General features: G+C 33.1%; 1 protein-coding gene across 1 annotated transcript; it reads right to left on the bottom strand.

Annotated features, from left to right (window-relative positions):
- Positions 1 to 74,586: 74,586 nt before the first annotated feature.
- Positions 74,587 to 78,488, bottom strand: LOC139893934 (cytochrome P450 734A1). The gene is made up of 4 exons (XM_071877137.1): positions 77,994 to 78,488; positions 76,052 to 76,302; positions 75,629 to 75,977; positions 74,587 to 75,216 (listed from the first exon to the last, which is right to left on the bottom strand). Exons 1-4 carry the CDS (start codon positions 78,486 to 78,488, stop codon positions 74,797 to 74,799), a joined length of 1,515 nt encoding a protein of 504 aa, XP_071733238.1. The 3' UTR covers positions 74,587 to 74,796.
- Between the last annotated feature and the right edge of the window lie 65,691 nt (positions 78,489 to 144,179).

The following is a 144,179-nucleotide window of genomic DNA, read 5'->3' as shown; positions in this document are numbered from 1 at the left end:
TTCGGTTCCTCCTCTTCCGGTTCCTCTTCGGGAATTTGTGAATCTTCCCAAAATATATTCGACTCTTCATTATTATTAGGTGAATCAATGAGATTTGTACTAGAGGTAGACATCTATCACACAATATCAAACACGTTAAGAGATTAATATATCACATAATATTTACATATTAATAATATATAGTTTCCAACAAAAAAAATGTTAAGCAATCGTTTTTGAAGAAAAACACGGTCGAAGTCCAGACTCACTAATGCATCCTAACAAACTCGGTAAGACACACTAATGCAATTTTCTGGTTCTCTAAGACCAACGCTCGGATACCAACTGAAATGTCCCGTTCATATTGATTATAAACGTTCCATATTAATTGATTTCGTCGCGAGGTTTTGACCTCTATATGAGACGTTTTTCAAAGACTGCATTCATTCTTAAAAACAACCATAACCTTTATTTTATCTATAAAGGTTTAAAAAGCATTACGTAGATTATCAAATAATGATAATCTAAAATATACCGTTTACACACGACCATTACATAATGGTTTACAATAAGAATATATTACATCAAAAATAAGTTTCTTGAATGTAGTTTTTACATAATATCATACAAGCATGGACTCCAAATCTTGTCCTTATTTTAGTATGCAACAGCGGAAGCTCTTAATAATCACCTGAGAATAAACATGCTTAAAACGTCAACAAAATGTTGGTGAGTTATAGGTTTAACCTATATATTATCAAATCATAATAATAGACCACAAGATTTCATATTTCAATATACATCCCATACATAGAGATAAAAATCATTCATATGGTGAACACCTGGTAACCGATATTAACAAGATGCATATAAGAATATCCCCTATCATTCCGGGAAATTCTTCGGACATGATAAAAATGAATTCGAAGTACTAAAGCATCCGATACTTTGGATGGGGTTCGTTAGGCCTAATAGATCTATCTTTAGGATTCGCGTCAATTAGTAGATCGATTTACTAATTCTTAGGCTACCAAGTAAAAGGGGCATATTCGGCTTCGATCATTCACCCATATAATGTAGTTTCATTTACTTGTGTCTATTTCGTAAAACATTTATAAAACTGCATGTATTCTCATCCCAAAATATTAGATTTTAAAAGTTGGTCTATAACTCACTTTCACAGATTTTTACTTCGTTGGGAAGTAAGACTTGGCCACTGGTCGATTCACGAACCTATAACAAATATGTACATATATATCAAAGTATGTACAAAATATATTTACAACATTTTTAATACGTTTTACTGTTTTAAATTTATTAAGTCAGCTGTCCTCGTTAGTAACCTACAACTAGTTGTCCACAATTAGATGTACAGAAATAAATCGATATATATTATCTTGAATCAATCCATGACCCAGTGTATACACGTCTCAGGCTAGATCACAACTCAAAGTATATATATTTTTGGAATCAACCTCAACCCTGTATAGCTAACTCCAACATTACTGCATATAGAGTGTCTATGGTTGTTTCAAATAATATATATACATGGGTCGATATGATATGTCAAAACATTCGTGTCTATGGTATCCCAAGATTACATTAGAATACATGTATAATACAATATAAGTTAGCTAGGATATGATTTGTATAGAATTGTTACAATATTTCCCGTAGCTACAACAATCAAAAAATATCCAATCTTGTTTTACCCATAACTTCTTCGTTTTAAATCCGATTTGAGTGAATCAAATTGCTATGGTTTCATATTGAACTCTATTTTATGAATCTAAACATAAAAAGTATAAGTTTATAGTCAGAAAAATAAGTTACAAGTCGTTTTTGTAAAGGTAGTCATTTCAGTCGAAAGAACGACGTCTAGATGACCATTTTGGAAAACATACTTCCACTTTGAGTTTAACCATGATTTTTATGTTCATAATAAAAATCATTTTCCCAGAAGAACAACTTTTAAATCAAAATTTATCATAGTTTTTAATTAACTAACACAAAACAGCCCGCGGTGTTACTACGACGGCGTATATCCGGTTTTACGGTGTTTTTCGTGTTTTCCGGTTTTAAATAATTAAGTTAGCATATCATATAGATATAGAACATGTGTTTAGTTGATTTTAAAAGTCAAGTTATAAGGATTAACTTTTGTTTGCGAACAAGTTTAGAATTAACTAAACTATGTTCTAGTGATTACATGTTCACATCTTCGAATAAGATAGTTTTATATGTATGAATCGAATGATGTTATGAACATCATTACTACCTCAAGTTTAGTCGGTAAACCTAATGGAAGTGACAAGAAATGATCTAGCTTCAAAGGATCTTGGATGGCTTGAAAGTTCTTGAAGTAGAATCATGTCACGAAAACAAGTTCAAGTAAGACTATCACTCGAATTAAGATAGTTATAGTTATAGGAATTGAATCAAAGTTTGTATATGAGTATTACCTTGATTTAGAATGATATCTTACTGTAAGAAACAAGGATTTCTTGAGGTTGGATGATCACTTTACAAGATTGGAAGTGAGCTAGTAAACTTGGAAGTATTCTTGATTTTATGAAACTAGAACTTGTAGAATTTATGAAGAACACTTAGAACTTGAAGATGGAACTTTAGAGAGATCAATTAGATAAAGAAAATTGAAGAATGAAATTATTTGTAGGTGTTTTTGGTCGTTGGTATATGGATTAGATATAAAGGATATGTAATTTTGTTTTCATGTAAATAAGTCATGAATGGTTACTAATATTTTTGTAATTTTATGAGATATTTCATGCTAGTTGCCAAATGATGGTTCCCAAATGTGTTAGGTGACTTACATAGGCTGCTAAGAGCTGATCATTGGAGTGTATATACCAATAGTACATACATCTAAAAGCTGTGTATTGTACGAGTACGAATACGGGTGCATACGAGTAGAATTGTTGATGAAAATGAACAAGGATGTAATTGTAAGCATTTTTGTTAAGTAGAAGAATTTTGATAAGTGTCTTGAAGTCTTTCAAAAGTGTATGAATACATATTAAAACACTACATGTATATACATTTTAACTGAGTCGTTAAGTCATCGTTAGTCGTTACATGTAAATGTTGTTTTGAAACCTTTAGGTTAACGATCTTGTTAAATGTTGTTAACCCATTGTTTATTATATCTAAAGAGATGTTAAATTTTTACATTATCATGATATTATGATATATTAATATATCTTAGTATGATATATATACAGTTAAATGTTGTTACAACGATAATCGTTACATATATGTCTCGTTTCGAAATTCTTAAGTTAGTAGTCTTGTTTTACATATGTAGTTCATTGTTAATATACATAATGACATGTTTACTTATCATTTATCATGATTAAACATAGTGTAACAATATCTTAATATGATTCATATGTAATTAGTAAGACGTTGTTATAACGATAATCGTTATATATATCGTTTCGAGTTTCTTAATTCAATAAACACAATTTTATGTATATAACTCATTGTTAAAATACCTAATGAGATACTTACTTATCATAATATCATGTTAATTATATATATAATCATATATATGTCATCATATAGTTTTTACAAGTTTTAACGTTTGTGAATCACCGGTCAACTTGGGTGGTCAATTGTCTATATGAAACCTATTTCAATTTATCAAGTCTTAACAAGTTTGATTGCTTAACATGTTGGAAATACTTAATCATGTAAATATCAATTTCATTTAATATATATAAACATGGAAAAGTTCGGGTCACTACGGTAAACTCCCTTTAAAAGGTGTAGGAGTTGCTAGTTTAGTAATTAACTCCCCCACGGTGACTTCGCCAGTTCATACAAGTAGGTTGTCCTATTGAACTCAGATCTTGGGATCTCCAGTCAACTGAGTTAGGTTTTCCTTCATATAAACTTAGCCTTTCAGGAGCTTCAGTTCCATTCCCACGCACGACTTATACACTAACTCTCTGCTTAAGCCTTTTGTCAGCGGATCCGCAATATTGTCCTTTGACTTCACATAGTCAATAGTGATAATTCCTGTAGAGATTAGTTGTCGTACTGTATTATGTTTATGTCGTATATGTCTATTTTTACCATTATACATTGTGCTATGAGCTCTACCAATCGCCGATTGGCTATCACAACGTATACTTATGGCCGACACCGGCTTAGTCCATCTGGGTATATCTTCAATGAATTGACGTAGCCATTCTACCTCTTCACCAGCTTTGTCTAAAGTGATGAATTCTGATTCCATCGTGGATCTAGCAATAACCGTTTGTTTAGACGATTTCCACGATATAGCAACACCTTCAAGTGTGAATACGTACCCACTTGTTGCTCTGGAATCATTTGTATCTGATATCCAGTTTTCATCACAGTGTCCTTCAATCACTGCCGGATATCTGTTATAATGCAGCCCGTACTCTCGAGTATATCTTAAGTACCAAAGTAACTTAGTTATACACTTCCAGTAAGTCGTTCATGGATTACTCATGTATCTACTTAGCTTGCTTACAACATATGCTAAGTCTGGTCGAATACGTACAACTCATTAGATACATTAGGCTGCCAATAATTCTTGAGTACTCTAACTGGTTAATAGGTTCTCCTCTGTTCTTAGCTAGATGTTGACTTGGGTTAATGGGAGTTCTAGCTATATTAGAGTTATTAGCATTGAACTTCTCATGAATCTTATCCACATAATGGGTTTGACTTAGAATAAGTCTGCTTTCGGTCCGTGTGATTTTTACTCCCAATATCACATCCGCTAAACACATGTCCTTCATGTCAAACTTTGATTTCAACAAATCTTTTGTAGATTTAATCATCTTCTCATTACTACCAGCAATGAGCATATCATCTACATATAGACAAAGGATAACATATCTACTTGGTGTGTCTTTCACATACACACACTTGTCACATTTATTTATCTTAAATCCTGAATCAAGCATGACATTATCAAACTTCTTGTGCCATTGTTTAGTAGCTTGTTTTAATCCATAAAAAGATTTAACAAGTTTACACACTTTCCTTTCTTGTCCATGCGCTACAAACCCTTCGGGTTGTTCCATATAAATCTCTTCTTCTATATTTCCATTTAGGAAAGCGGTTTTCACATCCATTTGATGTACTTCCAAGTTTCTAATGGCGGTAATGGCAAGTACCAACCTGATTGATGTTATTCGCGTTACCGGCAAATATGTATCAAAGTAATCTAGACCTTCTCGTTGTCTATAACCTTTGATCACCAACCTTGCCTTGTACTTATCAATGGTACCATCTGGCGTTAACTTCTTCTTGAAGATCCATCGATAACCTAATCGCTTGCATCCCGGAGGAAGATCCACTAAATCCCAAGTATGGTTTTGTAAAATAGTATCTATTTCACTTTTAATGGCCTCCTTCCATTGAGGTCCTTCAGAGGAAGACACCGCTTCACGGTAAGTTGTAGGTTCATTTTCAACCATGTAAGTATGAAAATCAGGACCGAACGATTTTTTTGTCCTTACTCTTTCGCTTGGTCTCAGCTTAAGCTTTTCTTCCTCAGATTCTACTAGTTCCTCTTGAACTCTCTCATGAGGTGTCTCATTTTCAACACCTTCATCATCTATTCTAGACGAACTTCCACGTTCATTTGTAATGTACGAAAATACATTTTCAAAGAACGAAGCATTTCTCGATTCCATGATTGAACTTTTGTGTATATCTAAAATCTTGGTTTCATGCACAAGGAACCGATAAGCCGTACTATGTTCAGCATATCCAATAAATATGCAGTCAACAGTCTTTGACCCTTTTTTGTGCCTTAGGTAGTGGAACAGATACCTTTGCTAGACACCCCCACAATTTGAGGTACTCATATGATGATTTTCTTGTCCACCATAACTCGTATGGGGTTTCATCCCTTTTCTTTTGGGGTATCTTATTTAAAAGATAGTTTGCCAATAGAATGGCATCCCCTCACATTGACTGGTTACACCAGAACTCACCAACATGGCATTCACCATTTCTTTCAAGGTTCTATTCTTTCGTTCAGCAGTGCCATTTGATTGGGGTGAGTAAGGTGCAGTGAATTCATATCTAATGCCATTTTGCGCACAAAATTAAGCAAAAGGTTCAACATATTCACCACCTCTATCACTGCGGACAACCTTGATTTTCCGTTCAAGTTGATTCTCAACTTCATTTTTATAAGCAATAAATTTCTCAATTGCTTCATTTTTACTTTTTAATAAGTAAACGTAACAGTACTTCGTGCTATCATCGATAAAAGTAATGAAGTACTTGTTACCGTTCCTTGTTGGAATGGATTTCAAATCACACATATCAGTGTGGATCATATCAAGGGGTTCGGTTATTCGTTCAATAGATTTAAACGATGATCTTGTTAACTTGGCTTCAACACTTTTTTTACATTTATAGTTTGAGTCAATGTGTAATGTTGGTATGCAATTCAATATAATTAAGCGACTAATAGAATTAAAATTAACATGACCTAGTCTACCATGCCACACATTAAAAGATTCAAGCAAATAAATAGAACTAGTACTTGTTTTATTAGCTTCACTGTTAATAACCATTGCATTTAGCTTAAACATGCCATTAAGGGCATAACCCTTACCAACGTAAACACCACTTTTGGTCAACATGACATTATCAGACTCAAAAACTAGTCTAAAGCCAAACTTATTCAATAACCACCCAGACACAAGATTCTTACGAATCTCAGGAACATACAACACATTAGTCAAAGTAAGTTCCTTTCCAGAGGTTATCTTCTGTAGTGACCCGAACTTTTTCATATTTATATATATTAAATGAAATTGATATTTACATGATTAAATGTTTCCAACATGTTAAGCAATCAAACTTGTTAAGACATTGATTTATTGAAATGAGTTTATGTAGTCAATTGATCACCCAAATTGTCCGGCGATTCACGAACATTAAATCTTGTAAAAACGACATGATATATATATATATATATATATATATATATATATATATATATATATATATATATATATATATATATATATATATATATATATATATGATATTATGATGAATAAGTATCTCACCAAGTACATTAACAATGAGTTATATACATAAAATAAAAGTAGTGAATTAAGAAACGCGAAACGATATATATAACGACTATCGTTATAACAACGTCTTACTAAATACATATGTATCATGTTAAGATATTAATACACTATGTTTAACATGATAAAATGATAATTACATATATCATTAAGTGTATTAATAATAAACTACACGAGTAAGATGAGACTACTAACCTAAGAATTTCGAAACAATATATATATATATATATATATGTGTAACGATTATCGTTGTAATAGTATTTTATACATATATATATGATATTAAGATATATTAATAAACCATGTTAACATGTTAATATAACAATTTGACATCTTATTTAAATGTACATTTAACAAGATCGTTAACTTAAAGGTTCTGAAACAACACTTACATGTAACGACTAACGATGACTTAACGACTCAGTTAAATGTTTATACATATAGTGTATTAAGATGTATCAATACACTTTTGAGAGACTTCTTGACAAATATCAAAGTACTTCTATTTAACAAAAATGCTTATAATTACATTCTCGTTCATTTTCATCAACAATTCTACTCGTATGCAACCGTATTTATACTTGTACAATACACAGCTTCTAGATGTATTTACTATTGGTATATACTATATACCAATAGAAAAACATCAAAATCAGACTCCTAATCAGCTAATTTTGTTCTCTAGCATGGATGATTGATCAAGTTGGCCATTAGAGATAATAATTGCACTAAATAACAAATCACATTTTGCATATATACATACATGCAAAAACGTGATTTTGCATATACACATACATCATTCCATTTCAAGTTTACTTACTCTATAATTGCACTCTATAATCACCTACTCAAGAGCATTCAAACTTCTAGCAAAAAAACCTTCATCTTGATCATAAACTACATCAAGAAACAATTTTCAAACACCATAGAAAGAATCACTCAAGAACACATCAAGTTAATCATTCGATTTCATGAAGATTTCTTTCTAGTTTTTAATCCATTCCAAGAACACTTCCAAGATCAAGAAACCTTTATTTTTCTCAGTAAGTTATCATTCTAAATCAAGGTAAAATCCATATTCAAACTTTCATTCAATTTCTATAACTATAACTATCTTAATTCGAGTGATAATCTTACTTGAACTTGTTTTCGTGTCATGATTCTACTCCAAGAACTTTCAAGCCATCCAAGAATCCTTTGATGCTAAATAAATTTTTGTCACTTCCAGTAGGTTTACCTACTAAACTTGAGGTAGTAATGATGTTCATAGAATCATTCGATTCATATATATATATATATATAAAACTATCTTATTCGAAGATTATAACATGTAATCACTAGAACATAGTTTAGTTAATTCTAAACTTGTTTGCAAACAAAGTTAATCCTTCTAACTTAAATTTTAAAATCAACTAAACACATGTTCTATATCTATATGATATGCTAACTTAATGATTTAAAACCTGAAAACACGAAGAACACCGTAAAACAGGACATACGCCGTCGTAGTAACACCGCGGGCTGTTTTGGGTTAGATAATTTCAAAACTATGATAAACTTTGATTTAAAAGTTGTCATTCTGGGAAAATGATTTTTCTTATGAACATGAAACTATATCCAAAAATCATGGTTAAACTCAAAGTGGAAGTATGTTTTTCAAAATGGTCATCAAGACGTCGTTCTTTCGACTGAAATGACTACCTCATACAAAAATGACTTGTAACCTGTATTTCTGACTATAAATTTATACTTTTTCTGTTTAGTTTCATAAATTTCAGTTCATTATGAAACCATAGCAACTTGAATCACTCAAAACGGATTTGAAATGAAGAAATGACGGGTAAAACAAAATTGGATAAATTTGCTAGTTTTAGTTACGAAAATTTTGTAACAAATCTAGATTAACCATAACTTAACTAACTTATATTGTATTATACACGTACTCTAACATATTATGTAACCTTGATAGACCATAGACACGTATATAATGTTTTGACATATCATATCGACCCATCTATATATATTATTTGGAACAACCATAGACACTCTATATGCAGTAATGCTCGAGTTAGCTATACAGGGTTGAGGTTGATTCTAAAATAATATATATACTCTGAGTTGTGATCTAGCCCGAGACTTGTATACACTTGATCGTGGATTGATTCGAGATAATATATATTGATTTATTTCTGTACATCTAACTGTGGACAACTAGTTGTAGATTACTAACGTTGGACCGCTAACTTAACAAACTTAAATCATTAAAACGTAATAAAAAATGTTGTGAATATATTTCGATCATACTTTGATATATATGTATATATTTTATAGGTTCGTGAATCGATCCGTGGCCAAGTCTTAAATTCCGACGAAGTAAAAATCTGTGAAAGTGAGTTATAGTCCCATTTTTAAAATCTAATATTTTTGGTATGGGAATACATGCATTTTTATAAATGTTTTAAAAAATAGATACAAGTGTGCGAAACTACATTCTATGGTTGGATTATTAAACCGAATATTGCCCTTCAAGTCTGGTAACCTAAGAATTAGGGAAATGGCCCATAATTGACGCGAATTCTAAGGATAGGTCTATTGGGCCTAACAACCCCCATTCAGGTTATGGATGGCTTTAGTACTTCGAGATTATTATACAGACGAGAGGTTCTGTTTGGAGATATTCTATGCATTAAGTTAATGTCGGTTACCAGGTGTTCAACATATGAATGATTTTTATCTATATGCAGTTTGCGAAATTCCTGATATGAGATGCATTATAAAACTGAAATCTTGTGGTCTATTATTATGATTGATAAATATATATGTTAAACCTATAACTCACAAATATTTTTGTTGACGTTTTAAGCATGTTTATTCTCATGTGATTGTTAAGAACTTCCGCTGTTGCATACTAAATTAAGGACAAGATTTGGAGTCCATGCTTGTATGATATTGTCTAAAAACTACATTCGAAAGTTTACTTTGTTGTAATATAATATTTATTGTAAACCATTATGTAATGGTCATGTGTAAGCGTGATATTTTAGATTATCATTACTTGATAATCTAGGTTATGTCCTTTAAACCTTTGTTGATAAAATAAAGGTTATGGTTTGTTTTAAAAACGAATGCAATCTTTGAAAAACGTCTCATATAGAGGTCAAAACCTCGCAACGAAATCAACTAATATGAAACGTTTATAATCAATATGAACGGGACATTTCATCTTCAGGATCACATTTCCTTCACCCTTGATATCAGCTGTAGCAGAGTTTCCCATATACAGCTTATCCCCACTAGTAACCTCTTTGAAAGTGTTAAAAAGGCTCTTATCAGCACACACATGATGGGTAGCTCCAGTATCAACCCACCACTCTCTGGTATTAGAACCAACCAGAGTAACCTTGAAAATCATAATAGTGAGGTCAGAAACCATAGCAACCAGGTTGTCAGCATCATCAACCATGTTAGCTTGCCGGGTAGTCTCTTTCTTTGGCTTCTTAAACTCATCAGCATGATGACCCGGCTGGTTATAATTAAAGCATTTGTCAAAGAAACATTTCTTCTTGGAAACACCATCTTTAGGTCCAAGCTTGAACCATTTCCCTTTGTTACTTTTCTCAGTCTTTCCTTTACTTTTGCTACTTTTTGAGGAGTGACCATGTTCAACAATATTAACCTTTGCCGAACTAGGGGTAATGCTCTTTTTAAGAGCAACACCTCAAGGTCTTCAACAGTCATCTCCTTTCCCTTATGTTTCAAGAAATTCTTGAAATCAAGCCAGCTTGGTGGTAACTTCTCAATTATTGCTGCAACTTGGAAACTCTCACTGATTACCATTTTTTCAGCATGTATGTCATGAATAATGACCTGCAATTCTTGGACTTGACTCATAACAGTCTTTGAGTTAACCATCTTAAAATTCAAGAATTTAGCTACTACCCATTTCTTGGTACCAACATCTTCAGTCTTGTACTTTTTCTCCAAAGACTCCCATAATTCTTTGGCAGTCTCTGTTGTGCAGTACACATTATAGAGAGAATTCTCTAAACCATTCAAGACATAATTATGGCACAGATAATCTGAATGTTTCCACACCTCAACCGTGCTCACAGTTTGAGTATCCCCTTCAACAAGTTGGGGAGCGGTTTCAGTTAAGACCCTCGCAAGGTTCAACGTGGTCAGATAAAAATGCATCTTTTTCTGCCAACGTTTAAAGTTCACACCATTGAACTTTTCAGATTTCTTAGCATGAGAAACAACCGCATTCGGTAGCGGTGCAATAGTTCCACCATTATTTGGGGTAGCATCCGACTGAGACATTCTGAAAAAGAAGGAAAGCAACATTAGTGAACTTAATTAAAGTTCGTTAACCAAACTTGTAAATATCATATCTCATTATAGAATGACATTAAAAATCTACAAAATATGAATATAAGGTTTAATGCGTATGATCGTGACCAAACTAACAATAAGTGACACAATAGAAAAAGATGCACTGAAAGTCGCCTGCGACTTTTATTTTCACGATAATAATGATAAACAAAACTATCTTTCCAACAAACCAAAAACCCCAAATATAAAGAGTCTATCAACTAGCTAGAAAATAGCAACAACTAGATAAACACAATTTAGATAAACATAAAAATAGTCTTCAGCCATATCTTGCTTTCCACTTCTTTCCTTTGCAGGCCACAACATCCAAGTCCACCAAGTAGTCTGCCCAAATCGTGGGCCTATATGCCTGCAGGCCCAATAGTTTTTCTGACCCATCTGCATCATCCCCTCCCCCTTCAGGAAGACTCGACCTCGAGTCTATATCACCATCAGGCTCGCCAAAGTACGGAGACAAATCGGAAACATTAAAAGTGGCGGACACATTATAGTGACCCGGGAGCTCGATCTTGTAAGCATTATCATTGATCCGTTCCAACACACGAAAAGGCCCGTCAGCTCGGGGTTTCAACTTACCATAACGACCCACAGGAAAATGTTCTTTACGCAAATGAATCCAAACGAGATCACCAACTTCATAAACCACCTGTTTCCGACGCAGATTAGCACGAGATCGGTAATTCTGATTTTGACGCATGATTCGGCCACGCACCTGCTGATGTAACTGCTGCATTAATTCAGCATGGTCATGACCCTCAGTGGAAGCATTTTCAGGGGCAGGCCGTGGTAACAGATCAATAGGAGTAAGCGAGTTGCGGCCATAAACAACTTCAAACGGGGTTTTGCCTGTGGTGCGATTAACAGAGTTATTAAAGGCAAATTCCGCTTGTGCCAAAGTAACATCCCATTGCCTAGGATGGTCCCCAACTAAACTCCTTAAAAGATTTCCAAGACTACGATTAACAACTTCGGTCTGTCCATCAGATTGCGGGTGATGTGAGCTACTAAAATGCAATTTCGAACCAACACGTGCCCACAAAGTGCGCCAAAAATGGCTAATGAACTTGACATCTCGATCGGACGTAAGTGTCTTTGGGACACCATGTAAACGCACAATCTCAGAGAAAAATAACCAAGCCACTTGGCTTGCATCAAATGTCTTAGTGCACGGGATAAAGTGCGCCATTTTGGAAAATCGATCCACCACAACCATCACTGAGTCTTTATGACGTTGTGTCCGAGGGAGTCCTAAAACAAAATCGAGACTCACATCTTCCCATGGTCTCTCGGGCACTGATAAGGGCATATATAAACCGGCGTTGTTACTATGAGTTTTAGCCACATGATAAACTCGACACCGAGAAACCACACGATGAATATCATGTTCCAAGCGCGGCCAAAAGAAGTGACTTTTAATCAAGTTCAATGTTTTATTTAATCCAAAGTGCCCTGCCAATCCCCCTTCATGACTTTCCACCACAATTGCATCCCGTAAAGAACTGACTGGAATACATAACTTTGCACCTCGAAAAAGAAAACCATCATGCACAAAGTAATTTTCCGAAGGGCTGGCCAGACATTTTTGCCAAATATTTTTAAAGTCTGGATCATCCTGATATAAAGCACGCCACGTATCGAACCCAATGACACGAGTACGAACAGTAGTAAGTAGCGTATGTCGTCTACTTAAGGCATCGGCAACCTGATTCTGAGTACCCGCTTTGTGTTTAATAACAAAATTATACGCCTGTAGTGTTTCAACCCAACGTGCGTGTCTCGGACTCAGTTTATGTTGTCCATGAAGGTACTTTAGTGACTCATGATCAGAGAATAACACAAATTCAGCGGGTAATAAATAATGTCGCCAATTTTCTAAACAACGAACAATGGCATAGAACTCACGATCGTAGGTAGAGTACCTACGTCACACATCGTTTATCTTTTCGCTGAAATATGCAACAGGTTTACGGTTTTGACTAAGTACGCCCCCAATCCCTACCCCGGATGCGTCACATTCAACCTGAAATACATCGTTAAAGTTGGGTAAAACTAGAACAGGGGCTTGAGTTACCTTAAGTTTTAACTCATTGAAAGCATTGGTTGCCGACTCAGACCATTCAAACTTTCCTCCTTTAATACATTCAGTGACCGGCGCGATGATGGTGCTAAAGTTGAGGATAAACCGCTGGTAAAAAGAAGCGAGTCCATGAAAACTTCGTACCTCGTTTAAATTGGAGGGAGTCGGCCACTGCATAATTGCGTCAATTTTTGAGGGATCCATGCGAATACCAGAAGCTGAGATAATGTATCCCAGGAATGTAATTTCCGATGACAAAAAATGGCACTTATCTCCATTGGCGTATAACTGTTGCGCGCGTAGAACAGAGAACACATGACGAAGATGATCCAGTTGTTCTTCCAATGATGAACTATACACGAGAATATCATCGAAATAGACGACTACAAATCGACCAATAAAGTCTTTAAAAATATGGTTCATCAAACGCATAAATGTACTCGGAGCATTTGACAATCCAAAGGGCATCACCATCCATTCGTACAGTCCATCACGGGTCTTAAATGCAGTCTTCCACTCGTCACCCGGGCGCATCCGAATTTGATGATACCCACTTCGTAAATCAACCTTGGAGAAGACTGTAGCCCCGTATAATTGATCAAGTAGGTCGTCAAAATGAGGGATGGGAAAACGGTATTTGATAGTGATTCGGTTAACTGCACGACTATCAATACACATTCGGAAGGACCCATCATGTTTAGGTACCAACAACGCAGGGACAGCACAAGGGCTCATGCTCTCTCGGATGAGTCCTTTTTCCAACAGCTCAGTAACTTGTCTTTGTAGCTCTTCAAATTCAGTAGGGTTCATTCGGTATGCAGGTTTGTTGGGTATAGTGGATCCCGGTATGAAATCGATACAATGTTGGATGTCCCTCATCATGGGTAAACCATGTGGAATGGAGCTAGGAAATATGTCCGAAAATTCTTGTAACAGGGGCTGCATTCACGCGGAATGTCGGTAACAATGCTATTCTCCTCTGCCACAATTAAAGCAAATATAATCGGACTCTCCGAAGCTGCTGTTAGGAATTCAGTGCGACTAAGAAAAAGGGTTGGTTCATTTACTGGTGTATGTCGAGTATCTAGTGGTGCCAACACAATATTAACCCCATCTTTTTGAAAGGTGTAAGTATTTTTGTACCCGTCATGTTTGGTACGTCTATCGAATTGCCACGGTCGCCCCAACAAAATGTGATACGCATCCATCGGGATCACCTCACACCACACTTCGTCGTTTTACTTTTTGCCTATTGAAAACTGGACTAAACAACGCTTGCTAACAGTAATGTGGTTCCCTTTACGTAACCAAGTGAGTTTATATGGTTCTGGATGTTCAACGGCTTTCAACCCAAGTTTAGCAACCATCTCGGTTGAGACGACATTTTCACAACTACCGCCATCTATAATCATAGTACACACCTTGCCCTTTTCCGTGACTTTAGTACGAAAAATATTATTGCGAAGCCAGGAGCATTCATCATGCGAGTCAACGATAGTGGTATTGAGTGCTTGACGAACAACTAAAGCTTCTCCCTTATCGGGGTAAATGTATTCGTTATTTTCCTCCTGACCATGCTCGTTATCCTCATGTTCACCATCAGTATCATATTGAGGTGTGTCGTCTTCCCAAATGGTAACAGCCCGCTGATTTGGACAATCACAAGAGTAATGTCCAATACCTTGACACTTAAAGCATCGAATACCTCAAGTGTTGCTGGTTTGGGTTACAGGTTTTGGTGGTGTTTCAGATTTTTGTCGATCAGGGGTGGTAGGATTGGGTTTCGGGTTAACTATGCTTCTGTTGAAAGGCATCTTAGTCTTCCCTTTTTGTTGTTTCTCTACTTTAAGTGCAAGCTTACAAACATCTTCGTAAGTCAGGTAATGTTGGAGGTGTACAACATTAGCGATCTCGGGGTTGAGGTTACCCAAAAATCTCGCCACAACCTGCTCATCCTCTTCATTGGCACCACACCTCATTCTCAGCTTGTCGAATTCATGGATGAACTCTTCAACACTTAATGAATGTTGTTGTAAGTTATGGTAGTCAAGATAGGCTTGTTGGCGATAATTATCAGGTAAGAATTTCCTCCATAACAATCGTTTCATTTTGTCCCACGTTTCAACCTTTGATTTACGTTCAGCAACTCGGTTTTTCTTAACATGATCCCACCAAATTGAGGCATGTTTTCGTAGCTTGATCGCTACTAGTTTAAATTTCAAGTGTTCTGGGATTTCTTTAACGTCGAATATTCTCTCCACCGTACTTATCCAATCCAGGAAGTCATCTGGTTGCATCGTCCCTGCAAACTTGGGTATCTCAACTTTCATACCTAGGTTCCGTAAAGGATCATCTCGAAAGTCCCTTCGAGAACCCTCTGGTCGATAAGCGAAGGGATTATAATCCCACTGATCTTCTGTCCCTTCAGAATCATAAGAATAACGAGGTTGATTTTGGTTAAGTTCCAACTCGGCAATACGCCAGTTTAAACATTCTATTTCTGCGTCACGTGGATCACCATCGCTGCCACGTCCGGCGTATCTGCGATAGTCACTCTCGTTGCCTTGATCGGCGGTTCGACGATAGTCTCCTCTGTGAGGTTGATCACCACGATACATCGTTTGGTCAAAGCCTGTACTATGGATACCAAATAATGCGTATGATCGTGACCAAACTAACAATAAGTGACACAATAGAAAAAGATGCACTGAAAGTCGCCTGCGACTTTTATTTTCACGATAATAATGATAAACAAAACTGTCTTTCCAACAAACCAAAAACCCCAAATATAAAGAGTCTATCAACTAGCTAGAAAATAGCAACAACTAGATAAACACAAATTAGATAAACGTAAAAATAGTCTTCAGCCATATCTTGCTTTCCACTTCTTTCCTTTGCAGGCCACAACATCCAAGTCCACCAAGTAGTCTGCCCAAATCGTGGGCCTATAAGCCTGTAGGCCCAATAGTTTTTCTGACCCATCTGCATCAAGGTTATACGTGTAATATCGAACAAGTTTAAAGATAGTAAATACAAGCAATCAATTAACCAATTTAATTGTCAAGAAAATTATCTTAAGCAGTAGAACATCAATGCATCAATAACAAACGAATGCAAACAAAATATCAATTACAACATAAAGAAAAAGGCCCTACCATTATTTTGAACAAATAAATAAAAATATTTAATTTGGTGAAAACTAAAAAGGATCCAAAGTCAGTGGATATAAATTCTCTACGAATAATGCATAAAATCCATAAAGGAATATAATATACATATGCATATGCATCACTAATATGCCAGTACACATATCCACTAAATCTAATTCAATTATGTGGACCCCACTGTTATTTCATTCCTAATTTTCAAACAAAAACAAGTAGTATATCCTTTAATTATGGTGCAAGCCACGCATACTCAACTCAAGTTGAGGGACCTACCACATAGAAAATAAAGATTCCTATGGCTACTTTCATTCTAGCTTTTGTTAAATATAGACATTCCATTCAGAATATAGAAAAATTACACAATTCAATATAAAAATCAGAGTTGCCTAATTGACCAATACACACAGGGGTCTTGTTCAAAATTTCAAGGCGAACATAACAGCAGAAACCGGCGGCTAACGGTGGTGGCCGATGGTTATTGACAGCAGCCGACAGTAGTGAACGGCGATCGGCAATGGTGAGATTATAAGCATATTAGTCATAAGCAAATAAACAAAAGATCTACTATTGAAGTTCCAAAAGTAGATGCATACACATATTCAACTCTACAAGCCTAATGGGTTGTTTTAAACCTCACTTCAACAACAAATAGGCAAGTTACATTACCCGTTTCAATTCAATATGTATATATCTATTTACCAGGTTAATACCAAGTCAGTTTCGCAGAGAATCTGTTTAAGTTTGTATGAGAAATATACATACGAAACTGAAAATTACAAGTAACATAAAACCATGCTATGTAATCACAAATAGAAAACATGAATATTGATATGCAATATATAAGGATAAACATAAGCGTAAAATGATCAAACCGAATTAAAGGGTTGAACCGGGCTTGTGTTTGACACAATTCCCTTAAACAGATTCGACGTCTGTCCCCAGGGTACACCGATTCAAATCAGCGTGTACTGCCGGACTAGAGCACTTGCCTGAAAAAGAGACCGGAAGCGGGGTGACCGAAGTTGTAGGAGAAGAAGTTGAATGTAAGAGGGTTACGATTTTTGTTTGTGTGTTAGTTGATGCCTATTTACTCAATACCAAACTTTGGTATTTATCGTGCAAACAATGTGACGACCCGGAAATTTCCGAACAAATTTAAACTTTAATCTTTATATTATTCCGACACGATAAGCAAAGTTTGCATAGTTAAATCTCAAACATTTTAAAACTATGTTCATACGTTCATTTAACCTCGACCAAATTACGACGATTCATGAACCATTATATGAACGAACATGATTATATATGTATATGTGTATATATTATAACTTGAAAATATTAACAAAGTATTAGACATATAATACTTTATATAAACGTATTTGTTTCAAAATACATTCTAATAATTATCAATGGAATTAAAAGATGATATCAAATGATTGATTTATCAGATACATTGAATTATGATTACGAGTCCCTATTGAGAGGTCCACTTTGATTTAGGAAACCTTTCCTTTTTAACGATATTCGGAATAAATGGTAAAGTGATCTTCGATTAAGGACAAAGTGTCAAGTAGCGAGAGCAAGTAGATTGGTGGAAATTTCTGTTAAATTCCAATACATGCCTTACAATAATTGCCTCGTGACTGTTGATAAGATAAATTAATTAACCTTCATATTAGGTATTGTGAAAGTGAAATTAGGGAATATAGGTAAATTAGAAAATAGATATTGACAAGTTAAATAGATCGACATTTTACATTAAGATGATTCCTTACGTTTGATTTTTCCTTTAGACTTAATCCTGTGAGTCATGATTAAAATGGAAATTAAAACCTTGAAACCTGATATGATTCATATATGATTTTACTTTCTTAAACGGAAACGTCTTTTCGATATAATAGACTCTTATTATTAAAAACGTCTTATGACATAACAACTTCTACTATTATAACCTTTGTTATAAAATGATTTTTGAATATAAAATATTTTGATTATTAAAATGTTTTATGAATGTATGTATATAAATGAACTATATCAATTTTTAAACTTTAAAATATAAATGTTAAGAAATAGTAATTCTTAATATTTAAACGATTTCTAAATATATAAGTTTGGAATGACATTAGTTTTGAAAAACTATATTATGTAAGTAGTTCAAATTTATATTTCAAAATGAAAATATAAATATATATAATTTAGTCATAAAACGTCCTGATTTAAAATAATATATTTTGATAAACAACGAGTCACTGATTTATAGAAGCAAATGATCACAACGCTCAATTTTATAAGTTACATTTTTTTATAAGGTAATTTATTGATGAGTAAGTCAAATTATTAATAAGGGTACACGTCGCGTACCGTAAAAGGCTAGATTTATAAACGTACGAAAGTGATTCGAAAAATCGAAAGTGGTACATGAGTCGAGTGACAACGTACGAGTCATTTGAATAAAAATTACATTTTTACTACGCACGTAAATATAATATAATATTTAATTAATTCTAAAGATTAAATATAATATATATTAAATAATATAAAAATTTACTTATCATGTGTAATATAAGTAAAACGGTGTCGGCAATGGAGATTGGTGGATATTGAGCCACCCATTGTGGTCATGCAGTCGCATGATAAAAACAAGGAGCCCCCATGCGATTGCATGGGGGGTTAGGTGAGGCCACATTATTTTAAAAGCCGAACGTTTTTCAGTTTCCATTCATTTCATCTATCTATCTCTCGGCACACATACATATATATATATATATATTATATTATATATTATTATTATTATTATTATTAATATTATTAATATTATTATTATTATTATTATTATTATTATTATTAGTATTAATATTATACATAAAATACTACGACTAGGGTACGTAGGAGCGATTTCAAAACGGATTTTTCGAGTAGGATAGGGCTAAGGAAATTATGGGTTATAACTATGGAAGTGATGGGTATGGTTCATGGGTATGCTCGTGAGGTCAATTTAGTGTTTATCGTCTCCGTTGCGTCTATGTACTTTTCCTGCAATATTGAATCTCAATATTGATACGTAAGCACTTATAATTTAATTCTTACATAATAATAGTGTCTCCCTAACTAGTGCTCGAGTATTTAAGAGTATGCATGCTTGTACTTTTGATATTGCCCTTAGATAGGTTATGTTGAATCTTAAATTAGTTACCTATGCGGTTGAGATAAGGTATACGATATGCATGTCGTTGGAAAGCTAGCGAAAAATTAAGAACTTTTCATTTAGATATCGAATGGTTTCGATGAACGGATTAGATGTTATCGCCAATTGAATTTTTGTAAAAATGATTATTATTATCGTCGTTATTATCGTCGTTCAAGTTATTATTATTATTATTATTATTATTATTATTATTATTATTATTATTATTATTATTATTATTATCAATAAAAAGTATTATCATAAAAAAATTGTTATCTTTACTATTGTTATTATCGTTAAAGTTATAATTAGTATTATTATTATTATTATTTTTATCATTAAAAATAGTTATTAGTATTAATATTATCATAACATTTATTATTAGTATTATTATAATTAAAACTAATATTAGTAACACTTAACTATTATGATTACTAATATTATCATTAAAATAAACACGATATAAAAGACGATTTAAAAACTATTAAGAGAATCGATTAGGAAATAATGAGTATGGGTATCACGATGAAATTAAAAATATTGTAAGATATTGATTTAGATAAAAATTATCGTTTTTCATTATTTTTATCACTATTATTATTAAAAGTAGTATTAATATTAAAAATATCATTTTTACGAAAGTTATTATTTTTAAGAGGAATATCATTGTTAATCAAAAATTTTATTATTATTATTATCGTTTTATCATAATATCATTTTTGGTAAATATAAAAATTAATATTTTTATTAATAAGATAATAATAATTATTATTACAAAATAATACAACTTTTACTTATTATTATTATCAACGTTATTATATCAATAAATATGTAACACAAATAATATAATTACCTTAATAAAAACCTATCATAATATTTTATAATATTAAATGAATTTTATAAATTTTATTACTTAAGATATATAAAGGTATATTTCTATATAAAATTTTATTTATCAACAAATGAATCATATTATTTTACTCTAATAAAATATTTTAAAAATATAAAACGACGATATGCAAACTATATAATAATCATGTATAAATTTTGGAAATAATCTTTGAGTCAAATTGACTTTTATTGACTATTGCATATTAGTCTCGAGCATTAGGATTGTGGTACACTATGACCTGACTTAAATTGTTAGACAAATTTTGACCAACATATATATATATATATATATATATATATATATATATATATATATATATATATATATATATATGTGTATGTATGTATATATATATATGTATATATGTATATATATATATATATATATATGTATGTATATATATATATATATATATATATATATATATATATATATATATATATATATAATTAATATAGGTTCGTGAATCCGAGGCCAACCTTGCATTTATTCAATGACGTTAAATGTATTTTTACTACGAAATACAGTATGGTGAGTTTCATTTTCCTTTTTACCCTTTATATTTTTGGGCTGAGAATACATGCGCAATTTTTATAAATGTTTTATGAAATAGACACAAGTAATTGAAACTACATTATATGGGTGAATGATCGAAGCCGAATATGCCCCTTTTGCTTGGTAACCTAAGAATTAGTAAACCGATCTACTAATTGACGCGAATCCTAAAGATAGATCTATTGGGCCTAATGAACCCCATCCATGGTTGCGAATGCTTTAGTACTTCGATGTTGTTTTATCATGTCCGAAGGATTTTCCGGAATGATAGGGGATATTCTTATATGCATCTTGTTAATGTCGGTTACTAGGTGTTCACCATATGAATGATATTTTTGTCTCTATGCATGGGACGTATATTTATGAGAACTGGAAATGAAATTCTTGTGGTCTATTAAAATGATGAAAATGAATGATTATGATAAACTAATGAACTCACCAACCTTTTGGTTGACACTTTATAGCATGTTTATTCTCAGGTGTTAAAAAAATCTTCCGACGTGCATTTGCTCATTTTAAAGATATTACTTAGAGTCAATTATGGCATATTTCAAAAGACGTTGCATTCAAGTCGTTGAGTTCAATAGAGATTATTATTAAGTAAATGACAGATTAGGTCATTTATAGTTGGATATTATGAAATGGTATGCATGTCTTTCAATTTTTCGATGTAAAGAGAGTTTATCTTTTAAAAACAAATGCAATGTCTGAAAAATGTATCATATAGAGGTCAAATACATCGCGATGTAATCAACTATTTAGAATCGTTTATAATGTATATGAACGGGTCCTTTCAGTTAGTATCAGAGTGGTGGTCTTAGCGAACAAGGTCTGCATTAGTGTGTCTAATTGATTAGTTGTTAGGATGCATTAGTGAGTCTGGACTTCGACCGTGTCTACATGTCAAAAGTTTTGCTTATCATGTCTAGCCGAAAATCATCTGCTTATCACCCTTAAAAAAAATAATTCCTGCTTAGTCTAGACACATCTTGCTGCATTGATTGCATGAATAGTGTATAGATAAAAATTCATATCTTAGCGTATCTGCTAAATCATATCTCATCGTATCTATTACTGTAAACGTTGCCTGATATATTTCGTAAATTCCTCCGTAATTTATGAAATCTTTTGTTCTATATATATGGATATTCTATGTAATTAGAATACCATCCGTTAGCCAAAATCATTTCATATCGAAAAACCCTTTATCCAATCGTACGAAATGGAATTTGTCATCAGTACAAGTCACTCAGATTCCGAAATGGAATCTCACTCAAGCTCCGAAAGCAGTGTGACAGGAATGGACCAACCAATCAGTCATCACCTATTCTGGATGAATTGGGGATGGGTTCGTAGCCTCCTCAATCATTGGAGACAAGAAGAAGGCGATCCTTTCCATCCACCACATTGCCCTCTTGGCGAAGAACCTGAAGCACTTACCGACGAACCTGTTCGAGACACCATTTTCTCTCTCATTTCCAGAGTATCTCGTCACGATTATATATTACATCAAATTTTAGATTTTATTTATCCGCTCGTCCGAACCGACAATCACCCCGGTGTAATAGAAGAAGTCAACGAGCTTCGCGCTCGGGTAGTGGCTTTGGAGAACATGGTGCAAAGGTTACAAACACCAGCAACAGCGTCAGCAGCATAACCAGTACCACGATCATTGATGTTATGCGAGGTGTATACGAAATAGTTTATATTTTACTAGGAAAAACTATTAAATACGATACAATTTTACACAAGATATTTATTTATTTATAGAATGGATATACTTAAACCTTGCTACAACACTTATAGGCAGTGTACCTAATCGTACAGTAGTGTAGTTTTTAGTAAGTCCGGTTCGTTCCACAGGGAAATCTTTAAACAAAGCGTAACGCTATATTAGTTTACTTTTATAAAAATACAAACATATATATAAGTAATATTATTATTATAAAGGGGGGTTTTTACCGTTTAATGACCGGTTTGTCGATTTTAAAACTTTAGTCGCAGTTAAAACCTAATGTAAAATATTAAATAAATAAAAGACTTAATTTAAAGCGTAAAGTAAATAACGATAATGAAATTGCGAATAATAAAAGTGCGATAAAATAAACTTGCGATAATTAAAAAGTACGATAATTAAAAATGCAATTAAATATAATAACAATAAAAAATGCGATAATTAGAAGTGCAATTAAATATAAAATAAAGGAAATTAAATATGAAATAAAAGAATTATGCTTATTTAAACTTCCGTAATCATAATGTTTGACGTGTTGATTTTAGTTTTATGCCCATGGGTTAATTGTCCTTTGTCCTGGATTATTTAATCTGTCCTTCTGGTTTTTGTCCATAACAGTCCATCAGTCATAAATATAAAGTGCGAGTGTCCTCGTCAAATTATTATTATACCCGAAGTTAAATATTCCAACTAATTGGGGATTCGAATTGTAACAAGGTTTTAATACTTTGTTTAATGAATACACCAGGTTATCGATTGCGTGTAAACCAAGGTTTTACTACTTTGTTAACAATTACACCAATTACCCTTGAATGTAATTTCACCCCTGTTTTAATTATTCTAGTGGCTATTATTCCATTCCCGTGTCCGGTTAAATGAACGATTATTCGTACATATAAATACCCCGCCCATCGTGTCCGATCGAGTGTATATGGTAATTTATAAGGACGCCCAATTGTAAATCTTTATATTAACATTAACAAACTATCATTTAGTTAAACAAATATAAAGCCCATTAATAGCCCATAGTCTAATTTCCACAAGTGTCGTTCTTTTGTCCAAACCCCAATTATGGTACAAAGCCCAATTACCCAATTTTAGTGATTAGCCCAACATCATGATTACTTCGGATTAAATAAGCATAATAATAACTTAGCTACGAGACATTAATATAAAAAGGTTGAACATAACTTACAATGATTAAAAATAGCGTAGCGTTACACGGACAGAATTTCGACTTACACCCTTACAACATTCGCTAACATACCCTTATATTAGAATTAAAATTAAAATTAAAATTAAAATTAAAATTAAAATATAAATTATATATATATATTTTACGTATATATGAGAGAAGAGAGAAAAAGATTATCTTTTGCGATCAGAATTCGGTTGGCTTTATAGGGATTTTCGAAATTTGGGGCTCCGCGACTCGCGGCAAAATCCTCTTCAAACTCCGCGAGTCGCGGAGAATGAATTTACAGCTCACACCCTTGGAGTCTTTCTCTGCCGACGGTTTATAATATATATATAATATATATATAATTAATATAATTAATTATATATTATATTATATTTATATACATAGTTAACTTGTAATTTTTAGTCCGTTGCGTCGAGCGTTAAGAGTTGACTCTGGTCCCGGTTCCGGATTTTTGAACGTCCTTGCGTACAATTTTATATTTTGTACTTTGCGTTTTGAATCTTGTACTCTTGTAATTTCGAGACGTTTCTTATCAATAATTGGAACCTTTTTGATTGTCTTTTGTACTTTTGAGCTTTTTGGTCGTTTGCGTCTTCAATTCGTCGAATCTGTCTTTTGTCTTCACCTTTTATTATTTAAACGAATATCACTTGTAAATAGAACAATTGCAACTAAAAGCTTGTCTTTCTTGAGGAATAATGCTATGAAATATATGTTCGTTTTTAGCATTATCAAATATTCCCACACTTGAGCGTTGCTTGTCCTCAAGCAATATCGTCTTGAAATACTAGAATCACTTCTTTATTCTTCACACTTTGTACATCAGTGATTTCTATACGGCGGTATAAACAATGGTAGTAACGATATGGTTTACAGTCCCACATGACTATAAAAATTTAGATCCATTAAGGAAATTGGATCTTTATGAAAACATTTGATCTTTTGAAAATTAAATCTAGTTTTTACCCTAGATAAGTTTTCCGGGATAACCCTTTACCGGTGTTTGCAAAATATTTTTGTGGGTTTGGTGGGTTTCAGATTTGAAAATTTTAGCTCAAAACTTATGGTTTTGTGTCACCCACTTGCTAACCTTGTATTTGGAAAGCAACACGTCCAGTTTACTTGTCCCGTATATTACCTTTCGGTAAACTACCGTCCGGTTGTAAAGGAAAGCGTTGAACAAGCAACTGTTAAGGCAATGTCCCCTGACATGCTTTTAATTATGGTCTGTAACGTGTCGGACGCAATTACTATCCTTGGTAGGAGCAATAGTAAAGCTCACCCTCATAATTTTTCGGTATGGCACAAGGTCCTGTCTTTGACCATGCTATGCAACCACCGTTCTTACGGTTGACACTCGATTTAGTTCAGGTGACCTAATGAATTCCAGGTGAATTCCTAGGATTTTACGTTCAATGGTAATGAACGCATTGAAAATAGGGTTTTCAGAAAACAAATCGGTTTGTAATTTTGATCAAAATATTTTCTCATTTAAGCTCGAGTTTAGATATCATCGAATTCCATGAGTTTGTAATTCTCAATCTTTAAGGTCAATCTCTAGGATTGAGTAATATCAGTCTTAAAAGCTGATTTTTAATCTTTAAGGAGATTATCCTTTCTGGGGATCTGATTCATTAGTCTTATCCAGCTAATTTGCATGGTGCCCCCCATTGTACGAGATAAATCCTTCTCATGGTTAGGATAAATCTGACCACTTGGCGACCCTGTTTAATGCTGAGGTCCGTGGATTTCCAACCGATTTTAGTGATGACTTTTCTAGATTTTTCGTCAACCTACAGCTGGTCTGGACGACAACTTCATGACCTAAATCAAGAAGCGCGTGTCTTTTTCGGAAGACTTTACTTCCTTTTAATGATGGAATTGATTCATCGTGTAGATCCATCTCTTCTTTTCTTTCATCGGGTAAAACAGTTTAGTTTAGTCCAAAGCAAAAGTATTTTCAGTTATTTGTTACATATATATGTGACATATGTTTAAAATAACTTGGTAAATTTTCCCACACTTGGCTTTTTATTTTTCTTTTTATCGTCCTCTATTCCATTTTAAATGAATTTTGACATTTTAGTTTGTTTCTTAATTTATGTCCTTTCCGAGGTAACAATAATTTCGGTGTTAAAACCTAGTTTTATCGTTCATAAATATGTATAAACATGATTTTGAGTTCATTTAATTGAAAATTTTTAAAAATTTTACTAGAATTGGGTGGTTAGTATATAAGACTAGGGCTGTTCTTTTTTATCAGAGAGCACTAGATTCTAATACAACTACTGCTTTACTAGTATTTTTAATGGTAACCAAGTGTATAAAGTAAAAAATTTTAAAATCCGAAAGAATTTAACCCCTTCCCACACTTAAGATCTTGCAATGCCCTCATTTGCAAGAAATCAGTAACAATTTAAATTATTGAGGGTGATTTGTGTGAAAATAATTAAATTTTACCAAAGTTTCCAAATATATTGGCGTTTGTTTGCTGAATGATAAATGGTGCACATCATTTGTTCATTCCGTCTTGTTGTTATTTCACATATATTTTGCATCTTGTCGTCAAAATTAGTTGCTTTTGCTGAACTTAATGCCAGTCTTTGAAAATGCGTTGTGTTACCCTGTTGTGTACATAAGATAAACTGCAAACATATATACATATTTTTGAAGTTTGGTATATTACCCCACATTCAAAAATTATTAAAATCTAAGAATAAAAGTTAGACAATTATAAAAATGATTACAATATTAACAAAAGTATTAAACGTATCAATAATTACAATTTACAAAATAAAAAAAAATAATAAGTAAACTAAGGATGATATTGGTACCAATAGGGGTTCCAGGCATAACCATAGGTGCTATAGAATGCTTCGGCAGGGTCATATGTAGGATATGGTGGCTGCATCTCTATAGACCAAGGAGGGAAGATGGGTTTCGGTGTAGGAATATAGTTTCTACCTATATGTTGGCAATGAGCTATGATTTGGTTCTGATGAACTTGCCAATCTTCAAATGCTCTCTGTCTAGCATTTTCGTATTCCTGAGAAGCTATAAACCTATGCATTTCTTGCATCTCATTCCCCCCTCCTACATTACCTTGCTGCTGGTTTCTCTCCACCTGTGGATGTCTACCGTGGTATCGTACTGCGGCGTTATTTCGCCTCTTCAAAACTTTCGTACCATGGTATACATTTAAACCTATAGTATCGCGGGGTTCCAGTTCTTCTACTAATAATCCCCCCCGACTTATATCCACACCGAGATATTCACCAATCAAAGTAATAAAAATACCACCTCCTATTATGCTATGTGGTCGCATCCCCCGAACCATAGCTGATAAATAATAACCCACACAATATGGTATACTTACAGCGCTTTGTGGGTCTCGAATACACATATGGTAAAACAAATCCTGTTCATTTACTTTTTCCTTGTTTTTACCCCTTTGTGTAATCGAATTAGCTAAAAACCTATGTATCACTCTTAATTCGGCTCTATCTATATCCAAATAAGAGTAATTTCCCCCTTTGAAACGGTGATGGCTTGTCATTTGACTCCACACACCGTGTGTATCAAAATTTTCATCTATCTTTCTACCGTTTAGTATCAATCCTCTACAATCGGCAGACGCTAACTCCTCAGGCGTATATATACGTAAAGCCTGAGCCATGTCCAGTAAAGACATGTGGCGCATCGAACCGCCTAACAAAAATCTAATAAAAGAATGATCGGTTAAACTAGCTACCCGATCATTCAACTCTATACTACATAACAATTCTTCACACCATACTTTATATACAGGTCTACGTATGGTGAATAAATGTACCCAGTCATTAAAAGAAGAATTACCATACCTCTGTACAAGTAATTCCCTAATTGGCCCGGCCAATTCTACAGCTTCTAAGGGTCCCCATTCTATGACCCTCGGTACCTCAACAACCTTGGAATGAAGAGTATGCAAACCCCGTTGATATTTTGGATAATCTATCCAAAGTCTGTCAAATCTCAGGTTCGGGTGCAACTCTTCCAAGTGCATATCAGAAAAGGTCATGACTGGATGAGGTATATCCTGCTTGTAGTAGTTATCCACCTCCTGTTGTTCCAAATTCTCAGCAGGAGCATTGCGGGCTTGGGATGAAGATTCACCCCTTTCATTCTGCAAAACACATCAAACACAATTTTTGTGCATCCAAATATGCATTAGTGTCAGCAAAATCATCAATCAAAATAATTACAATGATATTATCAATTTATATCAAACTTAAGCTCATTTTCACATTTTTATCAAATCTACACTTTTTCAAATAAGCATATACGAAAATGTTCGCCAAGTTCATAAACATTCAACTCAAATAACATGTCAAAATAATCATTACTAGCAATTAAACAAGTCTCAAATGGCATTATCTTTCAAAAATCAAGTTCATGAATTTTAGACTTGAAAAAGTCCACTTTAATTCTCAAAATCATGTTTAGGCTCAAAGTTTAGATCATTTAACTACCTAAACATGTTACACTACTTAATTTAGCAACAATTCATGACAAAAATCGGCCATAACCTGTTTATATCAAAAAGCCCCAAATTTGCTCAAGAACACAAACCCTAGATTATTCAAAATTTGAAGTTTAAGGCTTCTAATCATGTTAAACAGCATCAATCTAGGTTATACAAGCATAATACATAAACAATTTAAGTCTAATTACACTAAAAAGCATCAAAATCAATTTGGGGAAAAAAATAGCTCAAGAACACTAAATTTCGGATTAAATGGTGTTTAGGTGTAGAAATTTACCCTTTTTTTGAGTAATTCTTAGATAGCATCCTTCTCAACATGATTTTAGCAAAAGATTTGGTGATTAACGGTTAAAAATTGTGATTTTGGGGTGTATTTTTCGGGTTTTTCGGGTGCAGTTTTTCGCAGTTATTTTTGAGTTGGGGGTTGGACTGATCAGTTTGCAGCTCTTTATTTTTTTTCTGATTTCCGACCCCTCCGCGAGTCGCGGCGAAATGCACTTCAAACTCCGCGACTCGCGGAGTTTGTTTTTTTTTTTTTTTTTTTTATAATCATTAACTTTTGAAAACAATTAAGAAATTAATTTTAAAATTTTGTTTCCCTCATTATTTAGGACGAGGTCGTTTCGGATCGATGTCCTAGTCCGTCTCTCGACAAAATTTTAAAATTTGTCTTTTTGTAGCGATTGTTTTAAAAGCTAAGATTTTTGGGTTTTTTAATGTTTTTGACATACTTTAAATCAATAAGATTAAAAATAATTATAATAAAAGTTCTCGTCCCTCCCTTGGGTAAAGCAATTTCGGTTCAAAGACCTAGTCTTCAACTTACGACGAATTTTAAAAATCATATTCTTAACTTAATGAGATAAAGTAAATTTTTGTTTTTAAATTCACACAACTTAAATATGAAATTCAAAATTAATATTAAAAATTCACACCAAACTTAAAATGCATAAAATTAAAAATTTATATTTTAAAAATTAAAAATTCACACCAAATTTAAAATTTAAAATGCATAAAATTAAAAATTCATATTTTCAAAAAAAATTCACACCAATCTTAATTTAAAAATTCATATTATAAATTCACACCAAACTTATATTAATTTTTCAAATATTTACAATTTTAAATATATTGTTTTTACAAAGTTTACAATATTAATTTAAGATTTAAATATTAATTTTAAAAAAAAACATGGTAAAAATAAAATTAAAAATCTTTTTGGCTTTTTATCCCACTTTAATCAATCAAATATTATCAAAAATATACGCCCCTCTTTTCGGTAAAGTAATTTCGGTTCCAAGACCTAATTTAACTCATGACGAATTTTTGAAATATTTTGGGTTGATTGTTTAAAGATATTTATACCTTAAGAATAAACGTTAAATTTCGCAGTGATGCAATAAATTTTTGAATGATATCAATAATTTCGGTCGCCAAACCTAATTTTATTTAATACCAATTTAATACTTTTTAGTGAACAAATTAGCGTTTATTATCAAAAGGTTAAAAATAAAAATAAAAACTGTACAGACATACCTGTGAAATAGATTTCTTAGTTATATGATCTATCCCATTCATAAGATAGTCGGTTTAATTGGTTTTCCATGGCTACATAGGCGTTACCTCGAGCATTCAGTGTCTTTTCTTCTAAACATATGAACGGTCCGTCTCTGCATAAAGTAACAAATTCGGTATTTGAATAGGTTTGATTATTTGAACATTTACCTCCATGTGACCATTTTCCGCATTTGTGACATCTTTCTAGTTGTCGTGCTCTTCTTTTCGCTGCGGATTTTGATTTTCCTTTACCAAATTGTAACTTATTATCTTCGCATCTGGATTCTTTTCTAACTCCGTCCATTCTTTCTCTGATTACTGATACTATTTCACTTGGTAGTATGTCATTATTTCGTTTAGTGATCAAAGCGTGTAGCATTAGACCATGGTTTAGTTCACAGGCAGTCTTCATTTCGTAAAAACCTAAAAAAAATAAAAATTCAGAATGGGGGGGAGAAGACTAGTTCTTTAGGGTCTGCTAGGGAAAGACCATTCGGGTTCCATTTTCGAGAACTACACGAAAACAGACAATCTAACTCTAACAGAAATACATATTATCCTTTAAAGACTTGATTCTCCCCACACTTAATTAGCTGTGGTGTCGAAATTGTGATTAACTTCGTTGTCGACTTCCATCGGACCATGTATGTAATGTTTAACTCTGTGACCATTAACTTTAAATTCAATCCCATTTGAATTTATTAATTCTATCGTTCCGTATGGGAAAACTCTTTTGACTATGAATGGTCCAGACCATCTTGATTTCAATTTTCCAGGAAATAGCTTGAATCGTGAATTGAAAAGAAGAACTATGTCTCCTTCTTTAAATTCTTTTGAACTTCTGATTCTTTTATCATGCCATTTCTTCGTTCTTTCTTTATAGATTAACGAATTTTCGTATGCTTCATGTCTTAATTCTTCTAATTCGTTTAGTTGACTTAATCGTAGACGTCCGGCTTCATGTAAATCAAGATTACATGTCTTCAAAGCCCAAAATGCTTTGTGTTCAATTTCTACTGGAAGATGACATGCTTTTCCATAAACAAGTCTAAAAGGTGTGGTTCCAATTGGAGTTTTGTAGGCTGTTCTAAAAGCCCAGAGTGCATCCTCCAATTTAATGGACCATTCCTTCGGATTTGATCCTACGGTTTTCTCTAGAATACGTTTTAAAGCTCGGTTGGTATTTTCAACTTGTCCACTTGTTTGTGGATGATATGCGGTGGAGATTTTATGAGTTACTCCATATCTTTTAAGAACTTTCTCAAGTTGATTATTACAGAAATGAGTACCCCGATCACTTATTAAAGCTTTCGGTGTTCCAAACCTTGCAAAAAGACGTTTTAAAAAGTTGACTACAACTCGTGCATCATTAGTTGGGAGAGCTTGTGCTTCCGCCCATTCAGATACATAATCAATGGCTACGAGTATATATAGATTATTATGAGATTTTGGAAATGGACCCATAAAGTCAATACCCCAAATGTCAAATACTTCACATACTTGGATGACATTTTGTGGCATTTCATCACGTTGACTTATTTTTCCGGCCCTTTGACATGCATCACAGGATTTGCAAAGAAGGTGTGCGTCTTTGTAAATTGTAGGCCAATAGAATCCAGCTTCATAAACTTTTCTTGCTGTTAGTTGAGGCCCATAATGCCCTCCTGTTGGTCCTGTGTGACAATGGTTTAAAATTTTACTAGCTTCATCTCCAAATACACATCGGCGTATTATTCCATCGGGACAACTTTTAAACAGATGTGGATCTTCCCAAAAATAGTGTTTTATATCACTGAAGAATTTCTTTCGTCTTTGGTACGATAATCCTTTTTCAAGGAATCCACAAACTAAGTAGTTTGCATAGTCTGCAAACCATGGGATTTCTTTATAATCTATTTTCAATAGATATTCATCAGGAAAGTTGTCTTGTATGGCTGATTCATTTAGAACTTCTAAATTAGGATTTTCAAGACGAGAAAGATGATCAGCGGCGAGATTTTCTGCTCCTATTTTATCTCGGATTTCAATATCAAACTCTTGTAAGAGTAAGATCCAACGGATTAATCTTGGTTTAGCATCTTGTTTTGAAAATAGGTATCTAAGAGCAGAATGGTCGGTATAGACCACCGTTTTTGCTAGAACGAGATATGATCGAAATTTGTCAAAAGCAAAGACAATAGCAAGGAGTTCTTTTTCAGTAGTTGTATAGTTCGTTTGTGCTCCTTGTAATGTCTTACTAGCATAATATATAGGTTGAAATCGTTTTTCAATCCTTTGTCCTAAAACGGCTCCCATTGCAAAATCACTTGCATCGCACATTAGTTCAAATGGTAGATTCCAATTTGGTGTTATCATGATCGGCGCATTAGTGAGTTTCTCTTTAAGAATATTAAAAGATTTGATACACTCATCTGAAAAGATGAATGGAGCATCCTTTTCTAGGAGTTTATTCATAGGAGTGGCAATTTTAGAAAAATCTTTTATGAAACGTCGGTAAAAACCGGCATGCCCTAGAAAACTCCTAACTCCTCTAACATTGGTGGGATGTGGAAGTTTAGCAATTACATCTACTTTAGCTCTATCCACTTCAATTCCTTCTTTTGAAATTTTATGTCCAAGAACGATGCCTTCTTTAACCTTGAAATGGCATTTCTCCCAATTAAGTACTAGATTTAATTTTTCGCATCTAATTAGCATTCGTTCCAGATTAACTAGACATGATTTAAATGTATCACCGAAGACTGAAAAGTCATCCATGAATACTTCCATGCATTCTTCTATCATGTCGTGAAAAATCGCCATCATACACCTTTGAAAGGTTGCAGGGGCGTTACAAAGTCCAAATGGCATGCGTTTGTAAGCAAAAGTACCATAAGGGCACGTGAATGTGGTTTCCTCTTGGTCCTCGGGTGCTATTGGAATTTGAAAATATCCGGAAAATCCATCTAGAAAACAATAGTAACTATTTCCGGCTAATCTTTCCAACATTTGATCTATGAAAGGTAAGGGAAAGTGATCTTTTCTGGTGGCGTCATTTAATTTTCTATAATCAATACATACACGCCATCCTGTTACAGTCCTAGTAGGAATAAGCTCATTTTTTTCATTTGTAATGACAGTCATGCCACCCTTCTTAGGCACGCATTGAACTGGGCTTACCCATGGACTATCAGAAATTGGATATATCAAACCTGCATCTAGCAGTTTAATAATCTATTTCTTAACTACATCTTGCATATTAGGATTTAGTCTTCGTTGGCGTTGCACATACGTTTTATGACCTTCTTCCATAAGGATTTTATGTGTGCAATACGAAGGACTTATTCCTTTAATATCATGAATCTTCCATGCAATGGCTGGTTTATGAGCTTTCAACACAGAAATGAGTTGTGATTTCTCATTTTTAGTAAGAGAAGACGATATTATTACAGGTAATTCAGATTCACCATGTAAATAAGCGTATTCCAAATGGTTTGGAAGTGGCTTTAACTCTAATTTCGGAGGTTCTTCTATCGATGATTTATATCGATATCTGTCTTCTTCTTTTAGCATTTGAATTTCTTCTGTTGTTGGTTCATATCCATTAGCTATAAGTGTAGCTAACATTTCAGCTTCATCAATTGGTTCATTACCTTCTCCTAAAGAACATTCTCCTGTTCCTTGTAATTCTGGAAATTCTTCTAATAATTCTGCATGTGCATCTATAGTTTGAATATAATAACATGTATCATCTGCAGATTGTGGTTGTTGCATTGCTCTATCAACTGAAAAGGTAACACTCTCATCCTCTATACTTAGGGTCAGTTTCTTACCGAACACGTCTATCATTGCTTTAGCCGTGTTTAAGAATGGTCTCCCTAATATGAGAGGAACTTGAGAATCTTCTTCCATGTCCAGAACAACAAAATCTACTGGAAATACTAAAGTACCAACTTTAACTAGCATGTTCTCCATTATCCCTCTAGGATATTTTATTGATCTATCGGCTAGTTGTATGCTTATTCTGGTTGGTTTCAATTCTCCAAGGTCTAGTTTAGCGTATAGTGAATACGGCATTAGATTTATACTAGCACCTAAGTCTGCCAATGCTTCTATTGAACTAAGACTACCCAGAAAACATGGAATTGTGAAACTTCCTGGATCAGATAATTTTTCTGGTATCTTATTCAACAGCACTGCTGAACAATTAGCATTCATAGTAACAGCCGAGAGTTCTTCCATTTTCTTTCTATTTGAGATTAGATCTTTCAAGAATTTAGCATATCTTGGCATTCCTGAAATCACATCAATGAAAGGAAGATTTACATTTATCTGTTTAAACATATCCAAGAATTTGGATTGCTCGGCTTCAAGTTTTTCTTTCTTCATTTTACTCGGGTAAGGAAGTGGTGGTTGGTATGGTTTAACATAAGGTTTATCCTTAACTGTGTTATCTTCATTAACTTTTTCAACTACCGGTTCTTTTTCCTTATCTTGATCAGGTTGTGGTTCTTGTGGAGTAGGAATAGTTTCATCAGAAGTTACAGGTATTTCAGGTGGTTTAAGTGTTGTACCACTTCTTGTGGTAATAGCTTTAGCTGTTTCATTCCTGGGGTTAGCATTTGTATCACTAGGTAGACTTCCCGGTTTTCTTTCACCTATTAACCTTGCTAGGTTACTTACTTCTTGTTCCAGATTTTGAATAGAAGCTTGTTGATTTCTAAATGCTTGAGCATTTTGTTCATTTGTTTGTTTTTGAGATGTGAAAAACTGTGTTTGAGTTTCAACTAGCTTCGTCATCATATCTTCTAAATTTGGTTTTTTATCATCGGTTTGTTGTGGTGGTTTGTTTTAAAAATTCGGTCTTTGGTGATTATAAGTATTATTGGATACTTGTTGATTGCTAGGACCTTGTTGGTTGTTGTATGGAATATTTCGGTTATAATTCTGGTTTTGATTGTAAATCGGTCTTGGCGGTTGATAATTATTCTGATAATTATTTCCAGGCCTTTGGTTTATGTATGAAATATTCTCTCTTTGTTCCATTGTTAATTCAATACTGAGACAATCTTTTGTCAAATGTGGTCCTCCACACTGCTCACAACTAATTCGTATTGAGTGAATATCCTTAGTCATCTTTTCCATTCGTCTCTCCACAGCATCTATCTTTGCGGAAATGGAATCTAAGTCATGACTAGAATCGGCTCTAGCTGCTTTAGACGATCTAACGATATCTTTTTCTTGGTGCCACTCATGTGAGTGGGAAGCAGTATTATCAATAATTTTGTAAGCATCAGTTTTGGTTTTCTTCATAATAGAACCACCAGTTGCTATATCTATGTCTTTTCTTGTAGTGATGTCGCATCCTTGGTAGAATATTTGTACTATTTGACAGGTGTCTAAACCATGTTGCGGACATCCTCTTAACAACTTTCCATATCTTGTCCACGCCTCATATAGAGTTTCATTTGGTTTCTGTGTGAACGTAACAATTTCTGCTTGAAGTCTTACGGCTTTAGATGCAGGAAAGAATTGTTTAAGAAATTTGTCAACTAAAACATCCCATGTATCAATCGCCCCTTCAGGTAATGATTCCAACCAATCTTTGGCTTCTCCCTTTAAAGTCCAGGGAAATAACATGAGATATATCTGTTCATCCTCCACTTCTCGGATTTTAAATAGTGTGCAGATCCTATTAAAGGTACGTAGATGTTCATTTGGATCTTCCTTCGGCGCACCACTAAATTGGCATTGATTAGTCACCATGTGTAAAATTTGTCCTTTGATTTCATAATCTGGCGCATTAATGTCTGGATGAGTAATTGCGTGACCTTGGCCAGTGCGTTTAGCTCTCATTCGGTCTTCCATACTTAAAGGTTCCAGATTCTCCATAATTGAATTTGTTGAATCGGTATCACTAGATGATTCTGATTTAATGGTTCGTTCCTCAACAATCTCTGTTTGAATGATTGGTGGCTCCGGAGGAAAGTTTAATGGTTCAGGATCTACGAACCGTTCCTGAATATTCTCCGGATTCTCAATTGTGAGGTCGGGTTCAAAAAATGGATTATCGGAAATTTGAACTGAAGTACTTGGTCGACTGGATGATGATTCTAAAGAAAAATCAACGGCGGTTATATTTGCTAAATGTCTTGATCTAGTTACAGGTGGTGAACGTACAAAAGGTGGTGAACGTCTTGCTCGGTGCATTCACTGAATATCCTATTAGTTTTAAAAAAGAAAAATTATAATAAGTTATCCAATTAATAGACTTTTCTGATTTTGCCCACGTTTCGAATAGCCAAAAGATGCAGCAGATGGGCAGGATTCGTTTGGTCTCAATATAATTGAGGACTGTTTGGCTCCAATAACCCGGTCCACGTACAAATCCAACTATTACTACGAACCAGAAAATTTTGATGTCTATCAATTTAACCACTTAAAATAAATTTTCGTAATTTTAAGAAATTTAGATAAGAAGTAGAATAAAAATCTATGTCCTAAAAACTAGAATAGCGAGAAATAAGAGAGAAAAAGAGTTCGTCGAAAAAGGTCGAAAAACGAAAAATGGTTGAAAAATAAAAGGTGACGGAAAAATAAAAGAAACTTATCAAAACTTAAAAATACTTAACTAACCTAACCTTATTACTACAACTAACTTAAAATTATAATCGCAAATTGAAATTACTAATTGGAATGATAATTGATACATAGTAAAAGGTGTCTAAAAATATTAAAGCTTACAGGAAAAACTAAATCCCAAATGGAAATAACTTAAAAAGAAGCTAAAACTTAAAAAGGCGTCGCAAAATTCTAAAGCACCTAAATTTTAGTCTAAAGAAAAAGCACTTAAGGAATTCTACGGCAAAGCCTAAAAATCTAGGAGTAAAAATCACTATAGCAAAAACTAAGTTTAAAATTAAATATGAGCTAAAAATACAAATATTACGCTAAAAAGTACAATTTTTATAAAAATATTATTTTTATATTTTTTATTTAATAAAACTACTAATTTTACAATTTAATAAAACTAATTTAACTAAAGTATATAAATTAAATAAAACTTAAATAAAGTTAATTATAATAATAATAATAATTAGGGTTAATAATAATAATAATTAATAATAATCCGTAATTAATGCTGAATTAGGGCTTCCTGTTCGCGTGTCAGAAAGTCTCCGCGAGTCGCGGTAATTAATGCTTCAAACCCCGCGAGTCGCGGGGTTCAGAATTTCAGATCTGGAGCAGTTTGAAATTTTTACGCGTTTTTTTTTTATTTTTTTTTATTTTCTGTTTTCTGTTTTTTTCTATAAATAAAAGATATTTAATAAAATTTATATTATTATAAACTAAAATAAAGATAAAGAAACTTATAAAACTTAAATATTTAACAAAATCTTAAAAATACTTATATTTTTGTTTTTCTTTTTATATTTTTGAATAATTAAAACGTATTTTTATAAAAACGAATTTTAAAAAAAGTTAACTAAAAATCTTTTTTTTTTTTTATATTAGCGTTGCGCTTCCGGCGTTTAAGAGTGTCCCCGGCAGCGGCGCCAAAAATACTTGATGTTATGCGAGGTGTATACGAAATAGTTTATATTTTACTAGGAAAAACTATTAAATACGATACAATTTTACACAAGATATTTATTTATTTATAGAATGGATATACTTAAACCTTGCTACAACACTTATAGGCAGTGTACCTAATCGTACAGTAGTGTAGTTTTTAGTAAGTCCGGTTCGTTCCACAGGGAAATCTTTAAACAAAGCGTAACGCTATATTAGTTTACTTTTATAAAAATACAAACATATATATAAGTAATATTATTATTATAAAGGGGGGTTTTTACCGTTTAATGACCGGTTTGTCGATTTTAAAACTTTAGTCGCAGTTAAAACCTAATGTAAAATATTAAATAAATAAAAGACTTAATTTAAAGCGTAAAGTAAATAACGATAATGAAATTGCGAATAATAAAAGTGCGATAAAATAAACTTGCGATAATTAAAAAGTACGATAATTAAAAATGCAATTAAATATAATAACAATAAAAAATGCGATAATTAGAAGTGCAATTAAATATAAAATAAAGGAAATTAAATATGAAATAAAAGAATTATGCTTATTTAAACTTCCGTAATCATAATGTTTGACGTGTTGATTTTAGTTTTATGCCCATGGGTTAATTGTCCTTTGTCCTGGATTATTTAATCTGTCCTTCTGGTTTTTGTCCATAACAGTCCATCAGTCATAAATATAAAGTGCGAGTGTCCTCGTCAAATTATTATTATACCCGAAGTTAAATATTCCAACTAATTGGGGATTCGAATTGTAACAAGGTTTTAATACTTTGTTTAATGAATACACCAGGTTATCGACTGCGTGTAAACCAAGGTTTTACTATATTGTTAACAATTACACCAATTACCCTTGAATGTAATTTCACCCCTGTTTTAATTATTCTAGTGGCTATTATTCCATTCCCGTGTCCGGTTAAATGAACGATTATTCGTACATATAAATACCCCGCCCATCGTGTCCGATCGAGTGTATATGGTAATTTATAAGGACGCCCAATTGTAAATATTTATATTAACATTAACAAACTATCATTTAGTTAAACAAATATAAAGCCCATTAATAGCCCATAGTCTAATTTCCACAAGTGTCGTTCTTTTGTCCAAACCCCAATTATGGTACAAAGCCCAATTACCCAATTTTAGTGATTAGCCCAACATCATGATTACTTCGGATTAAATAAGCATAATAATAACTTAGCTACGAGACATTAATATAAAAAGGTTGAACATAACTTACAATGCTTAAAAATAGCGTAGCGTTACACGGACAGAATTTCGACTTACACCCTTACAACATTCGCTAACATACCCTTATTATTAGAATTAAAATTAAAATTAAAATATAAATTATATATATATATATTTTACGTATATATGAGAGAAGAGAGAAAAAGATTTTCTTTTGCGATCAGAATTCGGTTGGCTTTATAGGGATTTTCGAAATTTGGGGCTCCGCGACTCGCGGCAAAATCCTCTTCAAACTCCGCGAGTCGCGGAGAATGCATTTACAGCTCACACCCTTGGAGTCTTTCTCTGCCGACGGTTTATAATATATATATAATATATATATAATTAATATAATTAATTATATATTATATTATATTTATATACATAGTTAACTTGTAATTTTTAGTCCGTTGCGTCGAGCGTTAAGAGTTGACTCTGGTCCCGGTTCCGGATTTTCGAACGTCCTTGCGTACAATTTTATATTTTGTACTTTGCGTTTTGAATCTTGTACTCTTGTAATTTCGAGACGTTTCTTATCAATAATTGGAACCTTTTTGATTGTCTTTTGTACTTTTGAGCTTTTTGGTCATTTGCGTCTTCAATTCGTCGAATCTGTCTTTTGTCTTCACCTTTTATTATTTAAACGAATATCACTTGTAAATAGAACAATTGCAACTAAAAGCTTGTCTTTCTTGAGGAATAATGCTATGAAATATATGTTCGTTTTTAGCATTATCAATCATCAACGCCAATAGTACCATTACCAACCCCAACCAAAACCGCGTCGTAAACCTCAACTTCACAATCTGTCCCACGAGCATCAACGTCATACGCACCATAGATACCAAGGAGTACTAACAACAATAACTGATGAAGTATTAATTCATAACTTCATTAGAGAAACATTCTGCGGCGATTATATAATCTCTAAAGTCTTAGAGATTATCTAATCTAGCCCTAACCATAAATCAGTTAAGTGAACCAAAATGATAGAAGGAAGGGTAGAAACCCTGACAAAAATGGTGTGTGATTAACAAGCTAAACTTGTTTTACCAACAGCATCAACAGTACCGTCAGTGTCACCAGCATCGTCAGTACAGTCAACATCAGAATCAACAACACCTATAACATCATAAACTCCGCCAGTTCAAGAATCACTGTTGATAGTGCTCCAAATGAACTTATATTTTGTAGCAATATCCTCCCAATATGTAAATTATTTAGTTGTAATTGTCTTATTTTAAGTTGTAATCGTTTATACTAAATAAGTGCGAAGACAAAAGGCAAAAACGAAGATTTGAAGATGCAAACGTCCAAAATGCTCAAATGTACAAGATACAATCTAAGTGGTTCAATTTATTGATAAGAAACGTCTAAAAATGACAAGAGTACAAGTTGCGGAACGCAAAGTACAAGATATTAAATTATACGAAAGGACGTTCGAAAATTCGGAACCGGGACCTGAGCCAACTATCAACGCGCGACGCAACGGGCCTAAAATTACAAGTCAACTATGCACAAGAATATAATATAATATTTAAATAATTATATAAATTATTTATATATTATATATATATATATAATAAATATGTCGACAAAGCTAGGATCCAAAATTTGGTGAGCTGGATTCAGTAACTCCGCACTCGCGGAGCTGTGAAGGCTTAAACCTCCACACTCGTGGAGCATCCAAAATCAGAAATGTCCTATAAATGCAACGAGCTTCTGCCGAGTTAAAAACACAAAAAAATAAATAATACTCCCTTTGTAATAATAATAATAATATATATATATATATATATATATATATATATATATATATATATAGTATAGGTTAGTTTTATATTAGTTAGTTTGGGTTATGTTAAGGTTATTTTACGGGTTTTTGAAGTCGAAATTCTGTCCGTGTAACACTACGCGATAAATAATCAATGTAAGTTATGTTCTCCTTTTTAAAATTAATGTCTTGTAACTAAGTTATTATTATGCTTATTTGAGCCGAAGTAATCGTGATGTTTGACTAAAAATATTAAAATTGGGTAATTGGGCTTTGTACCATAATTGGGGTTTGGACAAAAGAACGACACTTGTGGAAATTAGACTATGGGCTATTAATGGGCTTTATATTTGTTTAACTAAATGATAGTTTGTTAATTTTAATATAAAGATTTACAATTGGACGTACCTATAAATAACCATATACACTCGATCGGACACGATGGGCGGGATATTTATATGTATGAATAATTGTTCATTTAACCGGACACGGGAATGGATTAATAGTCTATGAAATTATTAAAACAAGGGTGAAATTATGTACAAGGACACTTGGCATAATTGATAACAAAGTATTAAAACCTGGGATTACACGCAGTCGATATCCTAGTGTAATTATTAAACAAAGTATTAAGACCTTGTTACAGTTTAAGTCCCCAATTAGTTGGAATATTTAACTTCGGGTATAAGGATAATTTGACGAGGACACTCGCACTTTATATTTATGACTGATGGACTGTTATGGACAAAAACCAGACAGACATATTAAATAATCCAGGACAAAGAACAATTAACCCATGAGAATAAACTAAAATCAACACGTCAAACATCATGATTACGGAAGTTTAAATAAGCATAATTCTTTTATTTCATATATAATTCCTTTATTTTCATATTTAATTGCACTTTTAATTATCGTACTCTTTAATTATCGCAAGTTTATTTTATCGCACTTTTATTTATTGCAATTTCATTATCGTTATTTACTTTACGCTTTAAATTAAGTCTTTTATTTATTTAATATTTTACATTAGGTTTTATCTGCGACTAAAGTTTTAAAATCGACAAACCGGTCATTAAACGGTAAAAACCCCCTTTTATAATAATAATATTACTTATATATATATTTGTATTTTTATAATTTAAACTAATATAGCGTTAAGCTTTGTTTAAAAGATTTCCCTGTGGAACGAACCGGACTTACTAAAAACTACACTACTGTATGATTAGGTATATTGCCTATAAGTGTTGTAGCAAGGTTTAGGTATATCCCATTTGTAAATAAATAATTAAAACTTGTGTAGTATTTTGTCGTATTTCGCATTAAAAATATTGTACTATTTCGTACCCCCAAGCTGCACACATCAAGTTTTTGGCACCGCTGCCGGGGAAGTTAAACGCCGAAAGCGCAACGCTAAAAATAAAAATAAAAATAAAAAAGTTTTTATAAAAGTTTTTGTTAAGTTCTTTTTATAAAAATATAAGTTTTAAAAATAATAAAAATATAAAAATACAAAAAGAAAAAAAAATAATATATTTATATTTTTAAGAGTTTATAATATTTATAAAGTAAATAAGTATTTTTATTTTAGTTTTAAAATTAAATATTTATTTAAGTTATATTTATATTTTTTATAATTTATAAAACAGAAAAACAGAAAAAGTAAAAAAATAAAAAAAAAATCTGAACCTGCATAAAAATCGAACCTTTCTCAGCTGAAACTGAACCCTCCGTGACTCGCGGAGCTTTTGAACTGGGACTAACCGCACTCGCGGAGGTCCTCTGACAGGTCAAACATAGTATGCATTAATTTCAGTTTAGGGTTTTATTAATAATAATAATTATTATTAACCCTAATTAGGTTTTAAATATTTAATTAATTTGTTTTAAGTTTTAATTAATTTGTTTATTTAGTTTAATCAGTTTTATTAATTTACAAAATTAATACTTTTATAAAATAAATAATATAAAAATAATATTTTTATAAAAATTATAATTTTATAAACTTTAAGTTTATTTTTATATTTTGTATCTTTTTATTTGTTTTAGCATAATTTTAATTTTTTTTTATCGTTCGTACTTAGTTTTAAATATAGTATTTGCCATAATTATTTTTATTTCTAGATATTTAGGCTTTGTCATAAAATCCCTTAAGTGCTTTTTCTTTAGACTAAGATCTAGGTGCTTTAGAATTTTGCGACGCCGTTTTTAGTTTTTAGTTCCTTTTTAAGTTATTGCCATTTGGGATATAGTATTTCTTTTAAGCTTTAATATTTTAAGACGCAACTTTTAATTCTTAGTTTTTAGTTTTTTTTTTTAAGTTTCGACGCGCTACTTTCTAATTTTTATTTTTCGACGCCTATTATTTTTCGACCTTTTATTTTTCAACGTTTTTCGACGCGCTTTTTTTTTTCTTATATCTCGACACTATAGTTTTTAGGACATAGAATATTTCTATTTCTTCTCTAAAATTTCTTTAAATTTCAACGAAAAATTATTTTAAATGGTTAAATTGATAGACATCCAAATTTTCTGCTTCGTAGTAATAGTTGGATTTGTTAGTGGCTGAGTTGTGAGCTTCCGATTTAAAGGGTTCTGGCTCCCTGCTGCATCTATTGGCTATTCAAAACGTGGGTAAAAGCAGAAAAGTCTATTAATTTGATAACTTATATAATTTTTATTTTTATAACTAATAGGATAATTAAGTAAATGCACCACATTGTAGCTAAAATTTGGTAATAAGCGCATTATGGAAAATCTCGAGAATATTTTGGAAACTCTTTATGGCATCCGAAATCAATTTAATCAATACTCTCAAACGGGTATTGATAAAAATTCGTTCGATCAATCTTGGATCACGAATGACGAAACAATAACTGGTTGTGAAATCTGTGGAGATTATCATTCAACATGGGAATGTTATTATTATGTTCCTATGGAAAATTACGCACCCATGGAACCTGAATGGAATGATTATGAAGAATACAATTCAAATTGGGATTATTCCCAAGAATATATCCAAACTCAACAACCAGAGGACGAGGAAAATTATGTGTCTGAAAATTCTTTAGATTATATGAAAATCAAACTCGAAGAACTTGATGCTCAAAATGAACAAATGAGAGAGTTTGTAAATAGGCAAGCAGAAACTCTATCAGATTACACACCTGTTGATCTAAGGAGTCGTGTGCAAGAAAATCTCATATCATCGAATTTTGATGAATTCGAGAGCTCCGAAATCACCAACTATCCCGATGATACTTTTTATTCAGCTTTACCAATTTCACAACATATCGACACATTAGCCTCTACCGACGAAATCATCGATCCATCAATGGATGAAGAAGAAGTAAGGATGACAAATTGGTACTCTTGGGAAAACGATAACGTTGAAAATTTTACCCCCGAGACCAAAGTGGTGGAACCGATACGGACCGTTAATGAAGAAGAATTTGCTTCAATCCAGCCACAACCTTTCAACTCAATATTCTCAATAGACGAGTCATCTACCGAAGATGAACTACGAGCTGTAATAGATAACGACACCTCGGATTTCACCCAATTGGGTAATAGAGGTTAAACCTTTAATCCCGAGAATAAAAGGAAGGAAATGTTAGGAATTGTCCACCCTATAATATGTATGTCGGTGTATATCGATCCATTTGACCAAGAACCAGAAAAGAGACATATCCATTTACTAAAAGCTACACTTAAAAAAGAATTAAGTAGTGACGATCGGGTGATTCTAAACTTTAAACTCATTGATATATTATACACCACCCGAGATGTAAATAACTGGCTCACTATTTTAATTCGTGGAACTTATTCTACCGACTTCAAATGTCGTCAGCTAAGTGTGGGGAAGTCTAACTCCACTTAACGTTAAATTAGGGGTTCGGGTTAGTGCATAACTCGTTAATAAAAATGCATGATGAGTTAGGGTAAAAGACGTATTTTCAAATATTAGATAACAGTTCATAAAAGCAACCGTTTTTGAAGAAAAACATGTGTGATAAAACAAGAAGGAATGAACGATGAGGCGCGCCATCTATCATTCGACGAGCTTTGTAATTACAAACTGGGTATTTTTAATCACTTTTCTACACTTATCACCCTCATGAATTTATAATTATAGTCTGATTTCATGCAAATGAGGGCATTGCATGATCTCAAGTGTGGGGAAGAGTTATAAATTCTCTCGGGTTTGCACTTGATTTATTTTCTAAATTTTATGAAAATTTTAAAAAAATTTCAACTAAATGAATTCAAAATCATGTTTATACATATTTATGAACGATGAAAACTAGGTGTTAATACCGAAATTATCGTTACCTCGGAAAGGATATAAATTGAGAAACAACTAAAACGCTTGAATTTATTTATTAAGATATAAAAATACGCATAAAAAAAAGCCAAGTGTGGGGAGAAAGTACCAAGTTATTCAATTAAAAACTATCTATCACATGTTTCTGTAATGTTATTGCAGGTGCTTTTGTTTTGGACTAAATTAACTGTTTTACCAGATTTATTGTAATAATTTTGAAAGAATAGATGGATCTACACAATGAATCAATTCCATCATTTAAAGGAAGTAAAGTCTTCCGAAAAAGAAACGCGCTTCTTAATTTAGGTTAAGAAGTTGTCGTCCAGGCCAGCTGTAGGTTGATGAAAAATCTAGAAAAGTCATCTCTAAAATCAGCAGGAAATCCACGGACCTCAGCATCAAACAGGATCGCCATGTGGTCAGACTTATCCTAACCATGAGAGGATCTGTCTCGTAAAATGGGGAGGGCGCCGTGCAAATTAGCTTGATAAGACTAATAAATCAGACCCCCAGAAAGGATAATCTCCTTAAAGATTAAAAATCAGCTTTTAAGCCTGATATTACTCAATCCTTGAGATTGATCTTAAAGATTGAGAATTCAAACTCATAGAATTCAATGATATTTAAAATCGAGCTTGAACGAGAAAATATTTTGATCAAATTACAAACCAATTTATTTTCTGAAAACCTATTTTCAATGCGTTCATTACCATTGAACGTAAAATTCTAGGAATTCACCTGGAATTCATTAGGTCACTTGAACCAAATCGGGTGTCAACCGTAAGAACGGTAGTTGCATAGCATGGTCGGAGACAGGACCTTGTGCCAGACCGAAAAATTATAGGATGATCTTTACTATTACTCCTACAAAGGATAGTAATAGTATCCGACACAGTTTTGGACCATAATCAAATGCATGTCATTAGCATTGCCTTAACAGTTTCTTGTTCATCGCTTTCCTTTACAACCGGACGGTAGTTTACCGAAAGGTAATATACGGGACAAGTAAACTGGACGTGTTGCTTTCCTAATACAAGGTTAGCAAGTGGGTAACACAAAACCGCAAATGTTGAGCTAAAATTTTCAAATCTGAAACCCACAAAACCCACAAAAATATTTTGCAACACCGGTGAAGGGTTATTCCGGAAAACTTATCTAGGGTAAAAGCTAGATTGAATTTTCAAATGATCAAATGTTTTCATAAAGATTTAATTTCCTTAATGGATCTAAATTTTTATAGTCATGTAGGACTGTAAACCACATTGTTACTATCATTGTTTATACCACTGTATCAAAATCACTGATGTATAAAGTGTGTGAATAAAAAAAGTGATTCGAGTGAAGTGTGATTTTAATTTCAAGTTATGTATTGCTTGAGGACAAGCAACATTCAAGTGTGGAGATATTTGATAGTGCTCCAAATGAACATATATTTTGTAGCAATATCCTCCCAATATGTAAATTATTTAGTTGTAATTGTCTTATTTTAAGTTGTAATCGTTTATATTAAATAAGTGCGAAGACAAAAGGCAAAAACAAAGATTTGAAGATGCAAACGTCCAAAATGCTCAAATGTACAAGATACAATCCAAGTGGTTCAATTTATTGATAAGAAACGTCTAAAAATGACAAGAGTGTGAGTTGCGAAACGCAAAGTACAAGATATTAAATTATACGAAAGGACGTTCGAAAATCCGGAACCGGGACTTGAGCCAACTATCAACGCACGACGCAACGGGCCTAAAATTACAAGTCAACTATGCACAAGAATATAATATAATATTTAAATAATTATATAAATTATTTATATATTATATATATAATAGATATGTCGACAAAGCTAGGATCCAAAATTTGGTGAGCTGGATTCAGTAACTCCGCACTCGCGGAGCTGTGAAGGCTTAAACCTCCGCACTCGCGGAGCATCCAAAATCAGAAATGTCTTATAAATGCAACGAGCTTCTGCCGAGTTAAAAACACAAAAAAATAAATAATACTCCCTTTGTAATAATAATAATAATATATATATATATATATATATATATATATATATATATATATATATATATATATATATATATATATATATATATATATATATATATATAATATAGGTTAGTTTTATATTAGTTAGTTTGGGTTATGTTAAGGTTATTTTACGGGTTTTTGAAGTCGAAATTCTGTCCGTGTAACACTACGCTATAAATAATCAATGTAAGTTATGTTCTCCTTTTTAAAATTAATGTCTCGTAACTAAGTTATTATTATGCTTATTTGAGCTGAAGTAATCGTGATGTTTGACTAAAAATATTAAAATTGGGTAATTGGGCTTTGTACCATAATTGGGGTTTGGACAAAAGAACGACACTTGTGGAAATTAGACTATGGGCTATTAATGGGCTTTATATTTGTTTAACTAAATGATAGTTTATTAATTTTAATATAAAGATTTACAATTGGACGTACCTATAAATAACCATATACACTCGATCTGACACGATGAGCGGGATATTTATATGTACGAATAATCGTTCATTTAACCGGACACGGGAATGGATTAATAGTCTATGAAATTATTAAAACAGGGGTGAAATTATGTACAAGGACACTTGGCATAATTGATAACAAAGTATTAAAACCTTGGATTACACGCAGTCGATATCCTGGTGTAATTATTAAACAAAGTATTAAGACCTTGTTACAGTTTAAGTCCCCAATTAGTTGGAATATTTAACTTCGGGTATAAGGATAATTTGACGAGGACACTCACACTTTATATTTATGACTGATGGACTGTTATGGACAAAAACCAGACGGACATATTAAATAATCCAGGACAAAGAACAATTAACCCATGGGAATAAACTAAAATCAACACGTCAAACATCATGATTACGGAAGTTTAAATAAACATAATTCTTTTATTTCATATATAATTCCTTTATTTTCATATTTAATTGCACTTTTAATTATCGTACTCTTTAATTATCGCAAGTTTATTTTATTGCACTTTTATTTATTGCAATTTCATTATCGTTATTTACTTTACGCTTTAAATTGAGTCTTTTATTTATTTAATATTTTACATTAGGTTTTAACTGCGACTAAAGTTTTAAAATCGACAAACCGGTCATTAAACGGTAAAAACCCCCTTTTATAATAATAATATTACTTATATATATATTTGTATTTTTATAATTTAAACAAATATAGCGTTAAGCTTTGTTTAAAAGATTTCCTTGTGGAACGAACCGGACTTACTAAAAACTACACTACTGTACGATTAGGTACACTGCCTATAAGTGTTGTAGCAAGGTTTAGGTATATCCCATTTGTAAATAAATAATTAAAACTTGTGTAGTATTTCGTCATATTTCGCTTTAAAAATATTGTACTATTTCATACCCCCAAGCTGCACACATCAACTGTGGACATCATTACGAATCAATAACGCGTATATTGTATCAGCGAGTTATGAAGAATTAACTCATTCCCTCTGAAGAAATTATATGTATATTATATATATATATATATATATATATATATATATATATATATATATATATTTTGAAATAAAGATAAATCTTTTCGTGCTAAGCTATTGTGTGTGAATCTTAACTACTCGATTAATTCAATATACAAATATGCAATAATGTACGTCCTTCGCCCGCAACTTAACCATCGTTAACTACAATCTCTGTCTCAATTCAACAGATTCCAATTCATAATAAATCAAGTATATATACTTAGTTTTACACTTTCATCATCGATGTAACCGAAACTTTTCAGATACCATCATTCGTACTTTGCGAAGTTCACAAGAATTTAACAAAAACCAACATCACGCCTCAACAAATAACGAAGTATTGATTCATAATTTCAATATTATTGAAGAAATACTTATGTAATCTCTAAAGCCTTCAAGGGATTATTCAATTTTAGTTCTAACTGTAAATCGAATGAGTTTAATTTAGTATTAACTCATTAAAATCTATGTTACATCTGAAGAGAATATATACATATATATTTTCATAAAGTCTGTAATAAAAAATTTTTTACAAAATATTAATTGTGAATTTTTTTTAACGGGTAGGTAATACCCGATATATATATATATATATATATATATATATATATATATATATATATATATATATATATATTCACAATTAATATGTTACATTCTTCGAATCTGATTAAGCAAATTATTAACTATACTTCCTACTTTCACAATAATATACATTCTTTCATAGAAATCAAAACAACCATACTTATTCAAACTCAGTTACATATTCTGATTTTGAAACCTCAGAATTCAATTCGAGATATAACCGGTACCATCACTTTTAGATTCCTACATCTTTCAAAGATATACTTTGACTTCAAAACTGTGTTAGAACATCAAATGTATATTAACGATTACAATCTGTGTTCAAACCCTTCGAAAATTTCTGAAGACACTTCAAATAAAGAGCAATCGAGATAATGATCTAACCACAAATTATCCACAGTTATGTACTTAAAAAGCTCTCGAAACCAAAGTCATAATTCAACACATATCTGTGTCAGATCTTTTGGCATTTATTAGCAAAAATAACCTTGCGATTTCTTTTCAATGTAGCCAGTTTTGTCACAGTTCCAACAAGTCAACCTCGATTTTTCAGTCAAAACAATTTGCCCTTTCACCATCGTTACCGGGGAATCGTTTATGTTTCACCACATTAGCAGCAAACTTACCTACAACTTCATTGATCTTTAAGCCTCTCCGAAAAATCGCTGTACCTATTCATTTGAAATATCCGCATCTTGTAACAAGAATTTTCATGCCAATTACTGGGAATCAGCAATTAGTATTTTGAAATATCACAGCATGTCTACGCCAACAGTTATATGTGTACATATAACATCTATCTTCTGGACTTACATACTTCGAATGTGAAGTTTCTGAAAAACATCCTAAAATGCGAACTAGTTCTCCGAGAGTGGAAAAATGCTGATGAAGAAGCAAAAACTGTAAACGACTTGACAGTAAAAAGTTTGATGACAAAGATTAATGTATTAGCGAAGTTCAGAGAAAGAGAAGTTTTGGAACTGAAAAACGGATTGAGCAAAGTATGAAGGAGGCTGTAGACAAATCACAAAGACTGAACCTACCTTCAAAGAATCCAAATGATTCAGTACCTGCTGAAGTCATTAACGAATACCTTGCTCCTGACTATAAATCCCTGCAAACAATACCCTTCATCATTCTCTAATATTAGAAATTCTAAGATATCATCATATCTTTCATTATAAATATCCTCCATATTTCTGAAAATATTTCCATAACTATTCTTATCTGAAATCTTTAATCTCATCGTGCTATCTATATTACATCATAAAAGAAATTATTTTAGTTTCTAAATTCTGAAACTTTCAAGTTTAAAATAGGAATATTTTTGAAATAATGTTGGGAACTGAAGCATGAGTTAGTATAATATAATGACACTTGATCAACGTGATTATATTACTGAAATTCATGCTGAGTTTCTAAATGGAACGTGATGATTCACATATCATAACGTCATCATGTGCCATGTTACACGACTCTTATATTCTATTTAACCTCTAAAATATCAAGAAAATATTTCTTGATGATTCGGTCTTTTCCGAGGTATTCTAGTAATTTGACAAGTCAAGATCGTGCCATTACAGTTCCCTTCCTAGAACATTAACAATGTTTATTCCGAAATTTATATGCGAATTCTGGACCATTACAAGCGGTGCTTAATCGCAAGAAGAAGAAACGAAAGGACAAAACTCCGAAATAGAAATTGGGGTATAAATCGCAGCAAATAAAAGAGAGCATTAACTGGGGATGACAATGATTATAGAAGACAGAAGCAGGAACTTTGAAATATAAAGGAAGATATAAAGCCCAACAACAACCCAGAAATTACAAACCATATATATCGATGCATATAGCAATATAAAGACACGGGAGAACTAGAAATACTATAAACCCAAGAGTATAGTAGAAGTAAATAGATTCTTCCGGCGGTAGATGAAAAAGAAGAATGACAGATATGAAGGTGAGGAATATATCGAGAATCAGCACTGAATGGAGCATATTAACGAATACTTTAAAATATGAGTTGAGGGAGAAAGACTAAAAGGTGTGAGTTGTAAGGAAACGAAGGAGGTAGATTTATAGTAAAATATCTGACAGAGAAATCAAGATGGATTATCGCATTAATTCGAAGAGGATCATAATTTCCTTAACCGCCGAAGAATCAAATCCAATATAGATTACAAAGATTTCCTTTAAATTCGGAGATCAATTGTGATGACATCAAAAGATACGACGAATCACTATAATCTTATTTCATTCATTTACAATAACTTCACTCATACGCTTCAAGAAATTGAATTATTTATTCATATTTCTTAATCATGATAAAATCCTAACTATCAACTTATATTTGTCATAATAACGTTCTTATTGTTATCCATGACGACCTCTATCAAATTTCGGGGACGAAATTTCTTTAACGGGTAGGTACTGTGATGACCCGGAAATTTCCGAACAAATTTAAACTTTAATCTTTATATTATTCTGACACGATAAGCAAAGTTTGCTAAGTTAAATCTCAAACATTTTAAAACTATGTTCATACGTTCATTTAACCTCGACCAAATTACGATGATTCACGAACCATTATATGAACGAACATGATTATATATGTATATGTGTATATATTATAACTTGAAAACATTAACAAAGTATTCGACGTATAATACTTTATATAAACGTATTTGTTTCAAAATACATTCTAATAGTTATCAATGGAATTAAAAGATGATATCAAATGATTGATTTATCAGATACATTGAATTATGATTACGAGTCCCTATTGAGAGGTCCACTTTGATTTAGGAAACCTTTCCTTTTTAACGATATTCGGAATAAATGGTAAAGTGATCTTCGAGTAAGGACAAAGTGTCAAGTAGCGAGAGCAAGTCAGATTGGTGGAAATTTCTGTTAAATTCCAATACATGCCTTACAATAATTGCCTCGTGACTGTTGATAAGATAAATTAATTAACCTTCATATTAGGTATTCTGAAAGTGAAATTAGGGAATATAGGTAAATTAGAAAATAGATATTGACAAGTTAAATAGATCGACATTTTACATTAAGATGATTCCTTACGTTTGATTTTTCCTTTAGACTTAATCCTTTGAGTCATGATTAAAATGGAAATTAAAACCTTGAAACCTGATATGATTCATATATGATTTTACTTTCTTAAACGGAAACGTCTTTTCGATATAATAGACTCTTATTATTAAAAACGTCTTATGACATAACAACTTCTACTATTATAACCTTTGTTATAAAATGATTTTTGAATATAAAATATTTTGATTATTAAAATGTTTTATGAATGTTTGTATATAAATGAACTATATCAATTTTTAAACTTTAAAATATAAATGTTAAGAAATAGTAATTCTTAATATTTAAACGATTTCTAAATATATAAGTTTGGAATGACATTAGTTTTGAAAAACTATATTATGTAAATAGTTCAAATTTATATTTCAAAATGAAAATATAAATATATATAATTTAGTCATAAAACGTCCTGATTTAAAATAATATATTTTGATAAACAACGAGTCACTGATTTATAGAAGCAAATGACCACAACGCTCAATTTTATAAGTTACATTTTTTTATAAGGTAATTTATTGATGAGTAAGTCAAATTATTAATAAGGGTACACGTCGCGTAACGTAAAAGGCTAGTTTTCTAAACGTACGAAAGTGCGTTCGAACAACCGAAAGTGGTACATGAGTCGAGTGACAATGTACGAGTCATTTGAACAAAAATTACATTTTTACTACGCACGTAAATATAATATAATATTTAATTAATTCTAAAGATTAAATATAATATATATTAAATAATATAAAATTTTACTTATCATGTGTAATATAAGTAAAACGGTGTCGGCAATGGAGATTGGTGGATATTGAGCCACCCATTGTGGTCATGTGGTCGCATGATAAAAACAAGGAGCCCCCATGCGATCGCATGGGGGGTTAGGTGAGGCCACATTGTTTTAAAAGCCGAACGTTTTTCAGTTTCCATTCATTTCATTTATCTATCTCTCTACACACATACATATATATATATATATATATATATATATATATATATATATATATATATATATATATATATATATATATATATATATATATATTATATTATATTATTATTATTATTATTATTATTATTATTAATATTATTAATATAATTATTATTATTATTATTATTATTATTATTATTATTATTATTAATATTATACATAAAATACTACGACTAGGGTACGTAGGAGCGATTTCAAAACGGATTTTTCGAGTAGGATAGGGTTAAGGAAATTATTGGTTATAACTATGGAAGTGATGAGTATGGTTCATGGGTATGCTCGTGAGGTCAATTTAGTGTTTATCGTCTCCGTTGCGTCTATGTACTTTTCCTGCAATATTAAATCTCAATATTGATACGTAAGCACTTATAATTTAATTCTTACATAATAATAGTGTCTCCCTGACTAGTGCTCGAGTATTTAAGAGTATGCATGCTTGTACTTTTGATATTGCCCTTAGATAGGTTATGTTGAATCTTAAATTAGTTACCTATGCGGTTGAGATAAGGTATAAGATATGCATGTCGTTGGAAAGCTAGCGAAAAATTAAGAACTTTTCATTTAGATATCGAATGGTTTTGATGAACGGATTAGATGTTATCGCCAATTGAATTTTTGTAAAAATGATTATTATTATCTTCGTTATTATCGTCGTTCAAGTTATTATTATTATTATTATTATTATTATTATTATTATTATTATTATTATTATTATTATTATTATTATTATTATTATTATTATTATTATTATCAATAAAAAGTATTATCATAGAAAAATTGTTATCTTTACTATTGTTATTATCGTTAAAGTTATAATTAGTATTATTATTATTATTTTTATCATTAAAAATAGTTATTAGTATTAATATTATCATAACATTTATTATTATTAGTATTATTTTAATTAAAACTAATATTAGTAACACTTAACTATTATGATTACTAATATTATCATTAAAATAAACACGATATAAAAGACGATTTAAAAACTATTAAGAGAATCGATTACGAAATAATGAGTATGGGTATCACGATGAAATTAAAAATATTGTAAGATATTGATTTAGATAAAAATTATCGTTTTTCATTATTTTTATCACTATTATTATTAAAAGTAGTATTAATATTAAAAATATCATTTTTAAGAAAGTTATTATTTTTAAGAGGAATATCATTGTTAATCAAAAATTTTATTATTATTATTATCGTTTTATCATAATATCATTTTTGGTAAATATAAAAATTAATATTTTTATTAATAAGATAATAATAATTATTATTACAAAATAATACAATTTTTACTTATTATTATTATCAACGTTATTATATCAAATAAATATGTTACACAAATAATATAATTACCTTAATAAAAACCTATCATAATATTTTATAATATTAAATGAATTTTATAAATTTTATTACTTAAGATATATAAAGGTATATTTCTATATAAAATTTTATTTATTAACAAATGAATCATATTATTTTACTCTAATAAAATATTTTAAAAATATTTAAAAATATAAAACGACGATATGCAAACTATATAATAATCATGTATAAATTTTGGAAATCATTTTTGAGTCAAATTGACTTTTATTGACTATTGCATATTAGTCTCGAGCATTAGGATTGCGGTACACTATGACCTGACTTAAATTGTTAAACAAATTTTGACCAACATATATATATATATATATATATATATATATATATATATATATATATATATATATATATATATATATATATATATATATATATATATATATATATATATATATATATATATATATATATATATATAATATAGGTTCGTGAATCCGAGGCCAACCTTGCATTTATTCAATGACGTTAAATGTATTTTTACTACGAAATACAGTATGGTGAGTTTCATTTGCCTTTTTACCCTTTATATTTTTGGGCTGAGAATACATGCGCAATTTTTATAAATTTTTTACGAAATAGACACAAGTAATTGAAACTACATTATATGGGTGAATGATCGAAGCCGAATATGCCCCTTTTGCTTGGTAACCTAAGAATTAGTAAACCGATCTACTAATTGACGCGAATCCTAAAGATAGATCTATTGGGCCTAACGAACCCCATCCATGGTTGCGGATGCTTTAGTACTTCGATGTTGTTTTAGCATGTCCGAAGGATTTCCCAGAATGATAGGTGTGACGACCAGGAAATTTCAGACCAAATTTAAACTTAATCTTTATATGTTACTGACACGATAAGCAAAGTCTGTAATGTCAAGTCTCAAAATTTTTGAACAATTTACATGGATTCATTTAACCTGTGACTATTCTCGACGATTCACGAACAATTATGTGTAAATAAATATGTAATTATATATATACATATATAAATATAAGTGTACATATTAAGTTGAATTAATAAAATAAAAAATAATCATTTGGAATTGAAAATGTAAAGCAATATACAAAATAATTAAGATTAAAATTTATTTATGATTTAAATGAATTCTTAATTTTTTTTATTATCATTTTTATAATATTATTACTATTATTTAGTTATTTTTAGAATTATTATTAATTATTAATATAATTTTTAAATTTACTATTAATATTTATTAAAAATAAAAACCATGAACTAGTACAATCTGTTTCACGTATCCATCAACACTGTATTTGATTTTTGATTCTGTCTCCAGTTTGTTACAAGTCATTCTCAGTCACAATCCAAAACAGATATCTTGTGCTATATATTGTACACTGCATTAGTGATTGAATCAAACCAAAAATTTTAGAAAAAAAAACTCGTACTCTCTGTTCTTCATCTTTTTAGCCAAATTTTGATTTAGTATTAATTTTCAAAATCCTTAAATGCAGAAGTGTTAGAATTCATCTAACTAAACTATCTGTAAGTTTTCAATCCTCAATTCTTTCTATTAATTTCTAATTTGGGAGTCAAAGTTTTGGTTTTCAAAGTCAACTAAGTGTTCTTGAATCAAATTCGAGTTTGTTTTGATATCTCCAGTTAATTTGATGATCCATAAAGATTATAGGAATGATTTGCAACACAATTCATGTTGTAATCATAACCTATAACACTCTTAATCTAAAAATCAATTTTTGAGTTCTTGAGTTCTTCACAGTGATATACACTAACGTGAATTTGAAACAAATTTCAAAAACTAAAAATGCAGAGTTGTTAGGAATCATTTACTTAAACTTCCTGCAAAATCTCAAGTTCCAATTCTTAATAACGAATTCGAATTTGCGAGTCAAAGTTATTTTGTCAAAAGTTAACTAATTTGTTCATCGAGAAATTAGAGCTTATTTTGATGTTTCTGTTGAAATTGACGATTCACAAAGTTTTTAGGAATGATTTGAAACATATTTCATGTTGTAAAGATTGTCCAAAACGAACTCAAAATTGAAAACATTAATTTTTTTATTTTTTTTAAGTGTTACGAGCTTCAGCAGTATGTTTTTTTCAACTTTTTCTGAATTTTTCTAATCACAAGAACACTTTTATTTTTTTTGTTTCATGTTGTTTACAAGTCATAAATGAAAAACCGTTTGATTGTTGTTAAGTTTTTGCCCCAGTTTGATGTTAGACATGGTGAAGAAGATGATGAACATGGCACTAAGAAGTACTAGATAAGTAAGTTGGGTTGTAATATAAATCAGAAAAACTTGAATGGAAGAATGGTTACTGTGTTTGCGGGTGAGCGAAAGGTCTCGAGTACAAATCCGGTTTGGGGTATATTTTTTTAGAAAAGCTTTTTGAAGGTTCGTGAATCCAAAGCCAACCCTGCATTGTTCAGTTTCGTCGTATGAATATTTTTACTACAAAATATTGGATAGTGAGTTTCATTTGCTCCCTTTTTAATTGCTTTTGCAATATATATTTTGGGCTGAGAATACATGCAATATTTTATAAATGCTTTACGAAATAGAGACAAGTGATTAAAAATGATATTCTGCGGATTGATGTGCTAGGTAATTTAGTTACATGTTATAAGAGCATGTAAGCGCGAATCCCAAAGATAGATCTATCGGGCTTAACACCCCCATCCTGTAGGCTGCACTAGACATAAGAGCTAGTGGGCGGATGTTTAGTACTTCGAGGATTATTTATACACTTGCGAGTGTACGTATCCATCTTTGCGAAGATGACTTATTATATTATTGTTAAGGTTGGTTACTGAGGCCTCAACATAAGCAGAACGGTTTTATACACTTACGAGTGTACATATATTTATAAATGAAAATCTTGTGGTCTATTAAAATATTGGAAATGATTGTTTATGATAAACTAATGAACTCACCAACCTTTTGGTTGATACTTGAAAGCATGTTTATTCTCAGGTATGAAAGAAATCTTCCGCTGTGCATTTGCTCATATTAGAGATATTACTTGGAGTCATTCATGACATATTTCAAAAGACGTTGCATTCGAGTCGTCGAGTTCATCAAGAATATTACTAAGTCAATTATAGTTGGATATATTATGAAATGGTATGCATGCCTTCAACTGTCGATGTAATGAAAGTTTGTCTTTTAAAAACGAATGCAATATTTGTAAAGTGTATCATATAGAGGTCAAGTACCTCGCGATGTAACCAAATGTAATGGATTCGTCCAGATGGATTAGGACGGGTCATGAAAGTTGGTATCAGAGCGGTGGTCTTAGCGAACCAGATCTTGCATTAATGTGTCTAACTGATAGTTATTTAGATGCATTAGTGGGTCTGGGCTTCGACCGTGTCTACATGTCAAAAGTTTTACTTATCATTTCATGTCGAAAATTATTTGCTTATCATCCTTAAAATCTAGACACGTCTTACTGCCTCTATTGCATAGATAGTGTATAGATAAATTCATATCTTAGCGTATCTGTTATTGTTACCTTTGCCTGACAGCTTCCGTAGATTCCTCCGTAACTTATGGGATTTTAGTATTATATATGCATATATAAATTATGTATTACAGGGTACTAATCTACATCCTATAATCTATTTCTTATCGAAAATCCTTCATCTGATCGTACGAGATGAATCTCTCAACTAGTTCAAGTCTCTCAGATTCCAATAGCTATCCCGATAGTTATTCCGACAGCTATTCCGGCATGGATATTAACCTAAGCTCCGAAAGCAGTGTAAATGAAATGAATCAACCAAACTAGTCATCTTCAACTGGTGATGGGTTCGTAGTCGACTTAACCAATGGAGACAAGAAGAAAGTGATCCTTTCCACCCACCAACCTGCACACTTGGCGAAGAACCTGAAGCACTTACCGGCGAACCTATTCGAAACACCATTTTTAACCTCATCTCCAGGGTAGCTCGTCACGATTACCTTCTATCTAAAATTCTAAACCTTATTCATCTGCTCGTTCCGACCGACAATCATCCCGGAGTAATAAGAAGAAGTCAACGAGCTTCGCGCTCGAGTAGTAGCTTTGGAAAATATGGTGCAAAACCTACCAGCTTCAGCAATAGCACCGACACCAACAGTACCACCAACAACCCAAGTTTCAATATCACACGCCTCAACATCTCATTCTGAACCACGAGTATAATCATTATTCTATTTATCGTTCTATCTACTTTATCTTCGTCCTACGAATCGTTCTACATCATTTATCTTCGTTCTACATGACGATTATATAATCTCTAAAGTTTTAGAGATTATGTATTCTAATTCTAACATTTAATCAAATGAGTTTAGTATTATATTGACTCAGTAAATCCATGATTACACTGAAGAAAATATATATGTATATATATTTTCATAAAGATTGTGATTAAAAATTCTTTGTACAAACTGTTAATGGTGAAAATATTTTAACGGGTAGGTAATACCCGAGGAATATTTAGATTTCACATTAATAAGTTACACTGTACATTCTTCGAATCTGATTCAACGGTCATTTACTATCCTACTTACATCCACATATATACGTATCCGTTCACCGCAGAATAATCATTTTCATTCAATTTCATATTTGGATATTGACTTATCAGAATCCAACAAGTGGCATAATGAAGAAAACATTGGACAAAATAAAATTTGTTAGAAACAAACAATTTAACTATGAGAAGAATTTTGTTAAGAATCCACGCTAACTGTTCCTAGCTAACTGTTCCTAGCTAACCGGTTACATTTTATTTATCGCAATTTAATTATCGCAATTTACATTATCGCAATTTACATTCTCGCAATTTTATTTATCGTCATTTAATTTCTGTTATTTACTTTACGCATTTTAAATAACGGGACACGTATACAAAGTTTTGACATATCATATCGACGCATGTATATATATTATTTGGAATAACCATAGACACTCTATATGCTGTAATGCTTGAGTTCGCTATACAGGGTTAAGGTTGATTTTACAATAATATATATACTTTGAGTTGTGATCAAGTCTGAGACATGTACACGGGTCACGATACGTATTATTTAATTCGAATATTATATATTAAACTATATATGAATTATTGAATTGCTAACTATGGACTATCAACTGACGACCGACATTGGACAATTAAAATGAATTAAAATATTGATTATAACATATGAAACTAAACAATTCTTCAAGTTTGCTACTTGATTTCATCTTAAACCTCATTTGTATCTTGACGATTACAATCTGCGTTCAAACCTTTCATGATTCTTGAAACCTCTCAATTAAGAAACAATCGAGAAGATGAACCAACCTCACTTCATCTACGGAAGGAAAGATTTATGCATATAGTTATGCACCTGAAAGACTCTCAGAACCTGAGTAAACGTTTAACACGTATCTGTGCTAGCTCCTTTGGCGTTGCTATTACCGAAATTAACATTTCAATTCTTTTTCACAATAGTCAGTTTTGTCATAGCTCCAGCAAGTCAACTTCAATTTTTCGTTCGAATCAACCTTATTATAACCTTGATATATACGATTGTCCGTTTCATCATCGTTTCCGGAGAACCGTTTATATTCCACCACATTAGCAGTAAACTTACCAGCAACTTCATTACTCATTGGCTTAAGTCTCTCCGAAGAACCATTATATTTGTTCGTTAAAACCTATTCATATACTCATCCACATCTTATAACGAGAATTACCACATCAATTACCGGGAATTAGCAATCAGTGTTTTGAAATCTAGCAGCATGTCTACATCAACGGTTATATGTATACATATAACCTTTATCTTTTAGAATTATGACCATCCATTCTGAAATTCTGAGAAGCACCCAGTCTGCGAATTAATACTCTAAATTTTGAAAAGTTGAATGAAGCAACAAAAACTGTAAACGACCTCAATAGCCAAAAGTTGATGATAAAGAATTGTATGTTGGCAAAGCTCAGAAAAAGTTTGAAACTGAAAAACTGATTGAGCAAACTACGAAGGAGTCTCTGAACAAAACACAAGGACTAAACTTGTATATTAAGAATCCTAATGATTTTGTTTCTGATGAAATCTTTAGCGAATACCTTGCTTCTGACTCCAAACTCTTGCGGACAAATTTTCTTCACCATCCTTAGATATTAGAAATTCAAAGATATCATCGTATCTTTTATTATAAATATCCTCCATATTTCTGAAGATATTTTTATAACTATTCTTATCTAAAATCATTAATCTCTTCGTGATATCAGTGTTACATCATATAGAAACTGTTAGTTTCTATATTCTGTAAATTTTCGAGCTTAAAATATGAATGTTATTGAAGTAATATTGGGAACTGATGCATGAGTTAGTATAATATAATGACACTTGATCAACGTGATTATATTACAGTAAGTCATGCTAAGTTTCTAAATGGAACATGATGATTCACAGATTATAACGTCATCATGTATCATGTTACATAACTCTTTCATTCTGATTAACTTCTGAACATATCAAGAAAATATATTCTTGATAGTTCTATTCTCAGTGATTCTGGTAATTTGACAAATCAAATCGTGCTATTACGTTCTTTCTCGTTTAGAACATTAAGTTCATTCGAAACTCCATACTTACGAATTCTAGACCATTACTCGCTTTACTAGAGGTCGAGAAGAGAATAAAAAGGCAAAAGAGCTCCAAAATATAAGAAAAAATATAAAGCCCAATAACAACACGGAGATTACAAACCGTGGATATTAATACGAATAGCAATATAAAGACACAGTATAATTAAGAATAGTATCATCCCAAGGTAATAGTAGAAGTAAACAGATTCTTCTGGAGGAAGATCGAAAAGAAGGATGACAGAAATGATAATTAGGAAAATATCAAGGATTAGAACGGGATTAAGCATTTTCACAATCTTTTGGATGTAAGAATTAAGAAAGAAAGTATAGGAATGGTGAGAATAATGGAACAAAAGAGCTTAATTTATAATGGAAATATCAGACAGCGTAATCGAGGCAGATCACCGTATTTAATTATAGAGATCTTAATTTCCTTACTCGCCGAAGAAGCAAATCTTTTAGATTTCGAAGATTTCCTTTAATCCCTTGAATTCTGGAACTCAAACGTGAGTATGTCAAAAGTAAAGATGAACATCTATTACCTTATTCCAATCTTTTGTAATCGCTTCACCTATACTCTTCGAGTAATCGAATTGTTTTATCTATATTACTCAATGGTGATAAAACTCTATTTATCAACTCATATTCGTCATGAAAACATTTCTATTGTTAGCCATGACGACCTCACTCAAATTTCGGGACGAAATTTCTTTAACGGGTAGGTACTATGACGACCCGGAAATTTCCGATCAAATTTAAACTTAATCTTTATATGTTACCGACACGATAAGCAAAGTCTGTAATGTCAAGTCTCAAAATTTTTGAACTATTTACATAGATTCATTTAACCTGTGACTATTCCCGATGATTCACGAACAATTGTGTGTAAATAAATATGTAATTATATATATACATATATAAATATAAGTGTACATATTAAGTTGAATTAATAAAATACAAAATAATCATTTGGAATTGAAAATGTAAAGCAATATACAAAATAATTAAGATTAAAATTTATTTATGATTTAAATGAATTCTTAATTTTTTTTATTATCATTTTTATAATATTATTACTATTATTTAGTTATTTTTAGAATTATTATTAATTATTAATATAATTAGTAAATTTACTATTAATATTTATTAAAAATAAAAACCATGAACTACTACAATCTGTTTCACGTATCCATCAACACTGTATTTGATTTTTGATTCTGTCTCCAGTTTGTTACAAGTCATTCTCAGTCACAATCCAAAACAGAAATCTTGTGCTATATATTGTACACTGCATTAGTGATTGAATCAAACCAAAAATTTCAGAAAAAAAACTCGTACTCTCTGTTCTTCATCTTTTTAGCCAAATTTTGATTTAGTATTAATTTTCAAAATCCTTAAATGCAGAAGTGTTAGAATTCATCTAACTGAACTATCTATAAGTTTTCAATCCTCAATTCTTTCTATTAATTTCTAATTTGGGAGTCAAAGTTTTGGTTTTCAAAGTCAACTAAGTGTTCTTGAATCAAATTCGAGTTTGTTTTGATATCTCCAGTTAATTTGATGATCCATAAAGATTATAGGAATAATTTGCAACACAATTCATGTTGTAATCATAAACTATAACACTCTTAATCTAAAAATCAATTTTTGAGTTCTTGAGTTCTTCACAGTGATATACACTAACGTGAATTCGAAACAAATTTCAAAAACTAAAAATGCAGAGTTGTTAGGAATCATTTACTTAAACTTCCTGCAAAATCTCAAGTTCCAATTCTTAATAACGAATTCGAATTTGCGAGTCAAAGTTATTTTGTCAAAAGTCAACTAATTTGTTCATCGGGAAATTAGAGCTTATTTTGATGTTTCTGTTGAAATTGACGATTCACAAAGTTTTTAGGAATGATTTGAAACATATTTCATGTTGTAAAGATTGTCCAAAACGAACTCAAAATTGAAAACATTAATTCTTTTTTTAAGTGTTACGAGCTTCAGCAGTATGTTTTTTTCAACTTTTTCTGAATTTTTCTAATCACAAGAACACTTTTATTTTTTTTGTTTCATGTTGTTTACAAGTCATAAATGAAAAACCGTTTGATTGTTGTTAAGTTTTTGCCCCCGTTTGATGTTAGACATGGTGAAGAAGATGATGAACATGGCACTAAGAAGTACTAGATAAGTAAGTTGGGTTGTAATATAAATCAGAAAAACTTGAATGGAAGAATGGTTAATGTGTTTGCGGGTGAGCGAAAGGTCTCGAGTACAAATCCGGTTTGGGGTATATTTTTTTAGAAAAGCTTTTTGAAGGTTCGTGAATCCAAAGCCAACCCTGCATTGTTCAGTTTCGTCGTATGAATATTTTTACTACAAAATATTGGATAGTGAGTTTCATTTGCTCCCTTTTTAATTGCTTTTGCAATATATATTTTGGGCTGAGAATACATGCAATATTTTATAAATGCTTTACGAAATAGAGACAAGTGATTAAAAATGATATTCTACGGATTGATGTGCTAGGTAATTTAGTTACATGTTATAAGAGCATGTAAGCGCGAATCCCAAAGATAGATCTATCGGGCTTAACACCCCCATCCTGTAGGCTGCACTAGACATAAGAGCTAGTGGGCGGATGTTTAGTACTTCGAGGATTATTTATACACTTGTGAGTGTACGTATCCATCTTTGCGAAGATGACTTATTATATTATTGTTAAGGTTGGTTACTGAGGCCTCAACATAAGCAGAACGGTTTTATACACTTACGAGTGTACATATATTTATAAATGAAAATCTTGTGGTCTATTAAAATATTGGAAATGATTGTTTATGATAAACTAATGAACTCACCAACCTTTTGGTTGACACTTGAAAGCATCTTTATTCTCAGGTATGAAAGAAATCTTCCGCTGTGTATTTTCTCATATTAGAGATATTACTTGGATTCATTCATGACATATTTCAAAAGACGTTGCATTCGAGTCGTCGAGTTCATCAAGAATATTACTAAGTCAATTATAGTTGGATATATTATGAAATTGTATGCATGCCGTCAACTTTCGATGTAATGAAAGTTTGTCTTTTAAAAACGAATGCAATATTTGTAAAATGTATCGTATAGAGGTCAAGTACCTCGCGATGTAACCAAATGTAATGTATTCGTCCAGATGGATTAGGACGGGTCATGAAAGTAGGAGATATTCTTATATGCATCTTGTTAATGTCGGTTACCAGGTGTTCACCATATGAATGATATTTTCGTCTCTACGCATGAGACGTATATTTATGAGAACTGGAAATGAAATTCTTGTGGTCTATTAAAATGATGAAAATGAATGATTATGATAAACAAATGAACTCACCAACCTTTTGGTTGACACTTTAAAGCATGTTTATTCTCATGTGTTAAAGAAATCTTCCGCTGTGCATTTGCTGATTTTAAAGATATCACTTGGAGTCAATTATGGCATATTTCAAAAGACGTTGCATTTAAGTCGTTGAGTTCAATAGAGATTATTATTAAGTAAATGACAGATTAGGTCATTTATAGTTGGATATTATGAAATGATATGCATGTCTTTCAATTTTTCGATGTAAAGAGAGTTTATCTTTTAAAAACAAATGCAATGTCTGAAAAATGTATCATATAGAGGTCAAATAACTCGCGATGTAATCAACTATTGAGAATCTTTTATAATGTATATGAACGGGTCCTTTCAAACAAGATCTCAAAAAGCAAGAAAAGATTTACAAAATCACACAAAATATATTTACAAAATCCTTGATTGATAAATCAAATCTTTTAGGATTTGAATAGGATTTACAAAATCACATAAAAAATATTTACAAAATCCTTGATTGATAAATCAAATATTTTAGGATTTGAAAAAGATTTACAAAATCACATAAAAAGGATTTACAAAATCCTTGGTTGATAAATCTTTTAATTTCTTACTTTGCACTTAAACTAACAACTTTGAGACGCGATATCTCATTCACCATTAACCCGTTTTGGACAAGCTTTAGTTCGTTTTAAAGCTCTCATTAGTGGCTACAAAATCCAATAAATAGTCTTTAATATATATCACTTTATTATATATTAATTAAAAATTGGTGGAACATACTTTTTCAACCAAATTTTCCAACCGGATTTTTGTAATTTTTTAAAGCATTGGACAAAATCTAAAACACCTTAGAATACACATCAGACACAAACTCTTCCTCATGCAACCTACTTAGGATGTGACCAGACACATTATCCCCTTTATCACAAGTACCGTTCTTAACATTTTGAAAATTTGAAATACCTCCATAGGCAGATTGGTCTCTACGGCTACATCAGGGGTATCGTGCTCCGATTGCTCACCAGAAAAATCTCCGGCCACAGTAAGTCTTTCCACTTCAGAGTTATGATTTTCAAGCGACGATTCAGAGAACATAGCAACATTAGCCGATTGACCATTTTCCTCTTCAACCCACACTTTGTACCACTTTGAATTAACAAAGTTTGTGGTTTGGTATTCGTGTATCTCCCCTGGATCATCGCACTCTATAAACGCAAACAAGGAGCATGTCTGACTTCGTTCTTGAGTCTTTCTATCGATACAAAGCGTGTTGCCGTATTTTTTTAACAATTACTCCTACGTTGTCAATGGTGCCACATTCGTATGGTAAACCTTGAATCTTCAACCAAGTAAATTTTGAGAAAGTGCCCTTTCTTTCTTGATTCCATTAATAGAATGACCAAAAATTCTGTTGGAAAATCGTGTGTACTTTTACCAAATCAGATTAACGCAGCGGATAGTTAAAATAATAATCTTTTATTATTTTATGAACAAAATTTAATAAGATTAAATTTTCACTTATTTAATGAAACATGCACATGATTAACGATCCCAAAGATCCAGTTACACCACTAATAATTGTCAAAATATGTAATTCAAAAAGTGAGTAAACGATATACCTTTTCTTGAAGAAACTGATTGAACGGAGAGAAACCTACGATCAAAAGTATGACCGTCTCTTTGGATAGTCCACACTACACTTCAAACAACCGTCAATGGATGCTAGTCCAAACCCAAGTAATAATTAATCAACCTTTGATTAATATTATGAACTCAAAATGATACTCCGTATGAAACAATCTTATTTTTTTCTTACTTACTCTCTTTTCAATTCTCTCGTCCATATCCATTATCATGTAAAATGAAGATTGATATATAATATGAAGTAAAGTGAAGTGTATCAATCAATTTTGATCACGGATATATTTTCCTTTAAAAGACAAACTACTTTTTCAAAACAAAGATATTGAAATAGAAATAAGATACGGATTGTTAAATTCATTAAACGATAAAGTCGTATTTCTCAAATACTTTAGGGGTAGTTTATGAAACTTATAATTAATAATTTCTATCATGTCACTTTCATGTGAATAGTAAATTAATTAATTTCGTTTCATTTACTATTCATATGAATAGTAAATGAATTAATTTCGATTTACTATTTTGTTACTTGAGTAATATATATACATCATATATATATTTATTTGACGTCTCGGTGTATATGTGTGTGACCCCGAAGGCTCAAATGAATTTGGCCATATAGTTATATGTTGTACCTTGCACATTAATCCTTCAGACTCCCACTTGTGCATGGCACAACACCAAGTAACTATACAAACAATGGTAAGCGTCTAGCAACACGTCATTGTCCCCAAATTCATGTGAGGGTAGTTTCTCGAAACTGTTTATGGTAAGTGTTAAATGTCATTCGTCCTTTTGTTTCAGATACTTTAGTTAAACTTGAGATATGGATCATCGGTCATTCTCATTTGTTTAACGATTTTATTTCTCGATCTTAGAACTGAATTAGATCACCAAATTAATTAAGTATCATCTTAATTACATCTGGGTGTGGCCACACAAATATCTTATTCATTCATCGAGGAGCTCAAAAAGTATCTAACTCCAAACATTTTAGAGGAACAAATCCTATATTGCATACACGTGTCTATCACGAGCTTTACATTATACCCAATGATGGCCTTTATAACAGCCTTATTCAGGACAGCGTTTAACCATATCAAATTACAATGCTACACTCATCAAGACGGGCGTGCATCTCAAGTCTAAGGACACAAAAACATAATCACTAAAAGATTCACTACTGACTATGATCCATGTAGTGACATCTCATGGTTGGGTCATTCCAATATTCATCATCAACGAATACATATGAATTTTGGTCTCAACAAGTTGACTATTCATCATCAATGAATATAACCAAAATTTCACATTAATCTTAATTCATGTTATTCCCATAACATGGCCGATTATGGAGATTTTGAATAATCAACAATTATTCATGGATTAAACATGCTAATATAGAACACAGTGATATAAATGAAAACGACCATATCAAGTATTTCAATTCATTAATATAAAACTGCTTAATGTTCCAAAAATATTCAAATATTAAATTACAAATGAAAAGGATCAGCAGCATAACGAAGTCCAATACTACTAGCATGATCATCATGCTTGTTGTGCATCATGGGCTTCGTGAACGGGTCAACCACATTATCATTTGTATAAACCTTTAAGAATACTAATATCATTCCTCTTAATGACTTAATGAATGTAGTCAAATTTTTTTGAAGAATGTGCCAGATACTTTTATGTACATGTGATTCTTTCAAAAGTATATTAACACTCGAACTATCACAGTACATATTATAGAAGGTTAAATGTTGTGTACTACTCTGAGTATAACAACAAACTTCCTTATCCAGACAGCTTTCTGAGCAGCTTCTCAGTCAACAATGTATTCTACTTTTGTTGTAGATTGTTCAATAGTGCTCTGCCTAGAGCTCTTCCAATCAACTGTCTTGCCCATCATGACAAAGAAACAACGTGACTGGATCGAGAATCATCTTGATCAGTTTGGAAACTAGAATCAGTATAAAACTTAATACTTAACTCTTCTTTCAAATCACCGTAAACCAAGAACATGTCATTAGTACTCTGCAAATACTAAAGAATATTCTTAACAAGAATCCAATATACTTTACCTGGATTATGTTGACAATGACTCGTCAAACTCAAAACTAATGAAACATCGAGTATAGTACATATCATGGCATACATAATGGATCATATAGTCGAAGCATATGTGATACATTTCATTTGTCTCATCTCATCTGCTGTGATAGGACTTTTGAGACTTTCTCACGATTATGCCCTTTTGCATTGGCAAAGCTCCATGCTTGGAGTTTTGCATGCTAAATCTCTTCAAGATAATGTATGTACTTTGATTCAAACTAATAAGCCAATTGAATCTATTGTATAGATCCTCATTCCAATAATATAAGTAGCTTCATCAAGATCCTTTATGGAAATACATTTTCCAAGCCAAGTCTTGACATCTTGCAAGTTGGAATGTTATTTCTAATAAGTAATATGTCATCAACATATAAGATCAAGAAGACTACTTTGCTCCCACTAGCTCTAATGTAAACTCAGGACTTATCTTAGTTTTGAGAAAAATTAAACACTTTGATTTTCTCATTAAACTTAAGATTCTAGCTCCTGGATGCTTGCTTTTATCCATAAATGGATTTTAGAAGATTGCATACTTTATTAGGATGCTTAGGATTCATAAACCCTTCCGGCTGAACCATATATACGTCCTCGCTTAGGTCGCCATTTAGGAAAGCGGTTTTGATATCCATTAGCCATATTTTATTATCATGAAAAGTAACCATGACAATAAGTATCCTAATTGTTTTAAGGCTCGCGACTGGTGAAAAATTTTCATCATAACATTTTGTCACCAATCGAGCTTTAAAAGTGTTTACATTACCGTCCATATCAGTCTTCTTTTGAAGACCCATTTTTACCTCATTGTCTTACAATTGGGTAGAAGATCAATCAAGTCTCATACTTGATTATCCTTCATAGACTGCATATCTGTATTCATAGAATCTAGTCATTTTCAGATTCAGGATCTGATATGGCCTCACGCAGCTAGAGGGTTCATCATAATCCCTTAGTTGAGGTTTATCTGAATTAATCAGATAATTAAACCTCATAAGCCGATGAGTTCTACTAAATCTATAAAGTACAGGTGTAACACGTTCTGGCTCACCAACAGTGCGCTCAGTTTCAACGTGTGGATTGCTAGTGTTTATTGAAGGTATGTTACTTTAAAGTACTTGAATTTCTTCAAGATCTACTTTACTCCCACTGACTTCTTGTAAGAGAAGATCTCTTTCTAGGAATTCAGCAGACCGAGCAGAAAACATGTTGTCTTCAGCTTAGTAGTAAAAGTAGTAACCTATTGTTTCCTTTATGTATCGTACAAAGTAACATTGGATAGTTCTGGGTACTAATTTGTTTGAAGTGTCATGCTTCACATACGCTTCACAATCCCAGACTTTGAGATAAGACAACTTGGGATTCTTCCCATGCCATAACTCATATGGTGTCTTTTATTCCTTCATAGTTGAAATCACATTGAGTATGCCTGCAGCAGACTCTCATACATATCCCTAAAAGACTGTAGTAGAGAAATCAGACTCATCATAAATCAAACTATATCAAGTAAAGTTGATTCCTCTTACTCAGACACACCATCGTGTTGTGGTGTGTAAGGTAGAGTGAACCATGAGACAATCCCACAATTCTTTAGGTGGTCCAAAAACTCTTGACTCATAAACTCACTTACTCCATCGGAGCGAAGTGCTTTAATGGTCTTTCCAAGCTGATTATCTACTTCATTTTGGAATACTTTTGAATGGTAAAATAGTTGTATGTTTATGTTTCAGCAAGTGAACATAATCATAGCTACTGTACTCATCAGTAAATGTAATGAAGTAAAATTAACTAAATCTATACATTGTTCTTAAAGGGCTACATACAACAGTATGTATTAGTCCTAAAAGATCTTTAGCTCTTTTACCTAAATCGGAGAAAGAAGCATTTGTCATCTTTTCACATAAACATGACTCGCATACATCAAATGACTCAGAGCCAATTGATTCCAAAAGTCCATTAGACTGGAGTTTTGAAATGCATTGTTTGTTTATATGACTCATATGACAATGTCATAGATAGGTCTTATTCAAGTCTTGCTTGAAGACTTTGGCGATGTAGGTATACACAGAATTCTCATTTGAAATTACACTATGCATATCAATTTCAAAAATACCATCACGTGGATAGGTATTAAGATAAATATATTATCCTTAGAAACTGAAATATCTAAGTGTGTAAATGCAAGTTCAAAACTAGCATCTTTCAAACTATGTCGCTCGCAGTATTGAGAGCATAATGCTATTGTTCTAACAAAACAATAAGACCACTTAGAGAAGTAAGTTCAGAGGTACCAATAGCTTTAACAAAAACTTGATCCCCCTTGCCTACTTGCAAATCCAGTGTGCCTTTCTTTAGTCTATTACTTCTTCTCATTCCCTTCATATTGTTACAGGTGTGAAGGCCACAACCAGTTAACAAAGATATAGGAATCACTAGAAGAAGTATATAACTATTTATGGAATATACCTGATTTGCTAGTCTCACCAGCGTTGCCTTTTCTCAGCTCAGATTTGAAGATAGGACAACTTCCTTCTCCAATTGCCAACCTTTCCACAATGGAAACATTCAGCGTCTTTTGTTGGGCTTTCCTTCTTGGAAGGTGGAATATTTTTCCTAGCAAATGATTTGTCATTTTCCTTCCACAAAATATTCGGCTTATTCTTTTTCACCCTTCAATCATATTTCTTCCTGATCATCGAACAACATCCGATAGGAATTTTGCTGAGCAGCAGCAACTGCCACAACAGGAAGTATGAATAAGGGTTCTAAATTTTGTTCAACTTTCATGTATGCTTGAGAACAATTCTCAGGTTGCAGTGTCAGTCTAGGAAGTTTGAACATTGAGTTTATCCTTCTCCAACAAAGAAGGAAGTGTGTTTTGGTTTACGTTTTGATTATTTGACATCTACAATAGATATAAGATTCAATTTAGTATTTTCGATATTGAGCTTTAATAAATTAACTACCCAAGTTTTTATAATATTTTAAAAAAACAATTAATTTACGAAAGCCTAAGATCCACATAGAGGTTCCATAGCCACATCTGTTGATCAGCTAGCAGTTATGGAGTCTATTGGTAGGTAACGGGTACCAATTGCATTACAAGTGCAACTCTTAGATCTTTATGAGACCTTGAGATATGTGTAGTTCAACAAACCACTATTATCTACTAACATGTTTGTCTCATCCTTGCCTCGAACTCAGGTCTCACCGTGAATACGATTAAGTCGTCCAATTTGAAAACAGTGGAAATTCACGCTAGTCTCACTAGATCGAAAAATCCACCTCGTGGCTATAATTCAGCCTAGTCTCACTAGATCAGAAAAATAACGAGGAGTGTTTGCAAGCTCATTGGATGGCATGACTTAAATTTGACGGGTATTTTGGAAAAAGTTTGTGTCAACGAATAATGCATGCACACAAGATTCGCTACACTATTAGTTAAAAAACATTTTAACCAATTGTATATGTCGATTATGTTTGTGATCTAATTTGTTATTTAATTTATAGGATATAAAAATAACAAATACACTAACGTGTATCGTTTTAAAACAGTTTTAAAAGATGTCGTCCATATATTTTATTTGACTTTCAAAATCATTTAACATTAAACTCGTTAGAGTTTAACTTATTTTAAAATCATCAATTTTAATCTTTGAAACTCGTTTAGAGTTTTAGTTAATGTTTTCATCAAAAAAACATATATATAATTTGAGTCTCAAAATTATTTAACTTTAAACTCGTTAGGGTTTAACCTTTTAAAATCATCAATTTTAATATTTGAAACTCGTTACCGGTTTTATTTAATGTTTTCATCAAAAGCATTTAGCATATATTATAATCAACCATTAAATATAAATGCGTAAAATAAAACACAACCATGCATCACACACACATAGCCTAGCCCAAAAATCCTATGCTTGATCCCATGAGCCGACATGGGATCAAGAGGTCAAACTAAGGGTAATATCGTAGCTCCCACTTAATTCAAGAATTAAGTGAAAACTTGACAAACGCCATCGTTGTCAAATTGACCTGTTCGCCATCTTCTAAGTCAAACTTCGCGTTGCATCCTTATCTTCAATTTTCATCTTGTTACATTTATTTAAAATTGAAAAATATAACTAATCTAATACTTTTACAATTTAGAATAAACTTAAAAACAGTACTATGAAAATGAAAAATAAATACAATACAACTTTGGCTTCAAAATGGCCTTTCTAATAAAATAAATAATCAACATGATATAATATTGCCGTAATCAACAATCACAACAATCACATAGGTCGGGGCATTACGGGCTATGTATGCAATCACAATTTTAATAACTACATTATTAAAACCTATATATGGCTTGTCCATGGTTACAATGCATGTGTATAACCATGGAATATAACAATCAACAATTATAATAAATATTCAAGCCATAACAATTAAATCTACAATTTAAAATAGTGATATTCTTTCAATCATATTTGTGCGTCATGAGGTTAAGTCTAAATCAACCGCGTTGACTTTAAAAACCAAAAAGGTTTCGAATTTTTACCAATTCACCACAAAGCTAAATTTAAAGAAAATCACGCGACAATTAAGATGGTGTAAAAGCGGCTCTGATACCACTGTTGGAAAATCGTGTGTACTTTTACCAAATCAGATTAACGCAGCGGATAGTTAAAATAATAATCTTTTATTATTTTATGAACAAAATTTAATAAGATTAAATTTTCACTTATTTAATGAAACATGCACATGATTAACGATCCCAAAGATCCAGTTACACCACTAATAATTGTCAAAATATGTAATTCAAAAAGTGAGTAAACGATATACCTTTTCTTGAAGAAACTGATTGAACGGAGAGAAACCTACGATCAAAAGTATGACCGTCTCTTTGGATAGTCCACACTACACTTCAAACAACCGTCAATGGATGCTAGTCCAAACCCAAGTAATAATTAATCAACCTTTGATTAATATTATGAACTCAAAATGATACTCCGTATGAAACAATCTTATTTTTTTCTTACTTACTCTCTTTTCAATTCTCTCGTCCATATCCATTATCATGTAAAATGAAGATTGATATATAATATGAAGTAAAGTGAAGTGTATCAATCAATTTTGATCACGGATATATTTTCCTTTAAAAGACAAACTACTTTTTCAAAACAAAGATATTGAAATAGAAATAAGATACGGATTGTTAAATTCATTAAACGATAAAGTCGTATTTCTCAAATACTTTAGGGGTAGTTTATGAAACTTATAATTAATAATTTCTATCATGTCACTTTCATGTGAATAGTAAATTAATTAATTTCGTTTCATTTACTATTCATATGAATAGTAAATGAATTAATTTCGATTTACTATTTTGTTACTTGAGTAATATATATACATCATATATATATTTATTTGACGTCTCGGTGTATATGTGTGTGACCCCGAAGGCTCAAATGAATTTGGCCATATAGTTATATGTTGTACCTTGCACATTAATCCTTCAAATTCGTCCCCGCACATCGAAGGACCTTGCATAGCTCTATCAAAGCCACTCAAGTCTTTACAATGAATAACACAACCATAAGCACCCCATAAACTTGCAGTGATAATCTGTATGTTTCTATTCTGTAACCACCTAAGCACTTTTTCTTGGGTGATGGGGACTTTATCAACAAGCATAACAGAGTGTCCCAAAGTTTGAAGCAAATCACCGTCAGGTTGAAGGCGACTAATAGGGGGAGGACTGTGGAAATTGGACTCGTTACTCCTGTAGGTGAATTTATTCATTCTCATCTCGGTTTTAGCATAACCAACGAAAATTCGTTTGCCAAACACAACGCGACCATTGAGACTATAAACAGCATCTTTGGCTTGCGTTCGAGATTCAAATTTTTGATGAAGGCAAGTTAATTGGTGTAGTTTGACAATACAAAGAAACTATATTAGCGCACTCATAAGTTGAATTCATCAAGATTCTCAACCCAATCTATTATACTTTTAACCCACTATATGAACCAACAACCGAATTTATAAAGATTTGAACCCTTGAGGGGTCAATTGCCCCTCTCAAATATGCACACATTCACACTCTGATTATAGGAAATTAAATATTGGTGACAAACTATTCAGTTTGCTATTTTTATGGAAATATCAAGAAACACATGTAAAAAGTGTATGGTACAAACATAAGAACATCAAAAACAACTTCAGAAGATCAAATTGTATAGTGAACACATATTCTAACTCCTTTTACTGAAGATTATTTGAGCACCATATTGAGGTTGCAAAGTTAGTGACTGCATTGGAGCATGAACATATGAAGATGAAACCACAAATGAGTAATGTCGAACAATCATCGCCAATACAATTTTCGCCTCGACCATTGCTAGATTTTGACCAACACAAATTCTAGATCCCAAACCAAATGGGAAGTATGAGGCTAAATGGTTCCTAGGCTCCGCAAACCTCATTGGGTTAAACTCATTCGCATCTTCACCCCAAATTCTTGCATCGTGATGAACCGCTGTCATGGCTAAGAATAGTTGTGTACCATTTGGAATATCGAGTTTATTACCTACTCTCACGTCTTCATACGCTTGCCTCATCATCATAACGGCCGGAGGATAGAGTCGAAGTGTTTCATTCAATATCATGCTAACCTGTTCGACACAATTAAATAAATTCTTTATAGAACATAAAATCCACAGCAAACCATGCGTATCACACATGTCATACTGCTAGCAGGGGCAGAGCCACCTTAGGTTATCCAGGTCGCCTTTCGCTTAGTGCGGGGGCAGCGAGGAGGGGGTTTTACCCGTCATGCCCTCAGATTGTTCCGGGTTTCCTCCAGGGCAGTAGTTGGGGGCAGGTTATGCAACTACAGAAGATGAACGCGTGGGTGATTTAGTCCTCCAGGGTGATCCCAAACTGATGTCAAAAAAGAAAATTCAACCATTTTATTAGCAACTTTTTCTCATGTGAGTAAAATTTCTTGGATCCGCCACTTACTGCTACACTAAAGACACTTATAAAATTTAAGTAGCGTGATACAATATTGATATTTAAACTTACAATTTTCAGGTTAGCCAAATTTTCGGCATTGGGAGACTTGTCACCACATACGCGAACAACTTCTTCTCGAGTCTTGTTTTGCCATTCTTGATGCAACCCAAGAAGGAGAAACACCCATGTCAAAAGATTAGCCGTTGTTTCTTTTCCGGCGAAATAAAATGTCTTGCATTCGTCCACAATCTCTTTTAGATCAAGTATGTCGTCTTTTTTATAAGGATACATCAACGAAGCGAGTAGAGTATTCGTGTTGGGCATCATATTTTTGTTTTTCTTGATAAGATCCCTTACTAACTCCGTAGTTTGTTTCTCGAGCTTCCACAATATCCTATTTCGTTTCGTCGGTAGATATCTATACATACAACAAGAATCAAATTATGATGCTAGTTCAACAAACACAAATGGAACACTATCACGAAAACTTACCTGAATCCTGGAATGTAGACATTTCGTGCGGCTTGCAAAACAAGCACGGCTTGTTGCTCTTGCAACTCGATGATCCGTTTACCTTCAACAAAATTGCTTCCGAAAGCTGTTCGTGATATTACATCAGCCGAGAGGTCGTGAAACTCTTTGTAAGCATCAAATTCGAGTTCAAATTTGTTTGTTTCTTCCATTTTCTCATCCCATTTGCTCATCATATTTTGAATACTATCAACTATTTCAGGCACCCATTCCTACGGGACCAAAGACACATTAGTTGGCCCGACTGGGCTTCACTTATCCTTAATTATCACTACTCTTCTTAAAGTAAAGATTTTACAATCAAAGTATTATTCGTAATAAAACTCTCAATTTATAGGCTTAAACGAGAACCATTCAGGCTTGCCTGAGTGGCCACCGAGTTGCCTAATGAAGCACATCACCCGGGTTCAATTCCTGGCTATGCCAAATTGATCAAAAAGGGAGTGTGACTAGAGGGTGCGCATAATGCGCAATTCACCCGGTACCAGCCGAGTCAAGCTCGACTCGATTAGACGCAAATTCAGTTCTTTTAAAATTTAAAGAGCTCGAGTTCCGCTCATTTTCATGAGTCTCATATATCATGTTTGAGTTCAAATCGTAGAAAATTATACAAGATCGACCTGGACTCGAGTTCAAATCGTTTATATATTCTTATATTATAATAACATAAACATATGGTTATTATTGTATAAATATTAATTTATGACAATGGCTTGTAACTCAGTTGGTAATGGGTGAGAGCATTTTGCCACAAATAAGCAGATTTTAGGGGTTCGTACATTGCCACCCCCATAGCCACAACCGCTTAGAGCACAGAGAGTCGTTCGGTGTTAAATCACAGTTTAAATTTAACACTGGATTTAACACTGAGGTCAAAACAGGGGAAATGGTTCAGTGTTAAATCTCAGTGTTAAATCATTATTTAATTATTATTATTTAGTTTATTTAACTAATAAAAAATATAATATAAATAAAAATAATATTTTGGTGATTTAACGGTGATTTAACATCGGAGGGGAGTGGTGTGCACCGGTGTCTCCGGTGTTAAATCTCTAAACACACCGTTAGCTAGGTAACGTTGAAGCATTTAACATTGATTTAACGGTGATTTAACACCGGAGGGGAGTGGTGCGCACCGGTGTCCCCGGTGTTAAATCTCTTTAACGGTGGCAAAAGTGCTCGACTCCTAGAGCTCTTAGCGAGTCATATATGACCTCACATTATGGAAATAAACGCCAATTGTGGGCTGTCGAGGTTGCCGCTAATCAATCTTTTACCACAAATAAATATTTATTATATATTATTATACATGTATGTAAACAACATGTTCGTTTAGCCTTGTGATCATGTTCAATCTCGACATAAGAAGCTCAAACTCACTAACTAAAGGATCTCTAACATATATTCATCGAGCTCGATTAAGCTCAGTCGAGCTTTTAACGAGTCGATCTTTGTCCGGTTCATTTACACTCCAATCGAAACCAATAAATATGTAAATTTTGTAACCTAAATTAAGTGAATATATGCCTCTTATACAATGTAAAAAGTTACAATAAAAATAAAAATTACAAGCTACGTTACACGAATATATACGGGTTGTATCAGTAAACAAAGTCTTTCTCGTGAAAGAATTTTACAGATTATAGATAGTGAAATGAGGTATACTTAGACAATTATTTTTTAATCATACACAACTAAATTAAGTTTTTGGATCATTTTATCCCTTCATTTGACCCTTCTTTTTTGACCATGTTAATGTAGAGAGAGTAAAATAGTCCAAATATTTAATATTTAATATACTATACGGATGAAAATAGGTTGTGTATGGATAAACATACTACCGCATTAAATAATTTTCCATTAAATTAAATATTTAACTTCAAAAAATAAAGTAATTTTATACCTTAACTCTTTCCATGTTAAAAGCCTGACTAGTGATCCTTCTATGAACAACCCATCTCTCTCCTTCTAACCCAACAAGTCCTTCTCCAAACAAACCTTTAAAAACCGGGTTGAACCGGATCTTCCCAAATGACCCACTCTTATTCACTAATATCTCCTTGATCATATCCGGGTCTGATACAGCTAATCTCCCCTTTGACCCAAACCAATAAAGAAATGGATCTCCATATACCTTTGACCAATTGTAATAATGTGGCATCACTCTTTTAACAACTTCATCATGGTTAAATGAAACCGAGCGTGATGATTCCACTTCAGCGATCATTTTTCGTCGAATCCCAGCTGAGTTTCCGAATATCGGACGATAGATGGGACCCGTGATTCCTTGTTTATGGAAGTGGTGTTGGATCCGAAATGGGATCCATATGAACTTGTATAGGGTAATGAAAATGATTAGGAATAATGACAGAATTGAAAGAAACAACAAAATATTCATTTTTCTTGTTATGTGTGTGTGTTTGAGTGATAGAAAGTTGCTTTCTCTAGCTGGTGTTGAGTGTTGACTATCATGCATCTTACTCAACTCGAGTTAGTTGTATTTTTTAGTGTTTATATTTTTTCTTGAAAGATACGTCTAATACTGGAGTATATCTTTAAGTGCTTGTCTGTTTGACTATATATCGTTTAAGTTTTAGGTGATTATTTTGGTTATTTTATTAATTAGGAGTATACTTTGAGAAGGTTTTTATATCTAATACTATATCTTTAATTGTTTGACTATAATGTACAACTCATAGAAGTTGTGATGTGGTCCGGCGTTTGGTGGCCTGCCTCCTTTAGGGGAGGTCAAGAGTTCGACTCCCGTTGGCTACATATAAAAAATACAATTTCATTCCTGCCATGAAGTATCCACTCATGACACTTTTTCCATATCATTTGGGGGGTAAAGGGGAGGGGGTTTTACTTGGCCGTGCCCTATGATCGGTTTCAAGGTTTCCTCCCGGGCAGCGATGGCCGATGGGGCGGGGTTATTATCGCTGCATCGGCATAGTCGAAACGGGAGATGACCGCGAAGGGTGGTTTAGTCCCCCTCGGGTAATCCCAATCGCTGTCCAAAAAAAAAATGTACAACTCATAAGAACACAAGGGGTTCTGTAAGACCCTGGATTCTGATTCTGCCCAGTCGCGCGCCGCGCGGGGTCATGGCGCGCCGCGCAAATGGTCGCTGGCAGACTCCTTTGTTATTTTAGAGTTTTAAAAAGGGCATTTCGGTCTTTTTGCGTTTGAGCCAGATTTGTGGACTTAACCTCATCCACCCATTTCATTTATTCATTTCTTTTTCCTTTTCTTTTCATATTTCTCTCAAGAACTCAAACACCCATTTGATTCAAAGGGATTTTTGGAAAGGAAGAAGCGGGTATTGATCTTTGGCGTAGTAGACAAGTTTGTTCTCCTCGTTCTTAGCTACACGGTGATACTAGTGGTAAGCTCTAACTCCGAATTTCGTTTTTGTGTTCATCATTCAAATTTGGGGCTTTTGATTGTATGATTCATAGACGGAACCCATTTAGTTGTTAATTGAAGATTAACACCAAGATTCGGGTTTATAAGTGTTAAAGGCGGGTTTTGGGTTGGTTAATGATTTAACCATGTTTAAGACTTGAGAATGGTGTATAATCACTAGTATTATTGATTATTGATGATTTGGAGACCTTTAGGGTTCTTGTGGTTGACTAATTTTGACTAGAGTCAAGATTAGGGTTTGTTGATGATTATGACCCGAATGTCGATTCGATGAGGTTTATAAACTTAAAATGGATTAAGTTGAAGTATAAAACCGAGTTAACTATGTTTTGGTGTCAAAACTTGTAATTGGTGAGATTTTGACTTTATGGGTCAAAATTAGGGTTTATGGAAGATTTTGAGAACGATAAGTGTTTAACACTTGTGTTTGGGTTTAATTGGCTTATTAAGACCATTTTCACTTGCGTTAGTGAATGTTGGTTAGTTTGGGCACGGTTTGTGCTTGAAAGTGCATTTGGGTCGAAATTGCACTAAGTGTTGTTTTGGGCTGGTTTGTAAATCCACTCTAAGTGTGTTGTTATATTTGTGATAATGGAATAGGTACTTTCCATTGACGGGTTGCGAATTATTCGGTAGCATTCATCAAGGCGACAAGGTGAGTGTTAATATCCTATGTGCATATGTATGTGTAGGATGGGTGCGGGTCGGGTGAAGTGGTTCTCGGTTATAGAGCTCACTTCACATATAGGTGGATTTGATGGACTTGTGTATAGGTCCAATTAGCACGAATGTGCATTTTGGTTGACCACCTTTGGCGAGGTACACGTTTTGTGTGTACATTATCACACGTGATTGTGAATTGGATAACCCCAATGGCGAAGGGTTGATATTGAATTGTGATGTGTTTATTTTTATGAATAGATATGTGTTGTCCAAGTTAGTGATATATGTGTTGTACGCTAACGGCTTTACGAATGGATATGTGTTGTCCAAGTTAGTGATATATGTGTTATACGCTAACGGCTTTACGAATGGATATGTGTTGTCCAAGTTAGTGATATATGTGTTGTACGCTAACGACTTTATGAATGGATATGTGTTGTCCAAGTTAGTGATATATGTGTTGTACGCTAACGGTTTTATGAATGGATATGTGTTGTCCAAGTTAGTGATATATGCGTTGTACGCTAACGGTTTTATGAACGGATATGTGTTGTCCAAGGGTTAGTGATATATGTGTTGTACACTAACGGTTGTTACGAACACCGATGGGAAATTCGAGTACCATTCCTTTGTACGATTGGTTAACCTTGGGCGGTTTTACGCTCTGTTATATATATATTAATGTATTGTTGTGATGTAGCTAACCTTCCGGGTGTAGCTTATTGGCGTTGTTCACATCGTCGTTGGTGACTTACTTTATAGTTGTTGTTACTAGCTTGTTGCTTAGTGATTATACGGTATGCTTAGCTTAGCTTGCCTTTATGCTTGGATGCTCCGGTATGCGGTATTTGATTATTTGTGTGGCGTGTCCATTTTATGCATATATATGTATGTAGTATATTCTCACTCACTAAGCGTTAGCTTACCCTCTCGTTGTTTACATTTTTATAGATTTGCTTGGATGCGGTGGCTCGGGTAAGCGTGGTGTGATGACCCGAAAAATTTCGACTAATTTAAACCAATTCTCTTTATGATTTAATATTATGTAAATATACATATATGTATGTATATATATATATATATATATATATATATATATATATATATATATATATATATATATATATATATATATATATATATATATATATATTATAAGATGTACAAGTAAAAACGACTTTCCTACAGTAAAACATTAATTGCTACAGTAAAAATGACTTTGCTACAGTAAAACACTATTTGCTACAGTGAAACCGTATTTTGCTACAGTGCTACAGTAAAACACTATTTGCTACAGTAGAACACTATTTGCTACAGTAAAACACTATTTGCTACAGTGAACACTATTTGCTACAGTAAAACACTATTTGCTACAGTAGAACACTATTTGCTACAGTAAAACACTATTTGCTACAGTAAAACACTATTTGCTACAGTAAGCACTATTTGCTACAGTAAAATACTATTTGATGTCGACGAACTAGCAAACAAAAACAGAAAAGGCGGCCATGCGATCGCATGGCAAAAACACTGAAAACTTATGCGATCGCATGAGCTACAGTAAATCGAAAAGTACTATAAAATGTCAGTTTTGCTCGACGATATTTTTCATAAATATATCGGTAACTTAAGTTTTAATTTATAATTATAATTATAATTTAAGTTTAATAATAATAAAGTATATTCGAGGGTGTTTTAATTCGGGTTTCAAACCGCTTTAAGCTAAGGAAATATTGGGTATTGTTCGGGGTATTGTTCTTGAATCCAAGGCCAACCATACAGTCGTCTACCATCATTACGTCTACGCAATTTGCCAACAATATTGAGTCTCAATATTGAACTGTGAGTTATAGATCCCTTTTTAAATACTTTAAATATTTTTGGGCTGAGAATACATGCAATTTATTTTAAACGCGATAAGACACAAGTACATACTAAATTCTACACTGAGTTAAACCGGAAATCCCTTAGCTTTGGTAACTAGTAGCTGCCAGTACATAGGATATGGACTGGTGGGCGCGAATAATTGTATATGGATCCATAGGGCTTGACATCCCCGTCCGAGCTAGAGCACTAGCCTTTTAACGGACGTATGTTATTTGAGTTTAAGACACGTTGGTTTGCGTGTATTAAAACGAATGGGGTAATTATCACTATAGCGTTAAGTTTAGTTACCAGGGTGCTCTGTTACGTAGAATCTATTGATAAACTTTTGATGAAATCTTGTGGTCTATCTTTATATATGTTTATGACTCGAGCAATTAAACCTATAACTCACCAACATTCGTGTTGACTTTTTAGCATGTTTTATTCTCAGGTCCTTAGAATGCTTTCGCTGTGATGTGCTTGTTGCCTGCATGGAGTCTCTCATGCTTTGTACAAAGTTTATTGCATTCAAAATAAAACTGCGTTGTGTAATAAATAATTGGACTGTGATGTCAACCTGTAAATTAAAGACTTATGTATTTCGGGGTTTTGCTTATACCTAAGCACTCGCCCACATGTTTATAACTTTCTATGTTTAGAAAGTCACTTATTTTAATGAATGCAATATTTTATCAAAACGTATCATATAGAGGTCAAAACCTCACTGTGGAATCAATGATTAACGTGCCGCGTCAATAGCGATTTTGACGGGTCGTTACAGTTGGTATCCGAGCTTGAGGTCATAGGGAACCAGAAATTACATTATTGTGTTTAACTGGTAATTGTTAGGATGCATTAGTGAGTCTGGACTATGACCATATCTGTTTTTCCTGATTTTTGCTTATTATTTGGTCAAAAACATTATATGTGATATATTTATATGCTAACGTAATTGTTGTTTCAATTATGTGATAGATGACTTCTTCTAATCCTATCATTTTGTACGACTCGGAATCGGACACTGAATCTATTCTATCCACAACTGAAAAGGGCGTTCCAATACCTATTAAAGAAGAAATTGTGTTAGCCGGGGAATCTCAACTCCCGGTAAACCCAGAGGAGGTTCCAGCTCCACCCAGCTTTAGTTTTCCGGAGCCACAGTATCGTTGGCATGGACCCATGATCCCTGGAGTAAAAGAGGATCGTCCATTTTTAAACAAATATGGACATTGGTCCAGATATACCGCCGACGGGCGGGTTGTGCCGATTACGCCTGGCAGATTTCGGTTCATGACCACCGGTACATATTCTTGCAGTTCGTCGTCATATTCTCCTACACATGACTCAGACAGTTCGTCATCAGACGAGATCAGTAAGGAGGAGGATTTCGCTAATGAAATAAAAGAGATCACTAAGGAGAAATTCCAACTTGCAATAGATAATAAAAACAACCACAATAATAAAATGTCCTTAATTATTAAAAAAGAACAGGACCATTCGATCCGTAACCACCCTTATTGTATTAAACCCACTGAGGCAACGGGTACCTCAAAACCCCAACTAAAAATAAAATACACTGCCAGAATGTCTGTCGGACCATGTGCACACAAACAATTGGCAGAGAGAACCAAATGGGAAGAAGTTTCTGATAGTTCTGAATAAACGACCTCGCAACCATAAATCTTTCATGCGCTATTTTATTGCTTATGTGTGCTACTCTATCTTGTTATGTAAAATAAGCATATGTAAAATATCAGTATTGTATGGTATTGTATTATTTTGGTTTATTAATAATAAATGCATGGAATGATTATTTGTATTATTACTACTTCTTATTATTATTATTACATAATAATGTAGTAACTCGCTATAATTTTTCATAGTGGAATATTATTAGGATTTTAGTAGTTAATTCCTTGTATTAGCTATTATGTATGAACTTAACGGGTAGGTAATACCCTAGAAATAATTATAAAATGCTAATAAGAAGAAAAGGCTTTTATAATAATCGGTTCATATTATTAATATGCTACGATTAACTATTGACAACTCATTTTACCTATAATATTCTATATGATTAAATTATATCTGTTGTGTTTATTGAAGAAACATGTCTCAAATGTCGGATGCTGAGTTTGAGCAACTAGTCGAGAAACGTGTGAATGAAAGAATTGCTGCAGCCGAGGCAGCAAAAGCAACAGCCGAAGCAGCAGCCAAAGCAGCAGCCGTAAACATAAACTCACGAAACGGATGCTCATACAAAACGTTTCAAGGATGCAAACCACAGACGTTTAGTGGAACCGAGGGACCAGTCGGTCTAACCCGATGGTTTGAAAAGATGGAGTCCGTTTTCAAAATCAGTAATTGTGCGAACGGAGACAAGTCAAAGTATGCTTCGTGCACGTTGCAAGATGGTGCACTTACTTGGTGGAACAATTATGCTAAAGCAGAAGGAATAGATACGGCATATGATATCTCTTGGGAAGAACTGAAAAAGATGCTAATCGAGGAGTACTGTCCTCGAAACGAGATCAGAAAAATGGAATCTGAGTTACGTAATCTGAAGGTTATCGGCGCGAATCTCAATAACTATGAAAAGCGTTTCATGGAACTAGCCTTGTTGTGTCCCGAATTGGTGCCAAACGAGAAGCGAAAGATAGAAATGTATATTGACGGTTTATCGATCAATATCAAAGGAAATGTTACATCGTCCAAACCAAATACGATGCAGGAAGCCATGACAATGGCACACCAACTCATGGACCAGATCACAGAGAGTTCGATTAAGGCACCAATTACCGAAGTCAAGACAACTGAAGGAAAGAGGAAATGGGAAGACTATAAGGGCAAAAGTACTCATCTGAAGAAACAAGAAACTTTTAAAGGTAAACAAGATGGGGCAACTGCAAGTCCAAACTATAAGGGACCTCATCCGTTCTGCAAAAGATGTTACACACATCATGCAGGTTATTGTCAAGTGGTCTGTGATAAGTGCAACAAGAAAGGACATGTGGCGAAAGATTGTTATGCCACCGTTTCTGAAGTAAAGACAAAACTGACCGATGTCAAGAAATGTTTTGGATGCGGGAAGTCTGGTCACTTTATAAATCAATGCCCTGATAAGGAGAAGAACAAAGAACCCGCACGTGGGAGGGCATTTAATGTTAGTGCCAGTAAAGCACGTGAGGATCCTAATCTTGTCACGGGTACGTTTACCGTTAATAATCAACTAGCTTCTATTATGTTTGATACGGGTGCTGATAGAAGTTATATGTGTAAAGACTTTAGTTTTAAACTAAAATGTGTATCATTACCTCTAGACGATAAATATACTATTGAATTAGCTAATGGTAAACTGATAAAAGCCGATAAAATTTGCCATGGTTGCGAAATGAATCTCGCTGGTGAAACCTTCAAAATTGATTTGATACCCGTAGAATTAGGAAGTTTTGATGTAATCGTTGGCATGGACTGGATGTCCAAAACAAGAGCGGAAGTTGTTTGCGCTGAGAAAGCAATCCGCATCCCTCGTAAGGATGAAACGTCATTAATGATTTATGGGGAGAAGAACAACTCAAAACTGAACTTTATCAGCTGCATGAAGGCCCAGAAACTTATAAGAAAAGGTTGTTATGCTATTCTGGCACACGTAAAGAAGATCGATACTGAAGAAAGAAGCATTGATGACATGCCGGTTGTAAGAGAATATCCCGGAGTATTTCCAAAAGAATTACCGGGGCTACCTCCACTCAGATGTGTAGAATTCCAGATTGATCTCATACCAGGAGCTGCACCTGTAGCCCGATCTCCATATAGACTTGCACCTTCAGAAATGCAAGAATTACAAGACCAGTTGCAAGAATTATCGGACCGTGGATTTATTCGTCCTAGTTTTTCACCTTGGGGTGCTCCTATTCTGTTCGTCAAGAAGAAGGATGGATCTATGAGAATGTGCATAGATTACAGAGAATTAAACAAATTAACGATCAAGAATCGGTACCCATTACCGAGGATTGATGATTTGTTTGATCAATTGCAAGGATCAAGTGTTTATTCTAAGATTGATCTACGCTCCGGATATCATCAACTGAGAGTGAAGGAAGAAGATGTTCCTAAAACCGCGTTCAGAACCCGTTACGGTCACTATGAGTTTCTAGTCATGCCTTTTGGATTAACTAATGCTCCAGCAGTATTCATGGATCTAATGAATCGCATCTGTAGACCGTATTTAGACAAATTTGTCATTGTTTTTATCGACGACATATTGATTTACTCGAAGAACAAGGAAGAACATGAGCAACACTTAAGACTGGTACTAGAGATACTCAAGAAAGAAGAATTGTACGCAAAATTTTCGAAGTGTGATTTCTGGTTACAAGAAGTACAATTTTTGGGCCATGTTGTCAGTAAACATGGAATTAAAGTTGACCCCGCCAAGATCGAAGCCATTAGTAAATGGGAAACCCCGAAGACTCCAACACAAATTCGCCAATTCTTAGGTCTTGCTGGTTACTACCGAAGATTCATTCAAGATTTCTCTAGAATCGCCAAACCCTTAACTGCATTGACTCAAAAGGGAAAGAAGTATGATTGGTCCACGGAACAGGAATCCTCATTCCAGTTATTAAAGAAGAAGTTAACGTCTGCACCCATTTTGTCATTACCAGAAGGAAATGATGATTTCGTGATCTATTGTGACGCTTCGCGCCAAGGTTTAGGATGTGTATTAATGCAACGCACAAAAGTTATCGCATATGCCTCACGACAACTAAAAATTCATGAAAAGAACTATACGACACACGATTTGGAACTTGGAGCTGTAGTTTTTGCACTCAAAATATGGAGACACTATCTATATGGCACCAAGTGTACAGTGTACACCGACCATAAGAGTCTTCAGCATATTTTTGATCAAAAACAACTCAATATGAGACAACGTCGCTGGGTAGAGTTGTTAAACGATTACGATTGTGAAATCCGTTACCACCCCGGAAAGGCTAATGTTGTAGCTGATGCCCTAAGTCGAAAAGAAAGAGTAAAACCTCTTAGGGTCCGAGCTTTGAATATTACAATTCGTACTGATCTCACAAAGCAAATTCAAGCAGCACAGTTAGAGGCTTTAAAAGAAGAAAACGAAAAAGGCGAAATAAGCAAAGGGTTAGAAAAACAACTTGAAGAAAAAGCCGATGGAACCCTGTATTTTGCTGGTAGGATATGGGTACCAAAACATGGTAACCTAAGGCAACTAGTACTGGATGAAGCACACAAAACGAGGTACTCAATTCACCCAGGAAACGGAAAAATGTACCACGATCTCAAGAAGTTTTATTGGTGGCCTAATATGAAAACAGAAATTGCTACTTATGTAAGCAAATGTTTAACGTGTGCAAAGGTCAAAGCTGAGCACCAAAAGCCGTCAGGATTACTGCAACAACCAGAAATTCCGCAGTGGAAATGGGAAAGAATAACCATGGATTTCATTACGAAATTGCCAAGGACTGCAAGTAGTCATGATACTATTTGGGTGATAGTTGATCGTCTAACTAAATCAGCTCACTTTCTACCAATAAAGGAGACAGACAGTATGGAGAAATTAGCACGCCTATATTTGAAGGAAGTAGTTTCCAGGCATGGTGTACCCATCTCTATCATATCTGATCGCGACACCCGATTCACATCACGTTTCTGGCAGTCATTACAAAAAGCATTGGGAACTCGATTAGATATGAGCACCGCTTATCACCCACAGACAGATGGTCAAAGTGAAAGAACAATACAAACATTGGAAGACATGTTACGGGCATGCGTGATTGACTTTGGAACCAGTTGGGATCGACACTTACCGTTGGCAGAATTTTCATACAATAACAGCTATCATACGAGCATCAACGCAGCGCCATTTGAAGCACTTTACGGTAGAAAGTGCAGATCTCCTATATGTTGGAGTGAAGTAGGAGAAAGACAACTTACTGGACCAGAAATTATTCACGAAACCACCGAAAAGATCATTCAAATACAACAGCGATTGAAAACGGCCATGAGTCGCCAAAAGAGTTATGCTGATGTAAGAAGAAAACCGCTAGAATTTCAAGTGGGCGACAAAGTCATGTTGAAAGTGTCACCCTGGAAAGGCGTTGTACGATTCGGTAAACGAGGAAAGCTAAGTCCTAGGTACGTAGGACCCTTTGAAATCACCGAAAGAATTGGAACAGTTGCTTATCGATTAAAGCTACCGCAAGAACTTAGTAGTGTTCACAACACATTTCACGTGTCAAATTTGAAGAAATGTTTAGCTGAAGAGGATGTCGTAATTCCTCTTGACGAAATACGAATCAATGATAAACTCCATTTTATCGAAGAACCTGTTGAAATCATGGACCGTGAGGTCAAACAATTAAAACAAAGCAAAATACCATTTGCTACAGTAGAACACTATTTGCTACAGTAAAACACTATTTGCTACAGTAAACACTATTTGCTACAGTAAAACACTATTTGCTACAGTAGAACACTATTTGATACAGTAAAACACTATTTGCTACAGTAAAACACTATTTACTACAGTAAAACACTATTTGCTACAGTAAAACACTATTTGCTACAGTGAACACTATTTGCTACAGTAAAACACTATTTGCTACAGTAGAACACTATTTGCTACAGTAAAACACTATTTGCTACAGTAAAACACTATTTGCTACAGTAAAACACTATTTGCTACAGTAGCACTATTTGCTACAGTAAAATACTATTTGATGTCGACGAACTAGCAAACAAAAACAGAAAAGGCGGCCATGCGATCGCATGGCAAAAACACTGAAAACTTATGCGATCGCATGAGCTACAGTAAATCGAAAAGTACTATAAAATGTCAGTTTTGCTCGACGATATTTTTCATAAATATATCGGTAACTTAAGTTTTAATTTATAATTATAATTATAATTTAAGTTTAATAATAATAAAGTATATTCGAGGGTGTTTTAATTCGGGTTTCAAACCGCTTTAAGCTAAGGAAATATTGGGTATTGTTCGGGGTATTGTTCTTGAATCCAAGGCCAACCATACAGTCGTCTACCATCATTACGTCTACGCAATTTGCCAACAATATTGAGTCTCAATATTGAACTGTGAGTTATAGATCCCTTTTTAAATACTTTAAATATTTTTGGGCTGAGAATACATGCAATTTATTTTAAACGCGATAAGACACAAGTACATACTAAATTCTACACTGAGTTAAACCGGAAATCCCTTAGCTTTGGTAACTAGTAGCTGCCAGTACATAGGATATGGACTGGTGGGCGCGAATAATTGTATATGGATCCATAGGGCTTGACATCCCCGTCCGAGCTAGAGCACTAGCCTTTTAACGGACGTATGTTATTTGAGTTTAAGACACGTTGGTTTGCGTGTATTAAAACGAATGGGGTAATTATCACTATAGCGTTAAGTTTAGTTACCAGGGTGCTCTGTTACGTAGAATCTATTGATAAACTTTTGATGAAATCTTGTGGTCTATCTTTATATATGTTTATGACTCGAGCAATTAAACCTATAACTCACCAACATTCGTGTTGACTTTTTAGCATGTTTTATTCTCAGGTCCTTAGAATGCTTCCGCTGTGATGTGCTTGTTGCCTGCATGGAGTCTCTCATGCTTTGTACAAAGTTTATTGCATTCAAAATAAAACTGCGTTGTGTAATAAATAATTGGACTGTGATGTCAACCTGTAAATTAAAGACTTATGTATTTCGGGGTTTTGCTTATACCTAAGCACTCGCCCACATGTTTATAACTTTCTATGTTTAGAAAGTCACTTATTTTAATGAATGCAATATTTTATCAAAACGTATCATATAGAGGTCAAAACCTCACTGTGGAATCAATGATTAACGTGCCGCGTCAATAGCGATTTTGACGGGTCGTTACACGTGGGAACTAGTGGACTCGCGTAGTTGCTTTAGAAGGCTTGCTTTTGGATTGATTAGGATTGGGTAGCGTATCCCCAGTCGCCATGCTCGGCTTTATTTTGTGTTAAAAATCATGTGGTTGAAAACTTGAATTTTGTACGAAAGTCGTAAAACGGCCGATGTGGGCCCGGTCTCGTAAAACTCGTTTTATTATTGGAACGTGTTAGTTTTAACTAATATAAAATGTTGTGAAAAGCGTTTGGTCTAAAAGTGCCGGGAAGCAAGAGATCTTTTTCGCAAAAAAGAAAAAGTTGGACAGGCCGTTTTGGCGCGCCGCGCAGGTCAGTGGCGCGCCGCGCCACTATGCTGTACAAAAATATTTTTTTTTTATTTGCATATTTCGATTGCATATGGGTTGGGTTGTTACAAGTGGTATCAGAGAATGGTCTAAGGGATTTAGGTGACTTGAGATAAGTGCCTAGACTTAGACTTTTGTGTGTGCTTAATTTTGTTGCGGGACTTGTAGGAGTACGGGTCGGAATAGGTTATAGTTAGTGCCTTGTTTGTAGGTGGACTAACGTCTATATTAGTAATGCGGATATTACTAATATACTTTTGTGTTGTGATAATAATTCTCGCATGTGTTTATATCGCGTAGAATTTTGTTTGTGTTTGTTTATATCATCAAGCGAGGCGGTCGTTGTACTAACAAGTTGATACGGCGTGTATGCGTAATAAGGACTTGCAAACCTTATTACGGGTGCAAATCATGTCTAACAAGTGATGTACGACGAGTGTTTAGCAAGATGGGACGGTGTTTTGCGTGTGGTCTATACGTTCGTGATCTAATCGTTTGCATCCCTTAGAATGAAAACAGAAGATGGATGCGGAATGAGTGAGCCTATTCACGAAGGGAAGGATGGGTTAACGTTAAAGATTGAGGCCGTGTTTGAACAATATGTCTCGGTTTTCACTGGCAAAGTTAGAGAAGTAACCAAGGAGTTGGTCGAAGGACAAATGACGGAAATGGTCCGAGACCAAGTGACTAAAGTTGTAAAGGAAGAGTTTGAAAAGAGGTTTCCCAAACCTCGAGGTAGCGATGATGAAGATGTACTTGCAAGGTTAGGATTACATGGTGCTCATGGTAAGAGGGCACGAAGTACGCCTGAAGGCGTCGGGAATGTGAAGAAGAAGAGTAAGAAGGGTTACAAGCTCACGTGCTTTAAGTGTGGGGAACGGGGTCATTTGGCACAAGATTGTTCGGTGGTGCCTTTAGGCTCAATCAGGTGTTTCATTTGCCGAATGGAGAGACACCGGAAGTCAGAGTGTTCCAAATCGCATGACGATCGGGTTAGGAGGTTAGAGCACGAATACATGATGGGAAGTGGAGCACGGAAGCCCAACAGCGCTACATCAGGTACTTTTAGTACGAAATTATATGTTGTTCGCTTGTAATAACATGCGGTAAGTGCGTAAGTCTTAGCTAAACTTTATTCTTCGTTGGAGATAATTTGTAGCTAGCGGAGGGTTTACGTTTATGGCTCCGGTTTGCTCTCAGTAGAGCGTATAAGTGGTGTGTTGTGCCTTGACTCTATGGTGCGAATCCTTGGGCGCTTAGGCATTTTGGTTAGTACCGGGTCGTTAAGCTCGTTCGAGTGAGACCCTTAAGGTCTCAATTGTGTTGTGCATGTTATTGATATGGGTGACGTTCCTAATGGAAGTACCCTATGGTGACTTTGGATTGTCGGGCGAAGGGCGTAAGACTTGGTGCAACCACGCATCCCTTAGTATTTGGGAAATGTTTCTACCAAACCATGGAAATGGGTTTTGGTGTTCGGTCGTTAAGCGCGTGTTCGGTCGTTAAGCGCGTGTTCGCTTTCGCGTAGAAGTTGATGAACCATGAGGTTCGTCGGGTGGATTGAAATTCTTGAAATCGAGTGTTGATCTCGATGCATGTTGGTAAAGGAGTCTACGTGACGCGACATTAGGTGCCTTTTTATACCTACTAGCGTGGTGTTTGACTCCGATTGTGTTGCGGTTACATTGTACTTAGGGTGCCGAAGTGTAACCCTTAGGTTCATGAGTGATCGGGTGAAATTTGACAAACTAAAGAAATTGGATGATTGCGAGTGTATAGTTCATGTAATTTGTGGTACACTTTTCGTTCGAAGTGTTTAAGGATAGGTTAGGATCCTTGGTATGCTCAAAGTTGGAGCAAGACATGGTGATGGGTCGTGTGAACCCAATTATTGGTAAAGTCTACCTTTGGTAGCATTGTACGGGTGTACGAGATGCGGTTATGGAACGTAATTCCAAGTGGGGGAGTTACACTCCCGCACGAGGAGGTTTTAGTTTGAGATTTCGGACAATGCTTATGGTAGATCCGAAATTTGTGTCGGGACCTAGATTTGGTCGATTTGTGGTAGAGTACAATTTCGGTAAAATTGTACCTATGATTTTGGATTTGAATTATCACCAAGGTGGTAAAGTGGTAAATCTCGTTGAGAGATAATGGACAGGTATGGCGAGCAAGGTGAAATCCCTCAGTTAAGGGATGTGCGTGTCGGGTTCTCTCTTGGGGAATTGTTGTTTTGTGCCTATGTTCGATATAGGTGGTTCTTGCTCAATTGTGTGAATGGTTAGTGGTGTCCGTTAGGATTCACTATGGCGTAGCAGAGCGCGATGTTATGCTACTCGTTGTTCGAGGCCAAATGGGCGTTGATTGGGGAAGCATGACCTTCGGGGTCCGCTGACTTCATCATGGGATCGTTGATTGGTGGAGCATGACCTTCGGGGTCCACTGACTTCATCATGGGATCGTTGATTGGTGGAGCATGACCTTCGGGGTCCGCTGACTTCATCATGGGAGTAGTGATATATCGGTGAAGCATGACCGTTGACGGGGTCCGCTGACTTCATCCGGTGTTGAGTGATCTATCGGTTGTTTGATACACCGATGGTGGGGTCGTAAGGACCGTGCGGTGTGATCTATCGGTTGTTTTATACACCGATGGTGGGATCGTGAGGACCATGTTGTGTGATTAGATATGCTATAGCCGTGTTTCGCTCACATGTTGTTACGGGTGTGACAATAGTCGATTTTGTACACCTTAGGATTAGCATTGCCATAGTCGTTTTGGGCGCTTTTGGTTTTAGCCGTTGCTTATGATGTTAGGATTGTGGCGTATTGGTTGTATTGCGTACTACAAAGGATGTTTAGTGGTAAGTGTAATCCGTAAGGATTCATGTGGTTCGATCCTCAATGTTCGGATTGTTGACTTTAGGTTGAGACATGGTCGCTTTTAGCGTTGTCCTTTGTAAAGGTACGCTAAGGAATTGATATCTCGGTATGAGATTGGTTGAGTTCTTCCCGATATGGGGAAAAGAGCAGGTTTTAGTGCTCGGATAGTGGTTTTGATAAATCGCGGGTGGCGATTTTAGTTGTTAAAGGTGATTCATTGGGAAGAATTGTCTAGAAAAGTTCGGATTGAAACTTATGATTGAGGGCCGTTAAGTAGTTCCGGATTGGTTAAGTGGTGAAGATCACGAGGACGTGATCGATTTTAAGTGGGGGAGAGTTGTAAGACCCTGGATTCTGATTCTGCCCAGTCGCGCGCCGCGCGGGGTCATGGCGCGCCGCGCAAATGGTCGCTGGCAGACTCCTTTGTTATTTTAGAGTTTTAAAAAGGGCATTTCAGTCTTTTTGCGTTTGAGCCAGATTTGTGGACTTAACCTCATCCACCCATTTCATTTATTCATTTCTTTTTCCTTTTCTTTTCATATTTCTCTCAAGAACTCAAACACCCATTTGATTCAAAGGGATTTTTGGAAAGGAAGAAGCGGGTATTGATCTTTGGCGTAGTAGATAAGTTTGTTCTCCTCGTTCTTAGCTACACGGTGATACTAGTGGTAAGCTCTAACTCCGAATTTCGTTTTTGTGTTCATCATTCAAATTTGGGGCTTTTGATTGTATGATTCATAGATGGAACCCATTTAGTTGTTAATTGAAGATTAACACCAAGATTCGGGTTTATAAGTGTTAAAGGCGGGTTTTGGGTTGGTTAATGATTTAACCATGTTTAAGACTTGAGAATGGTGTATAATCACTAGTATTAGTGATTATTGATGATTTGGAGACCTTTAGGGTTCTTGTGGTTGACTAATTTTGACTAGAGTCAAGATTAGGGTTTGTTGATGATTATGACCCGAATGTCGATTCGATGAGGTTTATAAACTTAAAATGGATTAAGTTGAAGTATAAAACCGAGTTAACTATGTTTTGGTGTCAAAACTTGTAATTAGTGAGATTTTGACTTTATGGGTCAAAATTAGGGTTTATGGAAGATTTTGAGAACGATAAGTGTTTAACACTTGTGTTTGGGTTTAATTGGCTTATTAGGACCATTTTCACTTGCGTTAGTGAATGTTGGTTAGTTTGGGCACGGTTTGTGCTTGAAAGTGCATTTGGGTCGAAATTGCACTAAGTGTTGTTTTGGGTTGGTTTGTAAATCCACTCTAAGTGTGTTGTTATATTTGTGATAATGGAATAGGTACTTTCCATTGACGAGTTGCGGATTATTCGGTAGCATTCATCAAGGCGACAAGGTGAGTGTTAATATCCTATGTGCATATGTATGTGTAGGATGGGTGCGGGTCGGGTGAAGTGGTTCTCGGTTATAGAGCTCACTTCACATATAGGTGGATTTGATTGACTTGTGTATAGGTCCAATTAGCACGAATGTGCATTTTGGTTGACCACCTTTGGCGAGGTACATGTTTTGTGTGTACATTATCACCCGTGATTGTGAATTGGATAACCCCAATGGCGAAGGGTTGATATTGAATTGTGATGTGTTTATTTTTATGAATGGATATGTGTTGTTGATAATGCTAAAAACGAACATATATTTCATAGCATTATTCCTCAAGAAAGACAAGCTTTTAGTTGCAATTGTTCTATTTACAAGTGATATTCGTTTAAATAATAAAAGGTGAAGACAAAAGACAGATTCGACGAATTGAAGACGCAAACGACCAAAAAGCTCAAAAGTACAAAAGACAATCAAAGAGGTTCCAATTATTGATAAGAAACGTCTCGAAATTACAAGAGTACAAGATTCAAAAGGCAAAGTACAAGATATTAAATTGTACGCAAGGACGTTCGAAAATCCGGAACCGGGACCAGAGTCAACTCTCAACGCTCGACGCAACGGACTAAAAATTACAAGTCAACTATGCACATAAATATAATATAATATTTAAATAATTCTTATAATTATTTATATATTATAATAAATAATAAAAACCGTCGGCAAGAAAGACTCCAAACTGATATGAGCTGTAATTTCAAACTCCGCGACTCGCGGAGTTTGAAGGCAAAAATGCCGCGAGTCGCGGAGCCCCTAAAGTCGAAAATCCCTATAAAAGCAACCGAATTCTGATCGCAAATCATCATCTTTTTCTTCTTCTCTTATAATACTACGTAAAAATTTATATTTATATTTTAATTTTAATTTTAATTTTAATTATAATTCTAATAATAAGGGTATGTTAGCGAATGTTGTAAGGGTGTAAGTCGAAATTCTGTCCGTGTAACGCTACGCTATTTTTAATCATTGTAAGTTATGTTCAACCTTTTTATATTAATGTCTCGTAGCTAAGTTATTATTATGCTTATTTAATCCAAAGTAATCATGATGTTGGGCTAATTACTAAAATTGGGTAATTGGGCTTTGTACCATAATTGGGGTTTGGACAAAAGAACGACACTTGTGGAAATTAGACTATGGGCTATTAATGGGTTTTATATTAACTAAACAATACCTTGTTAATTTAATATACAAACTTATAATTCGACGTATTTATATATAACCACATACGCTTGACTGGGTACGGTGGGCGGGATATCTATAAATACCAATAATTATTCATTTTACCGGATACGGAACTGGATTAATAGTTAATAAACTTGTTGAAACATGGGTGAATTACATTCAAGGGTAATTGGTGTAATTGTTAACAAAGTAGTAAAACCTTGGTTTACACGCAGTCGATAACCTGGTGTATTCATTAAACAAAGTATTAAAACCTTGTTACAATTCGAATCCCCAATTAGTTGGAATATTTGACTTCGGGAATAAGAATAATTTGACGAAGGCTTTCGCACTTTATATTTATGACTGATGGACTGTTATGGACAAAAACCAGACGGACATATTAAATAATCCAGGACAAAGGACAATTAACCCATGGGCATAAAACTAAAATCAACACGTCAAACATCATGATTACGGAAGTTTAAATAAGCATAATTCTTTTATTTCATATTTAATTTCTTTTATTTTATATTTAATTGCACTTCTAATTATCGCATTTTTATTGTTATTTTATTTAATTGCACTTTTAATTATCGTACTCTTTAATTATCGCAAGTTTATTTTATCGCACTTTTATTATTCGCAATTTCATTATCGTTATTTACTTTACGCTTTAATTTAAGTCTTGTATTTATTTTAAATATTTTACATTTGGTTTTAACTGCGACTAAAGTTTTAAAATCGACAAACCGGTCATTAAACGGTAAAAACCCCCCTTTATAATAATAATATTACTTATATATATATTTGTATTTTTATAAAAGTAAACTAATATAGCGTTAAGCTTTGTTTAAAGATTTCCCTGTGGAACGAACCGGACTTACTAAAAACTACACTACTGTACGATTAGGTACACTGCCTATAAGTGTTGTAGCAAGGTTTAAGTATATCCATTCTCTAAATAAATAAATATCTTGTGTAAAATTGTATCGTATTTAATAGTATTTCCTGCTAAAATTAATAACTATTTTATATACCCCTCGCGAAACATCAAGTATTTTTGGCGCCGCTGCCGGGGAACTCTTAAACGCCGGAAGCGCAACGCTAATATAAAAAAAAAAAAAAAAAATTAGTTAACTTTTATTAAAATTCGTTTTTGTAAAAATACGTTTTAATTATTCGAAAATATAAAAAGAAAAACAAAAATTTATGTATTTTTAGGAGTTTGATAAATATAAGTTTTATTTTGTAAAAATATGAGTTTTATTTAATTTATCTTATAAATATATTTTATAAATATAAAAAACCGAAAATATATATATATATATATATATATATATATATATATATATATATATATATATATATAAATCTATTTTTTTTATAAAGTATTTTATTTTTATCTTAGTTATTAAAGATAAGTTTTATTTAGATTACATAAATATTTTAATAAGATAATATAAACAGAAAATATAAAAACAGAAAACAGAAAAAAAAAAAAATAAAGAAAAACGCGTCGAATTTGAAACCTGTCAGTTGAAATTTGAAACCCCGCGAGTCGCGGGGTTTGATGTTTTGAATACCGCAAGTCGCGGAGATTATCTGACAGGCGACAAAACCCTAAATTAGCATTAATTACGGGTGATTAATTATTATTATTATTATTAACCCTAGTTTTTATAATTAGTTTTAATTTTAGTTTTACTTTTTATTTATTTTATATTTTGTTTAATTAGTTTAATTAAATTGTAAAATTAGTAGTTTTATTAAATAAATAATATAAAAATAATATTTTTATAAAAATTGTACTTTTTACAACTTTTTGTATATTTTTATATTTTGTCCCTTTTTAATTGTTTTAGCGTAATATTTGTATTTTTAGCTCATATTTAGTTTTAAACTTAGTTTTTGCTATAGTTATTTTTACTCCTAGATTTTTAGTCTTTGCCGTAGAATTCCTTAAGTGCTTTTTCTTAGACTAAGATTTAGGTGCTTTAGAATTTTGCAACGCCTTTTTAAGTTTTAGTTTCTTTTTAAGTTATTTCCATTTGGGATATAGTTTTTCCCATAAGCTTTAATATTTTTAGACACCTTTAACTATGTATCAATTATCATTCCAATTAGTAATCTCAATTTGCGATTATAATTTTAAGTTAGTTGTAGTAATAAGGTTAGGTTAGTCAAGTATTTTTAAGTTTTATAAGTTTCTTTTATTTTTCCGTCACCTTTTATTTTTCAACCATTTTTCTTTTTCGACCTTTTTCGACGAGCTCTTTTTCTTTCTTATTTCTCGCTATTCTAGTTTTAGGACATAGATTTTTATTCTACTTCTTATCTAAATTTCTTAAAATTACGAAAATTTATTTTGAGTGGTTAAATTGATAGACATCAAAATTTTCTGGTTCATAGTAATAGTTGGATTTGTACGTGGACCGGGTTATTGAAGCCAAACAGTCCTCAATTATATTGAGACCAAACGAATCCTGCCCCTCTGCTGCATCTTTTGGCTATTCGAAACGTGGGCAAAATCAGAAAAGTCTATTGATTGGATAACTTATTATAATTTTTCTTTCCTTTTTAAAACTAATAGGATATTCAGTGAATGAACCGAGCAAGACGTTCACCACCTTTTGTACGTTCACCACCTGTAACTAGATCAAGACATTTAGCAAATATTACCACCGTTGATTTTTCTTTAGAAACGTCATCCAGTCGACCAAGTACTTCAGTTCAAATTTCCAATAATCCATTTTTTGAACCCGACCTCACAATTGAGAATCCGGAGAATATTCAGGAACGGTTCGTAGATCCTGAACCACTAAACTTTCCCCTGGAACCACCAATCATTCAAACAGAGATTGTTGAGGAACGAACCATTAAATCAGAATCCTCTAGTGATTCCGATTCAACAAATTCAATTATGGAGAATCTGGAACCTTTAAGTATGGAAGACCGAATGAGAGCTAAACGCACTGGCCAAGGTCACGCAATTACTCATCCAGACATTAATGCGCCAGATTACGAAATCAAAGGACAAATTCTACACATGGTGACTAATCAATGCCAATTTAGTGGTGCGCCGAAGGAAGATCCAAATGAACATCTACGTACCTTTAATAGGATCTGCACACTATTTAAAATCCGAGAAGTGGAGGATGAACAGATATATCTCATGTTATTTCCCTGGACTTTAAAGGGAGAAGCCAAAGATTGGTTGCAATCGTTACCTGAAGGGGCGATCGATACATGGGATGTTTTAGTTGACAAATTTCTTAAACAATTCTTTCCTGCATCTAAAGCCGTAAGACTTCAAGCAGAAATTGTTACGTTTACACAGAAGCCAAATGAAACTCTATATGAGGCATGAACTAGATATGGAAAATTGTTAAGAGGATGTCCGCAACATGGTTTAGACACCTGTCAAATAGTACAAATATTCTACCAAGGATGCGACATCACTACAAGGAAAGACATAGATATAGCAGCTGGTGGTTCTATTATGAAGAAAACCGAAACTGATGCTTACAAAATTATTGATAACACTGCTTCCCACTCACATGAGTGGCACCAAGAAAAAGATATCGTTAGATCATCTAAAGCAGCTAGAGCCGATTCTAGCCATGACTTAGATTCCATTTCCGCAAAGATAGATGCTGTGGAAAGACGAATGGAAAAGATGACTAAAGATATTCACTCAATACGAATTAGTTGTGAGCAGTGTGGAGGACTACATTTGACAAAAGATTGTCTCAGTATTGAATTAACAATGGAACAAAGAGAGAATATTTCATACATAAACCAAAGGCCTGGAAATAATTATCAGAATAATTATCAACCGCCAAGACCGATTTACAATCAAAACCAGAATTATAACCGAAATATTCCATACAACAACCAACAAGGTCCTAGCAATCAACAAGTATCCAATAATACTTATAATCAGCAAAGACCGAATTTTCAAAACAAGCCACCACAACAAACCGATGATAAAAAGCCGAATTTAGAAGATATGATGACGAAGCTAGTTGAAACTCAAACACAGTTTTTCACATCTCAGAAACAAACAAATGAACAAAATGCTCAAGCATTTAGAAATCAACAAGCTTCTATTCAAAATCTAGAACAAGAAGTGAGTAACCTAGCAAGGTTAATAGGTGAAAGAAAACCGGGAAGTCTACCTAGTGATACAAATGCTAACCCCCGGAATGAAACAGCTAAAGCCATTACCACAAGAAGTGGTACAACACTTAAACCACCTGAAATACCTGTAACTTCTGATGAAGCTATTCCTACTCCACAAGAACCACAACCTGATCAAGATAAGGAAAAAGAACCGGTAGTTGAAAAGGTTAATGAAGATAACACAGTTAAGGCTAAACCTTATGTTAAACCATACCAGCCACCACTTCCTTACCCGAGTAAAATGAAGAAAGAGAAACTTGAAGCCGAGTAATTCAAATTCTTGGATATGTTTAAACAGATAAATGTAAATCTACCTTTCATTGATGTGATTTCAGGAATGCCTAGATATGCTAAATTCTTGAAAGATCTAATCTCAAACAGAAAGAAAATGGAAGAACTCTCGGCTGTTACTATGAATGCTAATTGCTCAGCAGTACTGTTGAATAAGATACCAGAAAAACTATCTGATCCAGGAAGTTTTACAATTCCATGTTTTCTGGGTAGTCTTAGTTCAATAGAAGCATTGGCAGACTTAGGTGCTAGTATAAATTTAATGCCGTATTCACTATACGCTAAACTAGACCTTGGAGAATTGAAACCAACCAGAATAAGCATACAACTAGCCGATAGATCAATAAAATATCCTAGAGGGATAATGGAGAACATGCTAGTTAAAGTTGGTACTTTAGTATTTCCAGTAGATTTTGTTGTTCTGGACATGGAAGAAGATTCTCAAGTTCCTCTCATATTAGGAAGACCATTTTTAAACACGGCTAAAGCAATGATAGACGTGTTCGGTAAGAAACTGACCCTAAGTATAGAGGATGAGAGTGTTACCTTTTCAGTTGATAGAGCAATGCAACAACCACAATCTGCAGATGATACATGTTATTATATTCAAACTATAGATGAACATGCAGAATTATTAAAAGAATTTCCAGAATTACAAGGAACAGGAGAATGTTCTTTAGGAGAAGGTAATGAACCAATTGATGAAGCTGAAATGTTAGCTACACTTATAGCTAATGGATATGAACCAACAACAGAAGAAATTCAAATGCTAAAAGAAGAAGACAGATATCGATACAAATCATCGATAGAAGAACCTCCAAAATTAGAGTTAAAGCCACTTTCAAACCATTTGGAATACGCTTATTTACATGGTGAATCTGAATTACCTATAATAATATCGTCTTCTCTTACTGAAAATGAGAAATCACAACTCATTTCTGTGTTGAAAGCTCATAAACCAGCCATTGCATGGAAGATTCATGATATTAAAGGAATAAGTCCTTCGTATTGCACACATAAAATCCTTATGGAAGAAGGTCATAAAACGTATGTGCAACGCCAACGAAGACTAAATCCTAATATGCAAGATGTAGTTAAGAAAGAGATTATTAAACTGCTAGATGCAGGTCTAATTTATCCAATCTCTGATAGTTCATGGGTAAGCCCAGTTCAATGCGTGCCTAAGAAGGGTGGCATGACTGTCATTACAAATGAGAAAAATGAGCTTATTCCTACTAGGACTGTAACAGGATGGCGTGTATGTATTGATTATAGAAAATTAAATGACGCCACCAGAAAAGATCACTTTCCCTTACCTTTCATAGATCAAATGTTGGAAAGATTAGCCGGAAATAGTTACTATTGTTTTCTAGATGGATTTTCCGGATATTTTCAAATTCCAATAGCACCCGAGGATCAAGAGAAAACCACATTCACGTGCCCTTATGGTACTTTTGCTTACAAACGCATGCCATTTGGACTTTGCAACGCCCCTGCAACCTTTCAAAGGTGTATGATGGTGATTTTTCATGACATGATAGAAGAATGCATGGAAGTATTTATGGATGACTTTTCAGTCTTCGGTGATACATTTGAATCATGTCTAGTTAATCTTGAACGAATGCTTATTAGATGCGAACAATCAAATCTAGTACTTAATTGGGAGAAATGCCATTTCATGGTTAAAGAAGGCATCGTTCTTAGACATAAAATTTCAAAAGAAGGAATTGAAGTGGATAGAGCTAAAGTAGATGTAATTGCTAAACTTCCACATCCCAACAATGTTAGAGGAGTTAGGAGTTTTCTAGGGCATGTCGGTTTTTACCGACGTTTCATAAAAGATTTTTCTAAAATTGCCACTCCTATGAATAAACTCCTAGAAAAGGATGCTCCATTCATCTTTTCAGATGAGTGTATCAAATCTTTTAATATTCTTAAAGAAAAACTCACTAATGCGCCGATCATGATAACACCAAATTGGAATCTACCATTTGAACTAATGTGCGATGCAAGTGATTTTGCAATGGGAGCCGTTTTAGGACAAAGGATTGAAAAACGATTTCAACCTATATATTATGCTAGTAAGACGTTACAAGGAGCACAAATAAACTATACAACTACTGAAAAAGAACTCCTTGCTATTGTCTTTGCTTTTGACAAATTTCGATCATATCTCGTTCTAGCAAAAACGGTGGTCTATACCGACCATTCTGCTCTTAGATACCTATTTTCAAAACAAGATGCTAAATCAAGATTAATTCGTTGGATCTTACTCTTACAAGAGTTTGATATTGAAATCCGAGATAAAAGAGGAGCAGAAAATCTCGCCGCTGATCATCTTTCTCGTCTTGAAAATCCTGAGTTAGAAGTTCTAAATGAATCGGCCATACAAGACAACTTTCCTGATGAATATCTATTGAAGATAGATTATAAAGAAATTCCATGGTTTGCAGACTATGCAAACTACTTAGTTTGTGGATTCCTTGAAAAAGGATTATCGTACCAAAAACGAAAGAAATTCTTCAGTGATATAAAACACTATTTCTGGGAAGATCCACATTTGTTTAAAAGTTGTCCCGATGGAATAATACGCCGATGTGTATTTGGAGATGAAGCTAGTAAAATTTTAAACCATTGTCACACAGGACCAACAGGAGGGCATTATGGGCCTCAACTAACAGCAAGAAAAGTTTATGAAGCTGGATTCTATTGGCCTACAATTTACAAAGATGCACACCTTCTTTGCAAATCCTGTGATGCATGTCAAAGGGCCGGAAAAATAAGTCAACGTGATGAAATGCCACAAAATGTCATCCAAGTATGTGAAGTATTTGACATTTGGGGTATTGACTTTATGGGTCCATTTCCAAAATCTCATAATAATCTATATATACTCGTAGCCATTGATTATGTATCTAAATGGGCGGAAGCACAAGCTCTCCCAACTAACGATGCACGAGTTGTAGTCAACTTTTTAAAACGTCTTTTTGCAAGGTTTGAAACACCGAAAGCTTTAATAAGTGATCGGGGTACTCATTTCTGTAATAATCAACTTGAGAAAGTTCTTAGAAGATATGGAGTAACTCATAAAATCTCCACCGCATATCATCCACAAACAAGTGGACAAGTTGAAAATACCAACCGAGCTTTAAAACGTATTCTAGAGAAAACCGTAGGATCAAATCCGAAGGAATGGTCCATTAAATTGGAGGATGCACTCTGGGCTTTTAGAACAGCCTACAAAACTCCAATTGGAACCACACCTTTCAGACTTGTTTATGGAAAAGCATGTCATCTTTCAGTAGAAATTGAACACAAAGCATTTTGGGCTTTGAAATCATGTAATCTTGATTTACATGAAGCTGGACGTCTACGATTAAGTCAACTAAACGAATTAGAAGAATTAAGACATGAAGCATACGAAAATTCGTTAATCTATAAAGAAAGAACGAAGAAATGGCATGATAAAAGAATCAGAAGTTCAAAAGAATTTAAAGAAGGAGACAGAGTTCTTCTTTTCAATTCACGATTCAAGCTATTTCCTGGAAAATTGAAATCAAGATGGTCTGGACCATTCATAGTCAAAAGAGTTTTCCCATACGGAACGATAGAATTAATAAATTCAAATGGGATTGAATTTAAAGTTAATGGTCACAGAGTTAAACATTACATACATGGTCCGATGGAAGTCGACAACGAAGTTAATCACAATTTCGACACAACAGCTAACTAAGTGTGGGGAGAATCAAGTCTTTAAAGGATAATATGTATTTTTGTTAGAGTTAGATTGTCTGTTTTCGTGTAGTTCTCGAAAATGGAACCCGAATGGTCTTTCCCTAGCAGACCCTAAAGAACTAGTCTTCTCCCCCCATTCTGAATTTTTATTTTTTTTAGTTTTTTAGGAAATGAAGACTGCCTGTGAACTAAACCATGGTCTAATGCTACACGCTTTGATCACTAAAAGAAATAATGACATACTACCAAGTGAAATAGTATCAGTAATCAGAGAAAGAATGGACGGAGTTAGAAAAGAATCCAGATGCGAAGATAATAAGTTACAATTTGGTAAAGGAAAATCAAAATCCGCAGCGAAAAGAAGAGCACGACACCTAGAAAGATGTCACAAATGCGGAAAATGGTCACATGGAGGTAAATGTTCAAATAATCAAACCTATTCAAACACCGAATTTGTTACTTTATGCAGAGACGGACCGTTCATATGTTTAGAAGAAAAGACACTGAATGCTCGAGGTTACGCCTATGTAGCTATGGAAAACCAATTAAACCGACTATCTTATGAATGGGATAGATCATATAACTAAGAAATCTATTTCACAGGTATGTTTGTACAGTTTTTATTTTATTTTTTTATTTTTATTTTTAACCTTTTGATAATAAACGCTAATTTGTTCGCTAAAAAGTATTAAATTGGTATTAAATAAAATTAGGTTTGGCGACTGAAATTATTGATATCATTCAAAAATTTATTACATCACTGCGAAATTTAACGTTTATTCTTAAGGTATAAATATCTTTAAACAATCAACCCAAAATATTTCAAAAATTCGTCATGAGTTAAATTAGGTCTTGGAACCGAAATTACTTTACCGAAAAAAGGGGAGCATATTTTTGATAATATTTGATTGATTAAAGTGGGATAAAAAGCCAAAAAGATTTTTAATTTTATTTTTACCATGTTTTTAAAATTAATATATAAATCTTAAATTAATATTATAAACTTTGTAAAAACAATAATTTTAAAATTGTTAATATTTGAACCATAATATAAGTTTGGTGTGAATTTATAATATGAATTTTTAAATTAAGTTTGGTGTGAATTTTTTATTTTTAAAATATAAATTTTTAATTTTATGCATTTCAAATTTTAAGTTTGGTGTGAATTTTTAATATTAATTTTGAATTTTATATTTAAGTTGTGTGAATTTAAAAACAAAAATTTACTTTATCTCATTAAGTTAAAAATATGATTTTTAAAATTCGTCGTAAGTTGAAGACTAGGTCTTTGAACCGAAATTGCTTTACCCGAGAGAGGGACGAGAACTTTTATTATCATTATTTTTAATCTCATTGAATTAAAGTATGCCAAAAACATTAAAAAAACCCCAAAAATCTTAGCTTTTAAAACAATCGCTACAAAAAGACAAATTTTAAAATTTTGTCGAAGGACGGACTAGGACATCGATCCGAAACGACCTCGTCCTAAACAACAAGGGAAACAAAATTTTAAAATTAAGTACTTAATTGTTTCATAAGTTAATGATTATAAAAAAAAAAAAAAAATAGCAAACTCCGCGACTCGCGGAGTTTGAAGAGTATTTCACCGCGAGTCGCGGGAGGACCGGAAATCAGAAAAAAAAATAAAGAGCTGAAACTGATCAGTTCACTCCCCACAACAGCAAAATAACTGCGAAATAACCCACGAAAAACCCGAAAAATACACCCCAAATTCACAATTTTTAACCGTTAATCACCAAATTTTTTACTAAAATCATGTTGAGAAGGATGCTATCTAGGAATTACTCAAGAAAAACGGTAAATTTCTACACCTAAACACCATTTAATCCGAAATTTGGTGTTCTTGAGCAATTTTTTCCCCAATTTGATTTTGATGCTTTTTAGTGTAATTAGGCTTAAATTGTTTATGTATTATGCTTGTATAACCTAGATTGATGCTGTTTAACATGATTAGAAGCCTTAAACTTCAAATTTTGAATAATCTAGGGTTTGTGTTCTTGAGCAAATTTGGGGCTTTTTGATATAAACAGGTTATGGCCGATTTTTGTCATGAATTGTTGCTAAATTAAGTAGTGTAACATGTCTAGGTAGTTAAATGATTCAAACTTTGAGCCTAAACATGATTTTGAGAATTAAAGTGGACTTTTTCAAGTCTAAAAATTCATGAACTTGATTTTTGAAAGATAATGCCATTTGAGACTTGTTTAATTGCTAGTAATGATTATTTTGACATGTTATTTGAGTTGAATGCTTATGAACTTGGCGAACATTTTCGTATATGCTTATTTGAAAAAGTGTAGATTTGATAAAAATGTGAAAATAAGCTTAAGTTTAATATAAATTGATAATGTCATTGTAATTATTTTGATAGATGATTTTGCTGACACTAATGCATATTTGGATGCACAAAAATTGTGTTTGATGTGTTTTGCAGACTGAAAGGGGTGAATCTTCATCCCAAGCCCGTAATGCTCCTGCTGAGAATGCGGAACAACAGGAGGTGGATAACTACTACAAGCAGGATATACCTCATCCAGTCATGACCTTTTCTGATATGCACTTGGAAGAGTTGCACCCGAACCTGAGATTTGACAGACTTTGGATAGATTATCCAAAATATCAAAGGGGTTTGCATACTCTTCATTCTAAGGTTGTTGAGGTACCAAGGGTCATAGAATGGGGACCCTTAGAAGCTGTAGAATTGGCCGGGCCAATTAGGGAATTACTTGTACAGAGGTATGGTAATTCTTCTTTTAATGTGGGTACGTTTATTCACCATGCGTAGACCTGTATATAAAGTATGGTGTGAAGAAATGTTATGTAGTATAGAATTAAATGATCGGGTATCTAGTTTAACCGACTGATCATTTATTAGATTTTTGTTAGGAGGTTCGATGCGCCACATGTCTTTACTAGACATGGCTCAGGCTTTACGTATATATACGCCTGAGGAGTTAGCATCTACCGATTGTAGAGGGTTGATACTAAACGGTAGAAAGATAGATGAAAATTTTGATACACACGGTGTGTGGAGTCAAATGACAAGCCATTACCGTTTCAAAGGGGGAAATTACTCTTATTTGGATATAGATAGAGCCGAATTAAGAGTGATTCATAGGTTTTTAGCTAATTCGATTACACAAAGGGGTAAGAACAAGAAAAAAGTAAATGAACAGGATTTGTTTTACCATATGTGTATTCGAGACCCACAAAGCGCTGTAAGTATACCATATTGTGTGGGTTATTATTTATCAGCTATGGTTCGGGGGATGCGACCGCATAGCATAATAGGAGGTGGTATTTTTATTACTTTGATTGGTGAATATCTCGGTGTGGATATAAGTCGGGGGGGATTATTAGTAGAAGAACCAGAACCCCGCGATACTATAGGTTTAAATGTATACCATGGTGCTAAAGTTTTGAAGAGGCGAAATAACGCCGCAGTACAATACCATGGTAGACATCCACAGGTTGAGAGAAACCAACAGCAAGGTAATGTAGGAGGGGGGAATGAGATGCAAGAAATGCAAAGGTTTATAGCTTCTCAGGAATACGAAAATGCTAGACAGAGAGCAATTGAAGATTGGCAAGTTCATCAGAACCAAATCATAGCTCATTGCCAACATATAGGTAGAAACTATATTCCTACACCGAAACCCATCTTCCCTCCCTGGTCTATAGAGATGCAGCCACCATATCCTACGTATAACCCTGCCGAAGCATTCTATAGCACCTATGGTTATGCCTGGAACCCCTATTGGTACCAGTATCATCCCTAGTATACTTATTTTTTATTTTTATTTTGTAATTTGTAATGATTGATACGTTTAATACTTTTGTTAATATTGTAATCATTTTTATAATTATCTAACTTTTATTCTTAGATTTTAATAATTTTTGAATGTGGGGTAATATACCAAACTTCAAAAATATGTATATATGTTTGTAGTTTATCTTATGTACACAACAGGGTAAAACAACGCATTTTCAAAGACTGGCATTAAGTTCAGCAAAAGCAACTAATTTTGACGACAAGATGCAAAATATATGTGAAATAACAACAAGACGGAATGAACAAATGATGTGCACCATTTATCATTCAGCAAACAAACGCCAATATATTTGGAAACTTTGGTAAAAATTTAATCATTTTCACACAAATCACCCTCAATAATTTAAATTGTTACTGATTTCTTGCAAATGAGGGCATTGCAAGATCTTAAGTGTGGGAAGGGGTTAAATTCTTTCGGATTTTAAAATTTTTTTTTACTTTATACACTTGGTTACCATTAAAAATACTAGTAAAGCAGTAGTTGTATTAGAATCTAGTGCTCTCTGATAATAAAGAACAGCCCTAGTCTTATATACTGACTACCCAATTTTAGTAAAAATTTTCAAAATTTTCAATTAAATGAACTCAAAATCATGTTTATACATATTTATGAACGATAAAACTAGGTTTTAACACCGAAATTATTGTTACCTCGGAAAGGACATAAATTGAGAAACAAACTAAAATGTTAAAATTCATTTAAAATGGAATAGAGGACGATAAAAAGGAAAATAAAAGCCAAGTGTGGAAAAATTTACCAAGTTATCTTAAACATATGTCACATATTTCTGTAACAAATAACTGAAAATACTTTTGCTTTGGACTAAACTAAACTGTTTTACCCGATGAAAGAAAAGAAAAGATGGATCAACACGATGAATCAATTCCATCATTAAAAGGAAGTAAAGTCTTCCGAAAAAGAAACGCACTTCTTGATTTAGGTCATGAAGTTGTCGTCCAGACCAGCTGTAGGTTGACGAAAAATCTAGAAAAGTCATCACTAAAATCAGCAGGAAATCCACGGACCTCAGCATTAAACAGGGTCGCCAAGTGGTCAGATTTATCCTAACCATGAGAAGGATTTATCTTGTACAATGGGGGGCACCATGCAAATTAGCTGGATAAGACTAATGAATCAGATCCCCAGAAAGGATAATCTCCTTAAAAATTAAAAATCAGCTTTTAAGACTGATATCACTCAATCCTTGAGATTGACCTTAAAGATTGAGAATTACAAACTCATGGAATTCAATGATATCTAAACTCGAGCTTGAACGAGAAAATATTTTGATCAAAATTACAAACCAATTTGTTTTCTGAAAACCCTATTTTCAATGCGTTCATTACCATTGAACGTAAAATCCTAGGAATTCACCTGGAATTCATTAGGTCACCTGAACCAAATTGGGTGTCAACCGTAAGAACGGTGATTGCATAGTGGTCAAAGACAGGACCTTGTGCCATATCGAAAAATCATAAGGGTGAGCTTTACTATTGCTCCTACCAAGGATAGTAATTGCGTCCGACACGTTATAGACCATAATTAAAAGCATGTCAGGGGACATTGCCTTAACAGTTGCTTGTTCAACGCTTTCCTTTACAACCGGACGGTAGTTTACCGAAAGGTAATATACGGGACAAGTAAACTGGACGTGTTGCTTTCCAAATACAAGGTTAGCAAGTGGGTGACACAAAACCGCAAGTTTTGAGCTAAAATTTTCAAATCTGAAACCCACCAAACCCACAAAAATATTTTGCAAACACCGGTAAAGGGTTATTCCGGAAAACTTATCTAGGGTAAAAACTAGATTTAATTTTCAAAAGATCAAATGTTTTCATAAAGATCCAATTTCCTTAATGGATCTAAATTTTTATAGTCATGTGCAACTGTAAACCATATCGTTACTACCATTGTTTATACCGCCGTATAGAAATCACTGATGTACAAAGTGTGAAGAATAAAGAAGTGATTCTAGTATTTCAAGACGATATTGCTTGAGGACAAGCAACGCTCAAGTGTGGGAATATTTGATAATGCTAAAAACGAACATATATTTCATATCATTATTTCTCAAGAAAGACAAGCTTTTAGTTGCAATTGTTCTATTTACAAGTGATATTCGTTTAAATAATAAAAGGTGAAGACAAAAGACAGATTCGACGAATTGAAGACGCAAACGACCAAAAAGCTCAAAAGTACAAAAGACAATCAAAGAGGTTCCAATTATTGATAAGAAACGTCTCGAAATTACAAGAGTACAAGATTCAAAAGGCAAAGTACAAGATATTAAATTGTACGCAAGGACGTTCGAAAATCCGGAACCGGGACCAGAGTCAACTCTCAACGCTCGACGCAACGGACTAAAAATTACAAGTCAACTATGCACATAAATATAATATAATATTTAAATAATTCTTATAATTATTTATATATTATAATAAATAATAAAAACCGTCGGCAAGAAAGACTCCAAACTGATATGAGCTGTAATTTCAAACTCCGCGACTCGCGGAGTTTGAAGGCAAAAATGCCGCGAGTCGCGGAGCCCCTAAAGTCGAAAATCCCTATAAAAGCAACCGAATTCTGATCGCAGATCATCATCTTTTTCTTCTTCTCTTATAATACTACGTAAAAATTTATATTTATATTTTAATTTTAATTTTAATTTTAATTATAATTCTAATAATAAGGGTATGTTAGCGAATGTTGTAAGGGTGTAAGTCGAAATTCTGTCCGTGTAACGCTACACTATTTTTAATCATTGTAAGTTATGTTCAACCTTTTTATATTAATGTCTCATAGCTAAGTTATTATTATGCTTATTTAATCCAAAGTAATCATGATGTTGGGCTAATTACTAAAATTGGGTAATTGGGCTTTGTACCATAATTGGGGTTTGGACAAAAGAACGACACTTGTGGAAATTAGACTATGGGCTATTAATGGGTTTTATATTAACTAAACAATACCTTGTTAATTTAATATACAAACTTATAATTCGACGTATTTATATATAACCACATACGCTTGACTGGGTACGGTGGGCGGGATATCTATAAATACCAATAATTATTCATTTTACCGGATACGGAACTGGATTAATAGTTAATAAACTTGTTGAAACAGGGGTGAATTACATTCAAGGGTAATTGGTGTAATTGTTAACAAAGTAGTAAAACCTTGGTTTACACGCAGTCGATAACCTGGTGTATTCATTAAACAAAGTATTAAAACCTTGTTACAATTCGAATCCCCAATTAGTTGGAATATTTGACTTCGGGAATAAGAATAATTTGACGAAGGCTTTCGCACTTTATATTTATGACTGATGGACTGTTATGGACAAAAACCAGACGGACATATTAAATAATCCAGGACAAAGGACAATTAACCCATGGGCATAAAACTAAAATCAACACGTCAAACATCATGATTATGGAAGTTTAAATAAGCATAATTCTTTTATTTCATATTTAATTTCTTTTATTTTATATTTAATTGCACTTCTAATTATCGCATTTTTATTGTTATTTTATTTAATTGCACTTTTAATTATCGTACTCTTTAATTATCGCAAGTTTATTTTATCGCACTTTTATTATTCGCAATTTCATTATCGTTATTTACTTTACGCTTTAATTTAAGTCTTGTATTTATTTTAAATATTTTACATTTGGTTTTAACTGCGACTAAAGTTTTAAAATCGACAAACCGGTCATTAAACGGTAAAAACCCCCCTTTATAATAATAATATTACTTATATATATATTTGTATTTTTATAAAAGTAAACTAATATAGCGTTAAGCTTTGTTTAAAGATTTCCCTGTGGAACGAACCGGACTTACTAAAAACTACACTACTGTACGATTAGGTACACTGCCTATAAGTGTTGTAGCAAGGTTTAAGTATATCCATTCTCTAAATAAATAAATATCTTGTGTAAAATTGTATCGTATTTAATAGTATTTCCTGCTAAAATTAATAACTATTTTATATACCCCTCGCGAAACATCAGTTGTCCAAGTTAGTGATATATGTGTTGTACGCTAACGGCTTTATGAATGGATATGTGTTGTCCAAGTTAGTGATATATGTGTTGTACGCTAACGGCTTTACGAATGGATATGTGTTGTCTAAGTTAGTGATATATGTGTTGTACGCTAACGACTTTATGAATGGATATGTGTTGTCCAAGTTAGTGATATATGTGTTGTACGCTAACGGTTTTATGAATGGATATGTGTTGTCCAAGTTAGTGATATATGAGTTGTACGCTAACGGTTTTATGAACGGATATGTGTTGTACACTAACGGTTGTTACGAACACCGATGGGAAATTCGAGTACCATTCCTTTGTACGATTGGTTAACCTTGGGCGGTTTTACGCTCTGTTATATATATATTAATGTATTGTTGTGATGTAGCTAACCCTCCGGGTGTAGCTTATTGGCGTTGTTCACATCGTCGTTGGTGACTTACTTTATGGTTGTTGTTACTAGCTTGTTGCTTAGTGATTATACGGTATGCTTAGCTTAGCTTGCCTTTATGCTTGGATGCTCCGGTATGCGGTATTTGATTATTTGTGTGGCGTGTCCATTTTATGCATATATATGTATGTAGTATATTCTCACTCACAAAGCGTTAGCTTACCCTCTCGTTGTTTACATTTTTATAGATTTGCTTGGATGCGGTGGCTCGGGTAAGCGTGGGAACTAGTGGACTCGCGTAGTTGCTTTAGAAGGCTTGCTTTTGGATTGATTAGGATTGGGTAGCGTATCCCCAGTCGCCATGCTCGGCTTTATTTTGTGTTAAAAATCATGTGGTTGAAAACTTGAATTTTGTACGAAAGTCGTAAAACGGCCGATGTGGGCCCGGTCTCGTAAAACTCGTTTTATTATTGGAACGTGTTAGTTTTAACTAATATAAAATGTTGTGAAAAGCGTTTGGTCTAAAAGTGCCGGGAAGCAAGAGATCTTTTTCGCAAAAAAGGAAAAGTTGAACAGGCCGTTTTGGCGCGCCGCGCAGGTCAGTGGCGCGCCGCGCCACTATGCTGTACAAAAATATTTTTTTTTATTTGCATATTTCGATTGCATATGGGTTGGGTTGTTACAGGTTCGTAATTCATTATCGGTGTCCATTTAAAGATCGAAAATGAACCTTGAAATTGATTAAAATGTGATGCAGTTTGGTGTCTATTTCGGAGTCGAATATAACGTGGACAAATAAGAATATAGAATAATTTAAAAACAAAAAAAAAGACAAAATTATTATCACACCCCCAGTTAGGGCCTGGGCGAAATATGACTTAATATCAAATAAACCAACATATTATAATATACGAGAACAATACTAAATGATAAAATAAACTTTATTGAGAGTACGCAGCGGAAAATGAAATATCGTTACAATGATGAAAGTAACAATAATGTAAACATTCAAATGCAAAAGTAAATAATGTGATATCTCTTGATCCTATGTCCAAGTAGCATCACATAAGTAGTAAGTAAGAAAGCTTGAATCAATCAGCACCTGAGACAAAACATGCTAAAGTGTCAACCATAAAGGTTGAGTGAAGTTCATAGGTTTAACAAATAAGTTTGACCATTTTTTTAGACCACAAGATTTAGTTTGTAAAGTTGATCTCCCGCAGGATCAAAAAGTTATGCCAATGCGTGATATTTAGACTAAACGTTCAAGTTTGCCCCAAAGACAAGTTGTAGTTTATACTTGTCGGTTTAATTTCATTATTAAGTAATACAAAGACTTAGTCAAATGTATCCGGGATGTTACTCCCGATAGGCCTACTCCCAATAATTAAGCATGCATTCATCGAGCAATTAAAAATATCACTGTAGGGACTTAGTCGAACATAGCCGGGTATAGCATAGTTTAGTAGTTTGGTACTTGTGTCTAAGTTGTAAAATGTAAAAACAGCATGTGTCTCACCCCAATAAAAATAAGTAAGTTTGCTAGCAATAAAGAGTGGGGCTATGAATTCACCTTAGTAAGTAGAGAGAGAGAGTTATTCCTCGGAATAGAAAGTTGGATGAGTGAGCAGAAAAGTCAACCTATTGACATTTAAGAGTAGTAAGTGTTTTTGCCCAAGTTTAAGTAGATGTTTAAGTATGATAGTGTTGTAAGTATAGTTCGTTTTACTAAGTTTCCTTTCCTAGTAAGTTTCTATTTTTAGAAAGTTTCCACTTTTAGTAGATTTCTTATCTTAGTAAGTTTCTATAACTAGAAAGTTTCTACTTTAAGAGTGTTTTCCATTTTAGGATGCTTGCCGTATTAGATAAGCTTCCAATCAGCCCTTTCCCTTCGAATGGCCATTTCAGGTCTAGGGGCTTGAGCTATAGGATCCTTTAAATCGGAAATCCAAACCCTTCCGCCTAGAGTTTCGTAGAAACCATTCGCCAAGAAAGTTCAAAGATCTATACATCTCTAATACATATCCCAAAATGTTTTTATGTGTTATAATATAAGTAGTAGGTTACAGGTGTTAGTAATAGTAATAGTGTATACATGTTAATTAATAGTATAAGTAGTATTAGGGTTTCATTAATTAGGGTTAGTTAATTAAAGTAGTATTTTAATGATTAGGGTTTAGGGTTTTGAGGATCTAAATAATATGAATGTTAAGATCATGCACGAATATGATTATGAATATAAACATGAATTGAAAGAAAGATTTAAAAGTTTTAAGATTTTGGATCATACATTGTTAATGATGATGAAGATTAATAAGAAACAAGAAGAAAACTTGGTGATGAAGATCAAATAACCCAAATAATGAAGAACACGCTTGAAAATCTTGATGAACACGAAGAACAAGCTTGAAGATCCGAATACCACAAGAGAGGGAGAGGGAGTGATTGTTTTTGAGAGAGGATTTTGGTGTGATTTGTGAATGAGAAACTAGGAGTCTATGGGTGTTTATATAGTGCAAGTATTAGAGTGTTAGTCAACATAAGGATGTTCTAATTAATGATTTTATTTTATTTTATAATTTTTAGTCAATAATAGGTGGTACTAGTTTATATATATTTTATTTTATTTTTTAGTCAACATAAGGATGTAATTGTTTAAGATTCTTTAGTCTCATTATTATTATTATTATTATTATTATTATTATTATTATTATTATTATTATTATTATTATTATTATTATTATTATTATTATTATTATTATTTTTACATTTACTACATGATAAGTATTATTTTCTTTTTACTAATTCATGACTTGTATATATATATTTTTTTATTTATTTCCCAATTGTTTTATTATTTATATAAATGTCACTTTTTATTTATTACTTATAGGTTATTAGTTATAATATTACATAAATGCATAAATTTTAATTAGCAGTGAGTGTCGACTAACAGTTTATTATTTTCATCTTTTATTAACTTGTCAATTATTACACAAAGTTAATTAATATGTTTTATAACTCTTAACACTTAACAATTGTTGATTAAAGTTTAACCATTAAGTTTTAATTATACTGTTTGGGCATTTAATATTGGAAAAATATAGAATGGAAAAAATGAGAGTCGTTATAGTACTTCCCCGTTATTAGAAACTTCGTCCCGAAGTTTAAAGTAGATTTCTCGTTTGCATCAGCAGCTGAGAAGAGATGGGGATATTTCCGTATCATTTGGTCTTTGCGTTCCCAGGTATATCCGGGGCCTCTACGCGAATTCCAACGGACTTTAATGATAGGTATGTTGCTTTTACGCGTTTGTTTGACCTCTCCTTCCATGATTTCTATAGGTTCTTCAACGAAGTGCATTTGTTCATCAATGCGGATATCATCCAAAGGAATAACAAGTGTGTCATCAGCAAGACACCTTTTAAGATTTGAGACATGAAACACATCATGTACTTGGCTAAGTTCAGTTGGTAGTTCTAATCGGTACGCCACGGGACCGACTCTTTGAGTGATCGTGAAAGGTCCAACATATCGTGGACTGAGTTTGCTTCGTTTACCGAAACGGATAACACCTTTCCAAGGGGATACTTTCAACATGACTTTATCTCCAACTCGGTATTCTATACCCTTTCGTTTCTTATCGACATAGCTCTTTTGTCAGCTACGGGCAGTTTCTAACCGTTGCTTAATCTGAGCGATCTTTTTCGGTAGTTTCATAAATGATTTCGGGACCAGTTAAATGTCTGTCCTTGAGTTCGTCCTAACACAAAGGGGATCTACATTTCCGTCCATATAAAGCTTCAAAAGGTGCAGCTTTAATGCTGGAGTGATAACTGTTGTTGTAAGAAAATTCGACCAAAGGTAGATGTCTATCCCAACCTTTGCCGAAATCTATTGCACAAGCACGTAGCATATCCTCCATGGTTTGGATAGTTCGTTCACTCTGACCATCAGTTTGCAGATGATAGGCTGTACTCATTGTCGAGTTGAGTTCCAAGAGCAGATTGTAAAGTTTTCCAGAATCTTGAAACGAATCGACTGTCGCGATCAGAAATAATCGAGATAGGAACTCCATGACGTGAGACAATTTCTTTAATATAAAGCTGTGATAATTTCTCCATCTTGTCGGTTCCCTTGATCGGTATGAAATGTGCAAATTTAGTAAGACGATCAACTACGACCCAAATAGTTTCGTTACCATTCGAAGTCTTAGGTAACTTAGTAACGAAGTCCATAGTGATGCACTCCCACTTCCACTGCGGAATATCAGGTTGTGTCAACAGACCAGAAGGCTTTTGATGTTCGGCCTTGACTTTCAAACAAGTGAGACACTTGCTAACATAAGTAGCAATGTCGGCTTTCATATTAGGCCACCAGTAGAATTGCTTCACATCATGATACATCTTACTGGAACCGGGATGAATAGAGTACCTAGCCTTATGTTCTTCATCCAAGACTAGTTCGCGGAGATTTTCGAAGCGAGGAACCCAAATTCTGTTGCCAAAGTACCGTGTACCATTAGCTTTCACTTGAAGTTGGTTCTCAAAACCTATAGGTCCTTCACCTTCGATAAGTGTCGGTTTAATAGCTTCCAATTGAGCTTCACATATTCGTGATATAAGATTCGATTTGATTTTCAGATTTAGAGCACGAATGCGTTTAGCACCATCTTTTCGACTAAGAGCATCGGCAACTACATTTGCCTTGCCGGGATGATATTTTAGCTCACAGTGATAATCGTTCAGTAACTCGAGCCATCGGCTTTGCCTCATATTCAGCTGTTTTTGATCAAAGATGTGTCAAAGACTTTTATAATCAGTGTACACCGTAAAGTGAGTACCATATAGATAATGTCTCCATATCTTCAATGCAAATACCACGACACCTAACTCAAGGTCATGTGTGGTATAGTTCTCTTCATGTTTCTTCAACTGTCTAGATGCGTAGGCAATAACCTTTTCACGTTGCATTAAAACACAACCAAAGCCTTGTTTTGAGGCATCGCAGTAAATAACGAAGTCGTCAGTACCTTCAGGTAAAGATAGAATCGGGGCTGTGGTCAACTTCTCCTTCAGAATCTTGAAAGCAGATTCCTGTTCTTCGGACCATGCAAATTTCTTCCCTTTTTGAGTCAGCTTTGTAAGAGGTTTAGCAATGAGAGAAAAATCTTTTATGAACCTTCGATAGTAACCGGCAAGTCCCAAAAATTGACGAATATGCTTCGCAGTCTTTGGTATCTCCCAGTTCTGAATAGCAGAAATCTAAGCTGGATCGACATGTATTTCGTTTCTATCAACAACATGTCCAAGAAATTGTACGGTTTTGAGCCAAAACTCGCACTTAGAAAATTTAGCATAAAGTTGTTCCTTTCGTAAGAGTTCAAGAATCATGCACAAATGTTGCTCATGCTCTTTCTCACTCTTAGAATAGATCAAGATGTCGTCAATGAACACGATGACAAATTTTTCAAGATACGGTTTACAAACACGATTCATGAGATCCATGAACACGGCAGGAGCATTAGTTAAACCAAAAGGCATGACACAGAATTCATAGTGCCCATAACGAGTGCGAAAAGAAGTCTTAGGAATATCGGATTCCTTGACTTTAAGTTGGTGATAACCGGACCTTAAATCAATCTTTGAATAAGCACTTGACCCTTGAAGTTGATCAAATTGATCATCAATACGTGGCAACGGATAACGGTTCTTGATAGTAAGCTTGTTAAGTTCGCGGTAATCAATGCACATCCTTAACGTACCATCCTTCTTCTTAACAAAAAAAATAGGAGCTCCCCATGGGGATGAGCTTGGACGAATAAAACCTTTATCTAATAGTTCTTGGAGTTGGTTGGATAATTCCCTCATCTCAGAGGGTGCTAAATGGTATGGAGCTTTAGCAATAGGAGCAGCACCGGGAGTTAAATCAATTTGAAATTCAACTTGTCGAGGAGGTGGAAGACCAGGGAGTTCTTCAGGAAATACTTCAGGAATGTTTCTAACCACTGGTACATCTTCAATGCGAGAGTGGATTTTGGAAACGAAAGAAATTTTAAGGCCTCAGATAATATGATATCCAAAGTTGATATTTTTAGTTGACGATACTAATGTCATCTAGTCATCATTTATATTTTTCGAGACAGGTGCTACCATGAAAGAAAATAACAACATTCATTCATTTAAAGAAAAATAACCAGAGTATTACAAGAACTTAACGAAATCTCCAAAGTATATAAGTACTAAAGGGTAACATAAAAACACTATGAGAATGAAAGTTTAAATGTGGTTACCAAAAGCTCTTCCTCGTCTCTCTTCATCATTTTCCCATTCGAGTATTAGTGCTTGTGGTGACCTACTCCTCCACATATAGGGCAGGTAGGAATGGTTGTATTAGCTTTGGCTGCAGAAGTAAGATCTGGGGAAATTGTAACTCTGCAATTTTTGGATATGTGACCCACTTTCTTACACTTGGTGCACTTAGTCTTACACCTTCCATCGTGATGTTTCTCACACCTTTGGCAATAAGGATGGGTTCCCTTATAGTGTTTGTTGGATTCTCCCCTTAAAGGCTCTTGCTCTTCTTCCTTCCACTTTCTTTTGGTATCTCCTTTCTTCTCATTTTTGGGAGCAAGTTGGTTTGCCATGCAAATGGATTCTAGCACGGTCCTTGGGTTTAAAATAGCGACGCCCCTTCGAAGGTCATCAGGCAACCCATTAATGTAGCATTGGATCCCTAGATACTCAGGAGTAATCATGTGAGGATTCATGGAGGCAAACCCTTGAAATTGGTTGGTGTAGTTTATGAGATCTGCATCCACCATCTCCATGTTTCCAAACTCAGGTCTTTCAGTAGCCTTGTAGCTTGGAGGCTTGCAGTTTGAGAAATCCTTGTATGAATAAGGGTTGGGGAGATTCTGTTGACCGTTGTTGTTTTGATTGCTATTGCCATAATTGCTTTAGGCGGCAACTAAGAGCATCTGAAATTGCTCGGTAGAGAGAGTGATGTTGGAAGTAGTGTTGTTGTTGTTTGGTTGTGCACCACGAGCCATTTCCTTCATTACATAAATAAAGTATTAGCTGAAGAGTTATGGTGTACCAAGTAACAACACCAATGGATAAGAAAAGGTAGCATAGGTTAGTTCGTGATAATGATAGTGAAGCAAGTGGGTAATTGGGTGTGCGGACAGATCCTTCAGCGTCGGATTCTTCGGTGTTCGAAACGATGTCTGGGTGATGATTATACATCCCAGTAAAAAGAGAAGGAGCACTAAGTAAATTCTAAGGCACAGTGTGACAGCAAGATATAAGGAGAGTATAGTAAGGCAAGCATAGAAATGAGGATAGCACTTGAAACTAAGGCAAGAATATGAATAGGTAAAGTCACTTAAAACTAAAGAAAGAATATAAACAAATAAGAAAGGCACTTAGACTAAGTCAGGAAAGGTTATAGTTTCCTAGATTGCTAAGGCACCCTAGCTAGCAATTAAGGCACACATAAAGATGCAATCCTGGTTCTCTATAACAGCCTGGTTAAGCTCTGATACTAATCTATCTCACCCCTAGATAGGGCCTGAGCGAAATGTGACTTAATATCAAATAAACCAACATATTATAATATACGAAAACAATACTAAATGATAAAATAAACTTTATTGAGAGTACGCAGCGGAAAATGAAATGTCGTTACAATGATGGAAGTAACAATAATGTAAATGTTCAAATGCAAAAGTAAATAATGCGATATCTCTTGATCCTATGTCCAAGTAGCATCACATAAGTAGTAAGTAAGAAAGCTTGAATCAATCAGCACCTGAGACAAAACATGCTAAAGTGTCAACCAAAAAGGTTGAGTGAAGTTCATAGGCTTAACAAATAATTTTGACCATTTTTTTTAGACCACAAGATTTAGTTTGTAAAGTTGATCTCCCGCAGGATCAAAAAGTTATGCCAATGCGTGATATTTAGACTAAACGTTCAAGTTTGCCCCAAAGACAAGTTGTAGTTTATACTTGTCAGTTTAATTTCATTATTAAGTAATACAAAGACTTAGTCAAATGTATCGGGGACATTACTCCCGATAGGCCTACCCCCAATAATTAAGCACGCATTCATCGAGCAATTAAAAATATCACTGTAGGGACTTAGTCGGACATAGTCGGTATAGCATAGTTTAGTAGTTTGGTACTTGTGTCTAAGTTGTAAAATGTAAAAACAGCATGTGTCTCACCCCAATAAAAGTAAGTAAGTTTGCTAGCAATAAAGAGTGGGGCTATGAATTCACCTTAGTAAGTAGAGAGAGAGAGTTATTCCTCGGAATAAAAAGTTGGATGAGTGAGCAGAAAAGTCAACCTATTGACATTTAAGAGTAGTAAGTGTTTTTGCCCAAGTTTAAGTAGATGTTTAAGTATGATAGTTTTGTAAGTATAGTTCGTTTTACTAAGTTTCCTTTTCTAGTAATTTTCTATTTTTAGAAAGTTTTCATTTTTAGTAGATTTCTTATCGTAGTAAGTTTCTATAACTAGAAAGTTTCTACTTTAAGAGTGTTTTCCATTTTAGGATACTTGCTGTATTAGATAAGCTTCCAATCACCCCTTTCCCTTCGAATGGCCATTTCAGGTCTAGGGGCTTGAGCTATAGGATCCTTTAAATAGGAAATCCAAACCCTTCCTCCTAGAGTTTCGTAGAAACCATTCGTCAAGAAAGTTCAAAGATCTATACATCTCTAATACATATCCCAAAATGTTTTTATGTGTTATAATATAAGTAGTAGGTTATAGGTGTTAGTAATAGTAATAGTGTATACATGTTAATTAATAATATAAGTAGTATTAGGGTTTCATTAATTAGGGTTAGTTAATTAAAGTAGTATTTTAATGATTAGGGTTTAGGGTTTTGAGGATCTAAATAATATGAATGTTAAGATCATGTACGAGTATGATTATGAATATAAACATGAATTGAAAGAAAGATTTAAAAGTTTTAAGATTTTGGATCATACCTTGTTAATGATGATGAAGATTAACAAGAAACAAGAAGAAAACTTGGTGATGAAGATCAAATAACCCAAATAATGAAGAACACGCTTGAAAATCTTGATGAACACGAAGAACAAGCTTGAAGATCCGAATACCACAAGAGAGAGAGAGAGGGAGAGATTGTTTTTAAGAGAGGATTTTGATGTGATTTGTGAATGAGAAACTAGGAGTCTATGGGTGTTTATATAGTGCAAGTATTAGAGTGTTAGTCAACATAAGGATGTTCTAATTAATGATTTTATTTTATTTTATAATTTTTAGTCAACAATAGGAGGTACTAGTTTATATATATATATATATATATATATATATATATATATATATATATATATATATATATATATATATATATATATATATATATAATTCTATTTTTTAGTCAACATAAGGATGTAATTGTATAAGATTCTTTAGTCTCATTATTATTATTATTATTATTATTATTATTATTATTATTATTATTATTATTATTATTATTATTATTATTATTATTATTATTATTATTATTATTTTTACATTTACTACATGATAAGTATTATTTTATTTTTACTAATTCATGACTTGTATATATATATATATATATTTTTTATTTAGTTTCCAATTTTTTTATTATTTATATAAATGTCACTTTTTATTTATTACTTATATGTTATTAGTTATAATATTACATAAATACATAAATTTTAATTAGCCGTGAGTGTCGACTAACAGTTTATTATTTTCATCTTTTATTAACTTGTCAATTATTGCACAAAGTTAATTAATATGTTTTATAACTCTTAACACTTAACAATTGTTGATTAAAGTTTAATAATTAAGTTTTAATTATATTGTTTGGGCATTTAATATTGGAAAAATATAGAATGGAAAAAATGAGGGTCGTTATAGTTATCCATTTCGTCTATATGTTTTCCACTTTTTTGCCCGTTTCATCTCTGTGTTTTATTTTCTATATTTTTCACCCTTAAAAGCATTCTAAAGTCCTAATTTCATCCATCTCCCTAACGAAGGTTAACTGAGTCCGTTAAAACTATTCACAGTGACTATTCACGTAATCTTCAACTAATTAAACTACAAAAATGAAATTAAAAATCGTATTAAGTAACTATTCACCCTCTCTAGTTACTTGCATAATCGTTCAGTGTTGAATGTTAAATCATTAAACATGCAACACGTTTGTTTATAACATCCGAATGACATGTGGAGTTGAATGGTGCATGCATTGCCATTGAATGGTGCATCATTCATTGTTGAACCATTTAGAGCTGAAATACTTTTTAAATATTAATCATCTAAATTTTATATAATATTTTTTAAATTATTTCAAAATTACTTATCGGATAACTATATTGTTTTTCATTAATGTAATATATTAATAAAAAAGTAGTAACTTTATATTATCGAATCACTTATTGTCATCAAGAACTAATATAAAGTTACTACTTTTTTATTAATATATTACATTAATGAAAAATAATATAGTTATCCGATAAGTAATTTTGATATAATCTATATATACATGTACTCACTTTTCATAGCGTTGGTAAATAATTATTGAATCACTTATTGTCATCAAGAACTAATTAGTAAATTATTCAGATTAAGGCCACTTCTTATGAGGTCGCCACCCACCCCGCCAGCAACCGCCAGCGGGTCACCACCATCACCAGCAATCTGTCAGTGGTTGCGCCAGTGGAGCCTGCAACAGAGGCTTTTATGAACAGGTGGGTCTCAAATGCATATTTAACTCTTTTTTTTAATCGGCACTTTCACTTTTGTTATTTTTTTCTTTTTCTTTTGAGTTTTGCTGTCTTTGCAACGGAGGTTTGCTGAGAGTTGGGGAAGATGATACCAATAAATATGGCGTAGTTAGTTGGTGGGTAGTTGGTGTGTAGTGGGGAAGATGATAAATATAGGGTATAGATGTGTTCATTTATTTATCTTAATTTCATTTTGATACATTTTTATATTTTACTTTTATTTATATTAACAAGCAGGTGGCCAACCGCGCATTGCGGTGGCCACCCTGATATGTAATTTCTATTTTAAAGAGGTGAACATAGATTAGTAGAGGGCTGATCGTGCATTACCGCGAATCTCAACTTTCTCTTTTAGTATATACGAAATGTTGTTGCTGAAAGTTAAGCGGAAATTGTAAGGAAAAAGAATGGTAAAAATAGTAAAATAAGAAGAAAGGATAACGTTTTTGTGAGAAAAATAAGTTTAAAACCAAAATGGTAAAACTTTTTTTGCACGCCTTTAGTAAAAATGGTAGGGAAAATGAGAGGGAAATGGGGAAAAAAAAACTGTAGCTTAGTACTGCGCCTTGTGGGTACAACTATTTCTACACAACGTACTAGTCGAATAAGCTTGAAAGGGGTGGTACAACTATTTCTACACAACGTACAAATTGATTAAGCTTGAAAGTTTATGTATTTATTTTAAATATGTAATGTTTTTATTTAAATATGTAATGTTTTTATATTAATGTAATGTTTTTATTTTATTTAATAAAGTGTTATTTTAATTTATTTATTGTATTTATTTAGTAAATTTAAATTAATTAAAGTTTGAAATGGAGTGTAAGATAGTAAAGCTCCATTTGGATCACGGAATCTAACGGGATTCCGGCAGAATTGTAATTGAATTTAGACACGACGCGTGTCTAAATTCAATTTCAACTCTGCCGGAATCCCATTGGATTCCGTGTGCCAAACGGGGTCTGAGGGTTTAGTGAAATAAATGTGAAATGAATGTTAAAGTGTTTGTCCTGATGTGGAGGAGAGAAGTTAAGTGAAAATTGAGGATGATAGTAAGTGGCCTAATAAGCATTGGCGTTAAATCAAGAGATTATTCGACCAAATTACTAGTTTTTGCTAGTTATCGTATGGTATATATGTACTCACTTTGCCATTAGTAAAAGACAAAATTACGCTTGTCGTCCTTGAACTTGTATCCAGTCTTCTCGGGTCATCCTTAAACTTTTTTCTCTGCTGGCGTCATCCCTAAACTTGTACTTTGTAACTCTGGTCGTCCCTCCGTTTATATTCCGTCCAATATTTATGTTACTTCATATCATGTGCTAGACATGTGAGGGTAGTTTTGTCTTTTAAACTTTAACCATTTCCTTTTTCATCCCTACCACCATTCACCTTCTTGTTCATATTTGACATTGCCCATTTCATTTTATCTCAAATTATAAACCCTAATCAATTACAAATCAAATCTCAAATTATAAACCATAACCAATTTCAAATCAAAAATTAATTTCTACAACAAATTAAAAAGCAATCTCACTAGATCTATGAACAATTTCTTAGTCAAAAACAATATTTTTTTTAATCCTTGTATCATTTCATTATCACAGAATAATCCCTAAAATCCTTTGTACAATTTATGAACAAAAAAACAACCAAATTAATACAATTACACTAGATTTATAAAACAATAAAAATCCATTAAAGTTGCAAACCAAATTTGTAACCCTTCATCCCTACCACGATGTCTTCTTTTCTTGGCCTTAAAAATCAATTCTTTCTGAAACTCTAATTTGGAAACCCACCACACTTTTTTACAGCAAGTTTAGGTTTTAGATCTACAAGAAAAAATGAGTTCAATATCTCAGAAAGGTTCGCCAACGAATTTAGGGCTAGTAAAGAAATTCATCCTTATGGCTAGTAATCGATTCGTAGCGAGTGTTTGAAATTGCCAAAAATGTTGATGTTACCAGTGTCAGGATTGTATTCAACCATAAACTGAGTTTTCACCGTTGTTATATGCAGCAAGTTCAAGCAAATTAGCAAAATAATTCCCTGGTTTCAACAGCTAACGGTGGTTGTTTCCGGTTAATTGAACGTCAGAGCTGACGGAGATGAAATTCTTGAAGTGGTTGATAGATATGATGGTGGGTGGGGTTGCGGGATAACGACTGTGATTATCAGATCTGGATCTATTGCCATCGAACACCATTTAGGTTGTTGAGATGGTGGTAGATATTTGATTTGTTGTGGTTTTTGGTAATTAATTTATTAAAATAAAATAAAAAAGATGCTCCGTATATATCTATCTATTATCTATCTATCTATCTATTACATAATATAAATCGTGAAGATTAACCTGAGTTGTCTGTCCATAATCTCCTCTTAATCAAGTGTGCCGACGTGTTAATCCCTAACATAATCACAATTAACAATAATTAACAAATCCAATAGCCACGCTGTCACAATACGCTCGAGGAATCCCAAACCTTAATTCACCCAAATTTCCTACGCCTCTCTTCTCCTACGTCGCCTCTACAACCCATCGTCTACAACCCAAAACCTCAAATTGATTCTACCGAAAAACACACTGATTTATGATTCGAAATCAAGATCATGCACGGCAAAGATCGGAATTGTCTAAATAATCTGTTTAACGCAACGATTTTACAACATAAAACCCTGATTATCTTTGATTAAAACCGTTCTCGATTCGGCAACAGGTTGTTTTGGTTCTTGATTCGGAAACAAGGTTATTTGTGTGCTTGATGTTAAACTCGTGGCTGAATTTAATCTCGGATTCAAGCAATTTAACGAAAGATTTTTGTCGGAATCAATTTTGAAGAACTGTGATTTGTCGATTCAAGGTTCGTTATTATTGATTTCTAAAGTTTGAAATTTCACAAGTACCTTTAGATATATTGATGTTGTAAACAAGTTTGAAATTTCTGAAGTCATCCGGTCATGCATATTTTTCCTTGAAAATTCAAATCGGATGTCATAAAAATAAAGTAAGCATTGCTATCCCAATCACTCATAAAAGTGACACAATATTTGTATTTATAACTTCAGGCTCAATTTATCCAAAAATATATGCAACTACAAATATAGAGTTAGCCGCTACTCATTTTTGGTGAGATCATAACATTGTAATCTACTGTTATTGGCTAAAAAGTGTTGGCTGAAGGTTCTATCTATTAATTTTTTAAAATTGTAGTTTCAAAGAATATGATGTGAAGATCGATTGTTAAGCGATACTTTCGTTTCTATGCAGGGTGTTCGAGTTGATGAAAAAGTCATTTCAATGGACAACACGTTGGGCCTGCCAAGTAAATTTTGAATATGTTGAAAAACGCCAAGAGTAAAGCTAACGTAAGTTGTATATATTTGTAAGTTTCGCTTTTCAGCAGTGACATGGTTTAAATAAATTTTGAAACCAGCAGGCCATCCAATTTGACACCGAAACATATGATTTGCTAGAAAATCCGGCCATTATTGAAATTAGCACATGCCATTTGCAGAAACATATGTAATTTGCTGCTTTTGTAGATGTCTTTTTTATTATTCATACATTACTTCACATATATGTTTTTTTGATTGATGTTCTTGCTTGCAAAAGAACTGCAGGTCTAACTTCGTCCCCTGATTATTTGGTGTTGCATATGAGAAAATTTGTTATAAAAGCTGGTTGGGTCCCAAAAAAGCTTGGTATGCACTAATTCTGTATATACTTGATTTAAATATTTGTTACGAAGTATATTTTATAAACATAAATTTGGTTAGATTGTAGATGTTTACATTGATGCTGATGATGTCATGGACATTAGTCACATGCGTAGCAATTGTTACTTGAAGATGGTATGTGATGCCCACTAAATATTGTTTGTAATTTAATTAACCATTTTCAAATGTTTGTTATTTTTTTGATAATACGAATTAGCTCCTGGAGATGAGGAAGAGTCCACTAAGCTGGTGGCTAATAAAGATATCATATCTTAATGTGATTTAACCATCTTCACTGTCAAATGGCTGCAATGAATACTTCGAACACTGGCGTGGAAGAAGCGATGAACTGGATACTTTCTCACATGGATGATCCAGGTTTCACTTTTTTATTACATCACTTCTCACACTTACGTTTAAATTAAACGACATTTTGTTAAGTAATACTCTTTCTTCATTTTATGTACTTCTTTGATATTGATGCGCATATTCAAAAAGAGGTGAAAGATACTCGATACCATATATGGGGAACAAAGTTTGATTCATTTTGGTTCTGTAATGGGACATGTGTGGATTTTTTTTATTTTTAACACTTTCTCATATAGATAATGTCAAAGAAATAGACATGACAGTTAACTTTTTTTTTTCATTTCATTTTACATCATTTGTTTAGGGATCAAATCTTTCTCAAAATTAGGTGATTCGATTTACTTTGTAGAAGCAGGAAACAATCTTGGGCTATATACATCATACGGTATATATCAAGTTCGCTTAACTGGAAAGCCTGCCAAATTTTATGTGACGACCCGGAAAATTTCGACTAATTTTAAACCAAACTCTCGATAGGATTTAACATTTGACATGATAAGCAAAGTCTGTAATATTAAGTCTCAAAAATTTTGAACTGTTTCATATATTCGATTGACCTTCGACCATTCTCGACGATTCACGAACAATTAATGGTAAATAGATATGTGTGTGTATATATATATATAAATAATAACTTGAAATATAATTTGAAGTATTATACATTGTTGATATTAAAATTAATAAAATAAAAATAGGATATTATAATAATTATTATTTAAAATATATCTATATATATAAATAAAGTATATTAAATATACATTTTGAGATTTTGAATATTTTGTAGAAAACGATAGTAACATCCAGTTATCATTTGAACGATATTACACGAGTTAAAAAGGAACTTACGTGATTTTAAAATACACGAGGATCCGAAAAAGAGTTATATAAATTGTAGGCTTACTAAAAATATATTTAGGAACAATTTGCTGAGTTTTAAAACTTTTTATATTTTATTTGAGGTTGGGAGTGAATAATTAATGTAATTTTTATTTAATAGTTAATAACTGAATTTTATGCCATAATGATCAGAATAAATAAATATAGTTAATTTAAAAATATGGGATTTTTCTGAAAACTCTTATCCTCCACTGATTTACAACGGAGTACGATATAGTACCCCGTGAAACTGTCGGCAAATAATGCCAACCTTATATCACGAGAATCTTTGAGGACAAATGGTGGGGATCACTAATTTGTTTTTACGTTTAAGATCAATGTCTATTTAATTAAAATAATACATTGACACATCCTTTATTATTTAATCATTCGATTTGCTAGTTGTTTTGCTATTACATATTCACCAAGTAACAAATACACTACTATTTTAGCTTTCCTTTAAATGCTAATTTTACATACACATACATGCATCTAGACATATATGTTTTCTATACTAAATCCTTGCTTTATAATTGGGATTGATTTGGATATATATATATATATATATATATATATATATATATATATATATATATATATATATATATATATATATATATATATATTTGTTTGATTGTTCGACATATTAATGTCGCTTTATTTTTTTTCTTTTATTAAAGTAAGCCTACAATACATATGCATATATTACTATTATTTACTGTACAACTTTTGTTCATTATATACCCCGCCTATATATTTTTGGTACACTTGTAGATATATAGACATCAACTTTAACCATGAAACTAGAAAACAAATCCATATCTCTATATTAGTAGCTATGTATCATTGTTTTTACATAGCACACCATTTTTGTTTTTGTTCTTGCCATTTTTGTTTTTGTTCTTGCTCATGTTCTGATCACAAAGCCTTTAAACCGAACCTTAATGTGTTTCTTAACTACTGCTGTTACACCTCACCATCTCCATCGAATTCAAGCCCAACACCCATCGTTGGTTACACTGTTACTACTACTCGTGTTCAGTTGCAATCCAAAACCGAACATAGTTTCGGTTTCACTGTTCAAGGATCACTAACCAAACTTGAAACCCACATCACCACCGTACCACCACCCTAACCCTCACCATAACCGCCACCTTTCATTCCGGTTTATAATCGAACAAGACCACCACCAACACCCATTTAATCACCATCTTTTCTTTCGCCACCATCACCTATCATGAACCACCACCAAAACCATCTATCATAACCTGCAACTTCTTCTGCTACTTATGTTTCCTGTCCGAGAATGACCAACAGCTACAAACCACCACTTATTTGCGTTAGTTAACTGCTACTGCTACTCGTCTTTTGCTGTTACTATTCCGGTTCATTAACCATTCGAACCACCACACGTGGCAGTCCCAAGGCTGCTTAAATCGTTGCCTTTTTCTGTTTCTGTTCACTGTTCACGGACCCCAAACCTCAACGAATTTGCTGCTGCTTCATTTTTCTGTTTCTGTTCCAGGTAAAACAACAAAGATGGTGATGAATAGTGAAGTGAAGGTGATGATGAACAATGGAAATGATAATGACGATGCAGTGATGTTATTATGATGATGGTCACGATGATGATTATGATGATGATGATGTTGAGTATGATAGTTGATGTATGGTGAGAACGATGTACGTAATGGATTGATGTTGATGATTTACAGTGACTTGGTAATGAGATGATGGATGATGATATGGACCGATGATGTTAATGAAAATTGCTTAATTTCTAGAGCCGATTATCGAACACTAAATTCTCTTTGTTATTGGACTTATCTCCTCAATTGTGATCAATCCATTAAGCAAACTAGGCCCAACCTTCATAAGCCCACGAAAGTTGCTGTTGGATCAGAATGTGTTCTTGAACTCTTGATGCAACTTGGGCCATTCGAATGAGACTAATGGACATGCCTCATATTTTGGGCTACTCTATATATTAGGCTCGTTTGCATACCTTATTGGACTTTCCACACACAATAAGCCGATCATATTTTTTTCTCTCGATTTCTCCTTCATTCTGTAATCTATGGTAACCACACTAAGCTATAACTTTTAAATACACATATTATTACATTACTAGTATGGATATTATGATTATGATTAGCATTAACATGAATATATTGATGATTATAATTATATGTATATTATTAGTAATATAATCATAAGTATAAGATGGTATATGATAATGATAATTATGATTTAAGTATGATCTTTGTATATATAAAGCTAATATTGATTATGATAAATGTATTTTTAACATTATTATTATTTTTAACATTATTATTATTTTTAACATTATTATTATTTTTATCATTATTATTATTAGTATCATTAATATATCAAATAAAGACTTTCTATATAAAAATATACTTATGACATAAAACATAACCACATTAATATCAATATTACATATTATATTAAAAAATATTTTAATGAGTAATTACTATAATAAAATTTAATATGATAAGTATTAGTTATATAAAATATATATAGATTAAATATAAATTTATCTATATAACATATAATATAACAAGTATATTATTACTAATAATATATAAATTTGTTCGATTACCATTACATGTGTTAATATATATACTTGATATAGGTTCGTGAATCGGAGGCCAACCTGCATTGCTCAGTATCGTCGTATGCATATTTTTACTACAAAATATCGTATCGTGAGTTTCATTTGCTCCCTTTTTCAATGCTTTTGCAATATATATTTTTGGGACTGAGAATACATTCGTTGTTTTTATAAATGTTTGACGAAATAGACACAAGTACTTAAAACTACATTATATGGCTGGATCGTTATATTGAATATCACCCTTTTAGCTTAGTAGCCTAAGAATTAGGGAACAGACCCCCTAATTGACGCGAATCCTGAAGATTGATCTATGGGCCTAACAAACCCCGTCCAGGTTATGGATGCTTTAGTACTTCAATGTTATATACAGATGAGTGTACCTGTATATTTAGGGATATTCTAAATGCATTTGTTAATGTCGGTTACCAGGTGTTCACCATATGAATGATTTTTATACAGATGAGTGCTCATGTATTATAATTTTTGCAGATGAGTATTCCTACAGTTAACTATGAAAATTAAATCTTGTGGTCTATTGAAATTATTGAAATGATTGTTTAAGATAAACCTATGAACTCACCAACTTTTTGGTTGACACTTTAAAACATGTTTATTCTCAGGTATGAAAGAAATCTTCCGCTGTGCATTTACTCATTTTAAAGACATTACTTGGATTCGATCATCGCAATGGGACCAGATGTTGGTGACTTCGTCCAGATGGATTAGGATCGGGTATGACAGTTGGTATCAGAGCGGTGGTCTTAGAGAACCAGATCTTGCATTAGTAAGTCTGGACTTCGACCTAGTAGTTGTTAGAATGCATTAATGAGTCTGGACTTGGACCTTGTCTGCATGCCAAAAGTTTTACTTATCATTCCTTGTCAAAAAATATCTACTTATCATTTTTAGTCTCGACACATCTTATTGCAATTATTGCATAGATGATGTACAGACAAATTCATATCCTATCACATTAAATCTTGTCTGACACGTTTTCTTAATTCCCTCCGTAATCTACGAGACCTTCTGTACTATATATAGGTATTAGGTATTCTATATAATTAGAATATCATCCGACATCCGAAAATCATTCCATGTCGAAATATCCTTTATCTGACCGTGCAAGATGAATTCTGCAACTAGTTCAAGTTCCTCAGGTTTCGACAGCTATTCCGATATGAATTTCCACTTGAACTCCGAAAGCAGTGTAACCGAAATGGATCAACCAATCATCCATCCTGAGTTCTGAATGAATTGGAGATAGGTTCGTAGTCGACTTAACCAATGGAGACAAGAAGAAGGAGATCCTTTCCGTGCACCAACCTGTACTCTTGGCAAAGAACCTGAAGCACCTACCGGCGAACCTGTCCAAAACAGCATCTTCACTCTCATTTCTAGAATAGCTCGCAACGATTATATAATATCTAAAATTTTGAACCTATTTCATCACCTCATCCCAACTGAAAATCATCCCGGAGTAATAGCAGAAGTCAACAAGCTTCGCACTCGAGTTGGAGCTTTGGAAAATATGGTGCAAAACTTACCAGCTTCAGCAACATCATCACCACCAACAACCCTAGTTTCAACATCACCCGCCTCGACATCACAATCTATACCTCGAGCATAACCATCGTTCTATCTATCGTCATATATACTTTATTTTCGTTCTTCATGGCGATTATGTAATCTCTAATGTTTTAGAAATTATGTACTCTAGTTCTAACCGTAAATCAGATAAGTTTAATATCATATTAACTCATTAAATCCACGATTACATCTGAAGAAAATATATGTAAGTATATTTTCATAAAGATTGTAATTAAAAGTTCTTCTGTACCAACTGTTAATTGTGAAAATATTTTTACGGGTAGGTAATACCCTAGAAATATTTAGATCTCACATTAACATGTTACACTGTACATTCTTCAAAACCGATTCAACAGTCATCTACTATCCAACTTACAACCACATATATATGTATCCGTTCATCCACAAATAACTATTTTCATTCCAATTCAAATTCATATACAAATTTTTACCGATCAGAATCCAAGTCAAGTTTCAACAGGTGGCATAATAAGGAAAATATTGGACACAATAAAATTTATTAGAAACAAACTAATTATGTATGTAAAAATTGTATTAAGAATCCATGCTAATATTATCCTAGCTAACTGTTCATATATCCGTTATGACTATTTCCTTATAATATACTAGTCTTGGTTAAACTATTGGACTATTGAACTATTGAACTACTAACATTGGACTACTAACATTGGATAATTAAAAAGTATTAAAAGAGTAGGAAATATTAATTACAACACATTTTGACTTAAAATATTGTTAAATAAGTTACATCTACGACAATTAAATATTTCCTCAAGTTGCCACTTGATTTCATCTTAAACAATCCTTTGTATCTTGACGATTACAATCTCTGTCCAAACCCTTTGAAATTCTTGAAAACCATCTCGGATTGATAATCAATGATTCAGTTATAATGACTTTGAATGCTGATGAAGCAGCAAAACTGTAGATGGTCTTAATGGCCAAAAGTTTGATGATAAAGAATAGAGTGTTGGAAACACTCAATAGAAAATTGATACTGGAAAGCGGATTATGCAAAACTATGAAGGAGGCAGTGGACAAATCACCAGGATTAAACCTGCACTTAATGAATCCAGAATATTCAGTACCTGACGAAATCTCTAGCGAATATCTTGCTCTTTAATTATTCTAAATCCGTGCGGAAGAATTTTCTTCAGTAACCTTCGATTTTAGAAATTCCAAAATATCATCATAAATATCTTCGATATTTTTGTGGATATTTTCATAAGTATTCATGTCCGAAATTAGTTATCTCTTCATGCTATCTATGTTACATCATAAAAGAAACTGTTTTAGTTTCTAAATTCTATAACCTTCGAGTTTAAATTATAAATGATTTCTGGGAAAGTGTTGGGGATTGAAGCATGAGTTAGTATAATATAATGACACCCGGCCAACGTGATTATATTACAGTAAGTCATGCTGAATTTCTAAATGAAACGTGATGATGGTTCACAGACCTTACCCTCATCATGTGACATGTTACATGACTCTTTCATTCTATTTAACCTCTAAACTTATCAAGAACATATATTCTTGATATTTCTATCTTTCCGTGATTTCTTGTAATTTTAACAAATTAGATCGTGCTATTACCATTTCTTTCTCAGAACGTTAGCCATGATCATTCGAAATTCAAAGATTAAATCTACGAATCCGAGACGTCTTGATCGCTTTACTTTAAGTCGGGAAGAAAACAGAAGCATGAAGCTTCAAAATAGAAGGAAGTAAAGAAGGGTGAAAGTAATGAAACGGAAGAGGTTAATTTATAGTGAAATATCCAACAGAGCAATCGAGGCAGGTTACCGTGTTTAATTATAGAGATTCTAATTTCCTTATTTACCGAAGAATCAAATCTTATATAGATTACGTATATTTTCTCTAAATTCCTTGAATTCCAGAAATCCACTGTGACTACGTCAAAAGCTATGACAAACCTCTATTTCTTCATTTCAATGTTTTGTGACAGCTTCACTTGTACGCTTTACATAATCGAGTCGTTTTATCTATATTACTCAATTATGATAAAACTCTATTTATCAACTCATATTCGTCATGAAAACATTCTTATTGTTAGCCATGATGACCTCGATCAAATTTCGGGACGAAATTTCTTTAACGGGTAGGTACTGTGACGACTCGGAAAATTTCGACTAATTTTAAATCAAACTCTCGATACGATTTAACATTTGACATGATAAGCAAAGTCTGTAATATTAAGTCTCAAAAATTTTGAACTGTTTCAGATATTCGATTGACCTTCGACCATTCCCAACGATTCACGAACAATTAATTGTAAATAGATATGTGTGTGTGTGTGTCTATATATATATATATATATATATATATATATATATATATATATATATATATATATATATATAATAACTTGAAATATAATTTGAAGTATTATACATTGTTGATATTAAAATTAATAAAATAAAAATAGGATATTATAATAATTATTATTTAAAATATATCTATATATATAAATAAAGTATATTAAATATACATTTTGAGATTTTGAATTTATTTAGAAAATGATAGTAACATCCAGTTATCATTCGAATGATATTACACGAGTTAAAAAGGAACTTACGTGATTTTAAAATAAACGTGGATTCGAAAAAGAGTTATATAAATTGTAGGCTTACTAAAAATATATTTAGGAACAATTTACTGAGTTTTAAAACTTTTTATATTTTACTTGGGGTTGGGAGTGAATAATTAATGTAATTTTTATTTAATAGTTAATAACTGAATTTTATACCATAATGATCAAAATAAATAAATATAGTTAATTTAAAAATATGAGATTTTTCTGAAGACTCTTATCCGCCACTGATTTACAACGGAGTACGATATAGTACCTCGTGAAACTGTCAGCAAATAATACCAACCTTATATCACGAGAATCTTTGAGGACAAATGGTGGGGATCACTAATTTGTTTTTACGTTTAAGATCAATGTTTATTTAATTAAAATAATACATTAACACATCCTTTATTATTTAATCATTTGATTTTCTAGTTGTTTTGCTATTCCATATTCACCAAGTAACAAATACACTACTATTTTAGCTTTCCTTTAAATGCTAACTTTACATACACATACATGCATCTAGACATATATGTTTTCTATACTAAATCCTTGCTTTATAATTGGGATTGATTTGGATATATATATATATATATATATATATATATATATATATATATATATATATATATATATATATATATATATATATATATATATATATATATATATATTTGTTTGATTGTTCGACATATTAATGTCACTTTTTTTTTCTTTTATTAAAGTAAGCCTACAATACATATGCATATATTACTATTATTTACTGTACAACTTTTGTTCATTATATACCCCACCTATATATATTTTTTGGTACACTTGGAGATATATAGACATCAACTTTAACCATGAAACTAGAAAACAAATCCATATCTCTATATTAGTAGCTCTGTATCATTGTTTTTACATAGCACATCATTTTTGTTTTTGTTCTTGCTCATGTTCTGAACACAAAGCCTTTAAACCGAACCTTAACGTGTTTCTTAACTACTGCTGTTGCACCTCACCATCTCCATCGAATTCAAACCCAACACCCATCGTTGGTTACACTGTTACTACTACTCGTGTTAAGTTGCAACCCAAAACCCAACATAGTTTCGGTTTTGCTGTTCAAGGTCACTAACCAAACTTGAAACCCACATCACCACCGTACCACCACCCTAACCCCCATTATAACCGCCACCTTTCATTCCGGTTTATAATCGAACAAGACCACCACCAACACCCATTTAATCACCATCTTTTCTTTCGCCACCATTACCTATCATGAACCACCACCAAAACCATCCATCACAACCTGCAACTTCTTCTGCTACTTATGTTTCTTGTCCGAGAGCGACCAACAGCTGCAAACCACCACTCATTCGCGTTAGTTAACTGCTACTGCTACTCGTCTTTTGCTGCTACTGTTCCGGTTCATTAACCATTCGAACCACCACATGTGGCAGTCCCAAGGCTGCTTAAACCGTTGCCTCTTTCTGTTTCTGTTCACTGTTCACGGACCCCAAACCCCAACGAATTTGCTGCTGCTTCGTTTTTCTGTTTCTGTTCTGGGTAAAACAACAAAGATGGCGATGAATAGTGAAGTGAAGGTGATGATGAACAATGGAAATGATAATGACGATGCAGTGATGTTATGATGATGATGGTCACGATGATGATTATGATGATGATGATGATGTTGAGTATGATAGTTGATGTATGGTGAGAACGATGTACGTAATGGATTGATGTTGATGATTTATAGTGACTTGGTAATGAGATGATGGATGATGATATGGACTGATGATGTTAATGAAAATTGCTTAATTTCTAGAGCCGATTATCGAACACTGCATTCTCTTTGTTATTGGACTTTTAATCTCCTCAATTGTGATCAATCCATTAAGCAAACTAGGCCCAACCTTCATAAGCCCATGAAAGTTGCTGTTGGATCAGACTGTGTTCTTGAACTCTTGATGCAACTTGGGCCATTCGAATGAGACTAATGGACATACCTCATATTTTGGGCTACCATACATATTAGGCTCGTTTGCATACCTTATTGGACTGTCCACACATAATAAGCCGAACATATTTTTTTTCTCGATTTCTCCTTCGTTCTCTAATCTATGGTAACCACACTAAGCTATAACTTTAAATACACATATTATTACATTACTAGTATGGATATTATGATTATGATTAGTATTAACATGAATATATTGATGATTATAATTATATGTATATTATTAGTAATATAATCATGAGTATAAGATGGTATATGATAATGATAATTATGATTTAAGTATTATCTTTGTATGTATAAAGCTAATATTGATTATGATAAATGTATTTTTAACATTATTATTATTTTTAACATTATTATTATTTTTATCATTATTATTATTAGTATCATTAATTTATCAAATAAAGACTTTCTATATAAAAATATACTTATGACATAAAACATAACCACATTAATATCAATATTACATATTATATTAAATAATATTTTAATGAGTAATTACTATAATAAAATTTAATATGATAAGTATTAGTTATATAAAATATATATAGATTAAATATAAATTTATCTATATAACATATAATATAACAAGTATATTATTACTAATAATATATAAATTTGTTCGATACCATTACATGTGTTAATATATATACTTGATATGGGTTCGTGAATCCGAGGCCAACCTGCATTGTTCAGTATCGTCGTATGCATATTTTTACTACAAAATATCGTATCGTGAGTTTCATTTGCTCCCTTTTTCAATGCTTTTGCAATATACATTTTTTGGACTGAGAATACATGCGATGTTTTTATAAATGTTTGATGAAATAGACACAAGTACTTAAAACTATATTCTATGGCTGGATCATTATATTGAATATCACCCTTTTAGCTTGGTAGCCTAAGAATTAGGGAACTGACCCCCTAATTGACGCGAATCCTGAAGATAGATCTATGGGCCTAACAAACCCCGTCCAGGTTATAGATGCTTTAGTACTTTGATGTTATATACAGATGAGTGTACCTGTATATTTGGGGATATTCTAAATGCATTTTTAATGTCAGTTTCCATGTGTTCACCATATGAATGATTTTTATATAGATGAGTGTTCCTGTATTATAATTTTTGCAGATGAGTGTTCCTGCAGTTAACTATGAAAATTAAATCTTGTGGTCTATTGAAATTATTGAAATGATTGTTTAAGATAAACCTATAAACTCACCAACTTTTTGGTTGACACTTTAAAGCATGTTTATTTTCAGGTATGAAAGAAATCTTCCGCTATGCATTTGCTCATTTTAAAGACATTACTTGGAGTCGATCATCGCAGTGGGACCAGATGTTGGTGACTTCGTCCAGATGGATTAGGACGGGGTATGGCATTTTAGTTGATCAGAAAGTAATGTATGTGTAGTGGGACCCTCACCTTCTAGTGACCACCACAATCTCCTCAAAGACGGTAAACCAATCATAATATCGAAAATCAGGGGACGATCGTCGTTTTTCTAAAATGGACTATGTGTTAAATGCAAGAAGGATCGCCATACACTATGAACGTTAGAATACCATTTTGGACAACATCAAACGCAAAAGCAACACTTAATGGTCAGGGTGTTCATCTAATGTTTGCAGGTATGAATCTTTAAATCAAACATGCTTATTGAAAGAAGAATTTTTTCATTGGGTTTGAAAATTTATAATATATTATATTTGTCTGGTGTATGTAACTTTCTATTAGTGATGAAAAAATGGAGCACATCTGATGTTATTACCCATGATTTGCCAATAACACTGAGAATAGAGGCCATTCAAGGTAGTATTCATTACTTCTTTCAAATAAGCATCGACGAGTCTTTATATTTTTAATATTTTTTTTACAACTGTATAAAGTTGAGGGTTTAAGTCTTGTGATGGGACAATTGTATATGTTCGAGGATTAATTCATGATAGTGGGACAATTGTATATATCAAAGCCTTTAGCGCCTTGCATATCAAACAATATATAGTCATACATTTAAAGGTCAAAATGCATTATCTAATTTGTATGGTGCTTTCTGGTGGTATGAATCAACAAAGGAATCCGATTGTTGATGCCGTTGTATGCTTCATTACTTCTTTCAATGATATTGTTTTCTTATTATAATCCTTTTTGAAATTGATATGTGAAATTTCGTATCCTTTTAGACGTGTAAAATCGGTCGGGTCTTAATGGGATGGGTTGTATCAAGACCCATAACTCAAAAATTCGTGATCCGCGTTTCATTTTTTAGTTTTACGTATCAATGTTCTATTACACACATCGATTATCAGTTTCGCGTCCAGTTTCAGTTTCCCATTTCAGTTACGGGCTCGAGTGAAATGGTTCAAATTTGCGAAACAACTTTATGTTTGCCATTGCAGTTTTAATGTGTGATGACTTCTAGAGGACCTGTAGTGCGTGATCTTTGCCCTACTATTCTGTAAGTTTTCCTATAATTCCTTCAGCATATTCTTTTATCCAAAATGCAAATTGCACATAAGCTGGGAAAAAAGTACCAATCCCGTTGACTTGTGTTTAGTGATGCTTTGTAGTAAACATGGCTATTTACGTTAAATCTTACCCTATCTTTACTAATTTAAAAACCAAAGTCTTCCATACATATTTTTTTTGTTCATAATTGTGACTTAAATGGGTTATAATTGTCACTTTATGTATAAATGGGTGACCATCTTTTTAGACATTCATAAAAGATATTTCTATGTTATTTATTGATTTGATGCATGTTGGTAACCATTGGTGGGATTTTGCGTGTACATGTCAAATTTTTACAAACATTGGTGGGGTTTTTTTTTTATTACCTTATGGGCTTTTTGGGTGTTATAATGTTTAAGTCCTTTTTGGTGTCCATTTGGGTGAGTTCGACCGTTTTAACAATTGAGAGTCAAATTAGGTATTTGCTTAATTTGGACACCTCTCACATGCTGTATTAATTAAATCAGCAGGTCTGGTATTTTAAAATTGAGTTTAGGGTGTATTTTGGTTGAAGTGTAAGTTTTTACCCATTTCGTATAGATGTAAAAAATGACTCTTGGACCTACTTTTCGGACTTTTTAAATGAAAATGATTAAGTTTTGGTGAAAACTAATAATTGAGTTAGGAAATAGACCCAACAAGCTTCAAATGATATTGGATGTGAATGGGTTTGTCAAGTACAAATGCGTTTTAAAGGGGTGGCAAAACTGATTTATGAAGAGGTACACTCCTGTATAAAACAGCAGTATAGCAGCTGTAGCACTTTGGTGAGAAGGGCAAGGGTGTTTTTATAAGTAAAGCTTTTATATGTTTTTAATAAAACTTATATTTTCAGGTAGTGTTAGATCCTTCCAGACCATTGACCAAGCAAAAGATTTATAATGACCCGTCCTAATCCATCTGGACGAATACTGTGACGACCCGGAAATTTCCGACCAAATTTAAACTTAATCTTTATATAATACTGACTTGATAAGCAATGAATTTTAATAAGTCTTGAACCTCCGGAAAGAGTTTTACACAAGCTTTTGGTCACCCTTTTATTTCGACGATTCACGAACGTCATAACTTGATTTAATTGTTTAATTGTTTAATTATTATGTATATAAATGGATTTATATATATTTAACTTAAAAATATGATAATTAAATATCTCATTAAGTATATTAACAAAGTATTATATATATATATATATATATATATATATATATATATATATATATATATATATATATATATTTTCATACTACTAATTTAAAGAGTTTTTGAACAATATATATGTTACTATTTAAACGACGTAATTAACTTATGTTAAAATGTATTTACATATAATATATTACGAGTGTAAATACATCCTTACAAGTATTAAATACACTTTATAATATACCAATACATATAAAAGATAGCTATACTCATATTTTCGTTCAATTTCCTCAAGAATTCTACTCGTATTCATACGACATTTTTACACGTATTATACACAGCTTCTAGAAGTATTTACTATTGGTATATACCAATAGAAATCTGTAATTATTTGTGTAATATGCCATCTATGACCTAATCAATTTAATATGTCATCCATGACTTAATACATTTTAACTTAACTTAGATATTTTCACTAAAAACTAAATTTTCAAGCCTATAAATAAGCACCATTTCTAACTCATTTTTACACATTCATTTTCCAAATTTTACTTACAATTTTCACACACACTTGTAAGAACTCTCTCAAGTTTTATTCTACTACTTCTTTCCAGCAACTTTACATTCTAAACTTGAGGTAAAAACTCTACGTCAACTCTTGTTCAATTCATATGTCTATAGCTATCTATATAAGAGTTTATAAACTAGAACATAGTTTAGTTAATTCTAAATTTATTCGCAAACAAAGTTAATCTTTCTAACTTAACTTTTAAAAACAACTTAACACATGTTTTATATCTATATGATATACTAACTTAATGAGTTAAAACTTGGAAACACGAAGAACACCGTAAAACCAAGGGCTGTTTTGGGTTGGATAATTAAAAACTATCATAATATTTGATTTAAAAGTTGTTCTTATGGGAAAATGATATTTCATATGAATATGATACTATATCCAAAAATCATAATTAAACTCAAAATTGAAGTATGTTTTTCAAAATGGTGATCAAGATGTCGTTATTTCGACGAAAATGACTACCTCTTTAAAATATGGATTATAACTTGTAACTCCGACTATAAACCACCATTTTTTCAGTTTAGTTTCACAAATTACAGTTCGTTATGAAATCATAGCAATTTGATTCACTCAAAACGGATTTATAACGAAGAAATTATGGGCAAAACAATATTGGTTAGAAATGGATAATTTGATTACGGGATTAATTCATTAAAATCTATACTAACCATATCCTAGCTAACTTTTCTTGTATTATACATGTATTCTAACATGTCATGGTTACACAATACATCGGATAAATCAAAAGACACCACATACACAATACGTGTAACTACAATAGCGGTATTGTGGGTCATGATTGAGTCTTATACAACACGTGTATACTATGTACTACTAACTGTGGACTACTAACTATGGAATACTAATTGTGGACTACTAACGTTGGACTGCTAACTTGACAACTTAAACAATCACACGTGATTGAAAATATAAACTTAAACAACCACACGTGATTGAAAATATGAACTTAAACAATCACATGTGATTGAGGATATGATATGAATAATAGTTGTATTACATTTTGATATACATATAGATTTGTTACAGGTTCATGAATCCAAGGACGACGGCCATATTTTTAATAAGTTGAAAACTTATTATTAATATACTTTTACTACCGTGAGTATATAGTCCCATTTTTAAACTCTAAAAATATTTTGGGATGAGAATACATGCATTTTATGTTTTACGCCATGGACACAAGTACTTAAAATATATTCTACGTTGAGTTGTACCACATTGCATATCTTCCCTAATAGCTTGGTAACTAATATTTACATGTTGTAAGAACATGTAAGCGCGAATCCTATTGATAGATCTATCGGGTTTGACAACCCCAACCGGGCTAGTCGCTCTAGTATCGTAAACGGTTGCATAGTACTTCGTTTTTACTACACTTGGTACAGTGTAGGGAGATTTCATAATAAAGGGAATATGCTACATTAATGGTTAAGTATGGTTACCGAAGCGCTCAACAACTTATAGAATACTATTATACACTTGCGAGTGTACATATATTTATAACTATGAAATCTTGTGGTCTATATTTATATCGATGCTAAACCTATATATCTCACCAACCTTTGTGTTGACTGTTTAAGCATGTTTATTCTCAGGTCCTTAAAAAAGTCTTCCGCTGTTGCATTATCTGAGCAAGCTATGCATGGAGTCTCATGCTTTGGTTTAAATAAAGTGTTGCATTCAATAAAACCTTTGTCATGTATTATATTCGACTATTATGTCACGTGTGTAGTATTTGGAAACCGACGTATTTTGGGGAATATTTCTTAAATAATCGCCCACTTGTTTAAAACATGCATTATGTATAATAATGGTGTGTTTTTTTAGAAACAAATGCAATATTCTCTAAAACGTATCATATAGAGGTCAAATACCTCGCTATGGGACCAATGAATAACGTACCGTATTTATAGTAATATGGACGGGTCGTTTCAGTTGGCATCAGAGTGGTGGTCTTAGAGAACCAGGTCTTGCATTAGTGTGTCTAACTGATAGTTGTTAGGATGCATTAGTGGGTCTGGACTTCGACCATAGCTGTATGTCAAAAGTTTTTCTTATCAATTTTTGTCAGAAATTACCTGCTTATCATCTTAAGTCTAGACGCGTCTTACTGCATTCATTGCATAGATAGTGTATAGACAAATTCATAACTTTGCATATCTATTACAGTAAACATTGTCTGACATCTTTCGAAAAATCCTCCGTAACTTATGGGATTCTGGTATTATAAATACATATGTAAATTATGTATTGAGTAATATCAAACTAGTCCTATAATTTATTTCATTTCAAAAATCTTTTCCCTACTCTGTACGAGATGGATCCTTCAACTGGTTCAAGTTCATCGGATTCCGACAGCTATTCCGATATGAATATTCACATGAGCTCCGAAAGCAGTGTAACCAGAATGGATCAACCGATTAGCCATTATCTATTCTGGATGGATTGGGGATAGGTTCGTAGCTGTCATAACCCGTCCTTAACCATAAGAACGTGTTAGATAACGTATGATTTCATTGCGAGGTATTGACCTCTATATGCGACATTTTTAAAAAGGAAAACTGCATATATTATACATTACAAACCAAACCATTATTTTTGTACAAGCTTTAGACAATAAAAAGATGATTATCGTTTAACGATAATCTTCGACTTACAAACTTTACAAATGATAATAACAACACGATTTCTAGCATATTTTACAACACACGTCCTCGGATATGCAGTTTTATTTTTGACACAAATATGAGTACGCATGATCCTGCTTAGATTCAACATAATGCAGCGGAAGCTTTAATTATCACCTGAGAATAAACATGTTTAAAAACGTCAACATAAAGTTGGTGAGATATAGGTTTAGTGCGCAGCAATATATATATAGACCACAAGATTTCGTATATAAACATTTCAATAAAAATATTCTAAGTGGTTGAGCACTTGGTAACCATACTTAACATTTTCACGTCGCATATTCCCTTTAATATGAAATCTTACTACACCGTACCAAGTGTAGTCACAAAACGAAGTACTGTGCAACCGTTGAATAC

Source organism: Rutidosis leptorrhynchoides, chromosome 2 (genome assembly GCF_046630445.1).
Source record: "Rutidosis leptorrhynchoides isolate AG116_Rl617_1_P2 chromosome 2, CSIRO_AGI_Rlap_v1, whole genome shotgun sequence".
NCBI classification, from domain to species: domain Eukaryota; kingdom Viridiplantae; phylum Streptophyta; class Magnoliopsida; order Asterales; family Asteraceae; genus Rutidosis; species Rutidosis leptorrhynchoides.
This window is presented reverse-complemented; position numbering and strand designations above follow the sequence as displayed.

Bases quoted from the DNA above. Each gene is read 5' to 3' on its own strand.
- LOC139893934 (XM_071877137.1), bottom strand. From the start codon at position 78,488: ATGAATATTTTGTTGTTTCTTTCAATTCTGTCATTATTCCTAATCATT. The intron at 76,303-77,993 runs GTATAAAATTAC...TTGGTCCCGTAG, and splicing joins TTAACATGGAAAGAGTTAAG to GAATGGGTGCCTGAAATAGT. The intron at 75,217-75,628 runs GTAAGTTTAAAT...TGTGTCGAACAG, and splicing joins ATTTGGCTAACCTGAAAATT to GTTAGCATGATATTGAATGA.